Raw genomic sequence first — 128935 nt, 5'->3', positions numbered from 1 at the left:
ACATATGCACTTCAAAAGGAAATTGCCTCAATTTCATATAATGATACAATATTTGGTGGAGGGGGACGGGGGTATCTCCATTGTGGACAAAGCAGTGTTATGACATGCTTGCGTTAAACCAAAAACATATGGAATATCATCTGTGGAGATTTATGAGACTCTTAATCTTCAGCAATGTTTTACTGTACAATATAAGACATTCATCATGATTTGGACATACAACTTTGCTCCTGATGGCTGTTCATATTTATGCTCCATGTGATTCGGTTAAAATAGTCACAGCCCCCCTCGCTGCGCTGAGAAACGGGAGCCTTTCGGATTGAGGCTGAAAATGATTTAATCTTATCTGCACTAAGGACCTATCTGTTTAAATTTAAAAAATGTTTCAGAAAGAGGAGAGAGCTCCTTCCGTGAGGGTCCCAATCCAAATGAATTACGCAGCTTTTCACTTTATATTTTGTGACAAATAATGAGAGCATTATCTCCTGTGAAGGCCATAATGCTGAGATTACTGTATTATCAGAAGGCTTCATCTGAACTATCAAGTGGCGAAGAAATGTATTTCCAAGGACTCGTGGGAAACATAAGGTCTGATGTTTCTGCTCACATTAGAGGAAACCTGAGGGTAAAATGTACTCAGAAGTACAGTATCAGTTAAAAGTTTGGACACACTAAGCTGCCCACAGAGGAAAATGATTGTGTTGCATCACATGACCTGACCACCTGACCAAAACCTAGCAGAAATGGTTTTGGAGGAGTTTGACTAGAGAGTGAAGGGAAAGGGGCCAATGAGTGCCCAGCATATGTGGGACCTTCTTCAGCTGGAAAAGCATCCCAGGAGGCCACCTCATGGAACTGGAGTAGAGGAGACAGTGGGGTCACCCAGTCCCAGGAGTAATTGGGGTTAAGGGCCTCGCTCAAGGGCCCAATGGTGGGATCACTCTGCTGACCCAGGGATATGAACCAGCAACCTTCTGAGTCCCAACTAACAGAGTACACCCCAAATATTTTTTTTTGTTTAATACTTTTTTGGTCAGTGCATAATTCCTTATATGTTATTTTATAGTTTTAATGTCTATATAATTATGCTAGCATAGCGAATAGTACAAATAAATCTTTCTATGGGTAGGCAGGTCCAAACTTTTGATTGGTACTGTGGGTTAGAATTTGTCCCGCTTCATTGACATGTTGGGTGACTATACTAAATTTATGATAGTCGTAAAATTGCATGCTTTTCTCTTAGCCCTGTACACAAGACTGCTGCTTTAATCAGAGAGGGCCGGTGGTCAAGTCGACAGGCTAGTGGGCGACGTAAATATCGTGGTGCTGAAAGGGGTGAGATCAAAATAAACGTGGAGCTGGCCGGGGGAGGGACTGCAGTAGCCACTTGCTTAGCAGCGAGTCTTAGTGTGGAAATTCAGACTTCTTCTTCTTTTTCCATGGGCCGTTATTTATAGTGGTGCATATTTAACAGATTCAACACTCACAATGAAGAGCCGCTTGGAGCTATCTTAGGCATGTCTGGACACCTCAGAACATCTTTATTTTAAACCCCGGGTAATGCTGTGGTAGACAAACATCTGGACTATGACAGTCCCCGCGTGGACACTTACTAAGAGACGGCTAATCTGTGAAAACGGGAAGTGCCTGTGCGTAGAGCCGTTAGATACCAGCACGCAGTGGTGCTCCGTCCCTGGTTCTGTGGCTTATATATCACACGGAAACAATGACATGAGCTCAAGTCACAAAGTACTGGCATCCGTCCGTCTGCCGTTCATGGACATTTGTGTCGATGCTGTTTAGTCACCTGAGCACAGATTTGCCACGGTGCAGGAGAAATGCGAACGAGCCGTGAAAATGCACAAAATCTTGACCAGACACATTTGTCACTCTCATTTAAATTTTCGTGCAAGAGCACTATCGATTTCCTTGATTTTTTTGGAGTGCAACAATAAATAGAAATTGTTTCAATTTGAGATGAAACCTTGCAATTCCAAATCATAATTTCTGCCAGTAGCCAAGGAGGAAACTCAAAACTCCATATAATTTAATGTTAATGCAGGATGGCATGTGACCATGGTTCCAGAGCCCTGGACAAGCTTCACGGCTGTGCATTAAAGGGAAATGTTTCACTTCAGTTGCTTCAGTAAAAACAGCTGTGTGGGCTGGTGTGGCATAAACTCCAAGCTACACCAGGTATCTTGGATAAAAGTGAAGATCAGACAGTATTTCACACATCCAACAACATGCAGTCAGTGTGGTTTTTGCCCAAATTAACCTCATATCCAGCTCAAGAGTTCAATGCATGAGGGCAACTACAAATTTCAAAACATCTGCCTCACCAATGAGACCAAAGTGGACGAGCTTCCGGCCAATGAAATGCCATCACATCCATTCCCTTGACCTCATGGAAATCTCTTACCCAATGGCAGGGAGCCCAGCCGACCTTCAAGGGTATCGCTGCCCACCAGCTATGTGAAACTGAGATCGGACGCGCAGTAAACAGCTCCGTTCGCTCCAGCTCCGCTCGCTCCAGCTCTGCTCGCTCCAGCTAATAAACAGCTCTGCTGTTGTTAATTGAGAGCTGACATCGCAGCCTATGTGTTTCCAAATTATTGTGCTGTGGTTACCCTGTGGCTTGACGCTGTATGGAAGTAGAGCTGGTATAAAAGTCTAAACTGCTTCTCAGAATGAAATTTCAGGTGTAAATATATGTGCCCCACTGTACAGTAGAGGTAGAGTAGCCTTTGGTCTGCTTCAGGCTTTTTGGAAAGTACCAAACTGAAATGCTCTGAAACATCAGAGTCAGATGAAGTCAGACGCATATTAATATTTTTGCCTCTGTGTTTGCAGACGGTGACCCTGATTGGCTCTCAGAGCAGGAATATGAGATTTCAGCTCACCACACTAATGCTAACGTGACTTACGGGGTTACGCCAGAAGGCGCTTTCCGTCACCCTCTCCCATCGTTTGTTTTCTGTCTAGGTTAAGGGGTCAGGTTATAGACAAACAGAGCATGCGTGCATTTTTATTATGGAGGGAAAAAAAAAAACTGACAAATAACATACTCCCCGTCTGTGTCCGTCCCCAGGGGAGGAAATATTTTCCACTGGCGTGAGGAGGAGCGGGAGAGGGAGTCTTCCTCAACACGGAGCAGGCTGCCCGGCAGGGTGGCAGTGCCTCATTCGAGAGGATTTATATTTGACTTTCTTTAAAAACTTATTAGTTCCCTATTGTCTCAGTCCCATCCGTAAAAATGGTCTTATAAAACCAAGCAGCTCTATTTTCCTGAATTGTCACATCAAGGTCCATTATAATGATTTAAACTATGGTATAAGCCAAGTACTTTTTATTACCAAGACTCTGTAAATATGGTGTTATAAAATGCCTTTATGCAGTCTCGGAAAGCAACAGGAAAAACACTCATAGAAGATGCCCTGGGTGGGTATTTTAAATAATGCTTTTTGTTTATTGTAAGCAATGTCTCAATGAATATAAATACATCTGGGGTTTGCCTGGTGTCCTGTCTTCATTTATCACTCGTGAATCCTGGGTGCTGGCCGGTTATTTTTGCACTATTCTGAAGTGCTTTCCCAGAATTGTGCTGCAGGTGTGAAATATTTTGTGCCGGGATGCACTTCACTAGAAAGTCGCCTAGATGGGCAGCTGTTGTCTTGTGTTTCCACAGCCCCGTTATGAAAACCAGCCCCGGTTTCAGTCCTCCTCTCTGCATAGATTCCACACAACAAGCCCACAGCGAATGCATGTCATTGCATGGTAAGATACCAAAAATACCCTGCAGGGAAACTACACTAGATGCATAAGGCTGTTTTTGATTCGGATAGACTAATGAGGAAACATATGTAAACCGCTCCTGAGATTATTAACTCTGTATAAACTGCCTAACTGTAGATTCCCCAGCAAGAAAGCAGTTGGTTTTTTGGCACATGCCGGATGCACGAGATTTGTAAAGGGCGAATCGGTTCTTACATACCATAAACACAGAGAAGCCTGTTTTAAACACCTCGCTGCAGCGAATCACACCGCAGTCTACGTTTGGACACATTGCCACAAAATAAGGGGGACTGTGGCACAGTCTGGGTGTTAGTCATGGTCTGGGTCATGGTGAGGAAGCAGCACTGGTCTCGCAGGCTGCCAGTGTCATTCTTACCAATCTGACCCCCCAGCTAGCATGGGGCACCTTTCATCTGAATATACACATGTTTCACAAACTACAAATATACTTTACAAACAAAAAACAAAATGCATCAAAATCTGTAACCAGCTTCACATCTCTACTGGTTTACTAAAAGGAACTTACTAATAGGAAGAAAGATATCAGAATATACTTCAGCTCATGAAGATCATAACATCATTTTAAAGCGTGATCTAACAGTAAATGGACATCGTGCTGATTCGACATATAAGATGTTTTCTGTGGTTCTGCGTGAAGGACCTTGTTGGAGGTATCATGTGATGCTCACAGCAGAATTTCTCTCTATGGCACTGTGTAGCGATTTGTTGTACTTGTCTGTGTGTACATTGCTTGCTGGTTTTTGGGGTAGTTTATGGGGTAATTGGTGTTGACCTCGGGTTGCCTCTGTCGTCCTCCATCATCGGCACGCTGGAAGCCGTGAAGACCTCACATCCGCTCTTTGTGTTGACTCGGCAGAATGCTAACCCAGCTGTTTGCCAAGACGCGGGGACAAGCGTAGCTGAGGTTCCGCCCCGGGGGGGGCGCACGCCACCCTACCGACCCGCCTTGACATTCAGATTGACGTTTTCGTCCTTCAGGCCGCTGCGTGGATGTATAGCCAGCTGCCTGACAGCTGACAAAAACAGCCGGCTACTTGACCCTGGTTACGCAACAGCTGGATGGAGAAGACGCAACACCTGACAGCAAACGACGACGACGACAAGTGCCGATGGGACGCCCTGGTGACACGGTGACATGGTGACACGCTCTTTAAAATAAGCGCACGCTTATAAATTTGCACCCGACTGCTGAATCACGTGTGGCTTGGGAGGTGGCATGTCAGAGGTGGGGCAGTGTGTTTATATGAAGGCCTTTTTCCACAGCGAGCAGAACCCAAACTGTGACTACCATTTTATGATCTGTTTCTAGCTGTCGTGCCATAAAAACCTTATAAATAGCCATGGCATATTTTCCAGTGATAGATTGTACTACGCCAGGCACTGGATAGCATGTTCCTAATGAGAGAGGAATGGCCTGCAGCCTTCCCAGTGAAAAAGTATATTTGCATATTTTGTCGGTGGAGGGGGGGATGGGATGGGGCCGGCTGGGGACAGGGATCGGAAGGAGGGGGCTGGTTTTTTTTTCTCTCTCTCTCTCTGCTCCCCTTTCCTGTCCCACGTCAATGCTTCCCTTTTGCTCTGGCACTGTGACGGAATCCCCACTCTGTTTCCTGGTGTTTAAAGCCGTTGCCTGGATACCATGGCAGCCTCCCAAGTCGGAGGGAGTTTTCTGAAGCTTCGATTCCCTAGGCTGTCTTCTGGAGAACTTCCCTCACCATTCAGGAGGCCCAGATGTGACTTTGCCTGGGGGGGAGGGGGGGGGGGGCTTTCTGACAGAGCAATTAGCCTTTGCTTTGGTCCTCATCTGCCTCTCTTCATGATTCATTTCTGTTTTTCAGGAGTGGCAGACAAGATATGAAGGATATCTTTGACATCAAAATTGTCAGATGCTTTTTGTTCACACAGCTATAGGGCTGATAAATGCAGATAGCCCATGATAATGCAAATAAGCCACTGACATTTGTATTAGATCTCAAATCATTGGTTACATCCTTAGATTTAGGGGTTTAACAGCTTATGACAGCTGTGATAAACCGATTTACGTTATTTCGGATTTGGAGAAGGCATCATATAGGGTAGGCTCACAGCTTACAGTGGTAAGTGGGAATGACTGAAACTGCGGCGGTTTCCATGGAACGACACCTGCTGAGCTCGAAACTCACTGTGTTTGTTCGTCACTTTGCTCTGACTGTCAGACATGGCCTGATGGGTCGGATATTCTAAAGACATGAATGTCTCAGACAAAAGCAGCATATTATCCCACTACAGACACCATTAATTAAAGGGATTGATTAAAGTTTTTCTTACACAAAATGTTCTGGGGGCAGCACGAAAAATGGTTGGTCCAGAGAGATAACCAATCAGATTGTGTAGGGGGTGGGTTCAAGCAACTACAGCAGGCAGGACCAACCAATCAGATGTCTTGATCCCACCTCCTCTACAATCAGTTTTTTTACAAGCTGTTCTAGTGAAATTGTCAGGGCAAAGGTGTTTCTGAATGACACGTCCAATGTCCCTTAAAATTGGTGGACAATTTACCCAGAAACCCCAGGGGTAAAAAAATTGCTTCTAAAGGTGCTTTCGTGATTTCACCCAATAATGAGCTCACATAATTGTAGGGGCAGCGATTGTCTGTGCTGTGGGGTTATTGCAGGTAGATAAAAAAACAAACAGCAAAATGACATCAGAAAATGAGCTCTAACTTCACTTGCATTTTCATTCACATCAGACAAAGGCCTCAGCGCCCGGTTACATCATATGGATGTTTTCCTCCTGCCTTTTATTGGACATCTTACGGAGATAACGTCTTTCAAGAATGTCATTCACTTCTGACGAACATGCATGACGTACGCGGAGAGGTTCGACTGAAGACGTGTCCCAAATGTTTCCTCAGAATCTCACGTACGTGAGGAGGTGGTCAGGTCCCAGGGCCGTGCCTCACCCCCTCATGAAAGACAAAAAAAAAAAAACAGCAGTGTAAAATCGCAGACGGGCTGAGGGGAGAAGAACCGTAAACAGAATCCACACTGCGTGAGTTTGTGTCCTCCCAGGATTTACAAGACGCCCGGCTTACTGGGCTACCCCTCTAGGCAGCAGAGGGGGACCTCCGAGCTGGGCTGAGAGGAAAAACACCCCCCCCCCCCCCCACTGCCAAGACCTGGCCCATAATTGCTGGTAATTCCATCTATGTTGGCTTCTTTCACTTTAATTTGAACAGGGTGCTCTATAGTGAGTCTGCAGTCAGTCCAACTGAGTGGAGAAGGGGTTTACTCCTGTAGTAACCAAATAGTATAATAACATAATTGTGGTCCCTTCTGCAGCAAAATGGGGGAAAGTTTTGACTCAGAAAAAGTTCCAGACAGCTTGCATACTTACTTTCTGTTTAATAACTGTTCTATTTTTCTCCTCTTGTTTTCCATACGAGGGGAACTGGCGTGTCCTTGGATAAAGCAGATAACTGTAAAAATGGGTGCTTATGGCTTTAAGCGAGGTTTGTTCAACAATACGAAAGACCTCAAAGTGGGAATTTTCATCTCTGGTCTAACATGAATTCAACATAATTATGTGTTCAGCAAATCCACAGAAATCAGCAAATAGCAGAATTTATGCCCATAAAGCCAGCCCGCGCTCTTGGAAAGGTCGTATATTTAAGTGCTGTTCCTTGGTACAGTACATGCACTATGGTAATAAATCTTTAAAAAGTCATGGACAATTAAAGACACTTGAAGACTAAATCAACAAAAATCTGGTGACTGAAAGTTAAGGACACATTTAGCAAAGATTACATGGGGTCTACCAGTACCAGTACCAGTAACAGTAACAGTACCTGTACCAGTACCCTTATGAATGTAGCACTTAATCAGCAAACAGCTAAACAGCTATAAAGAAGAAAATAACACCACTGCTGGATGTATTTTCTGGCTAGTCAGGCCAGAATATCTAATCTGTCCATCACATTCTGATATAAGACATCACAACCGAGAGGAACCTGTACACTTAATTATGTGTTAGGTGAAGTATACTCTCTGAATCAGCCGTCGCTGTGAGTATGTTACAGTAGGTGAAGTATACTCTCTGAATCAACTTCACTGTGAGTCTGTTAGGTGAAGTATAGTCTCTGAATTAACTTCGCTGTGAGTGTGTTAAGTGAAGTATAGTCTCTGAATTAACTTCGCTGTGAGTGTGTTAAGTGAAGTATAGTCTCTGAATCAGCCATCATGGTGAGTATGTTAGGTGAAGTATACTCTCTGAATCAACTTTGCTGTGAGTGTGTTAAGTGAAGTATAGTCTCTGAATTAACTTTGCTGTGAGTGTGTTAAGTGAAGTATAGTCTCTGAATGAGCCATCATGGTGAGTATGTTAGGTGAAGTATACTCTCTGAATCAACTTTGCTGTGAGTGTGTTAGGTGAAGTATACTCTCTGAATCAACTTCACTGTGAGTCTGTTAGGTGAAGTATAGTCTCTGAATTAACTTCGCTGTGAGTGTGTTAAGTGAAGTATAGTCTCTGAATCAGCCATCATGGTGAGTGTGTTGGGTGAAGTATACTCTCTGAATCAACTTCGCTGTGAGTGTGTTAAGTGAAGTATATCCTCTGAATCAGCCATCGTGGTGAGGGTGTTAAGTGAAGTATAGTCTCTGAATCAGCCATTGCTGTGAGTGTGTTAGGTGAAACATGCTCTTTAAATCAGCTATCGTGTATGAGTGTTAGGTGAAGCATGGCTAGACTCCAGGCTTGCCTGTACTGGATAAGTGGCTGTGAAAGAAGAACATCACTGAACTTCACCAGCAAAATATCCTGGAAGTTAAACAAAGATTTAGCTTTTAGCAATTAGAAAGAATAACACAAAGGAGCTACACAGGAGGTCACTCTGAAGCACCTCGATAGAGCCACACAGGAGGTCACCCTGAAGCACCTCGATAGAGCCACACAGGAGGTCACCCTGAAGCACCTCAGTAGAGCCGCACAGGAGGTCACCCTGAAGCACCTCGATAAAGCCGCACAGGAGGTCACTCTGAAGCACCTCAGTAGAGCCACACAGGAGGTCACCTTGAAGCACCTCGATAGAGCCACACAGGAGGTCACCCTGAAGCACCTCGATAGAGCCGCACAGGAGGTCACCCTGTAGCACCTCGATAGAGCCGCACAGGAGGTCACCCTGAAGCACCTCAGTAGAGCCACACTGGAGGTCACCCTGAAGCACCTCGATAGAGCCACACAGGAGGTCACCCTGAAGCACCTCGATAGAGCCACACGGGAGGTCACCCTGAAGCACCTCGATAGAGCCGCACAGGAGGTCACCCTGAAGCACCTCAGTAGAGCCACACAGGTCGTCACCCTGAAGCACCTCGATAGAGCCACACGGGAGGTCACCCTGAAGCACCTCGATAGAGCCACACAGGAGGTCACCCTGAAGCACCTTGATAGAGCCACACAGGAGGTCACCCTGAAGCACCTCGATAGAGCCACACAGGAGGTCACCCTGAAGCACCTCAGTAGAGCCACACAGGAGGTCACCCTGAAGCACCTCGATAGAGCCACACAGGAGGTCACCCTGAAGCACCTTGATAGAGCCACACGGGAGGTCACCCTGAAGCACCTCGATAGAGCCACACGGGAGGTCACCCTGAAGCACCTTGATAGAGCCACACAGGTCGTCACCCTGAAGCACCTTGATAGAGCCACACACTTTGCAGACACCAGGACAGACTTTTTTTTTTTTTTTATAGAATTCCACCGTTTCGCTCCAGCACCTTGTGCATCTGGCTGGAAGCTGCAGCTCAGGCGGTTTTAAGTCAGCTTCTCCCCCACGCCCGGCCATGTGTGCACGTTACTCACCACGCCGATGCGTCACGCTGTGGTTTGCATTGTCGTGGACTTCTGGGAAAGCTAATTCCACCCCACCGGAACCTTAATCACCCACGTGTCGGGGGAGGGAGAGCCCGCCTGTCAGCTCACCTGCGGCCCATGGACGGCCCTCACAAAACTGAACGACCACAGTTATCCAGCTGCTCGCTCCCTAACCACGGTGGGCGGTGGGCTCAGTGTGGTCAGAATCCAGCACACACACCCATATATACACATAATAGTTAAAAACAGCCCCCATTACCAGTGAGGGGGCTGATGGTATAAACAAACACAGACATGACGAGATTCTTTCAACTTTCAAAGTCAGCGAGGGGAGGCTGGGAAGATGAGGAGTGATGGAGAAGCCGAGCTGGTTCCCAGTTTACTCTTCCAGGAAGCTGATGTAATTTTCTAAGAGTAAAGGTATTTGAGATTTGGGTCTCTTTATCGAATGGGTGTCGGTGCACTTTGCTGGCTGTCTGGTGTTTACACTCAGGCTCGTAAAGGGCTTTTTAGGATGCGCAACTGTTTATGTGAAAGCATTTCCTGAATTCGATCACACAAACGTCTTCATTGTCTCTCTTTGGACTGCATGCAATGCAATGGAGCCTCAGTGAAAAGCAGACTTTCCAAACTGCTTTTAAAAATCACTATAACATGGCCTCGTCTAGAGCATGAACATACAAAAACAAGAAGAAACTGAGAATATATACATGTCAGGGGTCACCTTAAAGATGAGGTTAATAAAGCGAGGTGGTGAATCTTGGCTGGCTGTTTTATGGAAGGCAAGAAAGTAACATGAGTAGGAGAGAAATAGTTCTCCCCCGTCCTGCGAATACTGCGCTGCGGGTGAGCGGATAGAGCCGTCAAGGCTGACGGAGCCCACACCCTGGAGCGGAGAGCCGCGTGAAGGCAGCACCGCCCCTCAACCCAAGGAAACCCAACGCAGGGTAAGAAAGGCCTTCTCAGAAAATTAGTACATTTCCTTTCACTGAAATTTATATTGTGAATTATATATGATATATAATGTACAGTCAGTGCGTCGCATTGTTCGCTTTATTTTGTCCTTATTCATACATTAGTCCTGCATCGCATAACATTTCGGTCGTAGACGGACCGGATATATGACGGTGGTCCCATAAGATTATAACGGAGCTGAAAAATTCCTATCGCTTAGTTACATTATAGCGTGACGCATTACTCAAGTGTTTGTGGTGATGCTGGTGTAATCAAGCCTACTGTGCTGCCAGTCATATAAAAGTATAGCACATACAATTATATACAGTATATAATACTTGATAATGATAATAAACAACTATGTCACAGGTTTATCTATTCACTGTACTATACTTTGCATTGTTACTTAGGCTATACCACATAGCCTAGGTTGTAGTAAGCTATACCATCTAGGTTTGTCCCAGAATGCATCCCCACGGTTAAGCGACACATGACTGTACTATAACTCTCAGAGGTAGGCCCCAAAGTGTCATTCCTGCAGGATACTGGGTTCATCACCCATTCTGGTTTTGTGAATGGGGTGTGCAGGTTCTGCACGTTACTGAGGGGATCCTCCCACAAAGCAGAGCCGTGTAGCTGGGGACGCCACCCCGTGTGTGGATCAGCGTTTCATCCAGAGTGTCCTCTGCTCTGCCTTTTACTCCAAAGCATCCTGTGTGTGTGGCTCCAGCATCCATTCCTACGGCTGCCCTCAGCTGGTGCTGAAGAGTCAGGAGTGATGCAGTGAGTTAACGTAAGTCCTAGCAAACAGCTGGAATACACACCAGTGTCGTAACACTAAGAGATTAGCCCATCGAAAGGCAGCGACAATGTACAAGTACTGCCCAAAGAGAAAGAATTTTCTTTACTACAGTTGTAAATATGAAGATGATTAAACAAATGTTATGTCCGGTAACCCATCACTAATCCACTGAAACAATGTAGAATTAATACGGTGGTAGAGAAATTTCTGGTTTCTGCTGCCGCCTGCTGGTCACACAGGTGAATAGCATATGGAGCAGACGAACCCTCAGTAAAACTGCCAATATGTATGCATCGGTTGTCTGGGACCCAGCATTCAAAGCAGGAATGCCCAAAGGTTCACGCCGCGGTCTGTGAGGAAAAGTCACACTCAGTGTCACCCCGTTAACCTTGTGGTCACGTCAGAGCACTTCAAGATCACCACTTTCTTGGTAAAAATTAAATTTATTGCTCTTTAAACAAGAAAAATCAGAATGTTAGAAATGTGCTGTTAATAACATGAAAAGCATTTTATATTGAAACCACAAATATCTACAGCACACACTTCATTATAAGCAAGCTGAACACCCCAATGAACCCATCAGGATGCGGCGATAAAACAACGGATTCTCAATTTCCAGTCCAGTGTTAGGCACACTCAAATCCCCTCTAAGTCAAACGAGTTTGATTCCTCTCTCAGAGTTGAAAAAACAAAAAGGCTTTAACTGCTCGCAACAAGAACATAAGCTGTACAAAGAAGCACGTTTCACCTCAGTAGTTTGGGATAAGAAGTTATTTACCTGAGTACTGAGTACTGAGTACACCTAAAACAGGATTTCAAGGCTTAGAAATTCAGCCAATGCAAATACTACAGAAAAGCACAGTGTCTGGCTTCAGTTGAATACTCAACGCAAATACATTCACATGTGTGAAACTAAGCAATACCCAATGGTGAGCTCAAAATGACACAAATGATTTGTTCCATTCTGGAGTGCAGCTACTGTCTTATAAATCTGCAGCAAGGTGTGGTACCCATACAGTCGTTATACTGAACATTCCAGAACATAGACTCAAAACAAATAACTCAGCCATCTTTACTTCCTTCGTCAAAGCTCCTTCAACAGTATTGTGAGCTCAAATCAGAGCCCTTCCACCTTGCTCTGCTACACAGCATCATCGAAACCCCTCTGAAGAGTCGGTGATCATGAGTGGAGATGGAGTGCTGAGAACGTCAGATGAATACTTATGGAAGCCGGACGTTAATGCTGTGTGTGGTTTGGCTTATGAAGATGCGAACAATACCGGCTAACAGCAAAAAAATTAATTAAATGAACAAGAGGGTAAGTTGTTCCCAGAATAGATAACTGGGAAGGGAGAGTTCACGCTGCACTCATACCCTATGTGTGTGTGGTAACTGTTTGTTTTTTTTTCTTTCACAAACAGGATCACCAGCCAGAGGCAGTTACCCCCCCCCACCCACCACCCAGTGAAGCATCATTTGGTTACAAGGGTTCCATGGTGCACCAACTGACCCTTGTTGAGAGTGCAAAACAACCACAAAATAGTCAGAGTAATAATACCAATAATAATAATAATTCCAAAGTAAACCGACAGGTCTTTGTCTTGCAGGTATTCACACGCTAAAAAACTTTTAAAATCCAGTTCTGTGGGCGTAGAAAGGAAGCAGTTAAGGGACAACAGAGGATTGCTCAGAAGCAGAGCTGAAAGTAGATGCCACGGGGCCTTCTGCTGTCCTGTGATCGGAAGCGTCCCACTCACGCTCGCGTCCGTCTCGCCTTGTGCTGATCTGTTTCAAGTAATTCCGGCATCACGTTCTCTTTGTCTCAAGCGCCCCCTGGGGCTCTGTCCTGTGGCGATGCAGCCCGTAAGGGGGGTGGAGGGTGGGGTCTGCAGTAATCGGGCTGCCAGGGACCACAGGATGGTGGGAAGGGAACAAAAAAAAAGGACCGAAAAACAGGAAAGCCCCCCCCCCCTCCCCCAAAAAAGTCACTCATGAGGTAAGCTTGGAGTAGCTTGGCGGGGAGAATTTGCGCTTCAAGTATTTGACGATGTAGAGAGGAAGACAGCTGATGACTGTTATCACAAAGACTTTCCAGAGGAAGGCTGTAGTGGTGATAAAGGCAAGATCTGTGGGGGAAAGACAAGAAAAACAACATGGCTGCCAAGCTTCCAAAGTATTGTCAGAACACAAGAAAACAGCGATGGCACTGACTGAGGAGGCAGGGGGGTAGGGGGTTGTGGGATCCTGCCCTTTAGTCACGTTAACACAAACATCTCGCGGAAGACTGTGCTCGGAGACACAAGGAACCGCTGCAGGTTTACAGGGGAACACAAGCTACCACGCATGCAGAGCGACATGCAGAGGGAGGGAAGAGAGGGAAGAGGAAGGAGGGAGAGAGGGAAGCGGAAGAGAGAGAGTGAAGAGAGGAAGAGAGGGAAGACAGGAAAGATGAGAGGGTGAGGAGGAGTGAGGGAAGAGGAAGAGAGGGAAGAGAGGGAGAAGAACGGGGAAGAAAGGGACAGAGAGAGAAAGAAGGAAGAGGAAGGAGGGAGAGAGGAAGAGGAAGGAGCAGTAGGCAAGCCTAAGATGCAGCACACCTACCTAGGAAAGCTCCGAGGGACAGTCTGCCTATGCCTGCTCAGGAGACGCGGTGGGAGAAGAGAGACAGGACAGGACAGGAGTGAGAGTGCGGAACAGGTGGGAGAACACCTTACAGGAGACATGTGAAAGAGTGTGTTACAGGTGGGAGAACGCCACACAGGAGACACGTGAAGAGGAGTGAGAGTTTATAACAGGTGGGGGAAAGCCTCTCAGGAGAGGAGTGAGAGTTTGTAACAGGTGGGGGAAAGCCTCTCAGGAGAGGAGTGAAAGCCTCACAGAGTGAAAGCCTCACAGAGTGAAAGCCTCACAGAGTGAAAGCCTCACAGAGGTAGAAGCTGAGACATGGCAGAAGGCAACATTTATGCTGGAAATCAGGCAACACACACACTCACATAGCTGTATTTGTGAAATCTTTTCACTGACTCATTTTATTATAATTAAAACCTCAAGAATTGTTAGCAAAAGTCTTATCCATATAAAAAATACAAGGGGACTAATGAGGTTTATCTGAAAGGCTCTACAGCACCGCCTAGTGGACACTCTGCTAACCACCCCCATCAAACAGCTATTCATGGATCTCTGTCAGCTGGAGGACTGGCAGCAGAGGGCGCTCACCAAAGTACTCATTCAGGAAAGCGAGGGAGGCCAAATAGCAGCCGAGACTGACGGCCTCGGCCACCGCCATGAGCCAGTGCCAGGTGCGGATGGTGAGGGCCACCATGAGCAGCTCGGTGAAGATGAGCGCCGTGAAGGAGATGGCCACCACGTGCACAAACTCCGACTCGAAGAGCAGCAGCGCCCCGTACATCAGGATGCCCCCTGTGGCAGGCGGAGAGTAGTGCGCTTCAATGTGGACAATTACCACACAAAATATGCAATATCATTGCTTTTACTTATACGTTTTTACCATCAAACAACAACAGTTTATACAACGGTGTTTTCGGACTCGGCAAATAGTGTTGCCTGTTACTTGATGAGCGCCAGGGATAACGCTACACGCTGCTATTCAAATTTGGTCCCCACAATGTAATATATACATAACCCACACAGACACACACACAGACACACACACACCCCCAAAGACGGATAAATGATGGAATCTCTCACCTTGGTAGACACTTATTAAGACCCAAATAAGGAACGTCTTAAAGGACAAGGAGCGCCCCTGAAACGAAGGAGACATGTCATATGTGTGTGTGGGGGGGGTCAGTGTCATGTGGGGGGGTCAGTGTCATGTGGGGGGGGGGGGGGGGTGTCAGAGGGGGCCACACCTTGGTGAGGTCCTTGTAGAGCTCGGGGTAAAGCAGCGCCATGTCTGGCTTCACGTCCTGGTCCAGGACCAGGGAGAAGACTGGGAACATGGTGTAGATGGTGGCGTACCTGGGCGAGGTGACAGAGCAGGGGAGCTAAGCAGAGGCGGCAGGGTAACTCCCCCATACAGATAAAGGCGAAACGGGGCGGATACAGAGACATACCCCACCATGAGGAAACCCTGGTACAGGGGCACCGACGCAAAGTAGAAAATGGAGGAAAACACAGCCTGAAACGAGAGATATGGCAAACCGTTATCTGGAGAAGAAGAGTGCCCAGGTGACCAGGCCCAGCCCAGGCTCAGCACTCACACCTGCCGGGTACAGGTGACCAGGCCCAGCCCAGGCTCAGCACTCACACCTGCCGGGTACAGGCCGGTGACCAGGCCCAGCCCAGGCTCAGCACTCACACCTGCCTGGTACAGGTGACCAGGCCCAGCCCAGGCTCAGCACTTACACCTGCCTGGTATAGGCGACCAGAGCCGGCCCAGGTTCAGCACTTACACTTGCCTGGTATAGGTGACCAGAGCCAGCCCAGGCTCAGCACTCACAGTTGCCTGGTACAGGTGACCAGAGCCAGCCCAGGCTCAGCACTCACACCTGCCTGGTACAGGTGACCAGGCCCAGCCCAGGTTCAGCACTCACACATGCCTGGTATAGGTGACCAGAGCCAGCACAGGTTTAACTTTCACACCTGCCTGGTACAGGTGACCAGGCTCAGCACTCACACCAGGCTCAGCACTCACACCTGCCTGGTACAGGTGACCAGGCTCAGCCCAGGCTCAGCACTCACACCTGCCTGGTACAGGGGAACAGAGCCAGCCCAGGTTCAGATCTCGTACCTACCTAGTCCCCGTCTCCACTAACCTGCATGGTGGAGATGATAAGGCCCCTGTGCATGACGAACTGGCCCAGGGCGGCCGAGCGCTTGTAGCTGTTCCGGCCGTGGACCATGAGGAGTCGGCCGATGTGCTTGAACTGCGTGATGGAGAAGTCGGCAGCCAGGGAGGCCTGCTTACCCTCCTGTGTGAAGAGGGGAGACCGTGTGAGATAGGGAGCGTCGGCACGTGCGTATGGAGGACTGTATACACACACGGCACAGCGAGGGGATTCCTGAGCACCCCAAACCCCCTGAGATAGACTGGACCCCCAACTGGCCAGGAGAAGGCTGATTTATACACTTCGGATACCAGTCTTAAATTTTTTTCATTCTTCATAAAGAAAGATGCAGCCGCTCCCCAGGTTACGATATTACCTTGCGATGGGTATATGATTTTAAGTTTCAGTACATTATTTAATAAATTACATGAGTTGTTTAGCACTTTTTTATAAATTAGGCTTTGTGTTAATGACTTTGCCCAGCTGTAGGCTAATACAATGTACTGAGCATGTTTAACATAGGCTAGGCTAGGCTATGATGTTTGTCAGGTTAGGTGTACTGTATTAAAATGCATTTTCGCCTTATGATGACATTGTCGGAATGTAACCCCATCGTAACCCGGGGAGAGGCTGCAATCTAAAATGATTTCTTGTGGTCTGAATGGCATGGATATTCTCCTCAGTCCTTGTCATTTACTCCCAAGGGAAGACTCTCATCCCCTTTTCAGACAGTAGAGTCCCGGTTCAGACCCATTTGCAGGCTGTTTGTAATATACAGCAGACCTGCCGGGAACCGCACAGTTATCTGTGATTCATGTGCAAATGCGGAGGACTGTGAGGATGGTTATTAATGCGTGTAATTATCCCGCTGGGGGCCGCCCTTTGGTAACTGCTGGGGGGGGGGGAGACGAGCCTGTCGCACGCTGAAAAGTGCATCATTAACACTCGCTGTGTCAGCCGCAGGCTGGGCTTCATGAAGCAGTGCAAAGCGGTAATGAGGGGGTACATCCGTCAATACCCGATCGGCCCAGTAGGAGGTGCCCTCCTGACATATAAGTATACGTATCATGGGCTCAGCCCTCGCGGGATATACTTAGGGAGCATTTGAAGGGAACGACGTGGGCCTTACCGCCCTCCCGTTTCTTTACCTTTCCCTCGATGCCAATGCCACAGTCAGCTGCCTGGATCATGCTGACATCATTGCCTCCGTCACCTGAGCAACACAGAAGATGGTGTGGGGGGGGTGAGGTGAAAGATGGGCGCCACCTTGTGGCTGTCCCCCAAAAGCACCAAAAGGCCCCAGGATAACCCGTGGCTGTATTTCAACTCACACACACAAAAAACCAAACGGCTCCTTGGCTTCCCCATGGGACGAGCCGCCCCGCCCCACCCCAGAACTCACCTATGGCACACGTGCGGTTCTCCGTGTGCTGCTGCAGCAGCGTGACGATCTGTGCCTTCTGCGTGGGCGAGCAGCGGCAGCACACCACAGCGGGGCACTGGCACGCCAACTCCACAAACTCATGCTCGTAGTAGCGCAGACACACCTGAGGGGTGGGACCGTGGCGGTGCGTCAGCCAATCGGCATCGATCCCAGGACAATGACAGCCAATCAAACAGAATACTGTACATATACTCACTGTGTGTGATACATGGCAACATTTCCCATATCTCTTTTGATATTTATTGCTGAAGTTATTTAATATAATTGAAACTAATGGGGAAAAACATTCCATGGTTAGAACATAAAGTTTTGCTGTGAATAACCACAGAGGGTTAAACAACAGCACTAAAAGAAAATAGCTAAAAGATAAATTAAGTGGTTAATTATACCCATCAGGTAAATGTAGCCCTAAAATAAAGCTGCTTAATCCGCTCTCCATTATCCTTTTCACCAGACCGATTTATTTACCATCTGTTACGTTTCACTAGAGCGACTTATGATGGCGTTTAATTCTGACCAAAAGAAACAGCGAAGCAGCTTCGTAGTCGTACTGATATTGCAGGCCAACAGCAGCACCTGAGCGCCCCCTGCCTGCCCGCCCGCTCATCGCACCTCCAGGGAGTCTCCGGAGATGACCAGGGCGCAGTCGTGCTTCCTCCTGAAGGCGTTCAGCTCCAGGTGGGCCTCCCCTCGGCTGGTGACCTGGCGCAGGGGGAACCCGGCATCAGCGAGCTGCTTACAAAAGCACCCAAGGGCCACGTATTTTCACATTTCCTGTTTCTCCTCCTTCTCAGGTGCATTGATGGGCTCTAAGATTCCATCCCCGCAGTCGCCTCTAAGGGTGGCGATACGTTTTTAGCAACACTGCCAGGTAATGTTGATGAGAAATGTTGCTTATGCACCTTCCCATTGATAAGGGGCAACAAACTCGTATTTAAAAAAAACTCTGATCAGCAGTGGGCAACTTTTCAACATAACCCAGGTCCGGATGAGTTGCCCTTTGTCTCACCTGGTTGGCAATCACCCAGCAACATTGCTCAAAAAGTTGCCCTGTGTATCATCACCTTCAGTGTGATTGGACCGTTCAGTGTGATTGGGATCTGGTAATGAAATTTTCCTGCAGCTCGGTGAATACACACACAAAAGCTGAGGCCACCTGAGAGACACAGACACCGAACATTGCAGTGTCACTCTGCAGACTGCGGGGGGCGCCCTCCACACTGAGGGACAGAATGGCGGACCACGTGCCGTTTACATTTCACTGCACCGGCTAGCGTGTGGCTTAATGCTTCATGGGTCACGCACAGCATAAATAATACACACACAGCTGAAACATTTACACATGCGCGCCCTAATAACGCCCACGTAGCTGGATACACCAGAGTGCAGTTCAGCGCAGTGTGAAGGAGATACAGAAACAGGCCCCGAGGCCGCGGGTCGGGACGCGAAAGGCAGAAATGCAAGAGAGCAGAGAAAAATTAGTGATCTGATGTCCACACAAATATGGCTGATGTGGACACCATAAACCATGGTGCTCATTTCCAGACGTGCGAATCTCGCCTGTTTCTCCAGTGGGATGTTATGGTAAACTGTCACTGTCAAATCTGACTTGATGGTGCGTGCAGGCGGGACGGGGACAAACTGCTGCGTGTGGGTATAGAGGTTACACGTACGGGCTTAAAGACGTGGATGTTCTGGCTGCGGGAGACCAGGTGCGAGCTTTTTGCGATGCAGGTCGCCGTTTCCAGTTTGTCCCCAGTCAGCATCCATATCTGAGGTGAAAGGAAAGAAAAGAAAAGAAATAAAGCAGACAGAATGAGCAGAATCTGCGCATGAGGGGAGATCCCTGTGGCGAAGCTGTACAGACTGTAGACAAGCCAAACATAAAAACCACTGTGGGATGGCAGGGAGTACAAACAGTATTCATATCAGTATTCTCCCTAACAGTACTTATCCAGTACTCTGGATAAGTATTGGATAATAATTACTTATATTCAGTACTCAAATCAAAATGAACTGAAAAGTACAGTTTGACAGCATAAGTGAGTATCAGTGGGAATTAGAGAGTTAGAGAATGTCAGTGGGTGGGGCCAAGTATCAGGGGGCGTGGCCACCACAGACCTTGATGCCTGCGTTCCTCAGCATCTCCAGGGTGGGCCGGACGTCGGCCTGCAGCTGGTCCTCCACTCCGGTCAGGCACAGCAGCTCCATCTCCCTCTCCAGGCTCTCCACCACGGCCGCCACCTTCAGCCCCCGGTCGTGGATGCTCAGCTTGGCCTGGTTGTACCGGTTCTGGAGGGATTAGAGAGAGGGGGAGGCGTGGGAACAGGCCAGGGATACGGCGGCGGGAAGGACGGGGGGAGAGAGATCCAGAGCGGGCCGCACCTCAAAGTCCTGGTACTGCTCCTCTGACAGGGACTTCTTCGCCACCACCAGAGTGCGAAGTCCCTCTCTGGCCATGTTCCCACACTTCGGGGGGAGAAAACATGTGTGTGTTTGTAAGTACATTGTGGGGACCAGATTTCCCATAGTGTGATAAAAACCTTTAACTTTTTACCTTGTGGGGACCTCCTTCTGGTCCCCACAAGGGGAAACTCAATTTTAAATAAAAAAAATCTGTGACTGCAATTAGAGATTTTAAAATGCCAAAAGTCCTTGTTTTGTTACTTATGGTTAAGGTCAGAGCTGGGTAGGGGTTAAGATTATCATTGTTGGGATTAGGGTTTTTCCCATTGACATGAATGGACCGTCACAAAGATATAATTACAAACCTGTGTGTATGCATGTGCGCACTTGTGGGGAGGGTTTGGGAAGGGACACTGGCAGGGAAATGAATCCCAAACAATCCCTTTATTTGCCAGTTTGCAGGGAAGGGCTGGCTAATCCCTGTCTTCCTATAAATCAGATAAATGTGTGACGGCCTTCATCTGCACAAACAAGCGGCCTTCACATCCCTCCCTGACCACTCCACCTACCGCACATGCTCCAGAAATGCGGCAGAAACCCAAACACACTTCCTCCCTGAAGGACAGGTTTACCCCAGCGATACGATCTGAGGAACAAATGCTGTCATCTACTGCAGTAGAAAGGAACACAGAGAAGGGCTTAAAAAACCGGGTTTTCACACAGAACGGCGCCATAAATTATCCAAAAAGACGACAGCTATAAATCATCCAGAACAAATGTCTGACCTAGCGCAGTGAGCGCTGCCCATTCAGATAGACACTTAGGTGCCGCCTCTGGGACTGAAACGGTGCCGTGTACTGAGCCGGGGATCGATGGCGAAGGCCGTGCCGGGGGCACACACTGAGCGCATGGATAAACAGGGGAACGGACGGGGATAGGAAGGACCGACGTGGAAGAGGCACGAGGACGCAGCCCCGGATCCGGGATGCCAGGACATTGCGACGGGCTGCATGATGATCGCGATTAGTGTCCCAAATAAGGCTGATCCCCGGGCGACCATGTGACATGTCATAATGTCAGCGAGGGTGTTAACTGACATTATGACATGTCACATGGTCACCCGGGGATCAGCCTTATTTGGGACACTAATTAAAATAAAACGCCCCGTGGCATTTATTGACACCCAAATAATGCCAATACAATGATAAGCATAAATGCACAAAGCCCCTAAGTGTTTTATATACTGCTATATTTAATATTTATAAAAAATAAAAGTAAAAGAACACACACACACATACACACACACACACACACACACACACACATATATATATGGTGTAGCCAAAAATTATTTGTATGCTGTGAAAAAATGGTTGATGATGAAATTACATCATTTGAAAACAATTACAGAATGTGTTTTGAATAAAACATTTTCTTGTTTCTTTATATAACACACATCATGGTAAATATCCTCAATATCATTTCCATTTTTTCCCCACTTTTCCCCACAGTGCACAAATAATTTTTGGCTACACTGTATGTGAATATATATCTCTTAATAGATATGCATATATATTAAGCATAGAGAGTTGTGTTCATATGTGTATATCCTTGATGACATTATGAATACAAAGAGATTATAAATCCTATGTATTTTCCAATTGGGATTCTCTCAGCACTCTGAGAAAGTAATCATTTTAAGACATAAATCATAATGTATTCATTAGCATGGCCTTTGCATCATTTATAAAACAATGTTTTGGGGTGCCTTGTAATTAAGTTAAAAGCATTTTAAAAGGATATTTGATAGTAAGGAGTCACTGCAGGGAACGCTACTGTAGGTCATGTGTCCGTGTGGGTGTGGCCAACGGGGCCCCGAGCTGCAGGGGCCAACGGCAGGCCAGCCGGCCTACCTCCTCCTCCAGCCAATCGTTGTACTGCACGATGCTTGCCATGGCGACGTCAGCCCCCTTCATATAGAAAGTGATGTCACCCGTGGCCTCCTCCTGAAAAGGACCGTCATCGGGGTGAGGGTGGATAAAGAGCCGGGCATGGCATACAGCTAATGCAGGCAGCTTAACATAAAATCAACAGAGAAATTAAACCTGCATTTAAGATAAACTTTATTCCTTCCGAGGGAAATTACTGTGCAGGACTAAACCACAGAGCATAAAAATACCAAAAATATAGCAAACAAACACAAAGGATACAACTTTGCAATACTGGCTCATGCAGACTACAAGATAAAAATAGGAACAGTAGCACATTTACTTAATTGTTATTTTAAATAACAATTTCCCAATCTGGTCCTTGGGGATTCCCCAACAGTCCAGGTTTTTGCTCTATCCCAGTTCCCTACCGGTAAGGAGCTGTGAGAGAGCAAAAATGTGGAATGTGTGACAGGAAGCAAAAACGTGGACCATCTGGGGTTCCCCTAGGACTGGGTTGGGGAACACTGATAAAAGTATGTGTTTTTAAGTGCGTCACATCCAGCCTCCGGCGACTCCCAGTGAGCTGCCCTGATTCTGATTAAACACACGCTTAAGCGTCAGCCTCACTCGAACAATGATGCCCATTCTCTTGCTCTCCGACGTGAAGGGGAATATCTGCAGGATGTGAAAGGTCAGGATGTGTCCGGCAGGAGTCTTCAGCTGCATGGAGGTCAAGTCCCTGCTCACCAGCGTCAGGCCCACGCTGTCCGTCCAGCGCACTAAGGCCACCTGAGGAGCAGCAGGGGTCGGGGGGTTACGCAGGTCGGAGGTCACCTTCCCTGCTGCGCACGCTCTCTAATCTCTCAAACAAACCGATTCTTAATACATGAAAGTACAGGATGCGAGCCGTGAAATCAGCCCTCCTCCGCAAGACGGTTATGGGAGTAACCAAAGGAGGAAGGCTGAGCCCCACGGAGACACATAACGTGAAGGGAACTAAGGCTACGTTCGCACTGCAGGACAAATGTGACCCAAATCCGTTTTTTTGCTCATATGTGACTCGGATCACATTTTTTCATGACAATGTGAACAGCACAAGTCACATGGAATCCGATTTTTTCAATTCCGATTTGGGCCACTTCAGTATGTGGTCATAAATCGGATACAGGTCTGATTTTTTTGCAATGCGACCTCAGTCTGAACAGCGAAATCGGAATTCGTGAGACTTTCATGTCACTTTCGATCGGCGATCGGTGCAATTCTGCGCAGGCGGAAGTCACCATATGTCTCCGTCAGAGTGTCAAACATGGAGAACACAGAAGCTGGCCAGTGGAGGGACAGTGAGGTGCTGGATTTAATAAGTATTTGGGGAGATAAATCTGTTCAGGCAAAACTGGGAGGTTCATATCGTAACCGGGCAGATTTCGAATCAATAAAGTGACATCTTTGTTTTTGCGCACGCGGGCCAGATCAGTATAGTGAACCGTTCACATTGAAATCTGATATTGCCCACATTAAAAAGAGTGATGTGAACAGGCAAACAAAAGATCCGATCTGAGCAGGAAATCAGAATTGAGCATTAAGGCCTGCAGTGTGAACGTAGCCAAAGACTAAAATGCAAAAAATAAGCAACACATTTGTCATCCACTTCTGTTTCTATCAGGGAAAAGACAAGGACATTTATAGAGCAAAGCCATAAAACGATAAACAGTTACCATACAGCGAGAGACACGTTTGGCCATAAATAGCCTAGTTTAAAGTCAGAGGAAAAACTCCCTTCAACACACTGATTGTGCAGCTGAGAGAATGTTGGCTGTCTGTCAGTGGCAGCGGCAACCGATGAACATCGCGGAAAACTGCCAGAGCGTGGCCCCGCAATGGGACTTTAATCAACATGCTCTCCACCATTCTGCTTAAAACGTCGTAGCGCATACACTTTACTGACAGGCGAGGCAGAATGACTCTCAGACCAAAATATATATGAGAAAAATGCAGTCTCGAGCTATTACAATAATGAGTCCATTAAAAACACAAAGCACGTCATTCCAAGACACATACAGCTGGGGGTGCATGCTGCGTGTGAAACGCACGCTGATCTTTCACGCACGCTGATCTTTCACGCACATGTGACTGCGTCCGCCATCAGAGAGGACCGGCCTAAAACCCCGGCCTCTCGGACGTGCTGGCGAAGGGCACGAGGTTAAACGCCAAATCACAAATTACAGTAATGTCGCCATTAATATCCTTAAGATGCAAGATTAGTTCAATATGTACATTTGGATAATGTTTTTGTCCCATAATCTATTTAAACATGGCAATTCACTTGCGGTACTAATGTACTAAAACTTATTTATGGTCCATAATTAAAACTGAAAAGCATGCATTAAAACTGCTCTCTACTTAACAGATCTTAACAAATGAGATTAGCATAACGAATGGGCCACTCGTCTCCGCCCATCAAGACGCGTTTTTTTTTTCTTCCGCTGATAGCGGGCAAACATGATGCGATTAATATTAAACCATTTTCTGGTATATAATTTAATAATGCTGTAATCCATGCTCAGACCAAATTAAAATGACATGAGATGGTTTGGTATTTATATATATACGCGTTCAGAGCCCTTAGGGCAATAATGGTAATTGGGGGGGTGGGGGTTGGGGTGGGTTTCTGATAATATAATATAATAATTACCTTTATTGACTTTATTTAACTCGCCTGCAGCCAGTGGGTGATAAATATGACTGTTATGTCATCATATACACAACAGTGCCTTTATGCCACTAAGTCTCTATTGCACCCCCCCCCCGCCCGCTCAATCTCCCCAAATTCAGCTGCAAATGAGTCAATACTCAAAACACACAGTGAAAGGCTGCTATTACGTTTTGACCTGCAAATTGTATCTCGCCGCTAATATCCTGTAATTTAATTTTGCTGCCCTCTATAGTTGGGACGTCAGTGGTGCTATATTTGGGGAGGCCTGTCTGCTTGTCGTTTAGCTCACGCTCGGCTGTGCGGCCCGCCTGGTTCAGAGACTTCAGTGAAACCTGCAGAAGCAGGGACCCCCCCGGATCGTGCAGGACACTGGCATAAGGGTGACCTCACTCTGAGAAAGGAGAGAATGTCGAACATCAACTTAATGTAACAACTTTAAGAGCCAGTGCAATGATATTCTATTCTGCCCATAAAAGGACAGTCAATTAATCTATTAATCTTTAATCTATTTTAGAAATAAACACTAACACTGGGAAACACACAAGTCAGCATTAGCTAATGTTTCACTTGATGCAGCTGCCAACAAGGATAACTGTCATAATCATTTGTCTTTATTAAATCACAAAAATCATGAGGAAAAAAAAACATTCATTCCTATACTAAGAATTCAGTGGCACTATTAGCTTCGCCGCAGTTGAAACTAATGAGCAAAACGCAACTCGAAGGTTTCAAAAGAAAAAGACTTACAGACTCATATCAGCTGCAGAAACAGGTGCTCAAAGGCCTAATGACAAACACGTGGACCGGGACACCTGCAAGGCACAGCCGGACGGAATGATTATCCGGGGCGGGATTGTTCTGGCCCGAATCAAAGAAAAACAAGGGGGCGATCCACGCTAAGATAGCACAGATGCTATCGCTGTTACTGTAACTCGGCACTGAGATCAGTGAGATCACGGTGCTTGCGGCATACCAAAGGATACCAGAACGAGGTTGGAAACAACCCGTGACAGCGTGCAGAGCATTCCTGCGCTTATTATGTGCAATTTTCAAGCACGATAATGAAAGGAGCCATGGTACGCGGAGCCCAGCGCCCCATATATGGTTGGGACGGAAAATAAACCCCTCTTTTGGCGTCCATCTTGGGCTGATAAGGCCCGAAATAGTAACGGAACAGCCGCTTTGAAGGTGATGCCGGCCTACTGGAGATACGTCCCACTTTACATTCCTTATGAAAAGCAATCCAGCCTGCAGCTCGTAAATTCTTCTGGTGAGACATTATTGTATTCTCATGAAGAACGAGTCTAGCAGAAAAGTCTCCGTTGGCATAAACTCGATGTTTTTTTTACAGGACTATGTATCATCAGTTACATACATCATGAGGCTGAACTTTTAGCCCCTGCAAGATGGCATAAAATGTCCCCTAAAACAAAAAAAGCATAATTACACAGGAAAACGCTTGTCAATTTTAAGGATAATCTATGGGTTATTTATCCTGCTTGTGTCTGCGAGGTCACGGCTGTGACGGTTTATGTCACTGATTATAATGCGCTCTTCAGAAATACATCGACAGTGTGACAAGATTAGTGGACCTGAGCAAGCATTTGCCTGGACATTCGTCAAACAGCCAAACACACACACAGCACTGGTCCTGAAAGGCGGCGATCGTTCTGGCCAGGATCGCTGCTGACCGAGTGATGAAGACGACAGACAACGGGATCTTTATGCCACGCGCACAGGGTGAGAACCAGTCAAACACAGTCAGAAACCCAAGCTGGATTTAATACTACAGCGCTTTTTTTTGTGACAGGGCATAGATCACGGAGGCTTGGTCAGATAAAATGAACCATAGGAGAAACTTTGCGAGCTGTTCACCCCCCTGATCTCATTCTCAACACAAGGCCTGCTGATACCTACTGTCACGGCAAGGTGAGAGGGCCTTGTTACAACATGGAGAAAAGAAATAGTTAGTTCATGATACCCTGCAGTCATTAGAGGCTGTGGCCAAGCCCCCCCCCCCCCCAAACACCCACCCAGAGGCTAGAGGTCTCGAAAAACACCCTGTTCACGGCGCAGTTGATTGGTTAGTTCATGACCCCTGAACGCGAGGCGTCCTCTGTTTACGATCCCTCATTACATTAGGTACTCTTCGGGGGGGGGGGGGCACATGGTTTTGTTGGTCAGTACCTTTTTGCCCTTTCCGTCACCAGGGGGCTGTTGCTTCCGGCTGGACGGAGGTACTGATGCTGCCTTAGCCTGAAACGCCACCCCCAACTCCCCCCCCCCCCTCACACTGGCCCACGGCGCCCCTCCCAGGCTCTCAGAGAAAATTAAATATTGATCTGTGCCCAGAAACAATGAGGGAGATAAAGATGAGTATTAAAAGAAATAAATAAATATACACATCACCAAGGGAGCGGATGGCTAATTCCGGGGGGGGGGGGGGGGGGGGGGGGAGTGGAAGAGGCCCAGAATGCTGTGACCGCTTCTCCTCAGGCCTCCGCACCCTGAATGGAGCTGCGAGGAGCAGGCAGATAAATAAGAAGAAGCAATCCAATCAGCCCCCCCCACGGACACCGCATGCACACTGAGAGTATTTAATGTGCAGGCAAATGGGGGCCGCACACCGCGATTCAGAAAAACCAGAAGCCCACAAAACAATTAATAACAATTAATTCAAATAACAATTCATACAGGCAGAAAATGATATAACACTCAACGCGGCCCCAGAATGTCGAGGCCAGTTTTTTTTTTAACCTGTGAACGAATTGCTTGCATCTTATCTGCCTTTCAAACTCACAAATCTCCAGATACTGGGGGGAGGGGGGGTGGTGGTAAATAACACCATCAAGGGGCATTTATTCTAATTACAAAAATCTGGCTGCGACTGAATCTGTGCTTTGTATGTTGTATTTTACATACTCTTTTCATGTGATGCATATATACAATATGTTATACAAAGTGTAGGTTTGCGACAATTTCTACACTGATATTAGCTGTCCAGACTGAATGCAACAAATAAAAAATAAACAAACACTGCTCTGTATTAGGGGAGTGATGTAACCAACAAAAGAAAGACTGGCTCACCATCAGACTGCAAATGGGCACCAGGCGTCGCAGAATCACGACTAGAACTAGCTAGTGGCAGAAAATTAAGCAAAACTTAAATTGAATGGTGAGTAAAACATTTCCATGTTATACAATTTTCGATAAATGTCAGCAAAGTGTTTTTTTCTTTAAAAAAATGGAAAAAAAAAATGCCGATAAGATTCACCACTTCGTAGTAACGCAGGAAGCTTCCGTATCCAATAACAATATACTAATAACAAATGACGACAGGCAGCTTCCTCCGCGATGACCCTTACCGACCCCCCCATATCTGTGGATATTTATGGTACGCCGTCTGGGGCTTCCCCCGATAACGCACAGCTTACGTTAGCTGCTCCAAGGACTATAAATCCAGAGAGGAACTGTAAACACAGAGATCACTACTCACCCACCAGTGTAAATGATACCGTTTCGCGATGACACACGCCAGCACACTAATGAAGAGGATCCCTCCATACCCCACCCGTTCAGTATGACACGGCTTTGTGTGCTGAAACTCAGGCAGATCTATTGGTATATACATTTAAATATTATCACAATTATTAATGAAACCACAGCTTTTTAAGTAATGTCTATAATGAGCTGAATAAAACTGCTTCCAGCTAGAATAAGCTGTACTTTAACCGTGTCACATATCCTTGTAGTGGTTTAACTCCCCTTTCTCCCAGTGTAACACCACGGTGAATTAAAAGAGTGAGTGAGTGAGAGAGTGAGAGCGGCCGCTGACCTCGTCGGGGCTGGAGGCCTGGTAGGTGCGGTTCTCGTCGCTGAAGTCCTGGTCGGCTTCCACGGACTCGGTCTCGCCGGAGTGCGACTCGTACACGGGCGTGACGTTGTGGCACAGGGCGATGGCCTTGACGGCCTCGTGGATGCGGCTGCTGACGCTCTTGCGCACCTTCGGGGGGGCTGGAGGCGGCTTGCGGGAGGGTGTGGAGCTGGTGCTGCTGCCGTTGGAACTGACCTGTGCGGACAGGGGTGGGGCGGGGTCTGCAGATGAGCCACAGGGTCTATAGAGGGTCCCAAGGGGTCTTTAGAGGGCTCCATGGGGTCTACAGAGGGTCCCACAGGGTCTACAGAAGGGACCAGTGGGTTGACATATGGGCCACAGGGACTACAGAGGGCCCAACGGGGCTAGAGGGGCCCGCAGGGGCTACAGAAGGGACCAGAGGGGCTACAGATGGGCCACAGGGTCTATAGAGGGTCCCACAGGGTCTGCAGATAAGCCACATGGTCTATAGAGGGGCCCACTTGGCCTACAGAAGAGACCACAGGGTCTACATATGGTCTACAGGGGACCCTACAGGGTCTACAGAGGAGCCCCCAGGATCTATAGAGGCCCACAAGGTCTATAAAGGGGCCACTGGGTCTAAAGAGGGCCCAAAGGGTCTATAGAAGGGACCACATGGTCTACAGAGGGTCACACAGACAGTCCAACAGGTTCCCACAGGGTCTGCAGAGGCCAGTAGCATCCGGGCTAAAAGCATGTGCACCATATGAGTCATCCTAAATGCAATTTTCAATTGCACTATTCAAACTATATAAATATCTATGCATAAATAAGGCATTTCTTTAAATATACAGTAAAATGTTTCGATAATTCACAAGCTGCATAAACATTATACCATACTGTATTTCTTATATGAGTTACCACTTTTTTTCCAAGAACTATCATGTTTATACAAGATAGAGATAGAAAAAAAACCATCAGGTCTGTCATACAATAGATCAGGAGTGCCCCCCCCTCCCCACCCCTCCTCTCTCATGTCTCCCCCTTTCGACTCGCTGCACCCATCAATTTCGCACGGCAGTGGGCTGGTTGGCACAACAGTGTCCCAGCTGTATTTGACACAATTTATCTGCTCTAGTGGAGCACATCATTTCTGATTGGTAACTGCCAGCGTAAAAAAAGCCCCTTGAAGGTTAACATGTGAAATGACAACCTTCCCCGATCCGCGCCCCCCCCCCCCCCCCGATGCTCTCACCCCCCTGCCACGCTGCGGACGGCCCCCGTCTCGCAGCCGTCTCCCTCGCTCCCCGTCGGTGGGCGTCGCCGACCGAGCTGTCAAACGCCAGACCCCGCCCCACCCCCCCCACGGCCGGGGCGACACGTTCGCATTCCGCGAGCGCTACCACCATTACCGTGTCAAATAAATTAAGCCAATTTGCTTTTCTGAATTATGTTATGTTTATTGATGTCTGTATAATTCAATTTTGCACAAATTCCATTAAGGATTATGCCCCCTGTCACAAAATGCGTTCAGGGGGTTAATATAATCAGGTTGTAATAGATTTACAGGGTGGATTACAGGGGACCTACAAGGCTATTGTCATCTTAATAATACAGAGGAGTGCACCGCATATAAAGATCGATTGAGCTGATGGGCAGCCATCGAACTCTACTGAGAGACTGACCGCCCTTAACAGAGACGGCAGCTCAGATCCCCACTGAGATGAACTGCTCTCCTGACAGGCAGAGGCACAATCATTTCCTCGTCTTGTCCTCCCCTTTAGCTGCACGCGGCGGCGGACCTCGATGCAGGGCGGAGGCCCTTCGTTCTTTTGAATGCAGGTTACCTGGCCGTACGACTGCGTGATGTGGCTCTGGATCTCGTCCATCGTGTCTGTGCCGTAGGATACGGTCCCCAAGTGGAGGCGCTTGAAAATCATCTCGTTCTGCGTCAGAGTGCCTGCAGGTCACACGACAGGGAAGGTTCCGGGATTTAGAATCACTCATGACTGCCCCCTCTCTCCTAATGAGCAGAAATCGGTAATTAATGGTGACGTTGCAATATGGCGTACAAATACGACGCTAAAATCATGTGTGTTGCAGCAGATCGGAGCTGTATAAAAAGTGCAGCAGGAGCGAGCAGGCTTCCCCTTTAAGGGTGAGTTGAGCTCTCTTGGTGCAGGGCAGTGACCAGATGTTAAACACGGAGGCATTGAACGTGCTGCAGGAAAATGCGGGTGGATTTGACGGGGAAGCGTCGCAGGATGCCCAGGGCCCTGTCGTCTGGGTGGCCCCGCATGTGCCTCTTTGCTCGGGTCGGTCGCATGCAGACAAACGTACTCAGCTCCCTGATGCACCGGCCTTGCTAATCTTTTCCTAAGTGACTCATGCATTTCCATCCGCATCCTATAAAGAAACGCTTCGCACGAAAGGGACGAGCGACCAACATCCTGGAAGAAAATCTTAACGTCTCCTGTCACATAAAAAAAAAACCTTTTCCCATAGTAAACAACAAAGAAAAACAGACCCAGTTTGATGTTTACTAAACTTCAGTAAAAAGGCCAGACTGTTAAGTGCAGTCTGTACATGATGAATACACGATCATAATGCCTTAATGACTATTCATTTCACAGTGCAAATACACCACTATAAACTACTGCACGCAAATCTACTCGTGTAAATAAGTAAGGGCTTGTATGGTTTGTTAAGTCATCATACAACTGCCTGCAGTATAAATACATCAGAGGCCCACACACACGCACGAAAACTTAATACCAGGAGGAATGTAAAAAAACAATTACATTATGTTTATGTTATTCCCCGATAAAAACTGCTGGACATACAGTCACATGCATCCAGGGAGCCATGAGAATCCAAAAGCCCCTTGTGACCGTCACCGTTGCCACACATTTCCTTCTGGGTTTCTTGTCACTTCAATCAGGAAGACAGCATATCCGCTTCCTGCTGATTCGGTGACGAGCGGATTTTTATAGGACCTGGGATGCCATCCCAAAGTGAAGGGAAAGTCACCATCCTAGCTCAATTAATTAGTTTAATTATGCTTTAGTTACGGAAGCGTTCCACAAAAAAATCACATCTGTAAGTATATATTGGCATTATATACACATTTATAAATACACACAACTTTTTAAAACACTACAACGTATGCTACAATTTACTAAAATGAAGGATTAGGCAAGTGTGTTTGTGTGAGATGTACCACCCAGTGACCTCCAATTCTTCCCCTGGGAAAAATACCTCCCGGCCTGCTCCTTCCCCTGGGCACCGCCCCGTAACGCCAGGGAGAGATCAGGGCAGGGGGCTGCAGCGAAACCGGGCGCCCGGCTCACATGCGGGAAACTTTCAAACTGCTCCCTCACACGCCGCTCGACGTCTGGAAATACCAACATCCTCGCAACAGATTGAAAGCGAATCAGACTCCCCGTCTGCTTCGAGCACCATTTGTTAATTCGTCACGCAACGTCTCGCATTTCTGTTCAGTGTCAGAACGCACCGCGAGCGAGCGGGCGACAGATTTTATCTGTTATTCTATCAATCTTCTATTGTACGATGATCGCCTCACACACTGGAGCCCCCCGGCGAGTCTCTATAGCAACACTGCTTCAGATCTTACTGGAAGTACTGTCACCAATAAAACCTTATTAAGGCGTTTAGCTTTCTCGCTCAACAGTAAGAAAACCGTAATGTAATTTATGAGATGATTCGTCTCAGATACTGTAGGGGCGGTAACGGGGGGGGGGTGCTCGGGATGTTTATTGACAAAATGCAAACCCAATTTACCGTCATGGGACAACGATGTTTCAGTTAGGGATCAGGCCCCAGCCACTGCGACTCAATTTCCTGCTTGTTGTTCAAACCCTTTGATATGTTTATATTATCAGTCTTAGTTGTAGTAGTGGGATCTGGGAACATCAGGAGAACTGCACACATTGAATGTTTCAGTAGCTTAATCGTAACATTTGGTAAACATTTGCAGAACAAAAAATTGTTAGCTGGGATGCTGCATATCCAGTCACGGCCCCCGATTAATGACTGAAAAAGTACAATGACGACTCAATGATTCGAATTCATCCAATGGCAGCGAAGGAGCGCGTTTTGACCGGCCTACCCGTTTTGTCCGTTAGCAGGTAGACCAGCCTCCCGAGCTCCTCCGGAATAGTGCTGGTTCGAACCACGGTGCCGGGAATGTGCTCATCCTTCATGATCATCCACCCGTAGGCAGCCTTGCCCATGTCCAGATTGACCCGCAAGCTGGGGGGTGGAGAAGAAACAGGGGGTCATGGGTCAGACAATCAGCTAAAAGCAAAAGGCACAGAAACATCGGGGTTTAACATCCATACAATCATCCAAATATCACCCAGCAGAGGGAATACTAGTTTCGGCATACGGATTTGGCTTTTAGCTTTGGTGAATTAACTGACATTGATGCTAATTGACATTATTAAGTTAATCACTAAATTGCAGTAATGTGTGTCTACAAACCTCTAGTAAAAATATCATTTCAGCTTGGAAAATATTCATAACACTGGAAACACTTTATCTCAAATGTGTTTAAGCTGGCGGAAAATGAATGCTGGGTCACCGAAAGAACATTCTGGTAATAGACCAACAAATACCGATATGCTAATATGAATACTGATATGCTGAATACCTGATTGGGATTATGTAGGAGAAGAGCACCGTGAAGCGGAAGAGGTTACGGAACCAAGGGCCCACGAAGCCCTGCAGTGCTACCATGACGACGGACAGTACCACCTGGGCTAAAAAGAGGGCCTTGGTAAGCCGGTTCAGCTCCAGATCCAGCAGCCCCACCTGCAGAGGCAACAGAGGGACAGGACAGCCATTGGCAGGGAACTCAAGGCGATGCATGGAAAAGGTCATTAAAGGGTTAAAGGGTGTTTTTCTCAAAACCACAAAGATTGCACTTGTGTTCTTGGCAAGAAAATACTTGCTAACTTGCCTCCCAAGAATGAACTTTGGATGCAATGAATCATGGGACTGTTCGTTGGCGAGGATGCAACTGATGCATCTTTGATATTTGGGGCTGGGCAAGAACGACATCCGGGGATTTTTGTCATCCTCCGTACTTCTCTTCTTGAATATTGGAACTGTACTTTGGCAGTAGAATATGACATCAAACGGGTAGACGGGAACACAAGAACTGTCAAGTACGCATATTGATAAACACCCATGGTTCTGAAAAATGCACCTTGAGAACATTTCTGGGAGTTGCTAACAAAGAAGAGAACATGCCGCAGAGTCCATCATGGAGACCTGCAAGGCAGAGAAACAGCAGGACAGCACTGCACTGGGCGCAGGACAGCACTGCACTGGGCGCAGGACAGCACTGCACTGGGCGAAGACAACAGCAAGCAGCTCGACAAACTGTCAGACATTCAGCTGCATCCGCCGAGTTCCCGTGACTACGATCAGCATGTTCGGAGAAAAACTTTAGTGCACAGGAAACATGACTGTACAATGCATGATGGGGAAACTGGCTTCCTTTTAAAGAAGAGACTGTATCAAGTGGAATATAATATTTCAGTTAGCCATTTTACATTAGTTTTCAAATTCTATTGCAAAAAACAGTATTTTAAAAATACAAATTTATTCTAAATGTAATCACACAAAAAAACTAACTGTAAGACTAAAAAAAAGTGCAAAAACTAATATGTTCAAGTACATAAATAAATACAGGCATTTTTTAATTAGAGAGGAGAAAGTTCACAACGGTAAAGTTTTCTGTTTTAAAGTTTGTCTCTCAGTCAGTGAAGCGTGTGGAGATGTTGAATGAAAAGCATATTAAAAAGGCATACAGTTACGTCTCTGTAAATAAGAGAGTCCTAGCATTGCACTGGTCCGGGGCGGATAGGGGGCGACACCTGCTGATTTATCAGCCGCAAATAAAAGCAGTGCAGAGCATGGTCTCCCTGTCCACACTGCCCCCGCAGCTGGAGCAAGCAGGAGATAGGGCACACGGCGTTTGAATCCTGCTGAGGGGCATGCAGACTTCTGACTGGGGCTTCCAGAAAGTTCTAAGGTCAAGTTCAGGGTCTGATGAAGACAAAATTACCCATTCAAATGTGGGGGACAGCAGACCGAGATTGACCTAATGGTTCAAAGCAATATAAGCAAAAGAAACTAATGATTATTTTTCGACCAATAAAAAGTACAATCAGTGCATTAATGAAATTTATGGCAATGCTTGATAGTTTTAACATTTAGGATAAATCTGATTGCCTGAGGTTGAGCTGGAACCCACATCAACTTGAAAGAGACTCTCTCTGGCCACGAGGCAGAGTGCATGTGGCTGGGACAGTTGGGGACACTTCCGAGATTTCCGAGGACGTTGCCGGTGCGGCGCTGTGGATTATCAGCACGCGAGTCAGAAGGCGTCATTGTCTTTGAGGGAGAGGTTCTGGCTGGCTGAACTTAACAACTCAAACATCCCGACAGCTGAATCAACACAAACATCCTCATAGAAAAAAAAGCATAATTTCCACTGATTCAGAGCCGATCGCTCTCCCTAAGAGTGTAGCAAGAGTGCAGTAAATCTTCCATCTCCACTGAAGCCCTCATCTCCGGCCGACCTGGATGACACTCTGACATTTGGGCTTTAAGCAGATACTGAAAGAACCTTTGGATGCCTTCAGCACGAAAACGTCCTGAGAGGGGGGTCATCTGGCTAACGGAACCCTGGTAGATTTAAGATACCAAGGTTGCGAACTCTCACGCGCTTGGCAAGACACTCATGCTTTCAGACTCTCACGCTCACGCAAGAAATCTTACGGCAAATCTATATTATTCCATCATAAACCCAAAATTAGCTACATCAAAAGCGTTGAGGTAGTGAGCAAAACCCTACAGACTATTTTCAACGTAATAAAACTGTTATGTACATGTAAATGCATGTGCATGCGTGTGCAGACTTGTCTGGAATTGGAAATCTCACTCCAGCCAGCTGGCCAACCCTGTGATACAGGTTGGACATAATGGTTGGACATAATGGTTTAACGGTAAAGCCATGATAAGACAGTTGAGGGCAGTCATTTTTATAATTGGCTCCCATCATTACAACATACTTTTTATCATGGTGACAACACACACAATCTTTTTGAGTGTTTATCTAATATATACCTGAAAGCCCAAAGACTTCTCTGGCCCTTAACAGGTATTCATATTTTTATCTAGGATATGAATCTATCGACCTTAAAACTCACTTCCTGGGCTACGGACCACCCAAGCATGCAAACTAATTACTTTGTTACCTTCAGCTATCCAGTTACAACAGTAAAATCTTTAACACATAATAAAACAGCCCTAATCTCTTAACGTTCTCTTCCTTCTGCCTTTCCCGTCCTGTAGCTACCAAAGAATAACAGAACAAAAGACTACAAACTAGCAGAATTGCTACATATACATAGATACATCACACAATGAGTCTGGGGACGCTTTCAGACGAAGGCGCGTGACAGACGCCCTGTGGTGAGGAGATGACGTCACCAGTCTCAGTGAAAAGGGTCCCTTTCCTAATTGGAACGACACAACTTCACATTTAAAGTACAGGTCTCAGTGCTTCAATAGACAGCCGACTAAGAAGGATACCACATGAGCATGTGTAAATACACTTATTTTGCAATTATTCAAGAATTTTTTACATGAAAGATAGGTAAAGATGCATTAGGTTGTCGTCATCTGGAAATACTTTTTTAGGGGAGAACGGAATCTGTTTTATTCGTTAAATAATCTTGAAAGACAGAGGGAGGGGTGAATGATCTGTTTTCGGTTCCAGCTGAGCCATACCTATCCAAACTCCAACTGTCCCAGCTCATTCTAGAAATGGCCAAGCTGACATAAGGCCTCACTGCCACCAGAATCTACGTCACACACCGGACCAGGCTGGACTTAGCACATTGAGCCAGAAGAGTCTGCTGTGTGCCAAGGGGTTAGCGGTTTGGGATGGCGGGCAGCAGAGGGGTGCGTGACACCCCCCTCAAGCCAGCATGCGACGAAGATGCAGAAACATGCGTCTGATAAGACGATGCAGGACGGTGACAAGCGCGTCCGGTAACTTTCATTTAACATTCAGACAGACATGCCTCACAAAAAAAAAAAAAGTCTTTAAAACGAATCAGTCAACTGTCGACTGAATACATCTGTCCTTCTTCAGAAGCACTGGTGCACAAGGCATTATGTTATAATAAGAAAGAAAACAAACTAAACACCTGCCAATCAAGCTGAGAGCTGGCAAATGGAACTCGGCAGATGCCGCATTTGGTGCCGTGGCTGGCGGGGGCGAGGCAGGGGCGAGGCAGCGGGCGAGGCAGCGATCGAGGCAGCGATCGAGGCAGCGGGCGAGGCAGCGATCGAGGCAGGGGCGAGGCAGCGGGCGAGGCAGCGGGCTCTGATGTCAGGTCAGTCGCCAGTGCCGTCGCCCTTCCATTACGCCCTGTGACCGCCCCCCCCCTCTGCCGGGAGCGGCGAAGCCTGGCTGAACAGCCTCGTGTGCAATTGCCTTTAGTAGCGGCAGAGAGTTTACACCCGCGACATGCAGGTGACGTTAATCATCAGCAGATGACAGTGGCACTTCAGACCAGGGCCAGATGGCGCTTAAGGGTCAATGGGGAGGCGGAGTACCGTCCTGGGGGGGAGGGGGGGGGGGGGGGGGTGCAGCTGAACTACGCTACTCACACACCCACTAACCAGGTAAACTTAACATTTAAATAAAGTAGCTCAATAACAATGAAATCAATGCAAGCAGAGAAAACTGGCTCCACCACCAAGAAATTTTCAGATTCATTTTCAGTCGGGGAAAAAGTCACAGAGACAAAAAGTGATTCATAGCACCTTGCAATAAGCTCAATATTAAAGACAACTGGCAATTAGCAGCAGTGAATTAAATGGCAGCTTGTCTGTGTGCCCCCACAGTGCTGAGGACATGCCCACTCTATTCATCGCAAATCTAGTCACCCAGCTTGCTCCCAACAATCACTCCCTCCTCTCAGGTTCAAATTCTGTTCCCCAGAAATGCCCCAAAACATCCAACCTATTAGAACAACCCCGCCAGCCCGTATGATCTGTCTCAACACCGGTCTGAATCTGCCAATGCATGCAGAACAGTCAGAAGAGTCAAGCTTAACTGGGAATCCAACAGCAATGAGATTTCAGATTGATTTGCATGAAATTATCATTATTTAGCTCCATAGATATTCTTCATGGGGCGGCATGGTGGTGCAGTGGTTAGCACTGTTGCCTCACACCTCTGGGACAAGGGTTCGAGTCTCCACCTGGGTTACATGTGTGTAGAGTTTGCATGTTCTCCCCGTGTCGTCGTGGGGTTTCCTCCGGCTTCCCCCCCACAGTCCAAAGACATGATGAGGCTAATTGGAGTTACTAACTTGCCCATAGGTGGGAATGGTGTGTGAGTGAATGGTGTGTGAGTGTGCCCTGCGATGGGCTGGCCCCCCGTCCTGGGTTGTTCCCCGTCTCGTGCCCGTAGCTTCTGGGATAGGCTCCGGACCTCCTGCGACCCAGAAGGATAACGATGGATGGATGGATATATTCTTCCATACAATCAACATAGACAGATGATTAGGCGCTTGTTGATTACGTGCTCACACAACTCATCCTGGATAAGGGGCTGTGGTGACCTCACCTCCCACATCTGCAGTGTGCCACAAGGCTCTCTCATTTGGACCACACTGAGCTATTTATAGCTAGGATTACTGTATATATAGTTACTTCATACACAATGCTGGCTTCCTTCAGAGCATCTAGCATGTTTTGCTAAACGTGGCGCCACGTGGGGAACTGCTGATTGCTTTTACAGGATCCCGTGGGCATAATCTCCTTTCACCGAATTATTATTATTTAAAGGCCTTAAATGCTGCTGCATTCCTTCCACATAAATATGATGGCGCATAGCGAGCAGCAGATATATAACTGCGGCCAGCTCAGGACGGAGACCTTCTCAGACTCGTCACTCCTGGCCTGAACGATGCACACCTGTCGCACTGGGGAACACGCACACTATGCAGAGCTTATATCCCCAGCCAATCGCAACATAAGAAATCGGCTTTAATGACAATCTTCGTCACAGGGCAAGGTGATACGGTAAGAATATCTCCTTCCAGAGGAAGAACCAGCCCTGGGGTTCAATAAATATAGGCATTAAAAAAAACGCACAGCCCAGCTAGCAATCTGGCGATCCAGTAGCAAATGGACCTGTCACTATTTATTTTGAAGAATGATGGTGGAGTCCCCCACTTAACAAGCGATTTTCGGCATTACAGCTGCTAACAATTACAGCCCCCCCCCCCCCCCCAGCCAGGAACAGCTAGCATAAATAAACAAGTGTGTGCTCCACCGAGAAGAGGAGGAGTTAAGCGTCGGAATAACAAGCCCGACGCGGACATCTGTCACCGTGCGCCGTGCGACGAGCCTCGCATCCTCCCTGCTTGCGTTGACAGAAGGCTCGCAATTTTGGATGGGGGGGGGGGGGGAATGCTCGGGCGCTCGAGAACTCGATGTTGCGTGGATATCAGATTCTGCGCTCGCCACATGCCGCTTCCATCGGCGTCGCAATCTGCGAGGCCCGATTCCCAGAAAGCCTGCGCGGTTCCGTGGCGGAGCGGGGTTTCCGCTGGCCAGATGTGCTGCTTACTGTCCAGCGGATCTCTCGAGAACGCCTGATATTTATTATTTACATGACTAACTCATTCGTTTGGCTGCATCTTGCACTGCGGACTGCATGCTAGCACAATGCGTTAAAGTTTTTTATTATTAAACTGTGTTGCCGTCCACTGGAAATGTCAGGGCTACATTCATCCAGCATGACACAGCTGCTGCATACATCATGTGCAGACAGTCACCTCGTACTACTTCACGCTTCTGTGCCAACATACAGTATGATATACAGGTGCCCTGGAAAATATTACCCTATACATACAACGTGAGGTAAATTCCAGCAACTCGGCAATCATTAATCATGCTAAATAAGGCGGAATTACACAGCAGAGCCTCCCAACCTTAAAATATCACAGACCATGCTGATGCTGTTAATCAGTAATCGATCTTGCTATTTCTTTTTAAGCTTGGCTTTCTAAATGAAGTTGGACCTGTCAATGCAGAAAGGTCAGTTCAACATGTTAATTAACCAAGAGGGAAATTAACTAGCTAAGAGTTTAACCGACATCTGGAGCAGAAACTTGATCCGACGAGCAATTTTTCTCGTCAAGAAACCGTGAGATTTATATGTCCCAAATTTCCAGCCTTAAAACTGCCATTGTGAATCAGCTGCCACCCTTCAAATAGCCATCCGCGAGGAATTACAGTTTACAGGGAAAACAACTGGTTTGGTGCACCTGCGCTCTCTGGTTTTCCAAGATCTATGATTTTAATTAAGTATTAAAAAAAACATAGCGAGAGGAGAAGATCAGAGGGCAGAGGAGGAGGCGGACGTGGAGACCGTGAAGCGTCCTCGGATACGGATACAGAGAGTTCCCCCCGAGAAGTTGAGTCAGAGCAATGGGCTGGAAGAAAAAGGCGTAGGAGGACAGGAGGAACGAAGGAGACTCAGGCAGAAAGGAAGAGAAAGTGATACGACCCCAAAGTCCAGGTGTGAAGGAAGAAATGAGGACAGCGTGAGAGGCTCTCATATAGATGCAGATCGCTCCCTCTCGTCTGGGGGATATGTATTTTTGTACCAGAAATCGATACACGGCGAGACTGACGTGAAACGCTGTGAGCAGCTGGTGCTTTTCACACTTTGAATAACGTATTACGATGAGTGTCAGGGAAGCCGCCTCCTGTCTCAGCCGACTTCCACAATCCCTCTGCCCGTCCTCACCGATCCGAGGGCTCTGAACACAGCACCGGTTTGCCAGTGCTAAAGACCCCTGACACCGGCCAGCAGAGACATGCCGCCAGTCAGGGGTCTTTACACACCACAGGTTTTACCACTTTTCCATTTAATTCATAAACTGCAGATTTTTTTATTCTTGTTAACATTGTACAGTTGAGTGAACAAAGATAAAAGGAAACAACTCAAATAAAACAAGTTTCATTTATAACATGGAAGTAGTATGTAACAGTGCATGTCTGACACCCTATTAACTGGTTGTGTGGTGATGGCATAGTCAAATTCTAGGCTGTCCTTTAACTTTAAATGTACCCATGAAACAGAGCAGTATTTAATGTCCCTTGCAGATAGAATGTGTCAAATTTTCTCTGCTGTTATAACTGCTAGAGGAGGTTACTTTGATGAATCAAAGATATGACATTTTCTTGCTAATAAAGGTACTCAAATGGTGAATATACTGTAAATGTATTTGCTAGCAAAGATTAATGAGTGTGTTTCTAGTAAATATTAAGTAACATGCAAATGTATAAAATCCACAAAACTTTTGACTGGTCGTATGCAATGCAAGAGAACCGACCCGTTTTATAAAGCACCTTAGTGAAAGTCATCGGCTTTTAGGAAGGGAGAACAGAACTGAACACAGCCATTCCAAGGTCCGACAGAAAGCCAGTGCACAGAGGATGCTAGTGAAGTTACAGGCAAAAACACACAGGTGGATCGGCAGGAGGTCTACGGATATCTTTGGAGGTCAACAGGGAGACGTCATACAAATAAAACACAAATGTGGATGGGGCGTCTTTACCTTGTTCTTGGCGTGGGAGGTGTTCAGCACACTGCGGGTCTCTTTGCCCGTGTAGATCACCACCCCAATCACTGTGCCTGCAGAGAAAGGCAAAAAATAATATCTATACTTACACTTCTGGTGACGATTGTATGTGTATATATCTTATCATCACACACACACACACACACACACATAATTCTTGTTAGATTCAATCGTATTTCTCTTAATTTGTAAATGTTCTAACGATAAATTGTTTTTTTTTTTCCTCTTACTACCAAAATAAACAACTTTAAACATTTTCATACACTACCTAAGACTTTTGCACAGTACTATCTTGGAATATATTAACGTTTTATTTGTTTGTGTATATTCACACACACACACAGGTTTGTAATTATATCTTTCTGGGGACTCTCCATTCATTCCTATGGGGAAAACTCTAATTCCAACATGGCGATCTTAAGCCCTACTCAGCCCTAACCTTAAACCATAAGTAACCACAGAAAATATGAGACTTTTGGTATTTTTAGTTTTTTGATTGCATTCACAGATCTTTGTGGGGACCTGAAAAATGGTTCCCACAACGTCAAAATAACCGGTTTTCATTACATTGTGGGGAACATTTGGGCCCCACCATGTAATATAAACATAATCCCCCCCCTCCCCCCCCCACACACACACACACACACACACACACACACACACACACACACACACACAAAAAGCTGAAAACACTATCACGTTCACTTGGTTAATAATTACATCAAATACGCTTGCAGCATTTCCCATAATAATTACTGATTTGTGCAAGAGTGCAAATTTTCAACATGTTTATTACTATCAAATCCTACAGTCTTTAAAAAAAAAAAAAGACGCAGATGGAGACGACATCCACCACACACACAGCCTGTGTCTCCCCATCATCTCCACAAATTGTTCTTCCATGTCCCTGCGGTTGTTTTGTGCTTCTGTGCGTTTGCTTATTTCCTCCTTTGCCGTTACTGTTTCATGTCAACTTATCCGGGGCACTTCCTGCCGGCATGATTTACACTCACGGAACCACCGTCATTAGCCGTCCTCTTTGCAGAAAAGTACTCAACAGACTAGCAAATAAAGAAATAAGTTTAATCCAGGTGATATTTCAAGATACCCTGATATATACGTCAAAATAAAGCTAATTACGTACTGGAGAGAGGACACAGACCCAGACTGGTATAAGATAGCTGCTGAAACTCCCCGGCCTGCAGTTTAACTTGGGAGTGCGATGATTAAGCATGCAGGCCTGTAACCTGGCCATTGCAGGCCCCCAGTCCCGCGAGGTTACGCAAATAAATAAATAATGTCCCGTGACATCCAGCACATTAAATAAAGAATGCATCCGTGAATCATTAAGAAAAAAGTGATCAATATTCTCCCATCATCATTGGCCAATTCATTATAGTGACCTTGTTCGAAAGACAAATGTGCTATTAATATTAAATGAACATAATGGGAGACGAAGGCCACTTATATACTTAAACACACCCTCAAACATTCTCTGAGTCATCAGAGCTCCTTGAGAAAAGGAAAGGAGTAAAAGCAGGAGTCATTTCTCAAGTCCAGGAAGTTGTCTTGGAAGTAAGACGTAAAGGAGGAGATTAATCGGCCAATCGGCAAACGGCTAGAGCTGAACAACGGCAACCGGGGCTGAAGATGGCAACACAACACCAAAAATTAAACTCTGTTTCTGATGTTGCCGGAGTTGAAAGCCCCACCTGCTCCTATCTGAGGAACCAGCAGGGCTCTGAGAAATATCCAATATACACTAGTGGCCAAAACTGCAGAAACATGCAGCATTTTTGGCATTATGCTTTAAAGATTACTACAAGAATACTGCTGGTAATGTTTAGAAACAATCAAAGAATGTTACAAATATCATACATTGGACGATTAAGTAAAGTACTGCAACCTCTAAAAATTAGAAGGATTTCCATAAATTTGGCCATTAGTGTACATAATTTGAGCGTTACCATGGTTTCGCTAACGGGCGGGACACTGAGCCCAAGGTGGACGCCATGCCCCTGCAGTGACGTCAGGCACTGGCCCACAGGGAAAGTGTTCTGGTCAAGGTCAGGCCATGAGGTCTGGGTGAGGGAAGGTGTGTGCAGGAGGTGGCATAGGGGAACTCCTGCGGACATGCTCCCCCATCGTGCCGGCTCCGGTTGCTTGAGAGCTGAGCCTGCCCGCAGATCGATGGCATGGAGATCACTAACGGCACGAACAAGCGGCGGCCGCAGCTCGCGGGGGATTGGGTAATCCGGGAAGGGGGGGTGGGGGTTACATAAGATGGGGCTGTTAAGTCCCCCCATTAGCGAGTCATCCTCCCTGTCATCCTCCTCTGTCCCTCGGAGGACAGCGGCTCAGGTGGAAGGCTCTCATTCACAAAGAGGGCACTGGGTACTTGACCGGGGGCTAAGACAGCCACAGCACCACCTTTCCACAGCGCGTGTCGCGCGCTAAAAAGCCAACCTGCACTCCGGTCAGTAGTCGGACGAAAGCCTCCCCCATGACATCACATGCCCAGGCCCAGATAACCAGGACACTCTCCTAAAGTAAGGATCCCTGTCGTTCTTCACATGTATCGGGGGCCGGGGGGGTGACAGGATGGGAGGGGAACATTTAGGGGCTCTGAGGCTCTCACCCGAGGCCACGACGGTGCTGGCCCATAGCGTGTTTTCGATGCTCAGGCTCTCGTGGATGGCGGGTTCACAGTCCTCCTGTGAATAGAGGCACGTGATGAGTGTGCAGCCAAGTGAACGCGAACGCCAGGCACATGGCTCATGGACGACAGAAGAGGCGGGAAAACATGAGATGACATCACGGCAGTGCTTTGCACATATTTAAAATGGGGATTGTGGCTTAGCTGCTGGCGAATATGTGCAGGCGCCTTGCTAAACGGCCACCAGAGAGAGAGAGAGAGAGAGAGCAAAGGCTGAACAGATCTGAGAAAGGGGTGCCTAGAATGACAGAAAGATGAATGCCATCTAACTAAACCAATCACTAATAATTAAGGCAAGTGTAATAAGCAGCACAAAAATAATTAATGTGAAGAACTCCCATCCCATCCAGGATGTATCCCGGCCGTGTGCCCTGTGAAGGACTCCCATCCCGTCCAGGATGTGTTTTGGCCGTGTGCCCTGTGAAGGACTCCCATCCCGTCCAGGATGTGTCCCGGCCGTGTGCCCTGTGAAGGACTCCCATCCCGTCCAGGATGTGTCCCGGTCTGGTGCCCTGTGAAGGACTCCCATCCTGTCCTGGATGTGTTCACGGCTGTGTGCCCTGTGAAGGACTCCCATCCCATCCAGAATGTGTCCTGGCCATGTGCCCTGTGAAGGACTCCCATCCCATCCAGGGCATACTCACGCCATGTGCTGCTGCTGGGACTCACATGGATGGATGAGTATCGCTTCCTAAACGGCTGACTGTGGCAGCCAGCTGATTGGCTATAAATCCTTGTTGAACTCAAAGTCTTAGGGAAGGGTAAGGCCTGCTGGCTCTGCATCGCTTTACCGTAAAGTCTCAGCTCTCATTAATGCAAATAGCAATGCCTAATTTGTAATTTGCCCAGGCTAGCGATCTGGAATGTTACCCAGCAAAAAGAGGGAGTCAGAGAGATCATAAACCGCCATAAGGCAGTGTGAAAACACAGGCTTAATCCCTCTCCTTTACTCTCAGACGCCGGAGAAATCGCAGTTTATTTTCCCTGCATGCTGCTTTCCAGACAGCGAGCTGTGGTTAGCTTGTTACAGATGATGCCTAAACACAAACTTCAGCAGGGGAATAACGAGTGGGGCCACACACAGAGAGGCTGGCCTGATCCGGCACGGCCCACATACAGCGGCGCCCCGCCGAGGCATGGTGAGCATGTGCTGGCCGACGCACGGCTCCATTCCCCTGACAGGGTTAGGGTTAGGGGAAGCCTGCATCTGCCACTTTCTCTGCCTCCCTCTCTCTCTCTCTCTCTTTCCCTCTCCCTATGCTTCTCTCTGCCTCCGCCACTCTGCTTTTGTCTGTCACTGCCTCTGTTTCTCTCTGTCTCCCTTTGCATTTGACTATCTCTGCCTCTGTTTGTCTCTGCCTCTCTCTGCCTCCCTTTGCATTTGACTATCTCTGCCTCTCTCTCTACCTCTGCCACTCCCTGCTTTTGTCTATCTCTGCCTTTATTTCTCTCTCTCACTCTCTCTCTCTCTCTCACATACACACCACTGAGAGCCTGGCCTATGGCAGGCCTGTGAAGGCCTAAGGCCCCTTCACACTATGTAAGCATACAGTGGTGTCCATGCCAGCAATGCCATTAGCAACTGTGACACCGCGGCTGGGGTAGGGGGGGAGTGCGACCAGAGAAAGAGCCAAGCTTTAGCTGAGGTCCCAACCCCGGCACTGGTTCATAGCCAGTATTCCACAGGCAGCAGAACACTGAGGAGTTTGTTAGAGGGTTTGGTTAATTTCCAAAAATAAAGTACATATTTTCAATTTTTTACAACCCCTTATGTTCATGTGTTCTGTCCACATCTGAAAAAAATGGAATTGGCACAGCCCCACCCACCCCTCGGAGCTTTACTGGTCCGTGAAATTTTCCTACGCCACAAACTAGCCCACGGACATCAAAAGGTTGGGATCCCCCTGCTTTAGCAGGAAAACGGACGACCCCAATGAGACTGGCAGAGTGAGGAACCTTGAAAAGAACGGCCTTGGACCAGCAGATTGCTGAACTCTGACCACTAACAATGGGCATTGACACTCAGCCATTTACCACACGTTGCACATGATGCTCTTCTGTACATTATTCAACTGTACATTCTTATTGCACAACTGCATACAATTTTGTACATACATAGATTTGTCAAATGTCATGTTTTATGTATTTATACTTATATTTCGATTGCATATTAATTTGTGTCATACTACAGCTGCTTCGAGAGGCTTTGCACACAAGCATTTCACTTACACGCATTGTACCTGTGTACTGGTGACATGTGACGTGACAATAAAAAGTGATTTGATTTGATCTGATTTGTGTTCAGCTCATGCTCCCAGCCTGATATGACAGTTATGACACCTATTCCCCGCTATGCAGTGATTGTGTGAGCCTTAATGATGTGGCACAATCTCACGCATTCTTACGAAGTTCAGCGGTGTATGGTGCAAAGCATGATGTGAAGATTGAGGCCTTTTTTAAAAAAATAGGACAACCACGTGAAAATGTGGGTTGGATAACAGAGCTGTGGGAAGAATAGGGCGAGGAGGTTTACTCTCACTCATTCTAGAGTGTGGCCAAGAATAGAGCAGACAGACAAAGGTCCTCTTTGTGGCCGGGCGTGCTCTGTGCTCTGATTTGCTATTAATAAGGCAGCTGGGAGATTCCATTGGCCTGCTGATGTCGTCTGGGGGTGCGGCCCATCAACATCTCGACCGGCACGAGCCCACAGCACTTCTGACATCACGCCAAGTGGCCCCGCCCCTTCCTCGGCATCCCAGCGATGCTCGATCGGGTCTGGACTCACACAGGAAGCTTCACATCTGATTTGCAGTTCGATACAAACCCCAAGTGGCCTCTAATTAAATAACAATGATCTGAATCAACATTTGAGGGCAGTGTTCCTCTGTAATACCCACAGTGAATACTTACCCTTGTGAAATTACCGTCAAAACTATGAATATCCAGCTGAGGCTTCTGGGCATAGACATAGGCACTGATTGAGAAGAGGTCCTGTGGGGGAATCAAACAGAAACATAAGCAAAGCATGCAGCGCTAAGCTTTAACTGCAGCCCTGCGGCAGCATATCGGGCTCAGAACCCCAACAGCTTTGATCAGGAAACAGATGTTCAGGAAGTATTTGTGACTTTCGGCCCATGAGAACGTCATCCGGTTCTGCAGAGATGTGGCCGGGAACAGTGAGCTCACTGTACACGCTGTACCACTCCCGTAAGTCCTTCCGGAACCCTCCCCAGTTTCTCTCGGCCCAGCGCTGATCCCCAACGCGAGGAAACCTGACGGCCAGCAAGAGGCGAATGCCTGCATCGGAGAACATTCTGGGTTAAAGCAGTGAAAGCTTATTCAAGGAATCTGCAGAAACCCGGAGCACATCTCCCGGTGTTTGGCCTATCAAGCCAGGCACCCAAGTGGTCGCTTTTCATTCCGAAGCGTTACTGAAGAGGGGCATCGATCCTGCTCAAGTACTGTCAGTCAAAGAGGAAGTGGCAGTGAGGGACAGGAAGAGCCCCTTGTGATTTGAGTTTTGCAGAATGAACTGGATTTGCTAATTATACGAAGCGCGGCAAGATCGAAAATGTTATAACGCAAATCTGACATAGAACACATCTGGACATTCACCAATAACTTTGCCCCCTAACTAGAGAAGTCACATCCAAATAATAAACAGGCATGCACACATCCCTGTGGCCCCCAGCAATTACTGAATGTGTTCTACATGCCAGCTGTTAATAGCCTAGAACCTCCCAGTCAACAGTTCACAAGAACAAATAATTTATGATGTCCATCCACAAGTTGGTGTCTTATATCTGTATCATTCTCGCCTGTCAGTTATCACCTATGATTAAGATGAGCCTGGTTACCATGCAGAGCAATACAACAGCCACCCAGCGGTGATGCCTCCCTAAGAAGGACAGACACAGAGACACACGGTCTGGTAAAAGCTCATGATATCCTCCCAACTGCCAAGGATCCATGGACTGGACAGGACTGGGGCACCGGACTTTATCTTCAACCAGCCCATGAACTGGACAGGAAAATGAAACTCTGCTTCACCAGTTAGGGCTGCTTTGTATAATCAGGCCAGCAGTAAGTCTGCCTATTAAAAAAAAACCTTTGAAAGATGAGGCGTCTTAAATATCTTTTTTTTTTCCCCCACCACAGTGCTGAGAACATCTTGCTACAAAGTGGAGGCCATTTCTGGGTAAGCTCCCCAAAAAGAAGATCACAGTACTTAGATGAAAGAATGAGGGTAAAAATAAACTAATGGCAGGCTGTGGGCTGAGCGTGGAACGGTGCCACTGGGCTACTAGAGGCATGCATCACTTTTACTATTTAAAGAAAATTCACTGTGTCTATTAAGTGTCACAGGCATGTGTGTGAACACTGACACACGGCCAACCGGAGAGATCCGTCGGTGCTCCCATTGTGTGACTGTGAGCTTGGCCAAAGTTGCTTAAATGGTTCAAAAACTGAACTGTTCAGCCTGGCTGCTGTTGCAAAGCGAGTTGCATCAGTTACGTTTTGAAGTTATTTTGAGGCAAAACGCAGGTAGGCCATCTTCCTGAGCCCTTCGACACTGAGATGGCCACCTGAGGACTGGGATCAACTGGATCACCAAACTCTTAAGATTAGTCACAAGGTTCACCCAGGATCACGTTATTTATTCTTAAAATGCCCTTATGATTTCCTTCTCTGCCCCATAATGTTACGGCTGTCCCGGAAATAAAATCAAATAAGGTTTCAGCAGAGGGGTAACATTTGAAGAGTTTCCTTAATCATTTCATAAGATCAGAAGTTACAGCAAGGAGAGAACAGAGAGCAGGAGGGATAATTAAATAGCGATGAACCCCCAGTGAACGGATCTCTGAGAATAAATCAGGAGGTTTCCAATTATTCAAAACTGAGGGCCGCAAGCCGGCAATAAATCCACTTGATCATGCCAAACTGAGAAAGCGGAGTGTAGTGAGCAGATATAAAACGAAGGAAAGGAAAGACGTGACTCGCAAGCCACTGGAAACCCTAGCTGGGTGTTTCATTTCAACAAGTCATCATTAAACGACTTGTTGAAATTTTAACTATCTGATCACGGTAAGTGGTTTGGAGAAGACGACAAAATCTGAACGGATGACCTTAGGCTGTATGATCTCCCACTGAAGCATGGCTTTGGGAGGCCTCGTGGTTTTGACTCATTCAGGCTGCCGTGGTGGCCCCCGAAGATGATGGGGCGATGGCAGGTCTCTATACCCGCGGCCCACAACATCAGACACATGCAGAAATCACAGCCATGACTGATGATGGCGAAGAGCAAAGGCCCTCACAGTTATGCTGGCCTACGCTGAGGAAAAAGGCATTTCTGACCACCAGAGGTTCACTCGGTGAAACCAATACTCTCCTAATATCTTCTTTCACATTAAAAAAATGAAGATCAGTTTGATTTAATGACAACGCCTGCATGCATTCCTGTGCATTACAATCGCTGCTTTAATCACAGCCAAAAACTGCACAATTTCTGAGCGATAATCATTGCATTAACAAACTTCTTTAAACGCATAAAATACACATTTTATAAAAACAACAATAAATAAATAAATGACAGGTGCAAGATGTACTTGCCTGATTAGACAGACCTGCAACTAAAGGCAAGAAAAACACAACTGGGTAAACTGATCTGATGTCACTGAGGCAGTTCATCGGAATCTTACGGAGAGAGATACAATCCAGTTACAGAAGAGGCTCTTCTCCACCAAAGGTCAGTGATTTTACTGCTTCGACCATGAGACTTAATGCTTTACATGGGCAAACACTCTTCAAAATCACCACAGAATCAATCACAATGCAACGCAAAGTACATCGTGTGTATGTTGACGTGTGCTAGTATGGGTTAAACCTGATGCTGTAAAAACTGTAAACTGAGCTCAAATGAATCTCTAGGAAAAAAGGTCCACATCCCCGTCTGTCGACATATGACCCAGGTGATTCATGGCTGTCGGACAGATGACGGTTAACCGGAATGTCATGACACCAATCGATGTACTGCTACATCACTGCTACAGCACTGCTACATGTAGCACAGTCCCACTGTGCTACATGTAGGGCCCCTTGATTATGGGAAAAATCATAATCACAATATTACCCATTGACTTTGGAAATATCATGCATTTATTGTACTTTGTCTTTTTAGCAGTGGATTTCCATCCATCCATCCATCCATTTTCTTTAACTGCTTGTCCTATTCATGGTCATGGGAGGGTCCCGAGCCTATTGGTGCAAAGCAGGAAACAAAGCAGGGGCCAACCCATCACAGGGCACACACACACCACTCACTCGCACACGCACACCACTCACTCGCACACGCACACCACTCACTCGCACACGCATACCACTCACTCGCACACACACACCACGCACTCGCACACGCACACCGATGGGCTTTCTGGTAACTCCAATTAACCTCAGCATGGTATTGAACTGTGTGGGAAATCAGAGTATCCGGAGGAGACCCCACGATGACACGGGGAGATCGTGGGGCAGCAGGGCTAAGCACTCCGCTACCCAGGCGTCCCCAGTGGGTTTCCATAGATACAAATAGAAACAGGCTAGAAAGGGAAGCACTGGATCTACAAAACAAGACTAAACAGGAGCATCGTAACGAACTGAAAAAGCACCACAATAATAATTTTATCGCAATTATCGTGTTTTGATAATTGTCGCAAGACAAACTCATAATATTAAAATTTGATTAATTGCTCAGTCCTAGTTACAAATTAAGGCAGGCTCTTCACCCGTATTGCTACAGTACTCATGCTAGTATATTTACTTTTGTTTCACTGAATTATATGCATGTTAAATCAGATAAGAATTGGCAGAGGAAACGCACCCCCAGCGCGGGGAGCCTCTGTGTGCAGGCCACGGCGACTTTCAGCTTCCAGTCCGTCTCTCCATCCAGCTGATCCGTACGGATGAAACACGACCCTGAGGCAGAGAGCAGACGTGTTACTCACCAGCACCACTGCCATCTCCATCAGACTCTTCCATACTGCTGCATGAAAAGCCTTCGCCACGTTAAACAGGCTAAACACAGATACGACAGGTTCTCCTATTCAACGGAAGGTTCATCAGGTGGTGAAAGAGGCAGCAACCACAGAGATGGTGACGGTGACCGTGACTGAGACCGTGACCATAACTGTGCTAGAGCACATTGTGCCCAAGAGCTGCATGGTAAGTGTCGGGTTAAGACAGTGTTTCCCAATCCGGTCCTCAGGGGTCCCTAGACGGTCCACGTTTTTGCTCCCTTCCTGCTCCAGGCCAGACAGTCCACATTTTTTAAGTTTAAGGAAAAATAAGGATAAAAATCACAGTATCACCATGCTGCAAGTCCAACAATTCAAATTCAATTCCTCTTTAACAGAAGCACTTAGCTATGTCAAGACATTGCAACCAGTTTACATTTTGCTGTAGCCCCATGAAAATATCCCACTTAATTCATAATCAAAGTGTAGCGATATGCATGCCCACACCAGACCACTGAATATTCAGCAAGATTGGAGCCCATTTCAAAGACACTCATTAGGGATAATACATCGAGAAGACCTGACACAAAGCACAATTGCCGTTACTGAAACATTGATGAATGAAACTGCAGAAACCAAATAATAAATGAAATTACACTTTTCTAAAATGGTCGGGCACTCGCTGAACAAGCTTTTAATTTGCAGCTAATATGACTGCAATTATTTTGAGAGGCAACCATTAGTTATAACTAGTGGGAGCTAAGCCTAACCATAGCTGAATTATTCAGCACAGTCAGCTGATATCCTGTTACACTACACTTATGAAAGCCAGCCTTTTATTTTGTATAATTGACATGGGCTGTTAAGGAGAGAGGGCGGCGAGCTTTGGAATCAGCACATCTATCAGCTGTCAGAGCAGATCACATCAGGTCAGCCCACGGCGGCATTAACACCTGCGCTGCATTATGGGAGTTCCGTGTCCGAGGCGTATTTACATACAGCTTAGTCAAGACATTGGGTAATTATAAAGGGGAAAAACAAAGCAGACATGGTGATATAAATGGCACTCAGGAAAAACATGGTGCAAACGCTACTGCATAAATTATGGGAGAAGCTGGAGGCTCCCAAAGACTCAGGATGATAGCAGTCACCATGCGTGCACGCAACGGCTAAAACGGTTAGCAATTAGACAGACAGACAGACAGACAGACAGATCAGCAGATAGTCAGACAGACAGACAGATAGACAGACAATATTTTCATAGTAAATTGTCATAGTAAATGAAACAACAAAATTTTCTTTGCCACTTTGGCACAATATTCAAAATGTATGTAAATTACAAAAATAGAGAAAATAAAAAGACAACTAAAATACTTAAATACTAAAATACAAAATATAGTGAAATAATGGATGTTATCAGTCTTGGGTAATGGGGGGGGGGGGGGTTACAGAGGTAAAAGCCTTTGGGTAGAAGCTGTTCCTGAGTCTCTTTCTTTTGAATCTGATTGTCCTGAATCTTTTATCCAGAGAAAAGGGGAGCAAACAGAGAGTGTCCAGGGAGTGTTGAGTCTTTTATAATGTCACTGGCCATCTTTTGGAGTCTCAATGTTTCTTAATTAACAGAACCACTATAACAGAAGTCATCTGGCAGACAGAGAGCATATGAGAAGTTTCCAAGTTTCGCCATAATGTCAGTCACTGGCAATGATGGCGTGTTTAAAGGCTACTTCTGTCTTATATTCACATGTATGGATGGAAATTACTTTGCAGGCCCTTTCTGTCCAGGTCCACGCGTCCACGCGTCCAGTGGGAGGCCCAGGTGACATTCAGCCAGAGTTAGAAAACCGATGAAGCCATCGATTAATCAGGAGGGACTCCACCAGACACTGGAGTTGACATTGCGTCACTCCCGTTTTGAATGATTACAGTTGGCGATTAATACGCGCTCGCAATTATGCATGGGGTTACTCTGCGGCACGTTAAAATTTCACGGTTTTCCGGAAACCACGAAAGTATCTCTTCAGACGAGAACATTCCACGCTGACTCCCTCTTAACTGACGTGTTTGGATGCGCAGATCCTGTTCAATGCGGTAAATTCTGCATAAGGTGATTATTCTCAAATTACCTTCATCTCTTTCAGACACTGGTAATACTGTACCCACTTCTGGCCAGTGATGTCTGCGCATCAGAAGCGTGTCAGGAAGTGAGTGCAGCTCCCCACAAACCCAAAAGCATGTGCTATGCACACACACTGCATTTCTGTCTATGTAGGCCATGGACATTAATTAACGCATAATTCTACAAAGACAAAAAAACAAGACTTGCTTCGTTGGGACATCATTTCTTTGGGAGTTTGTTTTGCTCCAAAAAAGCAAAAAGATGTCAAAATCACTGTAGAGCTAAAACTTAGGAGATGACCCGCAAAGCATCTCTTTGTAGCAGGTCTTTGAGACAATGACACTCCTCAGCGCTAAGAGTTTTGCTGGAGAAATTTCACATCGCTGTAATTCCATCTGAAAGTATCAGCAGCCTTTGCAGATTGTGTGTGATTGGGCAGAGAGAGTGCATCAGGGTAATGAAGTTGTCGAGGGGGGGGGGGTGCAGATGCGTAGGGAAGAGCAACGTGAGCGCACGTTACTGAGGAAGGCTCATCATCCTTCGCAGATCACATATCTGTGACATTTAATAAGGCACTTATTATGTACCCAAGAATGAATAATACATTCGCTTCATCAAATCAAACTGATGGATTATTCTCAATAAAACCTTTCACCACTGGCCTCTTTGTCTGACGTTTAGAAAGGAGCCGTGCGTTCGCTTTGTGTCCAACACACAGGGACGCCCCCCCAACTGCAGCATTACCGTGTGCCGAGTTTGAGGCTCTGTCGGGGTTTTTTCGGTCTCACTTAAATCAAATTCCTTAAAGGGAAAGGGGATTTCTGGGGTTAAAGGGACGTGTTTTGCAACATGGGTGAACTTAACGTACACCTTTGGCCGTCTGACATTCCCTGAAGTGTCCCAGCTTCCTCAAACTCCTACCTGGGGGGTACCTGGGGGGTGCCCTCAGAATCAGGAAACTATAATTTTGCACATTTCCTGAAATCTACTGTTCATATCACAGGACTGGCATGGAAGGTATAAAAGCATTTTTTTTTTGTTTCCTGTAACCGATATGCTTACAACAATGTAACTATGTGCACACTTCGCCTGGTCCCGATTTTCCTAATCCGAGGTAGGAAGTGGAGTCTGATTGGTGACACGCAGGAGGGGGAGAGTACGGACGACTGGGAACACTGGGCTCTGGTCTCCCTGGGACTCACGGGGCACCCGCCCAGTAGGGCTTAGGGTCACTGGCATCCACTATCTCGCAAGTAAATGCAGCATCAGGTTTTGGGAGGGGGGGGGCGTTGGGGTGGAACGTAGCAGTGTGGCACACTTTGGGTTTGCAGGTGATTTCTGGGTTTTTGAGACCAGAGATAATGTATGATATTATTATCATTACAACTATTCAGTTATTTTATTTAAATCCACTTAACACAAGAACCCAGTTACATAGGGTGGTGTGTGGCTCACTGAGTCTGGATGCTGTGGTTGTGATCGGTAGGTCATCAGTTTAAATCCCCTAGTGATTTCACCATTGGGCCTTAGGCAAGCCCCTTAACCCCCACCTGCTCCAGCGACCCCGTTTTCATTTCACTGCAACAAAATCCGGTTCGGGGCTCTGATCAAAGACCTGGTTCCTCCTGGGATGCGAAACGGCAACTTTCAGGTGCAGTAGCACATTTTGATCTGAACACATCAACAAATAGAGGATGAATGATGAGCTTTCCTAATCACAGCTGCTTGTGTGAGTGTTCAGTAAGACTCTGTGGACATTAAAACAGTGGTAAATGAATTATGTCATTCCCCCCAAATGAAGTATGTGGCTATGCTGCAGATTACAGTAATAACTGAGGGACACTATTTCCTTTTTAATTATAATGACAACTTCTACAAGCTTTTGAGTAATTCTGTCTGCCACAAATGCCACATACCGCTTTTCTCCGATGTCCTGAGAAAAATCATGTCAGCGGGTATTCTCTGGTTCTGCAACAAAATGATAAAAAAACAAACCATCCACAGCATTAAAAGCAGATTAAAAGACTATATACACATTAAGCCAAAGCAAATAGTGTTCTTAAAGACCCAACTGAACCCCCCACCCATATACGTAGAAAGAAAAACTAGTGTTGATTAAGCTAAGACCACCATCAGTCAAAAAGTCCCTTCAAAGGTCCTGACCTCTGCAGATCAATGCTAACGGAAGCACAGGTGCTATCCCCTACTCTTCTGAAGCTCTACAGAGCATCTGGCTCCTCAGAAAGCAGCTCCCTATCGGACTAAAAGCACTCAAGCTGATGAGAAAGTGAGGCTCCCACTATCGCCCATCCCCAAGCCATCATAATCTGTACAGTGGGTTTGTATTCAGTGGGTTATGATATTGGCCTACTAGAAGTCACCAAGATCATAAAGGGCCCCTTTCTGCAGAGGCGGTCAGAAATCACGCAAGTCCAACCTACACGTTTGTGATGACCACACCCCCCCCCCCCCCCCCAACTCAATTGATGTCGAACTCCAGGCTTTACTGCGACAAATCAATAGCGCAGGGCTGATGGGAAACGTGATTGGAGGACAACAAGCTGGTGAAAAGGCGAGCGGCAGCGCGAGACCAACCTTCTCCACGATGATCAGGTCGCCCACTTGTATGTCGGAGCTCTTTACCTGCACTTTACCTGCCGGCAAAACCGGAGGGAAAGTCAGTCAGCTTATAGTAAGCTTATAGTATCAGTATAGTATCAGTAAGCTTATAGCCTGTCTCCTGGTCTTCCTGGCCTTGCGCTTCTCCCTGTGAGAGTAACAGGGCCTCATAAAGATCCGGGATGTGGAGCCCAGAGGAAGCCAAAGACACGACTGGTCACTGCCGATCACATCCACCCAGCAGGCACATCCACCAGCTCCCTCTGAGCCCACGTCAGAGCTTCAGACAGACACACACACAGGGACATATCTGCACTTCATGGCACATCTACAGTGACATTTATATCTCCACACTGCAATCTGTATACAGTGCAATTTATACTTTCACAGTGCAATGTTCTGTATACTTATGCGTATTATATATATTTTATCTTCCTGTGATGTTAGTACTTATTCCTTTTGTATGTGTAGCACAGCCGGGGTACTTTTTGCCGGAAAAGCATTTCAGTGTATGTTGTAGCAGCCATGTGACAAATAAAGAATCAATCAATCTATCTAATCTATCTATCTATACACACACCACACTGCAGGATGTGCCATGTGTATTGAGGAGGAGTCTTATGGGAATTAAACCGGTCTAATTAGAGAGAAGTACAACGCATTTGTTACAAGTCACATCAAGGGGACATGCAAAGCAGGAAATCGGAAAGCAACATGCTTGAGTAAGCTGAAAATAATATAGACCATTCATGTGAAAATACGTAACAAGTTGCTTTTGGTGCCAAGAATCAATGTGATTTATGCTTTGATATCTTAAATTTCAGAGATTTTGTATCTTTTGCTGTCTTTCCAAATGATCTACAATATAAACTATGGACTGAAGAGTAGGTAGAGGCATTACAGTGGGGGAAGTTGGGGCGATTCCCTAAAAAATGCGGAACAAAGCTGGATTGGTTTGGGTGGGGCGCCTAATATACGCTCTCATGGGCCCCAGAAATCTCTAGCTAGCCGTTTCACAAAGGAAAATTAACTGGGGAATGTTAAAATATTTATTTCAATCGCCCAGTAAGCTTGCCAGATTGGGGTTCATTTTAGTTAGCAAGATCTTTCCAGAAAGACCCCGAAAAGCAAAACGGACAAAACTTCAAACATCCGCACAGCCTCACTTCAACTGAACTACAGAATACTGCTTATAATTAAAAATAACCCAGATCATAAACATAATGGAAATTTGATTAATTCAGGGTAATTTAATAACTTAATACATTGTTAGGAGACTATAGTAATTACACGGGCAGAAGAATTTATTTAATATCAATGGCGTTACTGGTAGGAGCTTGTGGTTATTTTTAAACTCTTACACAACAGTGCACTGTAGAATCACACACGCTGCCATTTTTATACATTCGGGATAGTTGCACTTCTAAAGATGAACAGCTTCACAAGGTTTAATTTTTTTGCTCTCTGGGGGTTGTGGGTGGGGGGTATTGTAAGCCCAGGCTGACTTCTGCGGACGCACAGCCGGCAGAGAGGCATACCTCGCACTGTCAGCTTGCCGTACAGCATCGAGTTCATCTCTTTGTCCCTCCGGTAGCGGCGTACCTCGTCGACGGCTTCACGCACCATCGTCACAGCCAGCACGAAGCTCTGTACGAGCAGGCAGAGGGATGTGGTGTCACATTCTTTCATGACTGAAGAGTCGTATTAAACAAATGTTTCTGACGCAGATTTCCGAAGCTACTTATTTTTCTGAGACACTCACTTATGCCGCTGGGCATTTTAACAGAGCTATTCATTTTAAGTGTGTTTCTCTGGGGTACAACAACAGCAGCATGTCCCTGGGCCTCAAACACGCAGCAATGAAAGCTAACGGTTACCTCACACCCTGAATGTCCCCTGTAATTCAATATGAAGTCGCTCCACAGATGCAAACAGCCAGGTGCTGTGCGCTACATTCCCAACATTACAGTGACATCTAGATTGATAGGTCTAGTTGGACAGAGCAAGATATTCTAATTGTTTTAGTGTTCCAAAGACTACCGTTAAAACCTACAAAAGCAGGAACAGACCTATATAATTTAATCCTGCATATAGCAAACTCTTTATTTCATTGACAAAATTCTAATCAATACAACAAGCAAAATTTAAAGGACCTATGACTTGTTCCATAAATAATGGGGAGGCATATACTCCCCAACCACGAAACGCGTGTTGAAGATGTACTTGCGCATCACTAAGCACAGAACAGTCCACAATAAGGCAAAAGTGAATAGTGATAAATGACAACATAATATTTTTTAGTCCAATGTTTCCCAATCCAGTCCATGTTTTTGGACTGTCTGGCAGAGAACTGGGAGGGAGCAAAAACATGGACTGTCTGGCAGAGAGCTGGGAGGGAGCAAAAACAAGGACCGACTGCGGGTCCCTGAGGACTGGAGTGGGAACCACTGATCTAGTCTAACAAAAGTATATGATTTTACTCAGGAAGCTACAATAGAAGTATCGTAATTGAAAACTTCAACATAATTATTGTTTGGTAATGTGAAGTGTGGAAAATTATACACCTTGAGAGACTTCCCGGCAGGATATAATTACTTTATAAATCTCATCGTTTTAGAAACAGCAATTATATTTGAAGAACTTTCCCACTGAGACATAGGACTGCATTAGGTGCAATAATAAATGACGTTATATTATTACTTCAAGTTTCACCTTCACTTCTGAAGCATCATAATATTTAAAATGTTACTTTAAAAAAAAAATTTAATGTTTAAAATTCACTCCATGGGCCTATACTCAGTACAAAATACTGGCTTTTACATGACAAGGTTGAAAAAAATGTCAACGGTATTTTGTCCATGATATGCAACTAAACACCACTTGAAGACGGTCATAGAAATATAAAGTTACGATAATTTATTTATGACACAGAAATGTGAGCACTTCCTTAATAAATTCATCACACAGATTATGTTGCTGCACATTCCTGAATCATTTCAACTGGGCTGCCTCAGCCGACTTCAGAAATAAATAAATATCACGGCACATAACCAACATCCTACAAAAACAACAAAGAGATGACATTTCCAGAGACAGCAAAGAGAAAATAGTAATTGAAAGTTATACAAACTGGGTTATAACGTTATGTTATGACGGCACAGGGAATACTTCGGAAACAATGATGTGGACATAGGACTCATTCGATCTGTAGGTAAGAGACGAACTTGTGTTTACCAGAGGACCCCAATAGGTATAAAGGTATCCGATTTTCAGAGCTGGGACAAACTGAGAGCAGGCCACCACCAGGAAGTAGAGGTTCAAGAAAAACTTGAACTGCTGGTACAGCACCTGAAAGGAGAGGAGAGGGTGTCAGAGGGAATCGGGCACTGCCAGCGAACTCGGCCCGAGCACAAGCTCCCTCCACGTTCCACATTTTTGCTTCCTCCTAGCTCTCTACCAGTAGAGAGCTGGGAGGGAGCAAAAACGTGGACTGTCTGTGGGTCCCCAAGGACCGGATTGGGAAACACTGATTTAAATGTAGGTACACAGCGTGCCAGACTCAGACTGGCATCTCGGGTCAGCGGCGCTTTGGCAGGGAAATCCGTACAGATTCTACAATGTAGATCCTGACTGACAGAGTCTGCCCAAGCAGCTAACCGGGTCAGAACTGCCCTTCATTTGCTACAGAGCAACACGGAACGGGCTTCTGCTGGACTCGCCATTAGCACACGCTGCCTGAAGTGCAGAAATGCTTATTAAAACACAAGTGGCAACACGGTGCACAAGAAACTGATCAGAGAGCATGACGAGGTATATCACCATAGGCTTACAGAGAGCATGTATAAAAATGCGCGTATGAACAAGCCACTCTGTGATGTTCCTGCTCCACAAAGGAAGGGCAGGAGTCTGGCCTCAAACGGCATATAGAGACAGGACTGACACAGCAGTGCCATGTAAGGAGAGCAGGCGGTAGGCATCAGGAAAATTCAACAGGCATCTCTCTCCTTCCTCCTGCAGCCCAATGAAAGGTTTAGATTGAATAATAATCAGAGCAGACAGTCTACACAGAGGCTTTAAAGGGATCTGCAATCAATAACACTCTGCGGCTAATGAACTTTGTGACCTTCAGGAAAATGCACACTGCTTAACCAATTTCTGTGCATTTAATAATTTAAACCAAGGACGAAATTAAAGTCCTGGCTCAATAAAGATGGGAATATTTATTTCTTCGACAGACAGTTGACATTTTATTGCACTGACAAGAGATAAGTCTCTTAATTATGTAGCCATTAGTTTTTGTGCGTTTTAATAAAGAGATATAATAGATCACACTTTTTCCCCCAGAATTGCACTAATGGGAGGAACAGGCTGACCCTGGAATGGTCACTTAAGCAAAACCTGGAGCATAAGCTGGTCTGAGCCCAGAGTCACAGATAACTTTACACCGCATTTGGCAATAAGGCAGTTCAAAGGCCCCATATATCTACATCACTTTAGATCTGACAGAGGCTGTCAAACATGTCACATTTTTTAAATTACCGGCTTACTTTTTTATACTTCTGTATAAACAGCATTTATATGATTGTGGGGGGGGTAGCAATGCTCGCAACTCACAACACGACATGCATCACAGAGGTCATGACACATTGCGGGGCTGCAATGTTTTAAATGATGTGCAGTGTATGTGATACAGCAGGTGTCTCATTAACAAAATGCAAGGAGCATAGAGCCCAAGAATGTATCAGCAAATCACAAATGAAACACTCACTGGCTACACACTTCAAGATAATTTTGTTTTTATTATATCAAGAATACTCTCTAAGTAACAAACCTCCTTTGAAATGTACAAAGCCCAGCAACATAATAAACATTAAAAATCTATTTTGCTCGGTGAACATTATTTGATGCAAAGTTTTGACATTAAAGCAGAAATGTGGAAATACCATAATTATTCAAATACTAACTGGATTCGTTCCCTTTTCCTTTTCCTCCTATTAATCACAGAAAACCCAAGTTTTTTCGGTACTTCACGCGTAAATTCAGCTGGTTTTCAATTTCAGTATTTGTGCTGCTCACGTAGGCCCCAATGAACATGGACAAAGGAATCAAAGTATCAGGGTGTTATGCGATAATACCTTCCTCGAATAATAATAGCTTACTGAATGAACACTGACGAACTCTTTTGATCTTATCGTTTTTAGTAATACACCCTAACACACCCAGTATCTGGCTGAGGCACATTGTACCAAGGTATGATAGTTATGTTATATCTATTTACAAGTCAGAGAGGCCTCACCTGCAGGATTTCAGCTTGGGTTCACTGGCTAAGACAGAGAGCTAGTGAGATACACAGCTATTCTAACCCAACTCAAACATACCCCAGTGCCGAAGTGTTTTTTTTGTTTGTTTGTTTGTTTTCTTAATAATCCCCAGATTAAGAATGTATGACTTACAGAGAACTCGTATTAAGGAACTGATTGCCATAAAGCTTATTATATAAAAAATTGGGGTTAAGTACAACGGATCGTAATAACGAAGACACGCACGACATTTGTGATGTTCGTGAAAATGTTGCACGACTTCAACAGTTTGTCAGTTTGAGGTACAGTACAATATTTTGTTTAGTTACTTTTATTATTACTGTATGAATATTATTATGTACTGCATAGTTATTTTTCCGTCTTAACAGATTCGACTTAAAGACTGACTTTGGGAACTGATCTTGTTTGTTAACCTGTGGACCTCCTGGATATATTTGACATCAAAAGTGATGCTTTCACAGTGAAATGCGGCAGACCGTCACTGTCTCCCGTGCAGAATGAGGGCCACTTTGCCGCGCTCGGCTCCGTGTTCCCACGCTGCGCTGATGCCGCACACTCACCCCAGGCACGAAGGTGAAGACGTTGTACTTCTGGTTCTTGATGGCATTGCGCGGGTACTTCTCCTCACATTTCTCCGGGCAGCCCAGCCAAACGGTGCGTGCCTTGAGCTCCTTCTTCCTGCGGCAGATGTGGGCCAGCCACTCGCAGCAGCTGTGGACAGCGGGTAGCAGGATCTCAATACCAACACCTCAGAGCCACAGTGGGAGCAGACGGCTACTGCAACTACTGCACTGCAGCTTCAGTTAAATCACTCAGCAAGTATTACGGCCCAATTCTCAGTGTACTGTAAGCTTTATTACACAGCTGGAGAGGAAAATAAATTGACATATATGTGGCTAACGTACAAGCGAGAAAACCTAGGGATCAAAGGTTAGGGTCAGCCATCATCTGACGCCCAGGAGTGATTGGGGTTAAGGGCTTTAGTTGAGGACCTAATTGCAATATAATTACTCTGCCAGCAGTGATGGGAAAGTTACTCAAAAAAGTGATCCATTACAGATAGAGGTGGAAAGTTCAGGTCCAGAAAGTACAAACCCAGACCAGGGTTTTGTTTCAACCAATTGAGTATAAAGAGTCACAGTCACAGATTACTCAACTGGTTGACTGAAACAAAACTTTGGTCTGGGTTTGTACTTTCTCGCCCAGAACTTTCCACCTCTGTCTGTAATGGATTACTTCTGTGAATAACATCCCGAACACTGTCAGATATGGGATTTGAACATACAATCTCTCAAGCACATGCAAAAGTTCTTAAATTTATATGACCTAGACATAAAATGAAAAAGGATTAATAGCAGAATTATATGACTTGAAGAGAGGTGAAATCAGAATTATTTATAGCAGCAGTATCAGACTAAGGGTGATTTTTCCTTAACCTGTGTCATGTGCCTAAAAAAGTGATGTACAAACACAACACGAGAGTACAAAGCAGCCTAAGCATAGCAGCAGTGGTTCGTGCGCTCGCCCGCGTCACAGGAAGTGGTCTCTTTGCGGCGCTGCCTCTGCTGCTGAGCCCAAAAACCATCAGCTAATTAAACACAGAGCTCTGCAGACGTTAATCATGCTGACGGGCTGCCTTTGACATGGCTTCCTAATGAGGTTTCCCGGCATTTTCAACCTTCTGAAAGGTTAGGGGCCTCACTGCATCGGCCACCCAAGCTGCTGCCTGCAAACACTCAGAACACGCCCAGAACACGCCCAGAACACGCCAAGTAAAGTACAGCCCTGGATGGATGGATGGAGTAGGGGTGTGTATCTCTTGCATGATATTACATGATACAAAAAAAACACATTTGTATCTATTGTGACTTTGGCTTCATATGTCGGTTTTTTGGCCGATTAATAAATCAAAGTTTGACTGGGCGTTCTCTACTGATGCAACCACATCGTAGACATTTCTGCCAATTCAAATCAGCTTATCATCACACCCCTAAAGAGTTGCACTTCCTAAAGGATGTCGGCTAACCGACCGAGATGAATGTTTAATGTATTCGTCCAGGGACCGGATCCCTCAAGGCGTGTGACTCTGCCACGTGTTGGCATGAAATCACAGATTAACCAACAAGAGATCTGTCTTATATTGACATCTTTCACGTATCTTTTACTGATTGTGTATGAAACAAATGCCATTTCAGAAAGATGCTTAATAGAACTGCCTGTAATGAAGAAGAAAAATGTGTTCATGGTAAACGTAAAACAGAACCACAAACTCTGAGACAATGAATTCTACAAAGATTATAGTATAATTCCATGTTGCACAGAGATAAATTACCTCTGTTACATCAACCGTCCCCTACTAAAAAAACTGTCAATAAAGCTTATCATAGACTTGGTCACAGGACAAGAGAGGAAGCAAATTTCCGAATAATGTAAACTGACATATTGATTGAAGCTGCCATTAGAACATGTTCCAAATAAATTGGAAAAATGAGTGTTTGTGTTGGCCCTTATGCATCCCCTCTACTAGAGCCAAAGTTTGATTAATTCTTGACTCATATGAAAGATTCATTGAACAAATGAGGGTTGTTTAAATAACAGAAAATTGGGATCGACCAAGTTATTCTGCTTGAATTACTCGAATTTCATAATCCGAAAACTAAGCATACAAAAAAATACTGGAAAGCATTAAATTAGTCAGCTGTGAAAAATCCTATTTGTTCATTAGAAAAAAAAGATCAATATTAAGTTTGCAATTGAGATGCATCACTGATAATCAAACTGAAGTGAAAGCTGTGCATTCAATCAATTTTACAATTAAAATTTATATTCCACAAAAATAAAAAGTCAAAAGGACAGCGAATTAACATTCCTCATGTGCTAAGAAGTAATTTAAATAAAACTGAAGTAAATAAAGCAGTACTTTATTTACAATCAATAGCTGAATTACAAATAACAATAAAGACTAAAATGTACAAAATTATGAATTCATCTGGGGGAAAAATTTGGTCATAAGTGCAAAGATATGTCTATAAAAGTATATAAAAATTGAAAATCATATCAAAGTTAAGTCAGGAATGAACATTATAGCCTAAATGGGCTCCTAGCCAGAGTTAACTCCAACATAAAAAATACATTAAAAGCAATTCCATCATTAGGCAAAATTAGCTTAATGGCTCATTTTTAGCTGGGTGTTTTTTTTTTGCTGTTTGATTTGATTTCAGACTGCTGATGTGCATCGAGCGAGTCAACCAAACAGTCTCGCTTTACCTGTGTTCTTCACGCTAAGCCACTGACGCGTTGGGAATCCAAACTGAGCCTTGCCCACACACCAGTGGCCAAACAAGAGGGCTAGTGTACGGCAGGCGGCGAGGCCCAAAAAACGCAGCGGTGGTCACAAGCGAGCGCGGCTATTCCGGCCTGAAGCTGAAAAACCCAAATGTGGAATATGCCCCCCCCCCCATTTCTCAGAAGTACTCCTGTCATATTTTTTTGGTCGTCTGCTGACCATGAGATGATCAAATGTATATTTAAAGCATATAGCAGACTTGCCCTAAGTGAAGTCAGTTCTTTGATGTTAAGGACTGACAGGATGATAAGTAAATAAGGTCCTTAGGTTATCTAAGACCGCAGGCCTCAGTACCGCAGTAAACGCAGTAACTATGTACCTGCAGCATACTATCTTCCAGCCGCCCAGGATGAACCAGCCCAGCCCACGCTGCTTCTGGTTGACCCGGGCCCGAGGAAGGGTCTGGTAGTCGCTCTCATCATTCTCGAAAGCCTCCTCCGACATCATCAGGGGCATCTCATCCAGGTGGGATGTTTCATCTTCCACCTGGTACCTGTGGGGGGGTGTAAGTGAGTCAGAGCCAGGCATGAACGCAGCGGCGAAGGCAGACCAGAATCACCGCACAGCACTTTAAAAAAAAAAAAAATCACAAAATGGGATACGGAAAACACAGGGACACACAGTAACTCACATCATGGTGTCTTCAAGCACTTTGATGAGTAAAAAAAAGAAAAGAATGACAAAGTCAGTATGGTTTGGCGACTGGCGGTATATGGCCTTTGCATCACTGAGTTACAGACTGTGGTTCTGCAGGTTTACACAGCTGATGGTGCAAAAACAACGTGGACTCCGGACACCAATCAAAAGAGGCACTTTTCCAAATCGGGCAGCAGAAAAGACAAGCCGACTGCAAATTTAAATGGAGACGTAGAAGATTCTCATTCTTACAGCCACAGCAACAGGCACTCTAGCTACAAGTTTGCAGGGCACAACCTTCTTGGATTACTATGCACCTGCTTCCTGAAGAATTGGCATGTCATCTTTGCAGCAGGTCATTCTACTCCAGGGAGTGTGGTCCACTTGAAAATAAAGCACTCTTGAGATTTCAGAAGCAAATTCTCAGTGACGGGTGTTTGCCTTAAGACACCGGGTTTGCTAACGGAGAAGGCAATCCCCAGCATCCTCTGACAGCAAAGATCACACAGAATTTCTGTTCCATGCCATTCCAGTCCCTTCACCCTACTGATAGTTAATTTCCTGCACCCAACAAGCTAAAGCTTCCAGAAGCCTTTAGGGGCCTGACATCTGCCTGTAGACCACTGTCTCAGCACCTACCCTTCATCCACGGCTGCACAGTTTGCCTCTTTTCTCTGACAGCTGATAGTTATTCAGCACTAAAAAAGTCTGAACTCATTCAAAAGCAAGCAACAACATATGAAAATATAAACATGTTAGCACAAAAATGATGGACAAGATTTGTGCACTCCTTCAAAGTGAAATGCAGGGTGAAATCCCTTTGCATACAGTACTGTGCAGAGCCATGCCTGATCCACACTGCAAAGAGACGGTTTTCCTTTGTATATTACGTGAGCCATACCTGACCCACACCCACGCTGACTAGCAACGCCTAACTGAGCCGACCCGTCTGCAGTGAAAAGCCAAAGCAAGCTGGAACCGTGCTGTAACTAGTGTCTCTTAGTGGTACAGCTTGGGTACAGCCTGGTTCCTCTATGCCAGTGGAAAAGCCAACATTAGCCATTTCAAAACCTGTCCTAAAGTCACCCCAATAACCATCTAACATGCATTTTTTTGACTCGACCACTAGCACACCTTGCTAGGCTAATCAATACTTCAATTAAGTAACTAATTAAGTAATCAACTCAATTAATCAAAAAATTAATTAATCGAGCTGATGAAGAAATGTAACGAATACATGGAATGACTGGTGTGCCCCTGAGGAGAGGTTTGGGAACAGAAGCGATGTTCATATAGCCAGCCAAAAAGATTTCAGTAACTTTTTAGAGAAAAAATCTTAAGTATTTTATTGTCACTGTTAATTTGCATATGGTCTGTTGTTAAACTGTGTGAATGTCTTTTAACAAACATACACTTACTATCCAGCTTAAAATGTTTTCTTTAACTACCTAAGAACAGTACTGAATATCATGGTGGAACTATTTCTGATACATTAAAAACACCGACATCTATACCTATACCTGGGATGCAACCCAGCTGGCTACCAAGGGGGTTGTTCTGGATACATCCCACTGGGTGGAGGCTCTGTGGCTGACCCAGGACATTCTGGAGGGATTATACCTCCCAGCTGGCTGGGGAATGCCCAGGAATCCCTCAGTATGAGCTGGAGTATGTGGCCTTCCAGAGAGAGGTCTGATCTGACCTACTAGGCATGCTGCCACCATGACCCTCACCAAGGGAAGCAGTTTGAAGATGAACAGATGGAAGAATACATTAGAGTTCTAATTGGCAAGACCCATTTTGGTACTCACAGTACTGAGTTTTTACAACTCTGGAGCACAGTCTAAAAGTCAACCTAAATCAGGCATTTTTTAATTAGATGACAGGTAACTTGGATCGAATTCAAATGAAATTCCTATGAGCTCTACTATGGTGCAAAGCGGCAGGTCGCACATTCAGCCTTGGAGGGAGAAACTTCCAGCACAGGCTGCAGGAACGTTCAGAGCTGCTGAATCGTACAGAATAAATCACCTGCTATTGGCACTCTTCACAAGGCCAAGCTAAGGAAAACCCAGCAGATCATCTCAGGGGTCTGACAGTGACCCCACATCGATCACACTAAAGATGAGCGTGCCTTCTCAGCTGACTGATGACAGCATACACATCTTCACGCTTACAGGGAACAGTCAGGCACGTTACTGCACTTCAAAATGAACAAACACAGCCATGACAAGGCAATCTTAGACACAGAAGTCAGATTAACACATAAATATCTAACAAAACTGAAATCGTGGCCAAGAACCAGCTGATGTAACAAAATCCAAAGCTGTTGTTAAATGCTTGCATTTAAAACAATCATGAAGAATAGTTGCATCAGTAATTTGGCTATAAAACACAAGTATACAATATATATACGTGTATATATAAATCTTTAATACATAAAATGGCTAATCATGTCTTTTAGTGATGCATTATGTTATATCCAAGTGTTTACAATCCATCCACCCATATTCTGTAACTATTTATCCAACGATAATTAAATGTAGCAAATTAAAACTGCAAGTCAACACATGGAATTCAGAGCTCTTAATGAGACTGAAACCTGTACCCGATATACTCTAAAAAGTGTTGTCTTCCACCGGCACTCCTGCTATGAGGAAAAGGCCTTCAGCATAACTTCACCATTCTACCTGGGTCTACATCAACAGCATAAGTTCCCTCCTCCTTCTACTCTTAACAGTAATCGGGTAGAGCAGGTGAAAGAAGAAAACGTTTGCAGTAACTACACTGGAAATGTATATACGAGGACCTGAATGCTACGAGCAGGACTCAGCTGAGAAATAATGCAAGCATTACCTGATACAGGATCCAGCTACACCTGACTCGCTGCATTATTCACGAAGCTGGCACAATCGGTCGCATGCAGATAATGTCCCTTTCACAAACACTCTCTCTGGGATTCAGGACACTCCGTCACCGGACACGGAGCGCCGCTTGACTGAGCACACAAAAGACAGGGGCAGATTCAAGAACTTTTGCAATTTGCATTCATCCTGTCTTCACATAGGCCGGCATATTTCGAATGCCGCACTGTGGAGTGTCCGTAATGCAGCGGGACAAGCTGAGTCCCCACAGGGTATCATGTTAACCTCCCATCCAAACAGCCCAGGCAAGCACTCAGTTACAGTGAGAGCTTCTTCTTACTGCAAAACCTTGCCTTATTTGTCCTATTAAACTTTTAAGTGGTCTTCCTTCTGCAGCTAGACCATTTCCAAATCAGGACTTCTTTTCCTGTACTTCTTAGGAAGCATTTTAACATCCACAGTTATGGTGCAATTGCAGCTTGTTATAAACAGTGAATATTGATAGTGAATGCCAGCATTTTTAGCTCTATAGCTTGAAAATACTAGCATGGTTAAAAGTGATGGACAAATTGGTATTGACATGTGACCAGGCCACCAGATGACTGCAGCTACCCATCCTGGAACCAGCTGAGGTGCTTAATCAATATCCAGCAAGAAACTGAGAAGGTCGCAAAGGTCGCTATTGGAAAGACAGCTGATAGACAAGTGGGTTTCCTTTGGGTACTCCTGTTTCCCCCCGCAGTCCCAGTAGATGAATGCGTGCCTCAAATCTGCCCTCAGTGTGTGAGTGTGTGCCCCGTGATGGAACAGCATCTGATCCGGGGTGTACCCTAGTCTTACTCTTCCTGGGAAAGTCTCCAAGCTCTCTGTAATCCTGTACTGGATAAGCAGCTGTGTAACATGGAAAGACGGATGGAAGGATGAATGGATGGACAACTGGAATTGCTTTGAAGCAGAATGGCTTAGAACACAGTTCTGTTGCTATCTCTTGGCAAACAGATTATTCTTAACAATAGTGTAAGTTTGCGGCATTTCCTGGACATCCGTTCCATGTTTCTAAGCCTGCGCCTGAAATTATTTATCAGTGGCATCCTTATGACTATGAGATGCAATGAAAAATGAAAATCCAAAGGTGTTTATTGATTCATCAGCCAAAGCAAGCATTTCATTCTACAATGTCTGACTCCAAATCTCCAAACTTTCTGTACAACATTATCATTCTTTGCATACGGTATGTGTGATATCTTGTCCAGGACTATCAATACTGGCAGAATTTAGCTATAAATGCCAAGTAAAATGGCCAGTCCTTCAAATCACTCATTATTAAGATATTCCATACTTTTAATGAAGATGGAAAAAGTAATCAGTAGAAAGGCCCAAAACCCTATTAACCTGATTCACCGTAAAGGGCTGAACAGCATACGACCAGTTCTTTGCTAACTTGCGCGTAGCTGTCGTTTCATAAGTACTTAATACATACACGTTTTCTGAGGGATGCAAACTTCCAGCATACAGCCAGATCTGTCTATCAGTAGTATTCTGGTCGTCCGTAAAATTGGTGTCTTTTGCCAGACGACTTCCCGGTATTTGCCGGTACCCCACTTCCGGGTAGGAACATAGCACCGGACGGCTAAGGTCAGCTCTCCTCCAAGGACCCCGGTTCGGCTAGGCTAGGCTAGGCTAGGCTGGCTGGCAGCCCACAAGCGGTCCAGTCTCTAACCGCACTCAGTATAACAGGTGAAGTAACAAAAATGAGCTACATCCCGATGCGTCGAGTTAAACTTCCCGTTAACCAATTAAGTTATTATTTAAAGGGCGTAGCTCAAGGCTCGCGTACCTCAGAGGGACAACCGGGCTCCGGGGGTGCTGTCAACGCAGCCTCCGCACCTCACACAACCGAAGGGCCTGCGTACCTCAGTGGGATAACCAAACTCCGGGGATGCTGTCAGTGCAACCACCGCACCTCACATAGCGAAAACACCTTCATTCTCACGTTAAGTCACAAGCAGTAGTCTCTCCTTCGCGATACCATAGAGGAAGACGCGTGTTTAGTACCTGCCATGTCTACCCGCACTGTAGTAAAGGTTTTTCTTAGAGCTGTTCCGTACCGGGTGTAGCTGGATGCTGTCAGCCATCTTGGCCGGATTGTACACAGCGTGACGTCACCGACGGCCGCGGAGGGCGTCGCCGTTCGCCGGCAACGTGATATCAACGCACGCTTTACCGATTGGTCCACTTATAACCCATGATTTCTTACCACCAATAGATGTTAAATGCGTTGAGTATTTGTTGCTATAAGGAAGCAAGTCTGGTTGGATAGCGCCGCTCTGATTTACTGTAAACGAGCTTGTGGAAGAGTATTTCAAGGTCTGTCAACCAAAATGTAGAGAAAAATTTGACTTTGTATGTAGGAGTGTTATAATTATAAGCCATAAAATACGAATTCCAGCTCCCAGAGAAGAACTATAAAAGTGTAAAATCTGTAAAACACACTTTCACCAAAGATATAATAAAACTATGCATTAAAGTGCAATAAACATTTGCATAAAATATTAGATTTGATCACAAAAAAAAATTATCAATGACTTCTGAAAAAAAACCAACACCACCTTTTGTCATACGAAACACTAGCATTATCAGAGCTGGAACCATCAAATTTCTGGGAACCATCATCCAACAAGACCTCAAATGGGATACGGACATCTTCTCCATCACTAAGAAGGCCCAACAGCGCCTATACTTCTTGTATCAGCTAAATAAGTTCATGGCTAAGTTCTGCACGGCTGCAGTAGAATCAATTATTACATCCTCCACCTGTGTCTGGTTTGGCTCTGCAACATCGCACTCTAAGAAGAGACTGCAGTGTATAATGCGATGCATGGAGAAGATCATTGGTTGTCAGCTCCCCCTGTTTGAAGCCTTGTACACATCTAGGATGTGGAACAGAGCCAAAAAAATAATGTCGGATCCCCTGCATCCTGGCCTCTCCTTTTTCCAGCATCTTCCATCCCAGCAAAAGCAGAGAATAAGAGCCCTGAGCCCAAGGACAAACCATCACCTTAACAGCTTCTGCCCCCAGGCCGTCAGCCTTCTAAATAAGGACCCATGAGAAGTTGTCTCATAATCTAACCACCCACTGCACAAGCTTCATTAACTTACAGAACTCATTTGCACAAAACCCAAGCTGTTTGCACATTACATCCATCCATTTATCTATTTATTTCTTTATTTATATTGTCTACATGCTTGCCTCATCTTTGCACATCTCCTGTAAATATATATTTTTTTGCTTTATTCTACTTATTGGTCCATCTAACTTTACTTCTTGATATTTACTAGTATGTTTAACTTTGCTTCTGTCACGACACCACCTGCATCAAAAGAAATTCCTTGTACTTCTCTGTCCTTGGCAAATAAAAGATTCAGTTTCAGATATATATATTGTTTGTTCTTTATTGGCATTGTGAATCAGCAGCTAACACTGGCTCCCCTGGCACCGTGACTGTAAATTGCAGAATATGCAGGTTTCTTCAAAAAGTTGTGGTTAGGTGAACTGTGAGTGCCCGTAGTGAGTGATGTGACTGCATATGAGAGGAACTGTGAGTGCCCGTAGTGAGTGATGTGACTGCATATGAGAGGAACTGTGAGTGCCCGTAGTGAGTGATGTGACTGCATATGAGAGGAACTGTGAGTGCCCGTAGTGAGTGATGTGACTGCATATGAGAGGAACTGTGAGTGCCCGTAGTGAGTGATGTGACTGCATATGAGAGGAACTGTGAGTGCCCGTAGTGAGTGATGTGACTGCATATGAGAGGAACTGTGAGTGCCCGTAGTGAGTGATGTGACTGCATATGAGAGGAACTGTGAGTGCCCGTAGTGAGTGATGTGACTGCATATGAGAGGAACTGTGAGTGCCCGTAGTGAGTGATGTGACTGCATATGAGAGGAACTGTGAGTGCCCGTAGTGAGTGATGTGACTGCACATGAGCGGATGTACCCTGAGATTGACTGGCATCCCATGCAGGTTGCATTTTGCTCTGTACTTCTTGGGATATTCCCTTGGCCAACAAGCTACCCTGCACTAGGTAAGTAGCTGTGGTTGTTTTAAATTAAGCCAGGCTTCCACACACCCTTAATTAATGGCATGTTGTATAAGACATATCACTGGGTGCACTGGGACCACATCCCTGAACTGCTTCTCAGTTGTTTATTTCCCATTTCTCTCTTTCAGCTTTAAATGAAAGCCATTTAAACAGATAAAGAGTTTTTTATTAGATGTGCAAATAGGTACCAAATTTTTAGTTCACTGGCATGACTGAGGCATGGACATGAGACTGTGTAGAGAGCTGCCTCATCTGCGCAGCTGTGACTGGTGCTGGTGCCAGACGGGACTCGTCACCCCCGTGATGTGGGCCATCTGAGTCACAGGGACGCTCCGCGAGTGCACACTCTTCTGTTTGTTTACCTGGGGCTGTCATGATTTACTGACATATACTTTGTGTAATGATTGATTCTAGCAACTGTTTGTGCATGTTACTGCCTGTGTTTGTATATTCATTTTAAACATTTATCATTGATTGTTTTTGAAGAGAGAAAGCATGGAAGTGAATTCATTATTTCACATTATCTCTCATTCATTGTCATAACACCACATTGCGGTGTAATGAGAAGACTGATAGGACCAGACTGAAGACGAAAAAGATACATAAGAAGCTCTAAGGACCGGTATTTTCAGACATTAAAACCGCACTCCGCATTATACAACTCAGTTTCAATGAAACATCTAAGTGTAAATAAAATATTTTGGAAAAGATATCTTAATTAGTGTTAGATTTTTCCCTCATAAATGTTATGAGACAGCAGAGAAGAAACTGAGAAATAGAGCATATTATTAAATGTCTGCAAACATTTAGAGAAATTGAGTGTGCTTGACTACAGCTAAATTTAGGCACAATTACTCTAATGTCAGCTGTGGTCCTTTTGAAATAGGAAGTCCCGTTATGATCAAATAGTAGTGCAATGCTCGGCTCTTTAAAATAGTCATTCTCTGTGCGCAAGAGCCCATCATGAGGTCATTGTACACGCAAATGGACCCCAAGTTTGTCTTTTGCTTCCTAAATGGGAAAAAGTTAATAATCAGACTGGCTAATTTCTGAATAATTAAAGAGAATGTAATCTCATCAAGGGGGCTGCAAAAGCGATTGAGTCAGACTCCCAGGGAGGGCGGACAGATTTGTTTGGCAAGAAATGACCACATTGTCAGCCTAATGACAGAAATACGTTTTCAGTATTTTGAGAACAGCATAACTTTTAATGCATTTTTAAAGAGATGCATGTATAGACACTAGGGTAGTATGACAATTATTGTGCGTGAAACAGATGTAGTGATCCTGTTTTAAATATTTGACTTTTGCTGAAAAGTAGAAAACTTCAAAAATGATACATAATGCTGTGTATTTTATTCACAAGTAAAGAACTATGAGAAGAATCCGCTCCCTACTGGCTGGATATACAGGGTGATGAACCTTTCTTTCTATGGTATTATAAAATAATCTTCTTACCAAGCAGAAAAAAACAGGCAGATATTAAAAATACAAAAAGAATTCAATCTTATTTGAAACTCATCAATTATTGATATTTACAAATTATACTGGGGACAACATTGAATGAAAACAGACAACAAAACATAAAGCATATAAATGAAGACATTTTTAGGGGACATAACAAATCGTTTTAACCCCTGTCTATATATATCTCATATATCCAGAAATGCAGTTTTTGAAAATCCTTCCTTAAGAGTTATTTATTCTAGGAAAAATTCAGTATTGAAAATCCAGAATAGAAACATTTGTGTGTCTTGTTATAAGTCATGTTTGCTATGTAAGACTTCAGTGTCCTCAAAGTTAAATCACAGGGATTTATTAAGATGCATTTCCTTAGTTAATATTAATTAGTTAATATTCATTTAGTTAGTCAATATTCATTTGTTTGCCCTTTTTCATTTAAAATTGAGAATTGCGTAACTATGGGAGGTATTTTCTGCAAAGAATAAAATGAAAATGATAAAATGAAAATTAAAATGAAACTAAATTAAGCTAAATGAATCGGAAGCTGCAAATGAATAGCTAACTTAGGCCCCGTGTGACTTTTCCATTAGTTTGGGCGACACGGGCAACCATGTGCAAGGAACACAAGGACAACGGAATCAGCGAACGTACTGAGAAGCGCAGCAGTGATCCATAGCTCCGCCCACCGCCTCCTCCAATTAGCATATATTTGCACATTGGGAACTTGAAAATGAAAAAGCAAAGTAAGAAATGAAAAGTCAAACTGGAAAATGAAAAGGCAAAAAGGTTTTTTAATTTTATTTTTAAATTTTTCACATCTGACTCATACATGAGTGGAAAATTCAAATGCAAATGGTGCTATTTCATTTTAATTTTCATTTTGTTGGGATTTTTGCAGAAAATACCTCCCATTCGTAACATCTGCTGGATTTATTGTCCATCAGCCTCGTCATGTTCCTCTCACAAGAACAAAGAAATAGGTAACACAAATTCCATGTGTACTCTTACTCCTGGGTCATTGATTTGTTTTTTTTTTTTTTTAAACTATTCTCTAATTTTAACATAATGATCTCATCCAATGTGTAGTCATGGCAACCATCAGCATTAAAGAAACCCATAATTAACAGGCATCCAAAGAAACACATTTAACTATCTCTTGGTCTTTTTTTTTTGCATGTTTCATGAGAGCAGCTTCGTGTTTTCATCTCAACAGTGTGGAATAAGTCACTATAGAGGAGGTTTCTGTTGCCACATTCAGCATATACATATACAGTATGTCACATATGGAGAGATTACGTGTTGTTATTAGGATTAAGAGATTATGACTAAGACTGGGATTAATGAATGAAACGAGGCAACCTTTCATTTTAAAACGTGCAAACACATCGCCATGACCTTTGCCCCTCAAAAAGGTTTGTCTAATTCTTGTATGCACTACCCAATATGCATACAAATATGTCTTTATTCTAATGTAATTTAATTGCCTTCGATTTTAGACTCCTGGACCCTTTTATTTGGAACAAACTGCTTTGTATAACTTTCAGAAATCAGCTGATCATACTAGTTTGTGCAAATATATGATAGTTGAAGTACATGTGCTTGATCTACAAATAAAACATCACATCCCCATTTTATTAAAAGAAAATTACACTTTTGTCTTTATTAGAAGTGACATTATCTGCCTAATATTGGTACTCCACATATTAGAAAAAAAAAGAATTAAAAGAGGACTATTAAATATATTTTCCTATACCCGCATGTTTTATATTATAAATACTAAAGACATTAGTATTACACAATGATGAAGAACTAAATGTAAAGATTACAAGAGTTCAAACATAATTCAAGTTTTCAACGTGATGACAGAGAAATCAGTCGAACAAGGACACAATTCACTTTAGGGCCTAAAAGAATCTCATACATTGAGGCCCACTTTTTGTACAGTGTACAGAATAAGATTAATCAGATGAAGGCCTGCTTTGCTCTGTGCAGATGACAATCACATCACATTGTCATTTCACTCATAGGAATAAGAGGCTAGCATATCATCGACGTGTTAGGAAATTAGATAGAGGCTGATTTCTCTAAAATAAGTCAGATTAATTTTAAACAAACAGTATGAACAAAACGAGTACCGTGCACCTGAAACATGGTGTTCTAGAATAATGAATGCGAAAAATAATACAACAAAATTAGAGCCAGATAAAGACAAATCAAACAAATTTCTAAGAGATGCTAAATACTAAAATTCCAAAAGGAAAAACATTTTCTGTACATAACATAGTACATAAGTATTCAAACACACTTAACGGCTGAAGCTGTCTTTTGTAATTTGACTTGTATTTTTTACGTTAATTAATCCCAATCTCTTTGTTTTCCTCCATGAACCTGGAGAAGGGGTGCACCCCTCTCACGTCCATGCTCGTTTTCTCAAGACTTAATATGGTGGGGCTCTTGCCATTGTGCACTCTGTCCAAGCCCCCCGACAAACTCCCCAGGGAAGGAATGCCACTACCCCCCAGGGCAACGGGAAGTTGGGGGATGCCGCCATTCTGAATGACGGAGATCTCGTTGTTCTTCATCGCTAGACCGTTGGTGATCGCTGCCGCATACTGGTTCCAGAATCCGGGGTCCACGTTCATGGCTCGCACTGCCAAGTCCTTTTGGAACATCTCGCTGAATTTCACGGCGTCACTGCCCAGTAGAGTCATGGGGTTCTCCACCGAAAGACGTCGCCCCCTTCTGGCTGGTGCGTTGTTCCACATATGAGTGCCCATGTGAACCTAGGTGGTAGATTCCAGACAGCAGGACTTTACTTCTATAGCCATGAAAACCTGTAACCTCTATATTGATTGTGAATGTTCTCACATAGTAACTGCTGAAGAAAAATATATAACATGAAGTAACCACATAGTCTGAAGCTAAGAATTCTGATAACATTCATCTGAAATATTTTGATCGGGTAATTATGCCAGCAGCATTCTGATTAATATATTCTTAATGGATGACTTAATGTGACATAAACATTAAATTTAAAGGAGTAAACTGTAATTATCATAACAATTGCTGGTTTCTCAAGATGTTCTAAGTAATAATTTACGAGAGCACATATTCAAAATATGGTAATTTATGTGGTTTGTAACTTCCATCTCTAACACTAAGAATTATATTGTTCACGTTATTTAATGAAAATCCTAAAAGAAATGCTACTATTGTATAAAAGCTCCTTTGACAGTTTTAATTTGGGCCATTATGTCCTGCCTGTCATCATATCAGTGACATTTTTATATTTGGGATCATTTTTAAAAGACGAAACACGGGCTTAGTAAACACTCCTAATCTAATTATGATATATTACAAATTGGTCATACTGAATAATGTGTTTCCCTAAAAACTTTTTCATATAAATAACAGGTAACTCTTTATATTAACTGCACCTTTATAATGTATTCATATGTCATTCAGTTTTAATATACATTAGTCATATAATGTTTGTTATTATCATTTAATGTTTGTTATTAATATGTAAGGTATGTTAAGGTGTGTTAGGATGTTAAGATATACTTACATGCTGCTTATGAATGCATTATGACGGAGCACTGAATGTTCTATAAATGCATTACAAAGGTATTATGAAGGATCAGTTAATGTAACATGTTACCAAATACTGTAACATGGGTAAATAAACCAGAACTAATTGTTAAAAATGACTAACCAGAGCACAACAGGAAGCTGAAGTGGAGTCTACTCACCTTCAGGTTCCCTTTCGTGGTGAACGCTCTCCCGCAGACGGAGCAGCCGAATGGTTTTTCCCCAGTGTGCGTGCGCTCGTGGATCTGCAGGGCACTGGCGGATGAGAAGTTCTTTCCGCACGAGTGGCAGTTGTGCTGTTTTGGGGTCCGGCGAGGTGGCGCTGTGGGCGCCGGCATAGATGTAATCCCGGGGCAGAGCGCCGTCTGGGGAACTGCGGCCATGCCGAAGGGTAAGTGTGTGCCCTCGCTGGCAGAGATTGGCTTGATGTGGCCATTCATTTCGATTTTGACCATGCTGGGTGCTGTGCTGCTGACGAGGCTTGGGGCACTTTGACTTGGACCTACGGCAAACAGGAGTTCACACATCTCAAAAGACAGCCCTCAGTATCTGTGAAAGCATGATCTGCTTGAAACCACCTGTGACCAAGACATTACAAACCATGAGGCTCTCTTTCAAGCCGCTCTGACTTAGCATTGACCTTCACTTTCGGAAATTTTGCACAAATTGCTTACTACTTTGAAACTTACCATGCTCTCTGCTCAAGAACAGCATGTTAAATTGAGTCTCTTGCTTGATGACAGGTTTGCTGAGCTGGTCCGTAGTCAGGTTCAGTGCCCCATTCTCAAATGTAGGTGAGGGAGACTCTGGTTTCTCACACTTGACAGTCGTTTCTTGTGACTCTTCAGCATTGTTTGTGCCTGGTGACTTTGAGGGGAGAATCCCCAACTGGCTGAGAGTTGGAGAAAGGGCTTGAATGGAACTGGAGGACTCAGAAATTGCAGGGCTTCCTGCGCTCTGGCTCTCAAGGTCTCCAACTGCAGAGGATGAGTCATTAGTCAAGTGATCCTGGTCTATAAACCCATTCTCCATTGACTTAACCCCAAAGGAATGGCTCATGTTTACTGCGGAGTCAATGACTTTCATTTGATTATCCTGGGCAGCAATGCTGGAAATTACTGAAAGAGAAGACAAGCTGGCAGATGTACTAGAATTGTTGATCTGGACTTGAGAAAGCTCTGTGTTGCCTTCCTTGAGTTCTACCTCATCATCCACAGAGTTGTCATCCATAAATTCATCATCGTAACTGCTCATGTTGCTGAAATCTTTTTCATCAAAAGAGAATTCAGTGTCCATGTCTGGGAAGTCTTCGAACATGGGCGTGTTTGGAATCTGACCCCCCATGTGCATGCGGATATGCTGCTGGAGGACCACTGCATTGGTGAACTTTTTTTGGCAAATTGGGCAAGAGTGCTGAACCCGCAGTGGAGGCTTTGCTCTATGGACTCCAAAATGTGTCTTCAGGTTGCCTTTAGTGGTGAATGCCCGGCCACAGACTTTACACTTGAAGGGCCTTTCCCCAGTGTGAATGCGGTAATGCATCTTCAGTGCACTGTGGCAGCTGAGAACGCGGTGGCAAATCACACACTGGTTGGGGTCTGTCATCTTTTTGTCAATGTTTTCAACCAGCTGCTGCAGCTTTGAGGTTTCTGAGGTCTGCATGGAGTCGAGGAGTCCCCCGAATGGAAACTTTGCCTTGAACTGATCACCGACTGAAGAGGGTACAGGGTTGGAGATAGGAGAGGTGGGAATGTTGGAATCCATAACCTGTGGGGTTGTGACTGTGGTTGTACTGGTACTGGCTGAGAGGACCTGAGGGCTTGGGGTTTTATCCAGTCTGGTTATGCAATTTGAGGGCAAGTGAATCCCCTCTGATTTACAGTCTGCGGGAGAGGAGTCATCCCGAATTGGGAGGCGTGGAGATTCTGAATCAGCAGGAGTACCAAGTTCAGTGCTGAGATTGGGAGACAATGACGCACATTCACTAGATGCAGGGGAAGGCCTCTGTGGAGACCTATTCAAAGGAGTAAAACTTGGGGAATCGCTGTAGCTACCCAAACTTGGGAGTGATGGTGGAAGTTGGAGACCCACTGAAGTGGGAACTGTTGGTAAAACCGGTTTACTGTCTAGCCATGTTGTCCCTGGCTTTTCAGGAGGAAATGACATTCCATAGGGAATTCCAGAGCTGGTAGGCACATTGTCGAGGTATTCTGGTACAGGGTACGGATTCATCTGGATGTGAGGATACTTCTCTTTGTGCCGCTGGAAGTGAACCTTCAGGTTCCCCTTGGTGGAGAATCGGTTGCCGCAGATGTTGCACTTGAATGGCCGCTCCCCGGTGTGCGAGCGCAGGTGGATCTGCAGGGCGCTGTCGCTCCCGAACACCTTGGCGCAGAACCGGCACTTATGCTTGAAGAAGGGATCTTCTGAACTGGCCTTGGTGTCAAAGATGGACACATTGGGTGGTTTCCCCTTGCGATGCTTCACCAGGGCAGAGAGTGGATCTAGTGCATTTGCTGTGGCAGCGATGCTGGCTAGCGGGTTGGGGAATATGACACTGCTTGAGGAGCTCGGAGGTTGTAGCGGTAAGTTAGAAGGAGAGCTGCGCAAGTGGCTTAGTCCCTGTGACACGGGGCTTGAGGTGCTCAGAGGTTGGGGGCAGCTGCTGCCTTTGTTATTATATGGGGGCAGCAAAGATACCATGGTGCAGCTGGAGGGACTCGCATCTGTATTCGCAGGAACAGAAGTGTTGGTGCTCGATCTCGGACTGGATTTCCCGCATGTGGGTTGCAGGTTTTGTACCGGGGGCCTCTCCGCAGCCGATGCTAAGGAGAGAGACGCCTGTCCGTTTACAGCACAGGACATTACAGCTGGAAGCGCCTGAGCAGGGGGAGCACCGCAGCCCTGAAGAGGGCCTGCCCTGGTCACTGAAGACGAGCTTTGCGCAGTCGCGGCTGCATTCAGAGCTAGCTGTACGGGCTGCTTGTTCATCACAGCCACCTGGCTCCAAATCTGCTCTATGAGCTGCAGTTGGTGGATCTGCTGCTGCTGCAGTGACATCAGCTGATTCAGTATCATGGGTATGGCCATTGTGGTGGTCCCGCTACCAAGCCCCGCGCGGAAGCTCTGGGAGAACTGCGCCACGGCTACCCTGGTGCTCTGCAGAGTCTCCAGGGTCACGTTGGTGTTTGGAATGCTGTAGCTCATCATAGAAGATGGAGAGAGGATCTGAGGTAGAGATTCGGTGGCCGGCTCAGATGGAGGCTCGGGCTGCTCTGGGTCCGTGGATTTTTCAGGGGATGGTTCCACTTCCATCGGTTCGTTTTCCTTTTCGCCGTCTGCCTTTTTCGTCCCGTCCTCAACACTCGCCTCTGCAGGCGAGTGGCATCCCTCCGCGTCCTCAAAGTCAGCCAGGTCACCGGGGCAGCAGGGCGCCGGCGAGAGCTCCGCAGGACAGGCCAGCTTGACCTCGCTCTCGCTCATGACGAGCACCGGCGCGTTCTCTGTGCAGCTCTGCTGGTGCTCGCAGAAGTCGGCCCACTTGAAGAACTCGCCGCAGCACTTCTCGCAGACATGCGTCTCCTCGCTGCCGCTGCGGCTCTCGTTGCCACTGTCTGCATCGTCCACTCCTTCCCTCAGAGGTACTGTAACGATAAAAAACAGCCAAAAATAAGAAAATGCCCACAAGTCATACAATACAATCTCCCTACTGTTTTTTCCTTTTGTTTTAACATAAGTAAAATCAATTGGCCTCATTGTACTAATCGCCCTACTTCACCAATTATCAAGACCCAATTTTTGAATTCACTCTCCTAATTCCCATCTAATCCGTTTCTTTGCACAATCCATCACATTATGAGGGATTATCAATTGTGGCTACTGTTGCTTAATGAAATTCCATAGTAGCTATTGATTTCCAATACATTCATACAATTCACAGCTGCCTCATCTACTGGGGTACAAATTAAGGCTGTGATTGATTCATCTGGATTCTCCTTTGCCAATATCAGACAAGCTCACTTCCACAAGAATATAAAATATCATTTGGCACTTAATATTTTGAAAATAATATGCGGTAGTTGGGTTTCATCAGACTAAAACCTGTCCGCTTTAAATGCAATAAGTTTTTGATACTTATAATTATTCAAACATTATTTTCTATTCGGAACATTATTTGGTATATTGCCTACATCAGAATCAGTGTTTTTTTAACTCTTCTAAAAATAAAATTTGAAAACTGCAGTTGGTTACGATTTTACTTATTTCTTCCTTTTTCTTATTAAAAAGTATATTTAACAAATGACATGCTGGTGCCCAAAGCCAAAAAGCCACTAATTAGTCCCACATGTTTATTTCCTGTTGTCGGAAATTGCTTCCTCTCCATGAGCAACCTTCATATGCCAAATAATGAACATGGTTCTACTTCACACTGGATCAAACGTCTGACTGCATGAGAAAAACCAGGGACGCTAGCCACATGTGTGTCACGTAACATATGTGTACATGAAACAGTGGCATAAGAACTTATATACAAATTAATAAGATATATTTTGCATTAAACATTAAATATAGATGTTTAATTTGTTTCTTTGCATGAGAAATCGAAATTGATTAAATGTAAATAAATGTTTTATATTAATTTTAAATGTGGAATCTAAATCAAAATATGAGGCAAAAATCATAGAATACAATTAAGCAGACATTCATTATTTCTGAACGGAAAAACAAATGTGTAACTAAGACTGCAAATAAATGCTTGCTGTTCCAGCTTCCTTAATCTACACTTTTTTGATGCACACTTTTTAAATGGGCATTTTCTTGCTGAACTGCTGATGTTTCAGAGAAAAACAGGCCCAACTGTGGGTTGGTGGTGATTCATCCGTGAGAAAATGTATCTTACGATTTCCTGCCAAAGAGGAGGGCCGACCACAGGACTTCTTCAGATCTTCTTTACCATATTATTAATTAAGAGAACACCTGTCCTAACCTATGTTAAGTCTGTTCCTCAATTGTCACTTAAGTTTTCATTTTTATAATTCATTTCGATGACCAATTCTATCTGTAAGTAAACCTCATCCCAAATATTACTAAAATGATTGAAAAGGCAAAGTCTAGCATTATATTATTATTTTTAAATATAATTTTACATTCCAATAAGATATTTAAAATCACATCAACATTATTTTCGTTGACGTTTAGGTGAAATGCACATCAATATCATAAAACTTAAAATCCCAGTGTCAAACGGTACAGATATTCAGGGACATACTGGTTGTTAGTGGATGCATGAAACGTTTTTTTATAACCTAGATAATGCATTTAAAAATGTGTCACAGCACATATTTAAGAATGTTATTTTGTTTAATGGAATTTAAGATGAAGACCATGGAGTCAGTTATTCAGTCAGAGCTTTTCAGAATAAAAGCCTGACATCCTTTAAACTTGTACAGAATGCATCTACAAAATTAACACCAGAGAGAGCACACTGCGCCCATACGGATACACTCCAGATCATCAGCAGCACATCCTTGGCTGAATCATTTAAGTGCCCTTGACATGCACGTTTAATGCAGAAAAAAATAAAATAAACATTATACCGGACACTTTTATTTAGGAAGATGTTTTATTTAATTTTACTTTTAATCTGATGTTATTTGATTGTGCACGTGGTATGTCTTACATGAAAGTGAATGCTTATATTATGCTTTAGTAAGTATTTCTAAGAGCTAACTGAAAATATGCCAAACCTGAGAGAATTTATTTAGAAAAAAACAGTAATGTCAAATAAAATACACAAATGTAACTATACATATAAAATATATAGTTGTTTTAAAGCAAGCTATTAGTCTGATTTCTGCTCTATTACCATATCAAACTGAACAGAAAACAAAAAAAAATGCCCGTGCCGATGTATTGAAGACTCTTTTTCATACAGTACCTGAGCCTTAAGGACAGAGTAACAGCGAGTAACTTTTTGCACCATCGTTCTCACATTAAAATCAAGAACAAAGACTTATTTCCATGACACACTTTCTTTTCTCGTGAGATTGATCCAAGCGTGAGGTACTAAGAGAAGGTTAACTAGATCTCCAAGGACAATTACAAAACTGCGTGACATCAATCAAAGCATTCTTTTCATGAAAGCCATTTCATGACATCATGGGTATACATTTTGGATTAAACACTATATTTACGAAGACAAACTTGTCTAACTTACGTAACCTTGGAACATTCATTATGTGTGTGAATATGACTACAATGTTGAAGTAAATTATAGTAAAATCTGATAAGTGGAAAGAGAAATTCTCTTAAAACTCTTAAACAATGTAACTGTAAAAGACAATGAAATGGAATGCTGTTAGATAAAATTCCTGTTTTTCCTACTGACTTAATGCAGTGACTATTCAAGTACCAGAAGGCACAGAACTGCAAGAAAGTTAATCTTGAAAAATCCCTTCAAGTAGGGATACATTTTCTTCTTTTTCCAGAATTCTCCAGGCCAGTGTGGTCACAGGAGCTGTTGGTGGGCCTTGTGGTCAGGGGAGGGCACTGATGTGCTAAAGTATCTGTGGATCCTCACTGACTCTCTGCCGCACACATCAAGATCTCCCTAAACACCGAACCTCAATCAGACCTTATCTGACGTAACCGTAAAGTCCCTAAGGCAGTAATCACACATTACAATATGTAATAAAGCACTATATTTTTTTTGCCATGGCGCTACATCATGCTTGCGGCCCCACTTTTTCTCTATTGTACTTGTGTGTTTGTGATCGTTAAGCCATAATTAAAAGACTGCGACGTGCAAAAGGCCTAACTTTTCTCCCGAGCATCCATGCCACACATAAGTAGGTGGTCCGGACGTCAGCTACACATGGCGATGCTAAATTAAACAGGGACACAGACTGCACCAGGAAAGACGTCCGAAGTAGCCATGCTATCCCAGCCTTTCAGGGATGCAGAAAAATCCAAGGGGGGGTGCAAAAAAATCCCAGAGCTGATCAAATGCTGGGAGAGCAAATCTGTTATTAATATACACCATTAATGCTCGCCGCAACATAAATAGTGCGATATATATCTGCTGTTGTTTATTCTGGTAACTACTTGCTACACCAGTATTATGTGCTAATTTGCCACAGAGTAGGAAGTGAACTTTGATGGTGGCAGGCGACTAATTTTGTACACGGGAAGGAGTCGAATGGGAGCGATTGCGGCAGGGATGTTGCTCAGTGGGACAAGACAGGAAAAGCCCAAATCGGAGCTTTATGGGGGGTGGAGGCCGTGGCTGGGGGGCCAAAGTCAGCCTGACTGAGGTGTTTGGCGGACTGACCCCCAAAGGCAGGCTCAGATGGTTTTATCGGGCTGCTGTGGGGAAGTGACTCTTAAACACCCATTCTTGGAGGGGATGGGCGTAGGGGGGGGGGAGACAAAAATTCGTTAGCACCCCCTGGTGTTTATCACATGCTTCAGGGATGTCACATGCAAAGACTGTAATAGGCTACACCTGTTAGGATGGGAGACGGGCAAAGGAACTTAAATAAGACATTGTAATCACAGCTTTGCTAAGGAACATAAAAAAATAAATGCTGTGAGACAGGCTAAAAACAACTCAGAAGAGGCAAAAAAAATCTAATCTTAATTTTCTTAAGATGCTACCAGTCCGGGGCATTAAATTACAAAAATAAACCAGGTTCAAACACAGCTAGCATGACGGACTTTGCTGAGGCAGATTTGTAAACTTGGCTATGCACCGAACATGTGGTTTTTTTTTAATATTTATACAATGTACCCATTTGTGAAATTGGTTCAGCTAATTCCTGATTTGTAGCAAGGAATTACCACAGGTCAACACGAGCACATTACTGCGGGTGAATACAGATGTGCAGGCAACTGTACCCAACTAAAAACTGCTTGTCATTACGATTCTCTTAATCGAGAGACTGAATTTAAATGACTGATACAGGTCTGAAACGGATCAGCACGAGTAGGTACCACACAATAATTAACTAATTACTCATTCGTGACCGAAACACTCTCTGGAAATGTACACGGAAATGTATCAAAAGTTTATGTCATTAAAAGTTAAAAAAGGCTAATTTTCATAATGGAATGTAATAGTCACAAGGAAAAAACAAACAATGTAAGCCACTATGCAAAAACTTCCAAAATAAAACTATTGTGAAGTTGAGGCTTGCGTTGTTTTTCAAGAAACACGATCTAAACACACACACACACACACACATCATTCTGATAGCCAGCAGCATGTACGAATGAGATGAATCCCACATAGCACACACTGTCGTTTTCCCTTCCGTCATTGTTACATTAATTCATGAGTGTTTGAGTGAGTGCACTTCCTTAGAGCTGTTAAAGTAGCTATGTGAAATGCAGAGTGTGACCCTTCCCTGTGCACGAGATAAGCCCCGCCTCCTTCCTATTCTTTGTGCATTTTCTCTCTGTATACATGCGTATTTCAATAGACAAGCCTCTGCATTCGATACCTTTGAAGAAAGTAATCATTTTCGTACCTGCTCACAAGCACGGCCTCTCCAATCACCTGACTGTGGCGCTTTTTCTAACTTAATCGAGCTGATTGTCTTGCTTCTTGACTTTGCATGACAGTAAGTTGAACAGGGCCCCCACAGGAGAGTGCAACCCACTGTGGCTGCATCCCCTGTGAGATGATCCCCTGATGGATGCCATTTTGCCACAGGCCTTAATCTGCACACTTTCCAGCTCCCCGGGTGTCTGACGAAACAACATACACTAAGGCTGTGAGATGTATCGAACCCTAGTGATTCTGTAAAACTGCACGACTCTGATTAAATGGTGTAACTGACTGCAAACCACTGAAGGGTACTGGGCAAATGAAGCATGAAAAACAAAGCCGTTCCAGAGACAAACAAATGCTATGGCAAGTACTTCCTTTTTTGTGTTAAAGTACCTAAGCAAAGCTGTGACTTTGAACATAGCAAGTCTGATAAATATCACCCTTAACAAATACAGATTTTAAAAGTGCATTACATTAGTGCGGGTTATAATTAAACACACCATAAGTTCTTAGATATAAAAGAGCATCATTTTCATCATTAAACTAACCAACTATATAGGGAATTTCAAGTTTTGCTAAAGAAAATACACAAGGTATGCATGATTTCTGGGTTCTTATTTGACAGATAAAATATAAAGGATTATCAAGGTTTCTCTATATTTTGCATTATTAGTGAATTTCATATTTATATATACTCTGATGATTCTTAGATAGAGAATACATCAAAGTTCTCCATTTACACAAAGTGCATAGACTTTCAGTTTAAAAAGTTGAATGCTATTCTGGCATTCGGAGACTAGAAAATGGAAATACACACACATTCTTACCACACTGTTTATTAATAAAACCTAATTGATTTTCTAGGCAATGAAACGATCTAAACCTAAATTGATCGTTGTGGCATTTTCAAACGTGACTCATCCTCAGTTTAGTCTCTTTAAAAGAAAAAATTCCTTAATCACTTTGTGGTGTTTATGGTGATTCCAGGCACGGTGTAGCTTCTAAGCTTTTGCATGCTATATAAATACGGTTTTATTCAGAATTATTCACTGATATTGAATGTAGTTCTCCCACAGAAAGTCTCTTTCACGCTATTAAAATACATCCTTTCAGCTGATCATGTAGTCAGTCACTGGAGGCGATACAAAACGAACCAAGTGTGAGAAATTCTACGTGATGAAGTAAACAAAAAAATTTCCATAACAATGGGATGAACTTCATTTACCCAGGCATATGCAAGCGTTTCTTTAACTTCGTCAATTGAAATGGTGAGAAAAAGCAGGAGAAAAAAAGAGGAGTGAAAAACAGTCCCTGCCAAAAGTTTCTGATGTATTTCACTTAGGCTTCTCGAAAATAGTCTAGACTGTATGTCAAAATAAATATGCTTAAATCATAATTTTGTCTGAGAAATGTACACGGTTAAATCTGTAAAGAAATTTCATCCAGAACACACGACTATCATTCGTATTATGCGTATTTATACAAAACTGCGATTGGATCTCGGTCACGTTTAATACAGTATCATTACAAAAACAGTAATTGTGCCGTTTTGTTATTTTCTGTCGTTATACCATAAAGCGTTTATGGGACATTTAAATATTTCCGATTTAAAGTAAGAAAAATCCTTAGCAACATTCCCTATGATACACTGGAATGAAAATCCTGAGTGACAAATCTTAAGACCCCGAGAGATAGCCACTTATTTACAACCAAATGTACAAGAAATAGGTTGCAATCATGCAGACTGAAACGCCTTATCCACCACTATTTTCAGAAGATATACATTTTACGAGACCGCTTAACGATGCTATTTAATTCAGCTAAAAATGACAGCGATATTTGTGCATCTTTATCTGGCTTTAACAATTAAAGATTCATTTGAGACTTAAGGATGTGTGCATGAAAAAAAGGCCACCACGTTTCTGCCAAATGTTCTTTACAGTGAGCTCATCTGCCTTTGTATGGAGCATAAAGATGTATTAAGTATCACATAACAGCACACTGAGATCAAATGGAAAATGTTGCTGCTGCCGTCCATCTCTCACTTACACCGGCTCCGATATGGACAGTGTGACCGGCACACAGTGAACTTTATGCCTATAGCCACGATTCAGTTTTTCTGTCGTTTTGAAAGCGGACAAAAACACGGATAAAGCGACGCTGTCACTTAATTCGGGCCCACCATAAGGCGAAATAAAAAGAAAAGGAGGGGGGGGCGCCTTCCAGTTTTTCTGGACGCTACTCAGAATACGGGAAAAGCAGTTGCCTATGAAAAAAGTCTTTATGAGACTCGCCCCAGAAGCAGTTTCACTCTTTACTTTGTAAAAAAAAAAAAAGAAAGAAAAAAAAAGATCATGATTATAATCAAAATAATAGCGAAATGTTTCTAGAATTATTTTAATTTTAATTCGGATAATATTGTTTACACTTTCTTCCAACGATCCCAGATAAATATAGGCTACAAAGTCAAATTAACGTAAACCTTTCTAACCATATAAACCCAACACAGGTAAAAACAATCAAGGGGATATTTGCCGTTCAAACTACCCAAGAGTGTAAGGTATAATTATTAGTGAGGAAACTTTGTGAAAATGACTGAAAGTAGTGTGCCGTCATTAAATCGTGCCAACTATTCCGTGTGGCCGATAAACGGCATGTTAAGGAGACTCACCGTTTTCAGAAATTACACCAGCTGGCTCCTCGTCCGACTTGAGGTGCTGGGGGTTTGCTTGCTTGCGGCGGGACATGCTGCTGCTTCACTGCCTGCTCTTCCTGCCTTTAGCAGAGACATTAGCGGCGAGCGGAGGGGAAATGTCCGCGGCTGCCGAGTTGCAAAAGTACAGAAATTAGCCGGTGTTGCCGTTGCGCGGATTGCGCATGTCGGTATATAATTATGATAGTGAATAATGCATCGCGATTAATGGTGCTGTGTGAGAAGGATTGGCTGAACTCCAGCCGACACACACTGGCTATGGAAATGAGGGATGGACTCAGCAATTAGCCGCCTCACTCTCCAACTGTCCGGGTTCACTATTCCCCGCCTGGAGGAGCGCGCCGGGCAGCGCTGCCTGCGCCCCGCACGGGGTCCCGCTTGGAGAAGGTCAGGTATTTTTTGCGAGTCTTGCCTTCTTCTGGCTTGTGGAAATCCGATGCCCAGCCTTCGCGGAGCCCTTTTTTCACTCCAGCCCTCTCCTCTTCGCTGCCACTGGCTTTAATACTTATTGAAAATGAAGCGTGGAACTTAACAACACTTTTTCTTGTCCATTTAAAGGCTTTATTGAAAAACTCTCTATTTCTAGTGCCGTGAAAATCTCAACTTTCATTCTTTTTTACACGTTGTGTCGTCTTATGTCTAGACACATGTTTTCCGTTGATTTATTAATTCGATTCATTTTAAGTATTTGGAAGACATTTCGTTTTCCTTGCACTAAGACATAACTTTAGATAAGTTAATTTGTGGTGGGTAGGTGATTATCTTTTGTTATTTATTTATTTTTTTTACTATACACGCAGACACCAGTTCATTGCCAGCTACAATTAAGGTGTAGGGTTTATTAATCCAGAGCCTATGGAGAAATCAGTAATCGTAAAATTTGCAACTGGAAGTTTTCTATGGAGTCGAAGTCTTACACGTCCTCGAGGCCATCATTCGCTCAAAGTACCATTTACGAAAAAAGGAAGAAAAAAACTTTTCCAGTCTTGCTTTTATATGAATAACCGTTTAAACGTCTTAGATCCGCGTAGCGCATAATACCACGTTGGATAGTAAGATCGAGCCCCCGCTGAATTTTTCTGCTCAGTCTACTCGGAACAAGACCATTTTTAAGTTACAATGCACTGCCGTCCTTTTGCGTATTTTCACTCCTTTTACAAAGACTCAGAAATAACAGAGCGACAATAAACGCTTGACTGTTGACTATGATTAATCATTTGGTGATGACTGTTCTGTAAGAAAACGTTTCGCGTTGCTGATGTCCTGCTCTGTAGCTCCAGTGCGCGGAAAGGCGGCTCGGCGTGTGAGACTCGGTCTCTGCACTACAACTTTTAGTAGGACACGTTGCGGTGTGTGACCGCTAGGATGTACTACACCGTTACTATTTGAATTGGCCTGTGTGTGACAGGGTATCATTCTGAATTTAATACCATATCAAAAACTTATGCATACATTTTGACCCAGAAGTATTTGTATGTATTTGAATCACGCATACTGGAATTAAACCTGCAAAATTAACAAAATATTTGGGATATTAATTTTTTATATATGCTTAGAGCAATCACCATAATACTAAGATAAATAAATAGATAAAAAGGAGTAGAAAAAAGGAAATGCTTTCTTTAAAAGATACATTATGGCGTTTTGCCTAAATGTTTTTCTATTAAAAATATAACATTGTCTTGTATGTATTAATAAATCCCTTCATTTTTTATAGGTTTGAGAAACGTATGGAACTCAAGTAATAAAGTTTTAAACACTTGCGCACAGATGTGAAAAGCAAATGCAGTAATTTAAGTAACTGTCGCGTAAACGTAAAGATGCCAGACAATGTAAACATTGCAATAGCTAAAAATACGCACACTTATATTTAAAAAGATTATACAGTGACAGTCGACCAAAATGACACTTAAGGCCACGATTTCCAGTGCCTCGGTTCACATTGAGATATAGGTTACATTACATTTCGTTTAGAAATACTGGCACCTGTTAATTTGCTTCATTTTCAAACTAAACATTAGGGCAGGATTTTTCTCGCCCTCTAAGTTCATGTACAGACTAACAAAGGCAGATAAACGTATTGCTATATTAATTTCTGCTGTGATGAAGACTCGTGTGGATGGAAGGAGAATGTATAAGGTTCTATTCACATCTTATATTGACATATATTCACGACAAATTAATTGATCTAAAAGTGAACAAATAAAAAAATACTGCACGATTTTGACAAAAAATAGCAAAAGAATTTGGGTGTGTGTTAGTTCCTTTATTTATTCGTCCATTCAATCATTAGTCAATTAATTCCTTCATTTAATCAGCTCCTGCCTTTCTTAGTGTTAACCCCTCCCCCCCCCCCGCGGCGTCTTCTCGTCTATAATAGTGCGTGTCTGTCATTGAAAGGGTAAGATATTCAAATACTCAGCGATTTTCACCATTTTACATTTACTTCTCAGCTCAGTTTTTCGGGAAGGGTCCCTACATTTTATGTGACCACTTCAACAAAAAGTTGTTCATATATACTTAAAATGAATGGGCATTTCATTTAGCCATGAGGTACATTTAACATTTTTTTTAGGAGACGATCAGTTATTTGGAAACTACAGGCCGAAATTGGGTCCTTTTAATTTTCCTGCGTTATGTGATTTTTTTGTTACTATCAACATGCTGGTGTAATTTTAGGTTAATTAAAGGTCCTGCATAATTATAACATTCTCAAGCACTTGGTGACGATTAGACCTTGGGCGGATAATACCAACTTCAAATATTTTAAAGCAATTCTTCAAGGGAGAAAGTTAATTGTAATTACAAAATGGAATGAAACAACGTAAAAGCCTTCCTGAAAAATAGAATTATTTTTAACCTCAGCTAACATTTTTCCGTAGCGTAGATTTCTGCGTCATTATTTGTTGGTCGTGACGAAGAAAGGCCATCCTATTTGAAAGAAAACTTTCCCTCCCTCATCATTACAGGACGAAGCCTAAAAGGTCGTTATTACTTGGTATTAATAGATTCAGCCCATTCAAGACAAAATCAGCTATTGATAATTGCGAGAAGTATGCAGGGGCTACTGTATCGATCGGAATGTCCCTTATTCCCCTGGTATACAGAGATAAGAGGAGACACTCTTTAGTGCAATATAATTTCTTTTGACCTATCTGCTCGCTACAGACTTATGATGAATAGCCAGAGTGGCTGAAGTCCTTTATCAGGAAACTCGCCCCTTGATATAATATTGATTCTTTATAACTAGCTCGGCACACAGAAATCAAACTGTCTTGTTGGCCGTCATCATCATCAATATCATCACAAAAGCGCTGGAAAAAGATCTCACGCAATGCTCCAATTCCTTTATTACTTATTCAGCTGATCCTCTTTAAAAGATGCACAAAGATATGGTGTGTGTGTGTGTGTGTGTGTATATATATATATATATATATATATATATATATATATATATACACATGTGTCGCTATAGTAATATATATATATATATATTACTATATTTAGTACGTAGAAAATACACACATATATGTATATATGTATCAAACAAAATTAAAACATTATTTAATTATTTCACTTCTTTAATCGTTATAAAGGCTTCTCTTTTCGATTGCGTCTTAACTGTTCAGAAACCATAACGACGTGAATTTCACAAAAATACCAAATAATTTGTCAAGTTGAATAAAACTGTCTGTTCCTAAATTCTGTTTTTCGTGGAATATTGCTGAAATATTCCTTCATAACGCCACAAAGGTGTAGCAGTAAAACAATAGTTTTTGTGCAAATGAATGCAATACACCTTAGTTATAAAATATGTGCTGTGATCGAATTCATCAGGATAGTGATTATAATTATGGTTAAACTCTTAGTATTGATTATTCAACGATCTTCTATGTAAACATCTAACAGGTATTTATTTATTTGTTTATTTATTTATTGTAAATGTGTAGCGATCATATCCCGCAATTAGAAATACGCCCCAGTACTAACGCCAGATCAGTGAAATATCCGGGTTGCGCCCTGGGGATGTTGCGCTGGTACCGCAGGTGTCCGAGCCGGTGATGAGACTTTCCTGTACCCCCACCCGCTCCTTCACCGCCTTTGCCGTGGCGGGTGGGGGTACAGGAAATCACGCGTTAATACACTTAAGACTTAATTCCCTTCCTAAAACGCTTCCCCATTTTATTTTAGCAATATAACGCTGGATAGGAGCTTGAACACGATGGAATGTTTGTGTTTATAAATAAATAACTGAAACTGTTAAATATGACATTAACGTTAAACAAATGGATACCTTTAGAAACTAAAAGCTGAGTTAAATATAAAATGTTAAAATACGAACAAAATTTTTGATTGATATTAGTATTATATATTAACTAGGTTTGATTTTTATGTTTGATTTACGAGCCATTGCTGCAACCTGATCCCAGCAGTTTTAAGCAGCTGGGCAAAAACGCAGAGAGAGGGCCGATGTGGGCAGATGGAGCGCCATACGTGCCGGGAGGGGCCACTCTTACGTGGATGTTGGACCGGAGCGCAGAACCTCTTACAGCCGTCCGGTGCACGCAGACTTCTGCACCTGCTGCCGGTGGCTCGTGCGTATAAATAGAGTCATTTCCAGGGATTTCGCTGACTGTCTGTGATGTGCTTTTAGATCCGCAACTAAAAAACAAACTCTGAAATACAGCTCTAATTAAATCACAGTGAAAACACCCTTAAAAGGATTTTATATTCACGTACTGTGGGAGATGCGGAGGATTCAAACGTTCAAAAATCTTTACGCAATTATCCTCAACGTAATTGAATGTAAGGTTACTGAACAACGGACTTATGTAATGCTGACAGTATGTAGGAATAAATTCATTCGACCTACGAGCAGTAAAATATATCGATCAGGAAGTCTGTTTTTAAAGCAGCGAAATTAAAGAGTCTACCTTGTGTCAGATTTGCACTTATTGGCAAAAAATAATCGTCAGATTCGGCAGATCCTGAGAAAATGAGTCATTTTTTTTTGCCTCTTCATTAAGATAAACTGTCTCAGTCTCGTTGAAGATAGATTAACTACATGCAGGTTTCATGATCCCTCTGTGCCTCAGTGAAAATACAGGAGGTGCAGGCAGGCAGCCGAATTAGTTGTGAATGGATTTGAGTGATTTCGACACTTACGAGTCATTGATATGTGATAACAAGAGTGAGCTTTTGTGCTCCTGACATTGCTAAAAATGACATTGTATATTTCAGAAATCGAGGTCCATTATAATAAGCCATCATTACTTTGCTTTTGAAATCTTGTTTATCATCTTATCATATTTACCGCATAAATTCCTTTTTTGTGGAAACTGTAAAATGTCAGATCTTGAAGTTTGACAGAGTTGGCGATTTAAGGTGTTTCTTGGGATGTCAAGTTCTCATACGAAATGGGAACATTTTTTCTGTGTGTTGTAGGGGTTCGTTCCTAAGAGAGACAAATGTGGGGAAATGATGACAAAGTCTCCCTGGTGGAAAACGCAGAGTGACGCAGAAGATGAAAGTGCTTGGGTCTCCCTGCCCCAGCATCCTGTGCTCCAGACACTGAGCGATAGTGACCAGGACAAGGATTATCTACCTATCCTGCTGAACCACCTCTGCTGGCTGAGAGCCTCCACACCATTTATACGAAGAAGAATACCAAGATGAGAAATAAAAAAATGAAAACCTTCATCAAAACATATGTGGCATGTTGCTACCGTCCGCCCGTGTACTTGTACATGAATCACAGGGCTGTATCTTCTGAGAAACATCAAAGCTACAGCAAACTGAGCAGCAGAGGCGATTCTCGGGAGACTGGGGGCCCCAGGCAAATAACTCCATGCGCCCCCCCAACGCACCCCACCCTACATGGTAAAATTTATGACCATTATTTTAGCGTGAAGTCTAAATTAAGAATTCAGCAAAGGGAATTTAATAAATGCAATTCCTTTATTTCCACTTTATTGTACAGAAACAGAATGCACAAATAAAGAAGATTTTGTCGTTGCAGTGTACTACGTAATCGGCCCAGCTTGAGGGCCCCCGGCAATTGCCTGCCTTTCCCGTCCTGCCCCTACGCCTCTGCTGATCGGGTACCAGCAGAAGAAACAGAGGATGGGTTGGATTTATCAGGAGTGGGCACCACAATAACATCATCAAGTTAAACGAAATACACATGTAAATATCTTAACGAAATACGTTTTTTTTTTTTTCTCCTCCATTGCTCGTTTTCCAAAGCGCGTGACCTCATCCGTCAGCCATGCCGCAGTGTAAAAACGGAAGGAGAAAAAAGGTCTGATTGTTCCTGCACGGCGCATGACATCACCCAGTCACCAAGCAATTATTTGGCAATGATAAACAGGGAGGCAGACACGTCGCATCCTCTCTGCCAAATCTGCAAAAGTCGATTAGCCGGGGCAGCATCGATTAGAAATTGGGGGGGGCAGGGGATGCAGGGGAAGGAAACTAAAGAGCATGAAACATAAATCCTCCCCAGCGTGGGCTGTGTGGTTAGCATGTGTCGCTAATAGCAACAGGCCTTAGTTTAGCAGAGGCTTTTAAGAAGCAGATTTTGAAAGTGACCATTTAAGATCAAACGAAGTCATCTTCGTGGCGTCATCACGACCTGGCACCGCTTGGCAGGCTGGCATCAATGTTTTATTCACCAGAGGAACAGGTCGTCATTCTATTGCTTTACCACAGACATTGAGTTAAGATTTTTAAGGCATCACACCTAGTGAATGCAATCTTTATATTCAGATAAGCAAAAACAAACACTGACCGGATAGCCCTTCCAGATGAATGAGCTTTTAAGGATTTTAAGATGCATGTTCTAATTGCTTTGGTGGTGACATCATTTTAACTATATTGTGTTGTTATTCGACAGTGCCTTAATAAATGGAAACACTCACTTTTAATGAAAAATAGGTTCGTTCAAATTCCATCTAACTTTCATAATAGTCATATCACCATTACAGCACATATCACTGATATAATTCTAAAAATGCATTTATTACTATAAGATGAACAATTCCCTTACTCCTTGAACTCTGTCCCGTTTTTCAGATATAAACACTGGTGAACACAAGCAGACCTCTTCATTTATGGAATCAATGGCTGCTGTTGCAAGCTAAACCACAGGCTGCAGTCCTTTGCCCATTTAAAAGGGTCAAATGCAACATTGCCTCTGCTCTTTTGGCTGAAACCTTTTGATTATATCCCCTTAAAGAATGATCCTATAAAAGCCACAGGGAGAAGCTGTAAGGGGACACAAGTGAAAAACTGTCTACTCCTCTACACAGTAAAAACGGATAATCATGAATTATACCCTCAACAAAGCCTTGTTCCTTGTATAATTGTGCGACATAATTTTTCTTAAATATCATAATAAATCATGGCAAAAATCAATTCAGCAGTGCACAACTGTTCTGGTCTGATAACACATCAATCAATATTTAGTATTTAGATTTAAATGACTACACGGCAGACTGGAAGCCCCTTAAGAAAGAAATATTATTTCAGATAAAAGATCCTGCAGGTTCGCCTACAAAAGTTGTTCCCGGTGTCGCTCATCAACCTGTCAGTCTTGGCGGTGATTTAAAAGCCGGGGAGTTTTCACAGGCACTGCGAGACCCTGGGCTGAGACAATGTGTGCGAACGAGTGTGTGTTTCCAGCTGCCCCATCTGCTGCTGCAAGGCATGCTGGGAAGTCTACAGTGCCAATGCTGAGAAGAGGACTATTACGGAGTGTTATGCTGCAATTTAAGAAATAATACAAAATCAGAAAAAAATATGTACATATATCTTCATGTACCAATATCTATATAAATGCATGGTGTGTTTGGTAACTGGCGTGTATAATTTCTTATTGGGCTGTTGATGTTGTTTGCCCTTTGACCTTTGACAGGTCATTAGGTCACAGACAGTGCATGTGGATGTCACTCGTTCTGACTGTTTAACAGGCATGCTGGCCTTCTTGGAACAATGTGGCATGCCCTGTCTCCATCCATCCATACTGCTTATCAAGGATGGGACCACAGCGAGTACAGAGGCTGACTCAGGCAGCAGAGGACACAGAACATCATGGACAGGATGCTAGTCCATCACAGCGATCGAGATTATGGGGGGTTGGCCCTGAATAAGTGACTTCAGATTACAATCCAAAAATTTACTTCTGCACTGTGGTAAGAGTAAAAAAAAAGAGTTTTCAGAAAATTAGTTTTTTTTACCGGAGGCTCAGCTGTATGTAAGAGTGACAAAACCCGGTTATGTACATTAAAGCACCCCCAGCTCACTCTGTGATGTGTGATGTAAAATGGAGTGGATGGCAGCCCTCAATTCAAATTGGCTGCATCCCTCCCCCCCAACAACCAGCTGTAACCCACTTAAGACGAGTCCGGCATTTTTGTCATTATTAAAAGATGCATTAGTTCCTTTCTGCAATCAATGCCTTTGATTAGAGCTCAGGAAAAAATGTTCATCAATAGAACCGGTCCAGTTACGTCAAAACTCGAAAACATTTCAAAAATGCAAAGAAAGTGAATTGTCAGCTTTCCATTCCTTCCCCGGAATAAGATGCTAACTTGAATTTTGCTTGAGTATGGTATTTGTATACATGGGCATTACTAGAAGCTGAAAATTAAAATCTGACTGAACGTGATTATGGGAAAGTCGTGTTTATGTGTCTGCGTGTGTGTGTACATGCGAGTGTGCGCGCCTGCAGTCTGAATGGGCGCAGGCTGGCGTCGAGGAATACATCCAGGAAATGACTAACCCTGATAAACAAAAGCCAGCCACAGTGAATCATTCCGCTGGCTCGTTGCGGTTTGTGTAAAATACCGTAAGCGGCCGCACAAATGTGTACGGGGGTGGAACGTGGCTGCAGGCTTTCCCGAGCTCGGATATAGCAACGCCACCATCCCGCGGCTGGGGATCGCCGTGCTCCTTTAAATATGCCTGTCGGAGGTTATGGGAAGCCAGGAGAAGGTGCAGCCAAAGAAAATCGTCAGATGTGGATATTTTTAGGAGTGTTATGATGATTCAGCATGATTTTTTTAAATTACTCAGACAACCGGTCCTTATACAGAGGGAATGTTTCTGTAAACTAGGCTCCTGTCCTTTGCTTGACGTTAGTCATCTTATTGTTGAGGATGGAAGAAGGAATTACTCACATCCATTAGCCTACATCCCTCAAGGTTTCTATTAAAAAAAAAAAACATATCAACTGGCTGGCTTGAACAATGGGACTAAAAATAATCAGAAGATTAGGATATTTACAAGATAGATGGCTATTGCTATTCATCCTGGGCTGGGGGATTTAACAGGTGGGACTTGCGGGAAATAGAAAAGCGTGTGTGTGTGCGTGGGCGTGTGTGTGCGTGTCTGCATTAGCTTGTGTTAGCGATACGTCCGTTTATAAATACCTTCCTGAGCCAGTCATTTATAAATGACAATAAACCTGAACTATAGCAAGACAATTTGGGGAGGGAAAAAAAGTCTAGAATGAGAGAGCTAAGAGGGTCTGGGCAGAATGACAGACAGCCACTAGATAGGCTGGTCTTGTCCATGTAGGGTGTGGGCTGACTGAACTGGAAAATTTTGATCACTTTAATTTGCTATATCCAGCGTTCCTGCCTCTTTTGTCCGGTGCTTTTATCAAGGTCTGTGAGCTGGTATTGATTTTTTTATTTTCTATGTTGGATAAGAAGACAAAGAGTTAGGCAGGGAAGCGAGTGAAGACCTTTCCTCAGATTGCTGCTATTCTCTGGCTTATTGCATCCTGTCGTTTGTGGTTTCAGATGATGTCCAGTGTGTCAGGTCTGCCTCGGGCAATAAACAAAGTGAATAACATCAGGCATGAATCAAGAAGCGAGGCTCAATGGAAACAAGTAAAAAAAGCTGCAAATAGGAAAGTATATGTGCAGTATAATGCTGTACATGATACAAAACATAATGATGGGTAATTAATCTTAATTCATAATGACGGGTAATTCAAAAATGTATTTGTTAAAAATCCAGCTAATATCTTTTTAAGATTGTACTCTTATCATGGATACAAAACGGGCGAATAACATTTATTTAATGTCCTCATTAAAATACAGTTTACCTCTTAAAAAGCATTCAAATCACCTGCAAATCTTCCGAGCAAATCAAGGTGCATTACAACAAACCTTCAATGTATATGATGTGCAACAGACTGATTCACAGCAATGCATCCTTAAACCTTTAATACAATTGTAGCACGTTAATGGCATCCTGAAAAACTGGATTTATGCTTCCCTCCTGATCATAAAACATCATACTGCAAGACCAAAGTGTGTGTGGATATAATGGAAATCAAGTGTTAGTAAGGCAGACATAGGGACAGGAATTTCAGCATTCTGTATTTACAGGTTTCAAAATATCTGGTCATTTTTAACCACTATTGCTAAATGATGACTGGAAAAACACATAGATGGTTTTTCGAAAATCAGATTTGGATTTAAATGTGAGAAAAAAAATGCCATTCTTATGAGCTTACCTTTTTTTTAACAAATGCAACAGAAAATGCCTTGAATTGCTTAAGCACAAAGGTGTGACTGGAAAAGAAATCTTTATGCTGCTGATTAGATTTGACTTTCACGTTCTAGAGCAAATTATTTTGAGGACTGATTTCTAAGAAGCACTACTAGATTTAGCAAGGAAAGTAACATTCTCCATGACTCATCAAATTTATTAATTATTGATTAACAGCTCCATGAATATTTAAGAAGAAAAATATGATTTCATTAGACCTTTATGATGTCAGATTCTGAATAAAGAATGACCAAATAAGATTAAACAAAAACGTGTAGTTAAGATTTTAAAATGTAAAATATATTTAGGCGGTTTTTACACAATGAGGTATAGTTTAAACAGAGGAACTGCTGCGGATGGGAAAGATGCGGCTGGTAGCTATGCAGGTCTAAAAACAATAGCAACCATCTACGCACTTCACTTTGTGACGCATCTCTTTCAGGCTCTTCATTTTCAGACGATTCAATTTCAGACCCTTCACTTTCAGATACTTCAATTTATGATGCTTCACTTTCAGATGGTTCTCTTTCACATACTTTGATTTCAGCTGCTTCTCTTTCACATGCTTGGAATTCAGATGCTCCACTTTCAGATGCTTGAATTCCTGATGCTTCATTTTCAAATTCTTCTCTTTGACATGATTTTATTTCAGGTGTGTCATTTTCAGGTCGCTTGCTTTCAGATGCTTGTCTTGTCAGATGCTTTCAGATGCTTCACTGTAAGACTTTATTTTCAGAAAGTTCACTTTCAGGAGCTTCATGTTCAGAAGCTTCACTTTCAGGAGCTTCATGTTCAGAAGCTTTACTTTCAGGTGTTTCACTTTCAGAAACTTCACTTTCAGGTTTTTCACTTTTAGACACTTCACTTTCAGGTGTTTCAGTTGTTTCACTTTCAAACAATTCACTTTCAGGTGTTTCACTTTAAGGTATTTCATTTTCAGACACTTCACTTTCGGGTGTTTCAGGTGTTTCACTTTCAAATGATTCACTTTCAGGTGTTTCAGGTGTTTCACTTTCAAATGATTCACTTTCAGGTGTTTCACTTTCAAATGATTCACTTTCAGGTGTTTCAGGCGTTTCACTTTCAAATCATTCACTTTCAGCTGTTTCAGGTGTTTCACTTTCAAATGATTCACTTTCAGGTGTTTCACTTTCAAATGATTCACTTTCAGGTGTTTCACTTTCAAATGATTCACTTTCAGGTGTTTCATGTGTTTCACTTTCAAATGATTCACTTTCAGGTGTTTCACTTTCAAATGATTCACTTTCAGGTGTTTCATGCGTTTCACTTTCAAATGATTCACTTTCAGCTGTTTCACTTTCAAATGATTCACTTTCAGCTGTTTCACTTTCAAATGATTCACTTTCAGCTGTTTCACTTTCAAATGATTCACTTTCAGGTGTTTCACTTTCAAATGATTCACTTTCAGGTGTTTCACTTTCAGCTGTTTCACTTTCAAACGATTCACTTTCAGGTGTTTCACTTTCAAACGATTCACCTTCAAATGATTCACTTTCAGGTGTTTCACTTTCAAATGATTCACTTTCAGGTGTTTCACTTTCAAATGATTCACTTTCAGGTGTTTCACTTTCAAACGATTCACTTTCAGGTGTTTCAGGTGTTTCACTTTCAAACGATTCACTTTCAGGTGTTTCACTTTCAAACGATTCACTTTCAGGTGTTTCACTTTCAAATGATTCACTTTCAGGTGTTTCAGGTGTTTCACTTTCAAATGATTCACTTTCAGGTGTTTCACTTTCAGCTGTTTCACTTTCAGATGCTTCACTTTCAGGTCCTTAATTTTCAGACACTTCACTTTCAGGTGTTTCACTTTCAAACGATTCACTTTCAGGTGTTTCACTTTTAGATGCTTCACTTTCAGGTGCTTGTCTTTGTCCTGATTCAGCACTGTATTGGCCATGTGCTCGTTATGTGAGTTCTTGTGCTTGGAGAATTTCTGTCCTGCAGTTGATCACAAACAAAGAGCCTCACACCTCCAGTGCTTGAGGGGGTTGAAATGCCACCCTCAGCTCTGTTTGTGGGTTTTGCACACACTCTGCCCATTCACACAGGTTACCTCTTAGCGATCCAATTTCCTTCCCCAGTCCAATGACACATTCATAGGATAACTGGCATCTATGTATTTTATAATTTGTTTCTGCGATCTGTACAACACTTTGGGCAGTGAGAATTGTGCTTAAATATGCTTTCTAAATAATTTGACTTACTTACTATCAATAACTAACCCATAGTGCAGGATTGTGTGTGAGAGTGTATGTGCTCTGCTATACGCTGGCATCCTGTCTAGCCCGGTACCCTTTGCTATCTGGGCCGGGCTCCAGGTCCCTCATGACTCTGACTGGATGTGCTTTTGGGAGGATTCAGCTTTATTACAACATGAAGAATGAACTGCTTTCATTCACATTCCTGATATTTTGCTTGTGAGAAATTATCTCTGAGAATGCCACAGCTCAGGTATATGCTAAGCACAAACATCTCCTTAAGATTCATTTCAGAGACTGATATAAGATCTCAGTGGGGATCTCAGTTCAAATGCTTCTCTGTCTGCAGAGTTAAAAATGAGATATCTGGTACAAAAGCAGGGCTTTCAGCAGTAACATTGTCCTGTTGAATAGCATTGAGCCATATCACATTAACACTGTTCTGCGCACCTGTCCGTTCTCAAGCATCATGTGCTCTCCAAGCCAGCGCTGTCACATCTGCAAGCAATAGAGCTTGTCCTGCAGCAAATTATTGAGAATATGTTTCCCTGGTTGACCTATGGGGAAACAGCAGGCTGTGAAGTTAGGCAAGGATGAGGAGGGACATGAAGGGTTTAAGGGTTTGTGGCCCACGAGACCAGAAGCGTCATTTGCTAGAGTGGGCCGTAAACTCCGTGCTTACAGGAAAAGCAGAGGGAAAAAAAACGTCTCCTCATTTTTGCTGACAATCAATGTATCATCCTTTGACAGACTATTAGCGGTCCGTTGACCTGTGTAAAAGCTGCATTTCCGAAGAGAGCAGAAAAGCATTTTGTGTCCACTTGTTGACAGATCCTCATCCCTGTGACGATACACAGGAATATTGAATTGAATTGCCAATGGCTGAAATGCTTGTGCTTTCAATAAAAACCCAAGGGCCAGGTTTTTCTCCTTAAAGAGATGGATCACTTTATATATTTCATGTCTTCAGTTGTAGCTGACATATAGGCAGCGTTTATGATGCACGATGCATGTCCAGGTCACATGATCTATGCCTCATGTTGTATTACATATGCCTTGCTGCCATTGGACCCTAGGATTATCTGTGTGTGTATTTCTCAAGCTGTTGCAAGCAGACTCGTATCATTCATGATCTTTAATGTCCTTTGAAATCCATTTAATGTGTCGCTAATCTTTTGTGTTCCTGTTCTCTCTTTTCTGTTCTCTAGGGAACCCAACTGTCAAAGTGGTACGGAGAGGTGTTGTTATGTTGATATTGTTGCCAAGTGAATCATGTAATGTAGTACCTCTCAAATGCGAGGATGACAATCATACAGAAACCTACAGAAAGCAAGTGACTTAGGCAAGGTGGCGTAAGCTAAATGCTATTTCTGATTTTCCATTTAATTTTAATTTATTTTAGCTGAAGATTTTATCCAACGCAACATACATTTTTGACAGCGTGGGCGTCATTAGGTCCCATCAATCGGGGCTATAGCCCCGAGTATTTTAAATCCGATACCAAATCTTCCTTCAAAAACAAAGAAGTCAAGCTGCAGGTGAAGTCGACGTAACCCAGCTAGAAACGCTCCTGTTTCTGAGAAAGTAGGCTCAGGCAATCCCTGTGGCAACTAGCGGATAAAAGCCTTGCTTTGGGGCCCAATGGTGAAATCACTCTGTTGATGCTTCTGATCCAACATACTGAGCAACATTAGGCCCCCACACAAAATACTGCAAATAATCACATGGTATTCTGCTAAAACCCAGAACTTTACTATCTGCTCAAAAGCTGACCATGAAGGGACTCGAACCCCCAATCTTCTGATCCGAAGTCAGACGCCTTATCCATTAGGCCACAAGGTCACATAGGCATGTGAGGAAAAATATATAATATGAATCATATAATAAAATACTGCTTACACTATATCAGAGTTTCTTAATTAAGCCGGTCTACATTTTGAGTGAATCAATCATCAACTATATACAGAGTATGTAAATACAGTATGTTTACAGGACCATAACTCTGTACTGGATATACAGTCAGGAACATGGATGGAAAATGTCACACATAGAGCAGGGTTGGGATTTAAACCCCTATTGTTCTGCAATGGTCTGGAAGGAAGATGGATGGAAGGAATATGTGCGGCTACTGTCACTCTGTAAATAGTAGGGTTAGAGTGGTCTTGCTGTTTACCAAATGAAATTTACCTTTATTCTCATTTCTCTTCTTTTCGGGCTCCATGCTAGTAAAGACTGCAATTAGTGGCTGCTTTATTGCTTGCACTGTGGTAATTGGCACGTGGAGACTTAAGGTAATCAATGTAAAGAATTGTTTCCTGATAAAGCCAGCTGAAATGCTAGCTTTAATCTCCCTGCTGAATCGTGGCCTCCTCACTTAAAGACCCTGCTAGTGTTTTTAAGGAACCACAAAAACATAAATGTGCTTAATTTGTCCAGCACCTATTGAAAAACACACCTAGGCTGTTGTGGTCGTGATTGGTCAGTATCCCCGGGCACTGCTCTCCCATGAACACTTGGTAAAAGCAATAGCAGAACATTCCCTGTGCTCTCCAAAGAAAGAACAGCCCAACGCGCTTACATGGACGTCCGTGACCCACATCGTTTTGTGCGTCTGACAACACACTTAAATGCTGGATGATTGATGGTCTGTGCTGGTTATTCTGACGCCTGGACAGACCCGGTTTAAGAGACGATCATGCATGAGAGTTCGCAGCCTGGGTCTGCCCAGTAAATTAATACAGCAGCTGCAATTTCCACATTCGCACCTCGCGTGTGACGCAGTCGAAACGAATTAATCAAAGTCACCTTAGTCACACAAAACCAAGCATCAGGCGCTTATGTAGCCCTCTCAGTGGCTGCTTGGAAAAGTAAATAATCTTATATATTTTTATATATTTTTCACATCAGCTCACTATAGTAGGAAAAACATGAGATGAATAAGTACCACTATACACCTATTACCTTATGAAGTTCCCTTCAGAGTTTGATTAAAAAATATAATCCCTTTGGGTTTCCCGCATTCACTGTGTCACCTGTAAGACAAGCAGGCTTTTGGTCCTGATGTAGTAGATGTTGACCAGGCGGGGATGGAGCGCCTGACGTTCACATGCACCACGCCACTCCAACAGGCCTCACAATTATCGGGCCGCGTTGAGTACCCTGCCCCCCATGCAGCGCACTAATCAGGCTCTCACGGTGGCATCTGGGGGGATATTTACGCTCGGCGAGCTCCGGCACATTGAGAGAGCAGCGCCGCTCTCTCCCTGGACCCGACCGCGGATGTTAGCGGAGTCAGGAGTGGGGAGGAGGTCCTGGTAGATGCAGGTACAGCGTAGACTGAGGAAGGGTTAGGGTTAGGGATTTAACAGATGTGTCGGTGACCCGTACTGGAAATAGCCCTGTACTGCCTTTGTTCATATGACACAGTTTAACATTAAACTTGATCTAAAAAATGCAGTAAAAAATAGATGGACAGACAGACAAAAAGATATCGAAAGAGTGGATTTTGCACACTGAGTATGCGGATTGTGGCAGGGTGGGGGCGCGGGCCTGTGCAGAGATGGAGCCAACCAGCTTGGCATTAGTAAGACCACGGTCAAACCCACAAAGCCATGAAAAATCCAACTCGTCCGGAAAAAAAATAATTACGTATGCTGCTGCCTTCCTTTATGGTCATTTTTAATACAGTGTAACGTTACCTTCTGCTATGCGCGCCTGTTATCTTTAGCTTCAGCTTGCTTCTCCACCACTACAGAGAAATGAATTTAATTGATTTAATTTGTTAATTGGACATTGCCCTTTTTGGTAAAGTACTCCCAGCTGCATTATTCAGTGGTTAGGGTTGGGGGGACTCCAGGCCTCTAGCTATAAATACATTTTGGTGGGGGTCCAGTGGTTTCTCAGTCGATTTTGCTGTGCAGGGGGGAGGATCTCCATCGACTTGGGGGGATCCCTCTGGGTAAACTGCAGTCTGGTGGGGGAGTCCCCTTTGGTACAAAAAAAATATAAGAAATGGTCCATGCACTGCCCTAGCCCTAACCCTAACACTGCATATTGCTGAGGCATGTAACCCTAACACTGCATATTGCTGAGGCATGTAACCCTAACACTGCATATTGCTGAGGCATGTAACCCTAACACTGCATATTGCTGAGGCATGTAACCCTAACACTGCATATTGCTGAGGCATGTAACCCAAACACTGCACATTGCTGAGCTTTAGAACCCTAACACTGCATATTGCTGAGGTGTGTAACCCTAACACTGCATATTGCTGAGGCATGTAACCCTAACACTGCATATTGCTGAGGCATGTAACCCAAACACTGCACATTGCTGAGCTTTGGAACCCTAACACTGCATATTGCTGAGGTGTGTAACCCTAACGTTACATATTGCTGAGGTGTGTAACCCTAACGCTGCATATTGCTGAGGTGTGTAACCTTAACACTGCATATTGCAGCAAGGAGTCACCCTGGCATATAGCCACGTAGTAAAATTATGGGTTTGAACCTCCTACCGGCCTGGTTGGGGTTAAGGTTATCCCCCGCCACACCATGATGTAATCGACTATCTAGTGTGTTACTTTCAACAGTTTAATTCACCATCTTTGTATATATAAACCGAAAAGAGAAAACCATCACTCCCAGTCCAACCACTGCTACTGATAAACACTGATCTTTATGTAATATGGCTTGCTGATGATCATCAGCTGTATAACAGTGAGGGACAGGTCATATTTAACCTCTACAATGCAGAATCACTCGTATAATGGTGGGGTAGCTATTCTCTCCTTGCAGCTCATGTCATCTTCCTGACTTTTGTCTTGCAAACTTGCTTCATTAAGAAATTAAGTTTTGCCCCCCATTGGTGAGATCGAGTGTTCACCATGAGAATAACCAACAGAAGTGTGCCTCGTACAGATTAGGGGATGCACGCCTTCGAGGAACAGTACCTGGCTTTATGCTAATCCTCTCCTTGTGATGGTCCGTGTTCCTCATCCACCGCGCAGCAATTTGTCACAGCATGAAGACTTGCCTACAACATCTGGTGCCTCTGTTCACCACGTGTAATGTCAAAAAGTCCTGCAGCACATTCCAGGACTTATTCATCTTGCGCTACTCCTACTGGTGAGTGGTAATCATTCACAATCACCCAGCCTGAGAGAGGACCAGCGCGGTCTGACTAGGCTGACGCTCTGAGACACAGGGGCTGTTTGGCCGACTTTCTTCAAAAATGTTGGGATGTTGTTTTGATGCTGCCATACAGTACCTCCTTATGAAATCATTTAATCATTTTCCGCTGGCAACACATTCTTGAATAGAACCATGTCTTCTTTATCTCAGTGGGGATATCCATTAAACCAAAGTATGAGGACAATAATTATAATTTGCAGATAATCCACTTAGAGCTTCATATCAAGCTGAGAAAATGAGCTCTAATTATGTACTAAAATGACATGAGGACCAGGGTCACAGTGGTAGGCCATTATAATAGTCCCTACCTAATGTCTCCAGCAGGTGATTCAGTCATGCTTCTCGTGATTCAAAGCATCTACAGTGAATCGCAGCTGGTATAGTTAGAGTCAGAGGGCAAAAACTCAGGCCTTGTGTGCTTAGCCATTAAGATCTGCATGAGATATTCATCTCATATGCAAAGTCATAAATAAGATGACCAGTGAACCAGGTACTGCCCAAAATCACACGAAAATTTGTAAAGTCTAAATGTTCATCCCAATACATTTGGTCCTGACATTAACCAATGACCTCTGAAATACTTCAACAGAGAGAGAAGATGGTGAATCAACATCAGCAGAGGTCCTGACAGCCAATATATAAAACTACACCTGTAGGCTTGAATGCACTCTTTTAATCAACTTACCAGTGAAACATCGACAAATATTGTAATAGCTGCTTCTGATTGGTGCTACCATGGTGGTGAATTTGGACTCGACATAATAAAAGCCTTCAGGTTCATTGGCCTGGGATGGGACAGGGTCGGCTTTCACCGAACACTTAACTGAGGTGAGGAATTTAATTTGATATCTTCAGTGAAGGCAGTTACCAGTATATGCAAAGCTGTGACAGTCACTTTGGTGACAGGCATCTCTGAAACAAATAGACACAAATGGGGGTATAGCTAATTATCCCTTAATTGTTCATAAACTTGCATAATTTACTATGATTCACTATGAATTCAGTTATGAATTGATACAATCAGGGGTGCTGTAAAGGGGGGGGGGGCAGTTAGGATGATTCCAAGAGCCCCTGAGTGACAGGGGCCCTAAGATATTTGGAACATAATATGATTGGGCTGAATTAGGGGCCCAGTATCTCTAATGACACCTCAGGACACGATAGATATAGTGATTTTCAATTTAAAACAAAGAATTCTATACTCAACATTACAGTTTCAGTTACCGCCTTTGTCAGACTGATCTTCATGTTAAAAAGGAGAACAGCTTTGATTTTTGGACTTCCATCGATATGCATTTCTGGTTATTTTTGAGTTTCAAGAAAACCATTTCAAATATGATTCACGTTCACATGAATGTACTTGTATGGTTCTCGTTGAAAAAACCCATCTAGTCAAACATTTCACATTTAAGTACATTAGAACACCAAACAGATTTGCAATTAATTTATTTTAAAGTATTTCCAGGTACTTTCTGCTCATGTGAACACGCTTCACTAAGATGATCTCCATACCAGATGCAATGCCCTTTAAAATACACTTTAAGGTGCGTCGACCACCAAGACGTTTTGTTTGTTTCTATGTTGCAGTAAATACCATTTTATAGTCAAAAAATCTGAAGGGTGTATTTAACATGGCTGTATAGTAGATTGTGCTCATTTTCTGAATAAGCCAAGGCTGCAGTTACAGTGGTATTTTCTGGCACTTTAAATAGTATATATGCCAGACAACAGTCTATTCAGAGAAGCTCTTGAAAACTCTCAAAACAGATGGGAACAGATGGAAGCTGACACAACACACTCCTCACTCATTTTAAGTGAAATAAACAAACCGTTTAGTATAATTTATGTGTAAGAAAAAAGCCAGCAAGCCATTATTCTGATAATAGAATGTTAAGACAATGCATCTCTCAGAAATTGAGAGGAATTTACAATAGAGGTTATATGGTTTATGAGAAGTAAGGAACATAGTTTATGAATTCAGATCAAAAATATAGTAACATAGTAATAAAACCGGGTGAATTAAAGAAGAGTAACTGATTCCTTCATAGCTCAGTGTTGGTAGGTATGGTCCCAGTAACTATGACATGTGAAAAGTGTGATCAAACACACACACAGGTTTGTAATTATATCTTTGTGGGGACTCCATTCATTTCCATGGAGAATACTCTAATCCAGGGGTGGCTAATCTTATCCGCAAAGGGCCGGTGTGTATGTGGGTTTTCGCTGCAACTCCCTAATTGGATTACTAATTAGAGGGCAGATTGGCTGAAGAGTCCTCACACCTGGGTTTGAACAGCTGACTTACAGGTTATCCCAAAAACCTACACACCGGCCCTTTCTGGATAAGATTGGCCACCCCTGCTCTAATCCCAAAGTGACAACCTTACCCCCACCCAGCCCTAACCTTAACCATAAGTAACCAAGCAAAATACAAGACTTTGGCATTTTTACTTTTTTGACTGCATTCGGCTAACTGTCATAGCCATGTCTAACTGTCACAGGTATTTTTCACAAGAGCAACATTCACACCTTTTTTTCCCTGTAATATGTCCAAAATTGAGCATGTTTTGAAACAAAATCACAGTTGCTTTTATATAATTCAATAAAGAAGAAGAAGAACAACAAAAACTTTAACTTGCCCTTTATTACTTTTGAGAAAAAAAAAATTGCTTATATCAGCAGGTGCTTGAATCTGTTATGGAAGCCCTGGCTTATGGGATTTACATTCCGAGGCTGAATCACCACATGAGACGGCAAGACTATGCGTCAATAGTCGGGAAAAAGTGTGACTTCAGAGTTAGTAAAGAAGAAGAGAAGAGGAGAGAAGAATAGGAACGCTTTGTGTGTTTTTAAGCAAATCAATATATTAAAGAAACTAAATAAGCAAATGAAAAACTACATAAAAGGGTCGGGGCCGTTTATGGGTCCATAAAGATGATAGGAGCCATCTGAGAGATGTAAAGTAACAACATATATGGGGATCAGCCCAAAAGCAGCACTATTCCTCCCTGTGCCCTCGTTTTGGGACTCACATGTTTGCAAAGCAGGCGCCGTGTCTCGGCATCATCACTCCTTTACTGTCATTTTACACAGGTTTTGTTGTGATGAGCTCACCATCTTGGGCACTATGCCAGTGGAAGGCTTAAGGTGAGTTGCATCGCCTTCTCCTGATGCACCTGAAATACTTTGCATTTTTTTTGCTGTTTACCAGTAATTGTGTCTGTTGATGATGAGACAAGGTGACCATAGAGATGTGATGTGTCAAAGGTTTCTGCCACTGAAACTGGAGTGCCTTCAATTTTACCTCCATGACACGACAGCCATTTCATGGTATGAACTAGTTTTAACTTTAAGCAGCTACTTTTACTGATGTTCTTTGACTTTGGGTGTCTCTCAATACTAAGAACATAATGATTGTACTTCTTGGTAGGAGCATTTTTGCTAATTTGTCTCTGAAGAACGAACTTGAGGTGCAATGAATCATGGGATTGGTCTCCTTCAACGAGGATGTAACCAATGTATCCTTGATATTTGGAGCGAGGCAAGAGCAACACCGGTGGGATCACCATCCTCCCTACTTCTGTTCTGGTCAAGCATACATGTTGATAAACATCCATCGTTTTTCCTGCAGCCATATAATGCTGTGCAGCCTGGGGTAATGGGGTAACTTTATGCAAAACTCATGCTTTAGTTGAGGCACAGAACGTGGTTCCATAGTGTAGTGGTTATCACGTCTGCTTTACACGCAGAAGGTCCTGGGTTCGAGCCCCAGTGGAATCACTTGATTTTGATGTTCTATTTTCCTCACCTTGTAAGTCGCTTTGTACAAAATCATCTGCTAAATAGGAGTTAATGTGATGGGGGTTAGTGACGGCGGCTTGTACCCCCTCAGGTCATGTGACACAAGTGGGCCACACGGACTTCCGTCGATATGCATTTCTGGTTATTTTTAAGCAGCCATAACCTGTATAATTGCAGCTTTCTAGAAGTTTCTTGGAGAAGCAGTAGCACCTGAACTTGTTCATTACTCAGCATCTGAAGCACGTTACTGAGGAGAATTTAATGGAAAAATCTGCTTATATTCTAGTTCATGAGAGATAATTACAGTGGACTGCCTATGGTAAATTTAATAAACATTTTTTAAAATGTAGGCTTGTGTGCTACTCGGCGAAATGGACCACAGGAGGACTGCGACACTTTTGATGTGTAAGCAGGCCGAGCAGGAAATGAATGTGGTTGAAAGATCAGAAGAAGTGTGGGTTTGTCTGCATTTACAAGAGCAGCAACATAGACCTCCATCCATGCTGGTCTATGTTCAAAAATGTATCCATCCATCCATCCATCCCTGAACTGTTTATCTAGCAGCAGAAGACACAATACAAACACAGAGACACACCCCTGAAAGGATGCCAATGCAAAAAAAAAAAATGATATATTAAAAATCATATATACATATGTAATACACTCCTAGTACGTATGATAGCACGTGTGTCTGATCATAAAGATATATTATTATTAGATATATATGTAATACACACCTTTTATGCATGTCAGAATTACACCTCTGACCATATATATGCTATATTTGTGTGCATAAGTAAAACATGTTACAGACACGTATTTCTTAAAAATATCTTCCATTGAAAGTCATATCCATATGCTGTGTATGTTAATGTGGATAACAGACTCAGACACATTCTTTTTTTTTGGCATATGATATATTTTTAATTGTGCGCTGTGGTGACACTTTGTAGTATGGCGCACACAGTGCATACAAAGCAAATTGTCACTGAATCCCTAACTGGTTGCAGTCCAGGCCACGCTTAGTCACTTGTGTTTTCCCGTACGGCTTGTGCGCCGCTCGCACGTTTCCCAGCAGGGCCTGGCAAGCGAGTAGCGAGGAGGGGCCGCGCTCCATACGTCTTGCACGCGAAAACACGGCGAATCGGGCCTTCTGATTAAGCAGCACCGTGTTTCGAAGGAGATAAAGTGAGTATGACATGATGAAATGTCGAGATGAGGCTGCCGGGTGCTGCCCCTTCGCGGCCCCCGCGTCCAACCTTTTAAAGGCACGACACAGAGCCCGGTTGTCATGGAAATGGCTGATTCATAAGCAGCATTAATCAAAGGGGGGTGTTTTTAAGACACTTTGCTTTGTAAATAAAGACAGGAGCCCCTCTTTGTTACACCTAAAACACTGCCATATTGATATCGGGATTCAAACTAATAAAGATAACATTTTATGCATCCAGCAACTGTTGCTTAGCTGTTTGTTTATTAATTCATTTATTTTCATGCTGGCACCTTCATTTGTCTCCAGAAACAATGATTTCATAGTAGCCAAGTCTGTTTGTGGAGCTGAAAGCAGGACGGAGAATATAGTGACGATTAGCCACCATTGTCCTATTATGTATAGCCTTACATGTGTGCGTTTATCAGCCCACATGTAGCAGAAAATATATAATGATCTCTTTTGCCGTATTTCCGGTTAAGTTCATACACGCTATACCTGAATACTGTGGAAGTGTTCAGATTCAAAAATGAGAAAGACAACTTTGCATGGTGAACAGGATGAAAGCTAAGATTCAGTTTGGGGCCGGTCATTGAGAGAGCATCCTACAGAGTTACAGAAAAACATTCACCTATAATCTTGTGTGGGCAGAAAGGCGACAAAAAAACAACTATAGCCTTTAATATAGGTTTTAGAATAATTACCCAAGAAATCTATCTCATTTTGTTAAATGCGTTTGTTGTTTTAGGACTTTCCTCGTTTATCTCACAGAAAATGACATCAAAACTATTAATTAAAAATAATTTAAACTGAAATACATGAGCACATGCATGTAAACTTTAAGCTGGATGCACTGCAATGTTGTAAAAACATGCGGATGGCTTCTGCGGTTAAAATCCGCTGGATAAATAACCTCTTCTCTGTTCATGTTTAGCTATTGTTTACACGGGCAAAACCTTTCAATGTTTTAATAGTTTTTCACATATTTTTTGTACATGGACATAAACAGGTGAATCTCAAGCTAATTTTTATAATTTTTAAATTATTATATTCCCACATTTTATTGATAGTAAAAATGAATAATAGTAAATGGATCTTGTGGCAAACAGCCTCTTGATAGCGTTAAGAATAAATGCAAATACATGATCAATCCAGCATCAGTGTGCTGCTTGGTGAAAGTGGGCTTATGGGAACTGGAGTCCACTGTGACCACGGCCTTACTGGTGAGCAAGGCACTGAATTAGCGTGACCTGTGTCAGCAGGGACACTATGAGCTACAACAGGGTTTGTAAACTACCATTTCAAAAATTTCAATTAAAAGGACTCGGATTTCACTTACAGTAAGCACAGAGTTCTTGCTGCTTGCTGACTGGTCAGTCTCCTGTAATCATACATGTGTCACTGATGTTAATCAGTACAAGACGAACCAACAATTTTGCCGAGCACGGAGGCCTTTCGGTTTTTAAGTAGTTTGTAAAACCTGAAGTAGCTCATAGTTTCCATCCTGACATGGGTTAGGTGATCACCCTACACTGAATGCGCCAAGATTCCCACTTAGACATCCTCTCCCATGACAGGTGGAGATCTGGAACACACACGAGAGGTGAATTAAAGGGTATATATATATACTGTAGTCAAAAGAACAATTCCTAGTAGCAGGGCCATTAACAGGCAGGAATCACACAGTACATCCCAGTAGACCAACCTTTGCTGGGGGCCACACTTTGCCCACAAACCTCCTGCCTTATTAATTACTGCCAGAAAAACGTAGTTTTGCATTTCCTGTAGTCTAGACGCAACGACAAAATTTGGCACGATGAAACATGCCAATAGTTTCTGAACGCTGACTAGCACGTTTCAGAAAAACCTCATTACCGCAGGAAAAGGGGATAAAGTGAAATGTGTGTGCTGTGTGAAGTGTTTCTGGGTGTCTCTAAACATCTCCAAATGTTCCCCCTCTGTCATTCAAACTGCCTGTTCAGCTGTGATATATAAGGAAAGTGGTCATATCATCTGTAAATGTTAAAATATTGTCTCAATCGGTGCTGTAACTTTAAGTTAATTAACTTGCATATTTTACGCATGTTCCACTTAAAATAGTTAAGATACCATACATCCTAATGTCAGAAGATCAGGACTCTCTTATGCCCTCTCTGTCTCTTTTTCTCATGGTGTGTGTGTGTGTGGGGGGGGGGGGGGGGGGGGGGGGCGTGTCCTCCTCTATATTAAAAAGAGTTTTGCATGCGAAGGGGGTGGGAATTTGGATGTGCATGCTTTGGAGTAGTAATGGAAGTGAACTGTTTGAAATGAATGCAAAGTTAAGCAAAAATAGACGTGTGCAGTGTTTAAGAGAAGCCGCAAGCTGTCTGTGAGCCCACAAAATGTAGACTGCTCTTCCAAAAACAAAACCAAAAATGATACTGAAGCAGGCAGTTGTATAGTCTTTGTAGAAGAACTGGACATGCTGAAAAATATTGGTAACACTACTTAAGACACATCTATAATGCACTATAGATACCTTCATTATGCAGCACAAAATATCCTTAATTCTTATACCGACCATTATAATGCATTATGACCGTATCTATCGTAATGCTTTACATGAACTGCACCTTCATAATGCTTTTATATTGTATTCATAACACGTTCAGTGCACCTTCATAATGTATTCATAAACATCATGTATGTACCTTAACATCCTAATATCCCTTAACAGCATTAATAACATATACATTAATAACAAACACTGTATAATAATAAGAAGCATTATAATTGTATAATCATGTAATGTTTGTTATTAAAGTATATTAAAGCTGTTAAGGGATGTTAGGGTGTTAAGGTGTACTTGCATGCTGCTTACGAACGTTCTATGAATGCATTATAAATGCATTATGAAGGTGCACTGAATGTTCTATGAATGCATTATGAGGGTGCAGTCAATGTAAAGCATAACCGTATCGATAGTGCATTATAGATGAGAGCTTCATAAAGCATTCATAATGCATAATACACATGTCTATAATGTGTTGCGCCTTTTTAAAAATAGTTATAGCTGTGTTTATAATGCTTTATGAATGCATTATAATTCATTATGGAGGTATCTATAATGCATTATAATGACTCCTTTAAGCAAAGTATTACCAAAATATTTACTTAATACTATGAAAAAAAATGCTCTAACAGGCTGGTGACACCACTGCTCTTTGTCACCATGTCACCTTGAATGTGCCCATTTTGATCCGTGCGGCTTCTTTTCTCCTCAGCTTTGACGTTTGCGCAGGCACTGCACTCAGCTACAAGAAGATGAATCAGGGAACAAAGGAGCCAAACAGAAACTCTTATTGATTTAATCACATAATCAGCAGCAAACACTCCAGGCTAAGATAGCAAATCCATAACAGCCTTCCCCCATAACCAGCCAAACAAATTTAGCAACAAACCGCTGCACGCACTTAGCAAACAAGGAGGCCGCAGGTCACCTTGAATCGCGGGCAAAATATTGACATTCCTAACACTTAAATATGCTCTTTTATTTTGGTAAAGTGTTATCAATCAGCGATAAGAGTCAAACGTTGGTAAAACATAACTCCGTGGGCTGGGTGATTACCGGGGCCTTTCCTGTCATATCCCGGACACTATCTATCGGAAGGAGCCACGCATGTAATCAATTGCGCCAAAGGCCACTGCACTGCGGCCTATTCGGCCCACAATATGGGATGCAGCGGCCATCCTGCGATCTTCAGTCGCTTATCTAATGGGAGCAGCGGCAGAAGCGGGATCAATGATCTCTGTCTGTGGTCACTCTGATTCCACGAATTGTACCCGAGCCTTAAAACTGCACCACAGTACTATGCAGTACCCATGTTATTTATGGATACTGATGCTCCTGTCCTGATGTGACGGGATTGTTTCTGTGGAACATGAAAGGTGCTTCCGCCTCCCCTCAAGCCTCCCCTCCCCCGTGATGAGATGCCAGTCCATCACATACATACATAATGATAAATTCCTTCATTAAATTACATCGTATCTGAGAGAAAACGTTAACATACTAACCGTGAGATTGCTTTGCACCATCAGCTAATGCTAAGGACGGTAATGCAAACAGCAACAGGGATGTGGAGTACTGTAACAGTACTCTATACTTTGTTGACTTCATCTCTAGGTTTTATTAAAAGTGCCTGAGTAAATGTGAGAAGGTCCCAGAAATATGAGAGGGGCTTTTAAAAAATAAGCCCCCCCCCCCCCCCAACAGATGGGCCTACACACAGGTTGAGTCCATAAACGGTCTTCAGTGTTGTCATTTAAATAACTTACACACAACATACCGCCTCAGACAGTGGGTGTTTATCAATACGATGAACGCAAAGAACGTACTTATATTTTTGGCAAGAGCGGTCGTGCTAACTTGCCTCCTAAGAACAAACTTGGGACTCAATGAATAATGGGATTGTTCTCGGCAGCAAGACACGCATGCTTGATGGTTGGGGCTCGGTCAGAACGACATCCAGAGATTTTTTTTACCATCCTTCCTACTTCTGTCCTTGAGTAATGGGACAATATTGCAGCAATGGAAGATGATGCCAAACGGGTTCAGGAGAACAGTCAGGAGCTCAGCCCCCTGGGGATGATAAGTGACCGCAGCTCACATGCTAAGAAGAAAGACTGTGCCCTTCATGTGACGAGCATTTCGCTGGTAATATAAAACACGTTCCACTTTTGGGGAACTATGGACGATACACCCAGACCTTGCTGTCTTATCTGAAAGCCTAGCCCCTCTCTCGGGAGTGGTTGGCTGGGTTGGCCATCTTATAAACATACACCAGTATCAAAAACATGTTCTGTCCTGGCACAAAATTTTTTGGGAAAACATTTAACGATACAAGCAGCTGGAAGATGGAAGGCTGTACGTATAATCAGCCCCGATGATCCCTCCTCTGCATTTCATATGTAGCGGGTGTCACCATCAAGCCCCTCATATGACACCGAAACACTTTGACCAGCATTTCTGGCTAATCATTGCCTTCCAAAGTCAATGAGGCCGTTTGCACCTCATTACACTGCCTGCATCATAATGGTCACCAGTTATTCTGCTTAATAACCCCCCCCCCCCCCCCCCCAAAATGAACACACAGCTGCCGCAGGCGACGCGAAGCTCTGGTTTGCGTGACGGTCCTGCTTAATGTGTCAAAGTATTAACACACTGCCTTGTCATTCTTACTCATCTTCCCCAAGTGTCATTTAGTGAGAACATCATTAAACTCAACATACTGCACAATCCCTCCAAACATCAAACACTTGTTTTGTTTCTGTCTAGATACGTCTTACTTCTACTTACTTTTTTTCTTTTGGGGTGGGGGGGGGGGGTACTGTGGCTCAGTGGGTAGTTATTAGGGGGCTTCGGACCCCACTGCTGTTCCGTCTGTACAGTTTGCACGCCCTCCCTGTGTCCTCTGACGGACTGCAGTTTCCATGACATGCAAGGCTACCAGACCCTCCTATGGACTGACACCCTGTCAACTTCCAAGTTAAAATCGCGCTTTTTTTTTAATTGCTCTAGCTGTGTTTTCGTTTTCAGTTTTATTGTAATAATGTGCCTGCATCTTTGTCTGACTGTTGCTCATAGATTAAGGCGTCCTTCAGATGCAATCGCGGTGTGTACGGCTGTCACCCTAACCTTCACACACCTTTGCTCTCAGTATTCATATAGCTGTTTTCTCATCACTATCAATCCATTAATAAATAAAACTGCCCCGTTTTCCTTTAAGTCTCTTTAAGGCCTAAAATGTCTCCCATTCATCCTGCATCTGAATGCATGATTTTAAAGAAAAGGCAGAGAATATAAGAGCAAGGATCCTGACAAGTGCGTTAATTGTACATTAATTTGTGAGGTATTTAGCGGAATCCGGTGTTGTCTTCAAAACAAGAATGCAGAGTCCTCTCGGGAAGCGGGATGGCTGGGGCGGACGGGGGGGCTTGAGCCGTACATCTGTGCTTTCGAAACAAAGGTTTGTTTGTGCTCTCCGCTCGCTGCCGCTCATGAAAGCAGACACTCGCCTGAAAAAGTTTTTCAGGGAAACCCTCTAAATCAACATCCTGGTATAAATTTGGGAAACGCCATACAGGAGCGCGATTGTGCGCGCGGGGGATGCCCGGCGCATACGAATGGACCTTTGTGACACCCTCCTTCTAGCATGGCCCACTGGCTAATGTATAATAAATCAACAATAGGGTGTTTCAATGCAGCCCCCGGGCAACCTCAGGTCCACTGTTATTTTATCTTTTTACAGTATTTAATTGGAAGTTTTCCCTGAAACACTAAACCCAACTTCCAAATTACTCAGACCGAATCTAAGAAGGGGACTGATATGCTTTTTTTTTTTTTTTTTTTAAACCCTCTTCATTATTTTATTTATTTATTTATTTTTTTTGGTGAAAAGAGAGCAAAATTTTACCGAGGGGAGAATAAAGTTTCAAGTGTGCTGGTTCTGGCCTTGGGAGAGTGAAACTGGATGCCGAGCGGATCAGATAGGGACAGGCTGGGAAAATGCGGGGCTGCCGGGGCTGCCGTGGCTGCCGGGTCGCCACTGCGGCCCCCGTGGCCCCCGTGGCCCTGCGGCCCTCCGCCCAGCCTGCTGCACCAGGTGTCTCCTGCATTCAAATGATACCATTATTCATAGGCTGAAGCAGAGTATTAGAAGCCGCCCCCCCCCTCCGAAAAAAAAAAAAATCATTTGCAATTGAATACAGATATAATCCTGGAAATATAAGTCTCCATTAAAAGTTGCCCATTAGGCAAACAAGAGCGCCTTTGTGCCAGACATTATGTATATTTATCAAGTGTTTTTTTTTTTTTTCAAAGAAAGAGACAGGGCAGAGAAAAAAAAACCCAACTGTTTACATGTTAATTGAAAACTTTATAGCCTCTGTCTTGAAACTATTCCTACAGAGAGGAGCGGAGCTTGTTTTATTATCTGCATTGTCTTGCGACCTGACTGTAGTTATGCTAATGCTTAGCGTCTGTCTGTGACGGAGGGTCAGCACTGTGAACGCCCGGCGCTCCGCTGGATTCGCGGACAGGAGGCCCGGTTCTCCTGCTTTGTTTCAGCTCGTGTTTGGCGTTCAAGAAAACGTCCCTGGAAATAAATTATAAAAGAAAAAGAACGGGTGGGGAATTCCCAAACAATGCAGCGTTGTGTTATATAGAAGAAGACATTAAACGTATAGCAATCAAAGATGTACGCATAACGCCAAAGTATTTCAATCTTGTCATAGTGTTTCAAGAATTGTTTCTAATGATAAAATTGCCTGTGTTCAGTGGAAAATTAATAAAGGCTGTTTACCTATTTTTGTTAATTGAAATGCTGGTAGCATATATTCAAATAATTCATGACTTTGAAAACTTTCAAAATGTTTTTTTATATATACTGTATAATTTTTCTATATATATAGATATATAGATATATAGATTTCCTCTGTAAGCCAAGGTCAACGGCATAGGAGAGAGTTTGATATTGGGGGCACAACTTAATAATTCAAAGGCAAAGGGGGGCAGGGGGGGGGGGAGAGATGAAGCCAAATTAAATACTGGGCGGTACATACCCCTCCATCGCCCTGGTTCCTACGCCCCTGTCCAAGACACCCAGAGTGTCCAAATGAATGAACAAAACCAAGAACAAAAACTCTGACAGTGATGTCAACAGGTCCTATGAATTAGTTTCATGCCGTGTTGGAAACTGTCCATATAAAACAGAGAGACAGCAGAGTCACGCACACTAACGCTGCCGGCTACTGTAGCCTAATTGGTCCAGGTCCTTGGGAATAAACGAACAAACTAGTGAATAAAATGGGGGATTTGCCCAGATATTATAATTGCGGCGGTCCTCTGTGTGCTTGTGAACGGAGCAGGTGCTGCGTTTATAGAAGTTGCCCATTATTGATGGCTTTTGGGTGCGCTCTGTTTGCTCAGCCGGCTGGAGGGGCACCGGAACAGAGCGCGCGCCGATTCCATCCCCATTCTCGCACGAACACATGGCAGAGCGGGAGAGAAAATTATGAAAACTCATCAGCGCCTGCCATGGCAACTGGACAAACAGCTCCTGGGAAAGAACGCCGCTGACAGGAATGTGCAGTATTTTTCTTTGTTTTCTTGCACTTGACACTTTTATCTGTCTGATTCATGGAGCCCAAGTTGGCTGTGGACTGGGGGGGGCATCTCATGCACGCTGAGACTGGCCCGTAGATGGGTGGGGGAAGGGGGGGTGTTTCAGTCACCTTCCCTAACCATGCTGCCCCCTCCCCCAGTCATTGCTGCTCAGAAAGGCATATCAGTTCACAGCAAAGGTGCGGCGATGTCGTTCCTATATTTTGGGAATCCCAACACAATGTTGGCCCACCCAACCCAAACATATGCTTTGCTATAATACATTGCATAAAGTATTAAAATGGCTAATAAAAGCATTAAAACTGTTTTTTTTTTTGCATTCATTTGGTCATGTTTAATTTATTGAGATTGTGTTAGTTTTCTTATATAATTAAAATATGCATCATTCTTGTTTTGTGGTTGTATAGTTGTGCCGTCTGTTGGTGTGAGTGTCTGTTGATTTGTGTCTGTCTGTCTGTCTGTGTCTGTCTGTCTGTGTGTGAGTGTGTGTGTGTCTGTGTGTATATCTGTCTGTTTATCTGTGAGTGTCTGTGTGTGTCTGTCTGTCTGTCTGTGAGTGTCTGTGTCTGTCTGTCTGTCTGTGAGTGTCTGTGTCTGTCTGTCTGTGTGTGAGTGAGTGAGTGTTTGTGTGTATGTATGTCTCTCAATGTGTGTGTTTGTCACTGTGTGTGTCTGTCACTGTGTGTGTCTGTCCCTGCATGTATGTGTGTGTCTGTCATTCCACTTAAGTATCATGGCTCACAAAATGCTCACACAATGGGCCTTGTCTAGAATTTAAGTTCAGGTCACAAATTTCACAACAAACTTTTGCCCCTTGCTCTGGTGCCGGGTCAGCAGGCTGCTTTGTTGCCCCTCTTCTCTCAGGTCGCAGGTCCAAATCTGCCCCATCTGTGCTCCCGCATCCTCCGCTCGTCGGTGTGACTCACCTACAGATGCCCCGGCCCCCACCCTCAGGTCTCCGGGAGCCTGATGCAGGTGAGCAGCTACCCCTGACCTGCCTGGAGTGTGTGATGGTGTGACTGAACTGGGGGCCTGTGCCCCGAATTTGCTCCTGCCTGAGAGAGCCCTGCATCAGCCTGACATACCCTCTGCCCTGTGCTCTGGGAGAAGCTTGATGTCACGGTAATTAGATCGAGAGCCACTGGACATTTTCAAAAACCAGTTACGATGGGCAAATCTCTGCAATTTGTTGCCAACCCGATGCTATTATATCCCTACAAAGATTTGCTCCTCATCCTGAGATACGCGAGAATTATAATGCTTTCTCGGAAAAAGCAGCCGTAACCTAGAGCGGCGACATCACAGCGTCTCTCCCTTAGATGGATTCTCAGCAGCATCTATGGCGAGTCGTCACTGGGCCAGTTAATTGGTTCCTTAAATGATGGCATTATGCGTCTATTGTGTTCAAACATCATTTTTGCATGAGCGGCCCCGAAAAAATGTTGTGGCCCTAAATTAACATTCTCTCAGGGCCCGAGCTTGGGTCAGGGAGTCACTCCCATCCACAGCTTCCCTGAGGATTAATTGAGAGATGCGGGCAGCAGATTGAAAGAACAAAGACTGCTATCTGTTAGTTCACCCACCTGACAGATATAATTAGATATATGAAATTGAAATTCCTCAGTGGGGGTACGTTTCACAGTGTACTTTCTCTTTGACGCGGTTTGCTTCTTTTGTACTGTCATTAATGGCAGTATTTTCTTTTTCTGTTATTTCCAGATGGTAGAGCAGGGCTGTCAGCATCTGCGGGGGCTGCAGTGTTTAGCCACAAGCCGCTCGGCGCTCGTCATTGACGGCTGCGCTTTTCGCCGCGGCCACAGCGAGCTGCGGGGGCTCTCCGCTTCACCTCAGCCCATCGGTGCCCGCTGGAGGACGTCGTTACGGAGAGATGATGCAGCTAAGCACACGACGCAGGAGAGCCGTAGAATCTACGACTACAGTTAAAGCATGATAGAAATGATATAAAAATAAAAATATGTTTTTAGAATTTGGGACATGCATAAAGTTTTCTGGATCTGCCCAAACAAGAAAATAAACGAATATGTCGAAGCTGGAATATAATACTGTCAGACAATGCAGAAAAATATGATACTATAAATAAAAGGGTGATATTAACCATACAGAATTATTATGATCATAGATATTTCACGAGACAATATTGAGTAATTTTTTATTTACTTATGCTGACGTTAGTGTTTAATATAAGAATGTAAGAGGAGCACGAATGAACAGATGAGAAAGTGTTCCTGGTCCGTACCTCTCCTGTGTGCTGACGAGAAAGAGAGCGAACTTGGGGAAAAATAGGAGCTAAAGTGTGTGTGGGGGGGGATGGGGGGGGGGGGCAGGAAGAAAAAGCAGATATGATATGAAACGGAAAAGACTTTTGTGTTGCCTTCATCCTAAATGGACAGGCAATTATCCAATGGCATTCCATTCTCCCGCCGCCGGCCACGGAAGCAGCCGTGAGAGCTGCCCGCAAGCGGGGGCACATGAAAGGGCAGGAAGCGACCACAAGGGCCCCGAGAGGAACCATTTACTTAGAGGCAGCACAGCAGCAAAAAAATAGGCAATTAATGTCCAAGTCAAACGCACTGCTGGCCACAAAGGGGCAAGCCCCTCCCTCACCGAGTGCCGTGTCGTGCATTAGCTGAGCATGCTGGGGGGGGGTCACAGAAAACTGTAGCCATCCCCCCGCCGCCTGCACCGTCACGGGGCACAGAACGGGTTGTTTTAAGAGCAACAGGTCAGCAGGTTTTCACTGTGTGTCGATGCATTTATCTGCAAGGTTTATTATACATATTCAGGGTATATATGCTAAAGGAAGGGCATGATTGGTGAGATACACTTAGTGGCCACTTTATTAGGTACACCTAGCTAGTATCAGGTAGGACCCACTTTATTAGGTACACCTAGCTAGTATCAGGTAGGACCCACTTTATTAGGTACACCCAGCTAATACCAGGATGGACCCACTTTATTAGGTACACCTAGCTAATATCAGGATGGACGCACTTTATTAGGTACACCTAGCTAGTACCGGATAGGACCCACTTTATTAGGTACACCTAGCTAGTACCGGATAGGACCCACTTTATTAGGTACACCTAGCTAGTACCGGATAGGACCCACTTTATTAGGTACACCTAGCTAATACCAGGATGGACGCACTTTATTAGGTACACCTAGCTAGTACCGGATAGGACCCACTTTATTAGGTACACCTAGCTAGTACCGGATAGGACCCACTTTATTAGGTACACCTAGCTAGTACCGGATAGGACCCACTTTATTAGGTACACCTAGCTAGTACCGGATAGGACCCACTTTATTAGGTACACCTAGCTAGTACCGGATAGGACCCACTTTATTAGGTACACCTAGCCTGTACCAGGAAGGACTGACTGTTGCCTACAGAACTGCCTCAGTTGTGGAGGAGTTGCGTGTTCAGAGAAGCCTTTCTCCACACCACTGCAGTACTGGCCAGTTATTTTTGCACTTGTGGCCTTCCTGTTAGCTTTAACGAGTCGGGCAGTTCTTCTGTAACCTCTCTCATTAACAAAACATTTTCTGTTTTCGTGTTTGGCTGCAAAAGTGCCATTGACTGGGTGTTTCTTCTTCATCACACCATTCTCTGTAACCTAAGAAGACTGTAGCACGTCCTTCCCATTAAGGTGGCTGTTTCAGGCCTGCTTGGCCAAATCATTACATAGTTATAATCTGCCATCTTAGCTGTTCCACTGCTGATCCTGCCTGACTGTTTCTGGCCAATTAATGCAATATTAGTTAATAAAAAGGCATCCCAAAACAGCATTAGCATACATTTTTGAACCAGTATTAAGAACAAGTATCATTTATGTCACCCAACATCAAACTACAGTTCCCACAATCTTGACCACAAGATGGCCGACAGTCCTCAGTCTGTCCGTGAGGTTTCTCGGTGTTGTTACAAAGCTGGGTATCTTCACCAGATGTTTCACGGCCCTCGAACATGCCTGCATACATTTTCCGAAAAAATTTTGTCCTCTGTTATTAATGAGCTTCCAGATGTGGCAGTCAGCCGTTGATCTGAGGGAAATATTTAACATGGTATAACTCTGAGTATCCAGCTGTGGCCTGGGGGGAAGGGGGTGTTCGTTCGGATAAAGCAAATGCACTTCATTATTCTATGCATGTGTGGGCTCACACCTCAGTTGTCGGTAGTGCCGACTGCCAAGACCGAGCGTCCGTGTGTAGCTCCTCACTCCGAGAAGTGCTTGAGAAGCCAGGGTTTGTAACCTCAGCTCCATGTCCGCCTAATGCTTACAGTGTGTTAAAGTTCAAAGTAATGAAGATGATTCTTTTTTCAGATGTGGACTGAGGAACGTGCAGAAAAACCAAGAACCGCTCATAACCCCCACCACTCCCCCCAGCACAGAAACAGCAAACAGTAGGTTTATGCAGCCACACTCTTGTCCCCCGACCTCGCCCCTCCCCCAAGTCATCCACAGTCTTACTGCATCTCATTTGAATGCCTAATTTGACACACTTCTTAAAACTCGCACCATGCAATCTCACAAAAGATGTTTTAATACCTCCACCCACCTGTCACGGCCTCTATGTGTTTTTCATATAATATCTGTTATTTTAAATTGCTATATTTGGTACCTTCTCTCTTAATAGTCTGTGTCAAAGGCAGGCGGTGATAAGTGGCTTCTTTGCCATCATGGCCTGCCACCGGATTAAGTGTTTATTTCATAAAATATCTTGAAAGCAGGCCAAACTGTCCAAACTGTCCTATCCAGCTGCCCCCTTGACGTTTTTTAATCCTCTTTCCGCTTGCACCATGCTCATGGTCTTTTACACCACCAGTCATAAATTTTTGCACCCCACAGATTTTTTTTATTACTTTTATGTTTTTAAGCAAGATTTAAGAAAGATTGAACGTATAAATGAAAATACAAGTCAAAGTTTCCTTTATAACATGGAAATAGTATGTAACAGTGCATGTCTGACATCCGATTGGTCGTGTGGTGATGGCATAGTCAAATTCTAGGCAGCCCTTTAACTTTAAATGGACTAGTTAACTCTTTCATCCCATAAAACACAGCAGTATTTAATGTCCCTTGGAGAAAGAATGCCTCTGCTGTTATAACCTACTTTGATGAATCAAAGATATGACATTTTCTTGTTAATAAAGGTACTCAAATGGTGAACATACTGCAAATGTATTTGTTAGCAAAGAAAACTGAATGTATTTTTAGTAAATGTTAAGTGAGTGACATGCAAAGGTAGGAAATCTCAGTGTGTGCAAAAACTTTTGACTGGTGGTGTATTTTAAAGACGTTCTAAAGAGGAACGTCAAGGGTCCCAGGAGAAGCAAGCCTCGTAATGGCCGAGGGCTGAGAGCCTCAGTCATCACACTGCCTGGATCTCCGCTATAGTGTTAGGGAGTGGCTCATTCTACCCTGACATTTACATAACTGGATCATCTTCACTCCATTTGTAGTGCTGTCCCCAAAATGCTGGGCAGCCGTTGTCAGATCATAATACCACCGCTGATAATGCAAGCAGTGCTGCTTGTTAACCCTGACTAGTGGAAACGCACAGAATCCGAGATTCACCACGCTGTCCGTTCTGCTCTAAGTGTCAATTGAAATATTCTTTTATTATTTATCTATTTATTTACTTGTTTGCTTTTAATTGCCTTTCATGTCTTTTGTCCCTTTATTTTATATAGTTTGGGGTGAGGGTTGCATTAGGGTGGGTTGATATTGTTTTTTTTATGTAAAGCACTTTGTATTTTATTGTGTTTGTAGGGAAAGTGCTATATAAATAAAGTCTGATTGATTGATTGATTGATTGAGTCACACACATACATACACCTAGCAGAGCGATGACTGAAAGCCTGGTGTGGAGAGCTGCTGTGTTTCGCAATAAAGTCGACTCGCATCAGTACTGCAGTCATGGGCGGCCTTTTTGCAACTGCTTGTGTTTTAAAAAAGCAGGTGATGGGGGGGATTGACGACTTAAATACTTCATCAATCAACGCTGGAGACGATGTGTTGTGGTGTGATTGGAGGGGAAAATTCAGGTAATCCATCTTTTCTCCATCACTTACTTTCAGTTCCTCTCAGGTTTTTTCTTCTTTTTTTGCCCAAGTGCGTTAGGATGCGTGTGCGTGTGTGTGTGTGTGTGTGTGTGTGTGTGTGTGTGTGTGTGTCTGAGTTAAGTTAACCTACAGTGTGTTAGTCACGTCTGTGAAAAGGACAGAGACCCAGTTGCTGTCACATGCCATTAGAGATACGTGACATTTATGTGAGCGAAACATGACTGGAGAAAAAAACGGAGCCCAGGAGATGATTGTGCCACTATTTCACCTTGAGAATTAAACAGTCGTGTTGTCATACTGGTGAAAAAAGAGTATATGGATTGTAGAACATTGCCGTAGTTGCACAGATCTGAAGGACTGGCCACGCTATATTCTGCCAAGTCATTTCACATTGTAACATTTCATCGGCAAAATGATTTTTCTTAATAATAACTGTCACCATAGTTTAACCTGTTTGCTCAGCACACGACGGCAGTTTGACTGAATGCTGATACAAGAAAACCACACTCCAGAACAATTTTATTTTAACACTTAAGAGATTTCGAAAAAAAAGAAGCCTTTAGAGATGTGAGTTATTTTCCAAAGAATATTTGCTTGGGTAATTAAAATAATAATAAAGTGTGAAACAAATAATGCTTCAGATTTAGTCAAAACCACATTTCTAATGAATTCTCATGAATTAATACCAAGGTCCATACAACACAAATATTTGGGAAGCAGCATACTGTCATTGTAAAAACAAAAACTGAATTAATTCACAGATGGAATGAATGGGTGATTACAAAATCCTGCCAACACTGCAATGGTGTGATCCCTGCCTTTCGGTCAGTATCAAATCCACAGCAAGAAAACAGCAAACAGATATTAACAACTTTGTGAACTGTGATTTTCCTTGCATTTTTAATATTTTATTAAACATAATGGTAGAGAGCAGTTTCCAGTGTTATCACTGTTTAACTAAAACCATTGTCTGTTATTATTATTTTGCTTAATTACTGATGAGTGACACAATAGTTACTCATGAAAAATAAAATTTGACAAATTTATGTGCAAAGAACTTGCCAGAGTTGTGCAGCAGAGACATACAACTGGAAGTTAAATTAGAGCTAAAGCACCACATGAGAGGTCCAGGGGCAAAGATGAGAGTTTGGAAGCGGAGCACTGGCTAATTAAGATATTTGGCGTTTCTTTTCCTCAGAGTTTTGGAAAAGTGAAACCGTATCGGTTGCGTTTCTGTCCCTAAGGACCCCTCAGCTGAATCAACAGGACGGCAAAAAACTGGAACGTAAACACATCTTTTTGATCTTTATTCATCTCTCACCACAGATGACGTTAAGCGCCGAAGCCGGGCCATAAAACCCCCTCAGCAGCCTTTGAGTCAAAGACGGAACACTGTAATGCCCAGGAGTCAGGGGTAGGAATGAAAATTACTGGGGCAAACAGGCCATACACTCAAACACGTTTTAGCAGATTAGCGGCTAATTGCCCTGCCGGTAGTCCTGCTCTCCAGCCTTAGTTGTACAAACACTGAATGCTGTCAGAACAATTTCAGGGGGCATGCCACCCAACACGTGGCTAATTCTACACACACCCCTCCAAACACTAAAACACATGCTCTCTCTCTCCCTCTCTCTCTCTCTCTCAGACGTCACATACTTTGTACAGCGTCCCCCTTGTCCCACCGAGGCCACGCCCTCTCCTGTCAGGACCAGAGTCAGTGTGTGTTTCATTCACACACTTTTTTTCACACCTCTCACACTTTCAATACTCCAATGTTCACAGTGGAAGTAACACAACAGGATCACAGGCTGCACCAATCCAGATAACATCCTTGTGGTTGTTTTGTATGTAACTATTTTTTGTTTGTTTGTTTCTCGAAACCAGCAGCATTTGCTGTCATTTTAAAAATGTATGGATTCTGAAAGCTATGTATTTTCACAAATTAAAATTAGTTATCGGGAAAACATTCCACTTACTGAATCAAAGGCTTTTTGGTGCAGTTTTTAATGTTTTGACCACGTACTATAATTGTCTTAATTTTTGTTAGAGAATTTTTATGACTTGCAGCAATTTATGCTGCTTCATTGTTAATTGTTAATTCTATTTGGATTACAAGAAGGATGATAAAGTTTGCTAGCCTTGGTGAATTGTTTTGCGGTTTGTTTAGTTAAATTTCCATGAAACTGGAATATATTTTTGTATATTTAATTTTAATAAATTTATCCGGGTGATGTTTTTCTCCTGACCTGTCTCAGTAGTAGTGCACCCGTCACATGACCAGGGAAAAGGTGCAGCTTCCGCGGGAGCAGCGGACAGGCGAGCGCCTGGCGCGGAGTGGGCTGCTCCCTCCCCCCCTCCCCGGCCTCGTCCCGGAGACGGACTCGCGGCGGCTGTCCGAGGCGCGGGACAAAGGACCAGACAGCTTTACAGCAGGCCGTTCCCCCCCCCCTGAATGAGCATCGCCAAGACGCCTCCCCGTCGTTCCCATGGAGCAGACCCCCCTGATTTGCATCAAAGTGAAAGAGAGGACCCCCCCTCCGCCCCCCCACCGAGGGCAGTACCTGTAAATCTCCCCTAATAAAAGAGGTTTTTACGGATGGCTCCTCGTGGGCAAACTCCTCAGGATAAAACAAAAGTGCTAATATAATGGAAAGTCTCTGTAGGAGTCAGTGTGAATCACACACTTCACAGATCTGTCAGCCTGCGACATTCCTCTCGTCTGCTCGATTGACACATAGCGAGACAAAAAGACCAAAGATCCACTGAAGGAAAAGTCTAATTGTCATGCGCATGCACATATTAAAAAAAAAAATGTGAGAAAAAATGACTGATTATTACCATTATTATGACAGCTGTTCATGTAATCTACATAAAATGTTTTGATCTACAGACAGTATACTAATATTAGACTTTAATGGCACTCTTTAATAGCACTTTAATTAAGTCATGATATATGAAATTACATTCAGCAGAATGTCTTTTTAGGGACTTCATGAGTGTATTTGTATAGGACATTATAATATAATAATTATACAATGTCTTAAACATTAACCGTCATTTTACCAGACTCCTGATTATATCACACTCCTGATTTTAAAATGTTCTATTATGTTTAGTTTTATGTTCTATTCTTAAGGCAGTTTAAAGTATTTCTTCATAGTATTATTCCTGTTATAATAAGTTAAAAATTTTTTAGCAGCTTATGCATTACAAAGTCTGCTCATCTATAAAACGGATATGTACACCATTGTAGCGATTTTTATAGGCTTTTATGTATTTATATTTTAGGACTTGAACATGTAACCTTCTGGCCAGATCATATGTCCGTTTTCAGACTGTCACTATATACACATATAATCACAATTTGCATATATGTCCCTGAGGGTTCTAAGCCAAA

At 43.7% G+C, this 128935-nt stretch overlaps 2 protein-coding genes and 2 non-coding genes across 8 annotated transcripts; 1 reads left to right on the top strand and 3 right to left on the bottom strand.

The window, feature by feature from the left end:
- Positions 1–11845: 11845 nt before the first annotated feature.
- Positions 11846–70064, bottom strand: atp9b (ATPase phospholipid transporting 9B). 5 transcript variants are annotated; one of them, XM_072705379.1, is made up of 31 exons: positions 69932–69996; positions 65008–65026; positions 64696–64869; positions 61591–61741; positions 58944–59057; positions 57248–57356; positions 55686–55744; positions 55007–55058; positions 50839–50933; positions 46875–46955; positions 43887–43962; positions 41225–41301; positions 33214–33374; positions 32671–32813; positions 30389–30501; positions 28542–28775; positions 22621–22782; positions 21976–22068; positions 20042–20125; positions 19778–19948; positions 19330–19428; positions 18269–18358; positions 17615–17759; positions 17361–17425; positions 16201–16356; positions 15499–15563; positions 15295–15403; positions 15131–15188; positions 14639–14842; positions 14024–14056; positions 11846–13548 (listed from the first exon to the last, which is right to left on the bottom strand). In XM_072705379.1, the coding sequence occupies exons 1-31, from the start codon at positions 69936–69938 to the stop codon at positions 13412–13414; spliced, it is 3336 nt and encodes a 1111-aa protein (XP_072561480.1). In that variant the 5' UTR covers positions 69939–69996; the 3' UTR covers positions 11846–13411. The 5 variants fall into 5 exon arrangements, with proteins under 5 accessions (XP_072561480.1, XP_072561481.1, XP_072561478.1 ...); XM_072705380.1 differs by lacking the exon at positions 65008–65026 and having other exon boundaries at positions 69985–70064; XM_072705377.1 differs by lacking the exon at positions 65008–65026 and having other exon boundaries at positions 69932–70041.
- A 3256-nt stretch (positions 70065–73320) lies between these two features.
- On the bottom strand, positions 73321–89698 carry LOC111852248 (sal-like protein 3). Its single transcript, XM_023827913.2, has 4 exons — positions 88257–89698; positions 77724–80678; positions 77196–77536; positions 73321–76226 (listed from the first exon to the last, which is right to left on the bottom strand). Exons 1-4 carry the CDS (start codon positions 88330–88332, stop codon positions 75795–75797), a joined length of 3804 nt encoding a protein of 1267 aa, XP_023683681.2. The 5' UTR covers positions 88333–89698; the 3' UTR covers positions 73321–75794.
- Positions 89699–102852: 13154 nt separating this feature from the next.
- On the bottom strand, positions 102853–102925 carry trnar-ucg (transfer RNA arginine (anticodon UCG)). The gene has a single exon. It is a non-coding gene; the product is annotated as a tRNA-Arg (tRNA).
- Positions 102926–109985: 7060 nt separating this feature from the next.
- On the top strand, positions 109986–110058 carry trnav-uac (transfer RNA valine (anticodon UAC)). The gene has a single exon. It is a non-coding gene; the product is annotated as a tRNA-Val (tRNA).
- The last annotated feature ends 18877 nt before the right edge of the window (positions 110059–128935 follow it).

Source organism: Paramormyrops kingsleyae, chromosome 23, assembly GCF_048594095.1.
Source record: "Paramormyrops kingsleyae isolate MSU_618 chromosome 23, PKINGS_0.4, whole genome shotgun sequence".
Classification (NCBI taxonomy): domain Eukaryota; kingdom Metazoa; phylum Chordata; class Actinopteri; order Osteoglossiformes; family Mormyridae; genus Paramormyrops; species Paramormyrops kingsleyae.
Note: the sequence above shows the minus strand (reverse complement) of the source record. Positions and strands in the feature narration are given on the sequence as shown.

Excerpts from the sequence above, each read along its gene's own strand:
- atp9b (XM_072705377.1), bottom strand. The coding sequence starts at position 70,011 with ATGGCTGACAGCATCCAGCTACACCCGGTACGGAACAGCTCTAAGAAA. Across the intron at positions 41,302-43,886 it reads CAGCACCGTCGTGGCCTCGG|GCACAGTGATTGGGGTGGTG; the intron begins GTGAGAGCCTCA and ends CTTTCTCTGCAG. Across the intron at positions 33,375-41,224 it reads CCTCCCACGCCAAGAACAAG|GTGGGGCTGCTGGATCTGGA; the intron begins GTAAAGACGCCC and ends TTGCCTCTGCAG.
- LOC111852248 (XM_023827913.2), bottom strand. The coding sequence starts at position 88,332 with ATGTCCCGCCGCAAGCAAGCAAACCCCCAGCACCTCAAGTCGGACGAG. Across the intron at positions 80,679-88,256 it reads TGGTGTAATTTCTGAAAACG|TACCTCTGAGGGAAGGAGTG; the intron begins GTGAGTCTCCTT and ends TTATCGTTACAG. Across the intron at positions 76,227-77,195 it reads CCACGAAAGGGAACCTGAAG|GTTCACATGGGCACTCATAT; the intron begins GTGAGTAGACTC and ends TCTACCACCTAG.